This window comes from Tiliqua scincoides, chromosome 1 (genome assembly GCF_035046505.1).
Source record: "Tiliqua scincoides isolate rTilSci1 chromosome 1, rTilSci1.hap2, whole genome shotgun sequence".
NCBI classification, from domain to species: Eukaryota; Metazoa; Chordata; class Lepidosauria; order Squamata; family Scincidae; genus Tiliqua; species Tiliqua scincoides.
In genome coordinates this window covers 304,049,110-304,193,288 of record NC_089821.1, presented here as the reverse complement: position 1 = coordinate 304,193,288, position 144,179 = coordinate 304,049,110, and the positions used below count along the sequence as shown (strand labels likewise).

General features: G+C 45.8%; 1 protein-coding gene, 1 non-coding gene and 1 pseudogene across 3 annotated transcripts; all 3 read right to left on the bottom strand.

Moving 5' to 3' along the window:
- Nucleotides 1-17,562: 17,562 nt before the first annotated feature.
- On the bottom strand, nt 17,563-17,680 carry LOC136637593 (5S ribosomal RNA; annotated as a pseudogene).
- Nucleotides 17,681-63,179: 45,499 nt separating this feature from the next.
- Nucleotides 63,180-138,984, bottom strand: INF2 (inverted formin 2). Of its 2 annotated transcripts, none has more exons than XM_066629475.1 (23): nt 138,835-138,984; nt 97,355-97,763; nt 95,233-95,348; nt 94,116-94,275; nt 93,198-93,231; nt 91,195-91,336; nt 90,038-90,179; nt 88,040-88,897; nt 87,069-87,214; nt 85,337-85,398; nt 83,651-83,753; nt 83,463-83,548; nt 82,070-82,170; nt 81,022-81,092; nt 80,666-80,773; nt 77,677-77,747; nt 76,514-76,631; nt 76,234-76,398; nt 73,865-73,967; nt 72,941-73,111; nt 70,233-71,015; nt 68,560-68,637; nt 63,180-65,714 (listed from the first exon to the last, which is right to left on the bottom strand). In XM_066629475.1, exons 2-22 carry the CDS (start codon nt 97,746-97,748, stop codon nt 68,561-68,563), a joined length of 4,011 nt encoding a protein of 1,336 aa, XP_066485572.1. In that variant the 5' UTR covers nt 97,749-97,763; nt 138,835-138,984; the 3' UTR covers nt 63,180-65,714; nt 68,560. The 2 variants fall into 2 exon arrangements, with proteins under 2 accessions (XP_066485572.1, XP_066485576.1); XM_066629479.1 differs by having other exon boundaries at nt 68,560-68,634.
- LOC136637989 (5S ribosomal RNA) lies at nt 74,294-74,412 on the bottom strand. Its single transcript, XR_010793587.1, has one exon. It is a non-coding gene; the product is annotated as a 5S ribosomal RNA (ribosomal RNA).
- Nucleotides 138,985-144,179: the final 5,195 nt, after the last annotated feature.

Sequence of the window (144,179 nt, the reverse complement as noted above, 5' to 3'; positions counted from 1 at the left end):
AAAGGTTGCTTCAGGCGACCATAGTAACCATGAATCCCACTGACTGTTCCCAAGTCAGCCCTCATGTATATATCAGTTTCCCAGAAGATGGAGATCTGACCTTATTCGTATCCCCTTTTATGGACATTACTCTTGATTATGTAAGCCACAGTGTATGATGTCCATATCATGATGCATTCCTTGTCCACCCTTTGTCCAATCCTGAAAACTAGTCCATATCTACTGTGAATGTAACACACACACACCCATTTTAAATAGGTACAATAGCTCACGTTGGGAGATGGATCTCCCTGAGACCGCATTGCTTATGCATTAGATTACTCATTAGGTGTGTTCTTCAAGTGGAAAAAAAGTATTGGTGCATATAGGCGCTGTGTAAAAGTGGTTATGAAACAAGACTATTCCATGGGTAGGTCTGTGTCTCCTCTGTATTAAACCTCCCATCCTAAATTCTGCACTGAGTGAGCTCATGCTGTGAAAACAAAAGCTGAGTTATTTTGACCAATACAAATCATGCAAATACGCAACATTTTGTTGTGCATAGCTAATTCTGCAATGTTGAAAGTTTTTGCAAAACTCTCTAAGAAGCTGAACACAGCAAGGGCAGGAAGAAGGTCAATCCAGGATCTACTGGATCTAGCAAGGCTTCCTGAATCCTAGGTCTTTAACAGTATCAATAATAAGGTGTCTTCTCTCTAAGTTAGACTGTTGAAATGAAGAAAGCTTGGAGCAGAAGGGAACCATGAGTGGATCTTTGTGTGATTGATAGTTCAGTCTGGTTTTGGATTGATAGTTCAGTCTGGTACTCGACCAAATTCCTCAGGGACACCTTACTGCTTAATTCTAAGTGCTTGCACATTCCAGAGTCATTATTTTGCACCTGGCTCCAGTTGGAGGTCTCAGGGTTTTCATAAAAAAGCTAAGCAGACTTCACAAGAGTTGTTTCTGCCCACCCTGGGAACCCAAGTCTTTGTCACTAGACCTCTCATGCAGCATTCTCTCTGTTTTCTAAGGTTCATACACTTTTAAGCATATATCTGCACATTCTCAGGAACATGAAGTCTACACCCTGCATTGGGGGAATCTTGGCATGAAAGTTGCCACACCATGGTTGCCTAATTCAAGGCGCATTTATCAAAGGCAGGGTTCAATGATACTTTGGAAACCTAGCATTGCAAACCTTTGGAGAGTAAATGGCATCTATGCCCTTGTCGCAGAACATTTATGAGTTTATAGCTCATAAATGCTATAGCTCAGAGACATGCATGTAGCTCAGAGACAGAGAACATCTGTGACATGTAGAAGGTTCCAGACTCAGCCCCTAGTTTCTCTCAGGAAAAACCCTGGAGCAGTGGTTTTCAACCTTTTCCATCTCATGGCACATTGGGAAGGCACTAAAATGTTCAAGGCACACCATCATTTTTTTGACAATTGTCGAGGCACACCGCACTGCTGGTGGGGGGCTCAAATCCCCCAATGACCCTACTAATAAATAACCCTCTCTCAAATTCCGGCGGCACACGTGGAGACCATTCAAGGCACACTAATGTGCTGTGGCACAGTGGTTGAAAATGGCTGTCCTGGAGAACTGCTGCTATATGGCGTAGTGTGTGCAGTAATTGAGGGCCTCCCTGACCCTCAGAAGACCTTCTATGGCCTCCGGAAGGCCACATATAGCATATACCAGGCCCAAATCCTGTGTGTCTGCAGCACCCAAGAGCACTTTGATGAGTCGACTTGTTCTCAAAGTACCATTACAGGATACTAAGGAAGAACATTCTTGGACTCCACTTTCTCTTTGTGTCCCAATAAAGAGAACAATAATAAGTGCTGTTGGCAATCATCACTGGCAGTTACATAATAGCTTTCAATTCACCCATGTCCGAAATTATACTTCCCAGGAAGTCGGCTGGGAAGCACAATGAACTACACTGAGGAAAGCAGGCACTAAATCCATCAGTCATCAGAGGCCCCATTTTGTTTTTTACTCACTGCAAGATAAAGCATCTGCTCAATTTACTGGAGGCACAATCTCGGCCCTTGTCCATAATGTAGCCAAAGAAGGAACCTTTGGCTGCAAAAGCTGTTTCTAATTGATTCAAAACCAGTGAAGGGCTGGATTGAAATGGGGAGGAAGAGGGGTGTCAGATGTAGATTCTTCCTCCTCAAAACGGACCAAAAGAAAGCGAGATGGTGCTGAAAGAAGTGGCTGGGCCTCTGATTGAGGCATGAATGTTGCCAGGAAGTATGGGTGTGGTGATTCCCATGCTTTCTAGCATCCTTGTACATGCTTGTGAGACCGTCTAGCTTCAACCTAAGGCCCAATGGTTCCTGCGAGCTTTTCTCACCCTCCACTTTCACGTTTGGTAAGGTTGGGAAAGAGAGAAGCAGGCGGGGTTTACTGCCTGTAATTGGCAGTGGCAAAGCAAAGGGAGAGGAGGTGGCAGGAAGCTTCCCCACTGTGTTGTGCTCCTGGTTAAGTCAATGGAAATGCGACAGGGCATAGAGGCCTTCCCAGCTCAGGAGAAGACTTCAGCTCAGAAGAAGACTTCTACAGGTACATTTTCAGTGCCCAGTGCACTTTTCCCATCTGTATCCGTTTTAAAACTGACCTCATTCAAACTGGGGCGGCGGCAAGAAATAGGGCCTTCTCAGTAGTGGCACCAACGTTGTGGAACTCCCTTCCCCTTGACTTGAGAATGGCTCCCTCTCTTGAGTTTTTTCGGCGAGGCCTGAAGACCCTGTTCTTTAAACAAGCCTTCTGATTCCATGGCCTTCTTAACTTTTTTATACATCTTTTAGTTTCTGTTTACAGACTGGATTCCTCTATGACTTGCTGTTTTATGCTCTTTTTACTCTGACTTTATTCTGACTACTGTTTTTATGGCCTCTGTTAATGTGTTTTTAATATGTTTTTATCTTGTTAAATCAAGCTTTTAAAACTGTTTTTATATGTTGTGAGCCGCCCTGGGTCCCTTTTAGGGAGAAGGGCGGGATACAAATAAAGTTTATTATTATATTATTGTTTATATTCTCAATTGAACAAGAGTCCACTCATCTCCCTCAAGAAGCAGAGTGAACTTGGGCAGGAATCGATAGCTACTAAGCACTGGGAAAGCAGTTCTGGGAAACTGAAATTCCAGAAAAAGAACAGTCACCCCTTCACACCAACGGCTTGAGGTAAAGTTTCAGGCAATGTGGGACGCCCCCCACCCCAAGAAGTTCCATGAAGATTTTCATGTAGCTCTCTTCAGACTTTCAAGGGCTTACCTGCACATTCAATGAATGCACTACAGAGGGAGTAGCACTACTTTGCCCTTCACATTGCACATTTGCGACATGTCTCTGTGTGTGCTACAGCCTTACATGTATTCAGAGCCATGAATGTTTGAAGAGAGCTTGTGGCTATCCTCTGTGTGGGTGCTGTAACATTTGTACGTCACATCTGATGTCACGTTCTGCCAGCCGGTTTGGGTGACCTACACTGTTACATATCAAAATAAGTAAGGCCCCAATCCTAACCAACTTTCCAGCACCGGCATAACAATGCCAAAGGGACATGTGCTGCATCCTGCAATTGGGTGGCCCTCACGGAGGCCTCTTCAAAGTAAGAGAAGGTTTGTCCCCTTACCTCGGAGCTGCATTGCCCTTACGTTGGTGTTGGAAAGTGGGTTAGGACTGCGCCCAAAGTAAATAAGTAAGTGCCCAAGCCTATCCAATTTTCCAGCACCGGTGCAGTCACAAAGCAGCCTGAAGGTAAGGGAACAAATGCTCCCATACCTTAAGGAGGCCTCTGTGACTGCTGCCCCACCACAAAATGTGGTGCATGCCCCATTGGCACAGCTGCACCAGCACTGGAAAACTGGATAGGATTGGGCCCTAAGTAAGTAAAGTTAATGGGGGTGACACCAAGCCTAGTGATGCCACTGCATTTAGGCTGCGTGTATGATATTGTAATTTATTCTGTATGGTCTGGTACTGGGGGGGGAAGGTCCGTCATGGGGGGGGTGACACAATGAAGTCTTGCACCAGGTGACTCAAACCCTAGTGACGACTCTACGTTTAAAACCTCCCCTTTTCTTTAGTAATGCTTCAGCACTTGTGGTCTGTGCTTCTGCTTCTTTGAATTTTCCCTTTCCCCAGTTCTCCTTGTCTCTTAGACAATGTACGTGTAGACCCCGCCCATCTTTCTCTTTCCCTCTGTACATTATCTATTTAGTCACATAAAATATTTATTATTAATACCAATAAGCATTTTCAGGCATCCAAAGTGCTTCATATACATTATTTCAGCAAACATTACAACACAGATTCAACTGTGATAGCGGACCCGTGTCTTCATATGTAGATAGGGTTGTTAATTATGACTGAAGCTATTCCTGAAGATTTTTCTTTTCCAGCTTGAGAGCCCTGTGAAAATCTCCAGGATTGGTTTCAACAGTCACCTGGAGACTGATGCTGAATCCTGGAGGCTCTCGACCAGCCCTGGAGGGTTGATAACCTTAAATGCAGATCTGCTCCAATCACATCTAATGTGTCTGGAGATGCATGATTTCACCTGTCTTCCCCCTCACACCATCTTTCCTTGCATGGCCAGCTGCTTTTAAGTCATACCTTCTACACAGAACTTCCCTGAACATGCAAAATTGCCTTGGACAGAGTCACCTATTCCAACTAGCAGCAGTTCTCCAGCATTTCAGAAAGGGGTCTTTTTCAGTCATGCTTGGGGATGTCAAGGGTTCAACCTGGGAGCTTTAGCATGCAAAGAGTGTACTCTATTACTTAGCCACAGTCTCGTTTCTTGGGGCTTCCTAGGAGCATTTGATTGGCAACTCTTTGAAATAGCGTGTTGGACTAGCTGGGTCCTCAATCTGCTCTGACAGCCTGCTGGCAGCTGGGCAACTCTTATGTTCAGTTCTCTGTGCATCCTGAGAAATGCTGTTCACGTATGAACCTGCCAGGCATTTCATGTCAGCATCAGAGGCCCTACTCTCTGACCGGCCATTGCAGGAGATCAAATTGGTGAGTACTAGAGCTCTCTTGCTCTACCTCAGGGGTACCCAAACCCCGCCTCAAGGCCCCTCAATGTGGCCCTCAGCGAGCCCCCAGTCTCCAATGAGCCTCTGGCCCGATGCAACTGCTCTCAGTGTGAGGGCGACTGTTTGACCTCTCGTGTGAACTGTGGGATGAGGGCTCTCTCCACTGCTTGCTGTTTCATGTCTGTGATGCAGTAGCGGCAGCAAAGGAAAGATCAGCCTTGCTTTGTGCAAGGCCTTTTATAGGTCTCGAGCTATTGCAAGACCTTCATTCATTCATATAAGTTCATCTTTAATATATTCATTCATGTAAACTTATGTAAATTTATTCAAATTTTAAATGTAAATTAATTCCCCCCCCCAGCCCCTCACACAATGTCAGAGAGACAATGTGGCCCTCCTGCCAAAAACTTTGGACACCCCTGCTCTACCTGCTCTCTTGGCATCTTCTGATTTCTAATTCTGGCCTGTTGATTTGATCTCCTGTTCTTATTGGTTATTTGAGTGTGTTTTTGCGTGAGCTCTTGCAGTGTTTTAGTAGATAGATAGATACTTTATTAACGGTCATCCGACCAGCTAGTCACAAAACGACACAACAAAATACACAAAATTAAAACCAACATCCCTTTATGTTCTTATAAGGGGATTCTTATGTTCTTATAAGGGGATTCTTATGTTCTTATAAGGGGATTGGACGAGTTTCTGGAGGAAAAATCCATTATGGGGTACAAGCCATGATGTGTATGCGCAACCTCCTGATTTTAGGAATGGGTTAAGTCAGAATGCCAGATGTAGGGGAGAGCACCAGGACGAGGTCTCTTGTTATCTGGTGTGCTCCCTGGGGCATTTGGTGGGCCGCTGTGAGATACAGGAAGCTGGACTAGATGGGCCTATGGCCTGATCCAGTGGGGCTGTTCTTATGTTCTTATGTTCTTATGTTCTTACACATATATAAAATCATAAAATCATCAATTTATACTCTCAATTTTCTTTCTTATTGGTTTTAAACTGTTATTTGATCTTCTTGTGCTTTTAAGACTCGTAAGTCGCAGAATACGCTCTGCGCAAAGCGTGTCATTATGCACCGCATAATGACATGTCAGTCAATGACCAACCACATAAATGACCGTGGAGATGCAGTTCCTAAACTGTGGGTTGTGACCCAGCAGTGAGTCACGACTCAATTTTTGGTGGGTCACAGCAGGTGTGCTGGTAAAACACTAGAAAGCCTTGGGGCGCCACAGCACACCTGCTGTGCACAGTATTATTTCTCACTGGAAGAGTAATCTATTTTAATTTCTGGAAAATATCTTGAACACAAAAATGCAGTATTTTGTGTTTTTATTTGGATATTTTAAACACAAAATGGCAGTGTTTTGCAGTAGCGGACTTCCAAAGCCCCACACCTGGGGCAAAGGTCTGTGATGGCGTCCCCTGTGGGATGCTGCCGCCCCCCCCCCACAAATCTGCCCCCCCACTCATCAGGAGTGAAACGGAGCCTCACATGGCTCCAGGATGGACCGAGGAAGCCATCTGGGGCTTCACCGCAGTTTTAAACCATGCTTCCAGCAAACCGCAAGCAGAGTTTCAACAGTGTCGGGAGCCTCAGTGAGGCTTCTGCATGACCGTAGAGGTACGCGAGGCTCAGTGCCCAGGGCATTTGTCCCTTTCTGATTATGGCAGGTCCACTACTGGTGTTTTGTGTTTCTAACAACAAACAAACAAACAAAAACCCTCACCTCTCATTATACTCATTTTCTAAAGTGTATATTAGCGGTAAGTGGAAATTTGTGAATCATACATGTTTATTTATCAGTAAACCTGGATTAGCTGCAGGTTCCAGCTGAGTATTCATTTGGTGGCAATCCCAGGTTTGTCCCAATGTATAGTGTGAAACAATGCACCACTTTCAACAGCTAATAAAACTATCATCTTTCTCCAGCTTTAAAACAAAGCAACTGATGGCTCAGTCACCTTCACATCCCCTATAATATTTATCAGAGGTGATGGCAGATGGACTGTATAATCTGGGAAGGCTTCCAAGCTTGGTTTTTTTATTTTTTTTTAAAGTGTTTAAACAGACCTTAGCAATGGTGTGTAAGCAGCACTGCAGATGTGCTCTGAAAGAGGATTAAATAGAAGACAGGTAGGGTACAAAATTTTGCAGAGCAAAGGCTGGTTTTCTTTATGTGGTTCTTTTCCTGTGGCCGAGATCTGAACCTGACTGTTGACAAGGAGATTATCACCACCTAGCCTAGCCCATTCAGATGGGTGGGGAACCAAAAAAAGACCTATAGGTTTAATCTGCAACAATAAAATGCATGCACACCATGGACAGATGACTGGGTACACTCAGTAGGTGACGGGGGGGGGGGTGGGAGGGACTGAATGGTGGATCCCACCCCTGACCTCCACGCATCCATCATGCATTATGCATTGTGCCCACAGACAATCAATACATTCCAAAGCGAGGGCCTTGTATCCCACCTCAACTTGTTTTTCTACTATAAGAACTTGTTTGACCAGATACAGCTTTTCACAGGACTAAACCAGCCTGCTTTCTTTGATACCACTCTGAATGGAAGTCTGTGTGCCTCTGGCATACTTCCTGTTAGCCAGTATCTTAAATCTGAATAACCATTTACCTGTACATTACTTGCTCGCTTCCCTGTTCCCCTGCACAGCATCTCATCTGATCCTGTTAGCCTGATCTCGTCTCATCTCGGAAGCTAAGCAGGGTCAGGCCTGGTTAGTACTTGGATGGGAGACCGCCTGGGAATACCAGGTGCTGTAGGCTTATACCATAGTCTTTAGAGACTGAAGGTTGCCAACCGTACGTTGCTTGATGATCGTCTGGGTCTCCTTTGTCATTATTTATAACCAGGCTCTGGCTAAATATTATTCTGCCATTTTCAGGGGGTGGGGGAGTCCGGGAACGGGCAGTGTCAAAACTTGATGAGACCGTGTCTACACACAATTCCTTCCCCAATGCAAAAACTATTGTAATTAGTTTTTTGCTATTGGTTTGGTCTCAGCAGCAGTTTTACAATAGTTATGACAAATCTTTCCAAATATAGTACCACCTGGAGCCCACTCCAGACACCTCTTTATAATCATTGGGGTAGCTAATGTTTGTGTAACCTGCTGCCCAGCTCAAAATGATGCTTCAGAGATGATGTCATACCCAGGCATTAAAAAAGTGAAAACGGGGAAAAATTCACCTCCACCACCCAGCAGCTTACCACCCACTTGCTCTGCCGTCTCCCCCCAGGCTCCCCTCCCCATATTAACACCTCATTGGTTCCCTACTGCATCATAATAACACCTAACTGGCTGTTGGAACAATCAGTCTCATTGGTCAGTTTTGAGTTATGAAAATCCAGTTTTTGTCACATAATGCAGTTGCGTTTCTATTTTCTGGTTAGGTGGCTGTAACTTTTGATAGAACAGAGATATTTTGACGCAGTTTGTTTCATTGCATTCTGCACTAAATTCCACACTGAAAGGTATATAACATGATGGTATTATTCAAAAATACCAAGGTTTTCACAATTTTGGCCACTAGTCTCAAGCTCATGTTGTTGCCCCCCTAAAGCTCGTTGCCCAGTGCATTTACTACCCCCTGCATCACCTTAGCTACGCCACTGTCTGTATTTGTTCCGTCTCTTAGACTTTAGCTTTCTAGCAGATCTCAAAGTCTGAGTCATGTTTCTTGGCTGCATTCTTTCCAGATTGGAACACGGACCAGCCCTTCAGTTGCATTCTATTAGTGCAGTGATTTTCAACCTTTTTTAATCTCAGGGCACACTGAGAAGGTGCTAAAATTGTCAAGGCACCCCAACTTTTTTGACCATTCACATGGCACACTGTGCTGCTGGTGGGGAATTCACATCCCCCAATGGTCCTATTAATAAATGAACTCTTCCCCAAACTCCTGTGACACACCTTTCAAGCCACAGTGTGCTGTGGCGTAGTGGTTGAAATTAGGGAATTTCAACCCATTTAGTGGGTCTGCACCTTTGTTGGAAAAGGCAATCAAAATGATCAAGGGGTTGAAATAACTTCTTTATGAGAAAAAGCCAAAGCGCTGGGGTTAAAAATGACAAGATGGAGGTTTCTAACTCTAGACTATGCATTGTGTGGAAAAAGTAGATTGGGAGAAATTGTTCTTATTCATAGTACTAGAATTCAAGTGTCATGCAGAGTGGGAATAGACATAGGACAGAAAAAAAGAAAGGACTCCTTCATATAACACGTAACTAATTTATGGAATTAGACTCAATTCTTGACATGCACCAGCGTATCGCACTGTTTACCACATGTGCTGGTGCAGCAACAGCCCCACAAATGTAGAAGCCTGCCGGCTGGCGTGGTTAACTGCAACACAGATACCGTTACAATGCTGGGAAAATGCCATAGGCTGGTATAACTCAGACATCACTCAGACACCGGCACAAATTTGCTAGTGGGGAGGTGAAAATAGGGGGCATGGTGTGGGAGGGACATGGGAGGATCAAGGGGGAGTTCACATATACCATATCCTATCCATGCTTCACCTGTCAATTCCAGAAAAACAGTATGACAATGCTGTCATAGGTAGGAATGATCCCATAATGGGGAAAACCAGCAGAAAATTGTACCTCCTGTCACTCTTTGCTCCACCCCTTTCCTAGGACAGAGTATAGGGTACAGGCTACATTTGGCAACCAGTCAGAGCACACCAACCGAAGTACAGGGACATTACAGCTCAGAAGATCTGACACACAGCACTGGCCTATACCTCTCTGATCTCTCAAAGGGAACTTTGGTGATGGGGGCCATGGTGAGAGGGCACTTGGTGCACGAAGAGAGCATGGTGCACAAACAGCCTCTTGTCACTCACAACATATTTGGCAAGATATTTGGTTGACATTTGTCTTTCCAGAATTCTTATTGCAGGGACTTTGCCCCCAGGAGGTCTCTACACACAAACAACCCAACTGGAACCTCTGCCTCACTATCCCAACAAAAGTAGGCACTGAATCTCACGCTGCAGTGTATTGATGCTGCACCTTCCTGTCATGTTGCCACTTCACACACCCTTCACACCAAGTTATCAAATATATCTTCGCTATCAATGGGGTTGCCTAACTACCCCATCGTTTTGCAACAGCTAAGAGTTGGGAGTGTCTGCTGCCTTTCAAGAAATGCCAGGGATACCAGCCATTGCTACTGCTGGCCAAACACTCACAAGAACACAAGAAGAACACCGCCGGATCAGGCCAATCTAGTCCAGCTTCCTGTATCTCACAGTGGCCCACCAGATGCCTTCTGGGAAAACACAACAACAAGTTACTCATGTTAATCCCTTTCGTTTTTCAGGACTCTACCATTGCCATAGGGCAGGGGTGCCCAAACCCCAGCCCTGGGGCCACATGCGGCCCTTGAGGCCTCTCAATGTGGCCCTCAGGGAGCCCCCAGTCTCCAATGAGCCTCTGGCCCTTGGAGATTTGTTGGAGCCCACACTGGCCCAACGCAACTGCTGTCAGCATGAGGGCAACTGTTTGACCTCTCAAGTGAGCTGTGGGATGAGGGCTCCCTCCATTGCTTGCTGTTTCACAACTGTGATGCAGGAGCGGTAGCAAAGGAAAGGCTGGCCTTGCTTTGTGCAAGGCCTTTTATAGGCCTTGAGCTATTGCAAGACCTTCATTCATTCATATAAGTTCATCTTTAATATATTCATTTATGTATACTTATGTAAATGTATTCAAATTTTAAATGTAAATTAATTCTTTTTTTCCCCGGCCCCCGACACAATGTCAGAGAGATGATGTGGCCCTCCTGCCAAAAACTTTGGACACCCCTGCCATAGGGGTTTGAACAAAGTTCCACCTCTAGCAGTTCTTTGCTTTTCTCCTTTTGCTGCTGATGCCACCATAACTCCTGCATGGTGGTGGGGGTGCTGTGGCATTAAGAACATAAGAATAGCCCCACTGGATCAGGCCATAGGCCCATCTAGTCCAGCTTCCTTGGTTGTGTGTCCTTGGGGCATCTCCCCATGGCTGGGGTGGTGCCTGATGCTATGTTGCTCATTCCTAGTGGCTGGTAGGGGATGTCCTCTCAGCACTTGCCACTCATTGGTCTGACAGCAGCCCCTGTTCTCTCCTGAGTTCACCTGGTGACTCAGTGTTGACTGGTACACTGGTAACCAGTGTTGAGGCTGTTTGGATGCAGCAATTGGCTTTTTGGACATCACACCAATGGCATGTGGATGTCAGATGAATGAGATGCCATCTTCATGGCGATGACACTTGGATGTCACACAATGATGCGCTGATTCATGGTTATGAGGTGCCATTATCATGGCAATGGCATGTTGCCAGCAGAATGCTGCTCTGTGGATAACAGATGGTGTCAGTGTTTCCATGAACACTGTGTCTTAAGAAAACACAGGTCATGTGTGCCTGTGGTCATGGTTCATGACAGGTCATGGTTCAGGATGTGGACTCACCTCCCTGCATTACAATCTCTGCGCATGAACTGGAGGTTGTCCATGACTTTGTGTACCTTGGCTCAACGATCTCTGACACTCTTTCTCTCGATACCGAGCTAAACAAACGCATCGGTAAAGCAGCTACCACGTTTTCCAGACTCACAAAGAGAGTCTGGTCCAACAAGAAGCTGACGGAACATACCAAGATCCAGGTCTACAGAGCTTGCGTCCTGAGTACACTTCTGTACTGCAGCGAGTCATGCTCTTCGCTCACAACAGGAGAGGAAACTGAACGCTTTCCACATCCGCTGCCTCCGACGCATTCTCGGCATCACCTGGCAGGACAAAGTTCCAAACAACACAGTCCTGGAACGTGCTGGAATCCCTAGCATGTATGCACTGCTGAAACAGAGATGCCTGCATTGGCTCGGTCATGTTGTGAGAATGGATGATGGCCGGATCCCAAAGGATCTCTTCTATGGAGAACTCGTGCAAGGAAAGCGCCCTACAGGTAGACCACAGCTGCGATACAAGGACATCTGCAAGAGGGATCTGAAGGCCTTAGGAGTGGACCTCAACAGGTGGGAAACCCTGGCCTCTGAGCGGCCTGCTTGGAGGCAGGCTGTGCAGCATGGCCTTTCCCAGTTTGAAGAGACACTTGGCCAACAGTCTGAGGCAAAGAGGCAAAGAAGGAAGGCCCATAGCCAGGGAGACAGACCAGGGACAGACTGCACTTGCTCCCGGTGTGGAAGGGATTGTCACTCCTGAATCGACCTTTTCAGCCACACTAGACACTGTGCCAGAACCACCATCCAGAGCGCGATACCATAGTCGTCCGAGACTGAAGGTTGCCAACAACTGTGTTACTGGGAATAGCTGGGCCAGTGTTGCTTTGCCCGGACAGGCTTTGCATTGGCCCTTGTTCTGCTGGCACTGGTGCACCATTAGTGTGGTGTTACCAAGATGGCCTTGGGATATAACAGAGATCATGCTGGTGCCTTTGCATCATCAATGTGGCATCCAAATACGGCAGGTCCATAAGATCCATAAATGAATACCATGAGCTTTAATGGCTTGGACAAATTCATGGAGGACAGGTTTATCAATGGCCACTAGTCATGATGGCCATGATGGTAGTATCATAGTGGATACTACCTCCAGGCTCAGGGGCAAAGTGCCTCTGAATACCAGTTGCGGGGGAGCAGGGAAGAGCAATTGCCTTTGTCGTTTCCTGCTTGTTTGCTTTATAGGAGCTGGCCATAGTGGACAATTGGATCTTGTACTATGCAGTCCTTTGGTCTGATCCAGCAGGGCTCTGATCCAGCAGGTTCACTGTTGCTTGGCTCTGCAGATCTGGTGTCTTTCCAGAGTTAAGCAGATTCTCTTGTAATGTGTTGTCTGCACTTCTACATTCACTCTTTAGCAGGGACTAAAGTGGCCTGGATGCCTTTAAAAGTTTCTGGAGGAAAAATCCATTATGGGTTACAAGCCATGATGTGTATGTGCAACCTCCTGATTTTGGAAATGGGCTATATCAGAATGCCAGTGCAAGGGAGGGCACCAGGATGCAGGTCTCTTGTTATCTGGTGTGCTCCCTGGGCATTTGGTGGGCCGCTGTGAGATACAGGAAGCTGGACTAGATGGGCCTATGGCCTGATCCAGTGGGGCTGTTCTTATGTTCTTATGATTCTGTACACTCTCCAAAGTGACAGGCCTTGCTGAGGGTCATCAGCCTTGTGACCATCTGCTCTATCGTTTTGTCAATGTTTTCAATGCATGTTTTTTTTTTAAAAACAACAACACGGTGTCTTTGGAAAGTCTCAGTTCCTTTTGGCATGCTGCCCCCATCAAATGTGATCTGTCCTATCTTGACCTTCAGCAAACTGTTATAAACATCTCCAGCCACTTTCTCCTGCAACATGTGAGAACTGATGACTTCACTTTATCACTTTGCTTCTCTGTCTTGTCGTATAGATCTATACCATCTATAACTATCTATAAACGATAAATACCAGTTCTTCCCAGTTCTTGCAATGCTTCCTAACAACTATAGGCTAGGCAGGGGCTGCATCATACCCAGGTTTGACTCTACACACCCCTTCTAAACTAATTAAATAAGGGCCATATATCTGGAAGGCTTACTGAGTTGTAAGAGTTTTAAGATCCCATCTGCAAGATGGATCTGAAGGCCTTAGGAGTGGACCTCAACAGGTGGGAAACCCTGGCCTCTGAGCGGCCCGCTTGGAGGCAGGCTGTGCAGCATGGCCTTTCCCAGTTTGAAGAGACACTTGGCCAACAGTCTGAGGCAAAGAGGCAAAGAAGGAAGGCCCATAGCCAGGGAGACAGACCAGGGACAGACTGCACTTGCTCCAGGTGTGGAAGGGATTGTCACTCCCGAATCGGCCTTTTCAGCTACACTAGATACTGTTCCAGAACCACCATTCAGAGCGCGATACCATAGTCTTTCGAGACTGAAGGTTGCCAACTAACTACTGAGTTGTAGAAGGCTTAGAAACAGTACTAAAGAATGCTTCTTTGTGCAGGCTCACAGGCTGTTCATTTCTGCATTCCACTCGGAAAGGGGATCTCCAACAAAATCCAGTCTGGATAGGCATCCAGGCCAGATGCCATCACCACATCCTGTGTCAAGGAGTTCCACAGACTAATTACATGCTCGGTAAAGAAATATTTATTTTGTCTACCACCAAAATGCTCTCCCTCCACTCAATTTTGTGGATGTCCCCTGAGGGAGGAGGGGCTGGGAGGTGGCTTGTTTCACTTCATTAGGTAGCACTCCCGGTTACTGGCATCTCTGCCAGTAGAAGGTGGAGATGCCGATTAACTGAGTGGGCCAATTAACAAAGTGCTGATTAAACGAGCTTTTACTGCACTGATACTATTCACATATTACTGGTTGGCAACCTTCAGTCTCGAAAGACTATGGTATAAGCCTACAGCACCTGGTATTCCCAGGTGATCTCCCATCCAAGTACTAACCAGGCCTGACCCTGCTTAGCTTCCGAGATCAGACAAGATCAATATTTTTACTATCATCGTCATCAAATTCTGTTATCAGATTACAGCAGTGGTTCCCAAACTGCACCACAGCACCCGAGGATGATGTGGTGAACTCACAGGGGTGCTGTGGAATGTCCCTGATGGCTTCTTCCTGTCTCTCCTGGGTGCTGCTATCTTGGATTGCACAAGAATTCTATGTATTTTCTATAGTAGTTTAAAATCATTGCTAAGTCATCCCTATTTCCCTACTGAATCATAACATTCAGTAATACATAATTTTTTACATTGTGAGTCCTTTGGGAACCTTTTATTTATTTATTTTGCTATGTAAACCGCTTTGTGAATGGCTTTCAACTGAGAAGCAGAATATAAATTAATTCTTAGCAATAGAAATAATAATAATTTCTGCAAGGAACATACATAATCTACTTATTTTGTCTAACAGCAAAACAGGCATACAGTTTACTGCTTGAGCTGTAGACATAAGAACATAAGAACAGCCCCACTGGATCAGGCCATAGGATCTAGTCCAGCTTCCTGTATGGATCTAGTCCAGCTTCCTGTATCTCACAGCGGCCCACCAAATGCCCCAGGGAGCACACCAGATAACAAGAGACCTCATCCTGGTGCCCTCCCTAGACAAAGAGGAGAGTGTGTTGATTACAATCTTCTGCAATTCTGAGGCTTCTTTCCATCCAATATGTGCATTACCCAATACATCCAACACTGTACAAACAAACAAAAGCATCTCCAATGGAAACACTGATATAATAACCTTTGCTAGCTCCAGAGAAGGCCCTGGGAGGTGAGAAAAAGTACCTCCCAAGGTGGTTAATTGAATATGCTTCCCAGGCTAACATTACTCTATCAGGAGCTGAAACAATGTCTTGGTTTCTGCTGGAGTGCAATTGTTTGGGTGCTACCATGAAAACTGCAGCTAGAAAAGGTTTCATGAAGCAAGCTGGATTTAATGATACTTGCTTTCTCTCTCACGTACAAAATCATTGCACATAGACCAAAAAATGGGTGAGTTCACCCATAAAATGGGCTCCCTTTACTTGATTTCTTATCCCTCAATGGCTTACAGCTAAACCTGTACATTGACTCTACTAAAAAACATTGGACAGAGATGAGGCAATGGGGTGGCATTGGGAAAAAATATTGGGGAGGGCACCGAAGGAACAAAGTACATTTCAGGCGGTGGAAGAGCTCTCCACTACTTATTAGATTTCTGGACGAGAAATAAAGGCATATTTCACAGTAATGTTCCTGTCCTAAACACATTACCTCGGCAGGAAGTACTATTGATTTTGATGAAATGGCTATTTTTAGTAAGCATGCATATCTTAATTTTTAGTCCATGGTTTAGCAGTTGGGAGGGGGGAATGCTACTTGTCTCTGGCACTGTCCAGGTGAGGCAGCATGGAAGTTCAGGGTCTATTCGCATCTGATCAAAGCCACAGGAGACCACAGGAGACCTAACGTGATCAAAGATCACAGCATCCGATCAAAGCCACAGGAGACCTAGTTCTTGCAGGGACGTTCCAGACCCCTTCTCTGATTCTTCATGTTTAAAGAAAGCAATATCTAGCCCTTTTATTTATAGAGTCTTTAAAAAAAGTGTGCAGGCAGTATTCAACTTCATGTTTCAGAATAAAAATGATTCTGTTCTTGCCTTCCAGTGTCCTCAGGTTCCATATATCCCTCATTGTTCCCTTTGTTCTAACTCAGGGGTGTCAACTCATTTCATACAGTGGGTTGAAAAGCGTTCACAATACCTGCTGAGGACAAAAAGTGACGTCATGAAGCAGGAAGTGATGTCATTAAGCAGGTCATGACCAAAAATAAGCACTTTTTTCTCACTTAGGAAACCATCAGCTGCAAATAACAGAAGAGAAAAATATGCAAATCTTGACCATATTGTCAAGATATGGGCGAAGCCAATTTTCATGCAGGCTGCCCGTGCAACAGTGACACCTCAGCACAGCTCATCAGCTGAGAGCAGCTGATGGTGGTGCTGGGAGAGCCTTAGGGCCATAAAAAAATCTTTCACGGGCTAGATGCGGCCCATAGGCCTTATGTTTGACACTCATGTTCCGATTGGTCACAAGGCAAGGCTGGTGGACACATAAACTAAGCACCTTACTGAAGTCAAGCATGGCCTACACCTGGTCAGTTTCTGAATGGGTGACTTCTTAGAAACCCCAGTGGGAGTTCCACAATGGAAAAAAAGGTGGACTATTCATGCTCTGATCAATAAGTGGTTAGCTCACAAGCTCTCTTGTCATTAGGCCAAATGTATGAGGTGACTTATTCTTCTGTTTTGGCTTTTCCACAAGGCTTCCGCATTATCTTACTCTTCTCATGACAAAACATCAGGCTATGGAGCTAAGCATGATTCACTGAAGCCAACGTACTTGGTTTTAAACTTGATGAGCCTGCATTCTGTCTTTTAAGATGAGAAATGAGTAGGATCAGGCCAAACTGCCGCCCTGGATTGGAGTAGCATCACAAGTTATGTCATTGTATGAGTAGTTGCAACAGTGCAAATGAACTGGGCATCTCCGCTGGGCCAATGAATAAACAACACAGAGGTTGCTTGACATTAACCCTCTGCCTTGACAGAACAAGCAAGAGACAAAAATACAAGTACGTCTGTATGAAATTTGCACTTAAGCCAAACTTGATGATCCTGCATTCTGTCTTGCAAGATGAGAAGTGGGTAGGATCAGGGCAAACTGGGGCCCTCGACTGGAGTCCAAATTATGTCATTGTGTGGGTGGTTGCAATGGTGCATTCTGGCCTTTTGAACCAGTACAGCAACTTGGAGTGGTGCAACTGAACTGGGGCATCTCAACCATGTGAGGCCTTGTGTACGCATTTGGCAAAAGCAGGATGGCAATACTAAGCATAATCCTGACCAAATCGCAGGACCAAGGACTTCACAGCCAGAAAACATCAATAAACTCAGAAGCCCTGTTCTTGCAACAAGTCCAGGTTGGTTGGCAACCTTCAGTCTTGAAAGACTATGGTATAAGCCTACAACACCCGGTATTCCCTGGCGGTCTCCCATCCAAGTACTAACCAGGCCTGACCCTGCTTAGCTTCCGAGATCAGACGAGATTGGGCATGTGCAGGGTAACAGTTAGTGAACATCTGTATGGGGGTGGTGGGAGCACCATCATGCTTGCAGGTCCACCTCCAGTCTATGCTAAGTCTGGTACCTTCTGGCACCCCATTGCAAACAGAATCCTATGCATGGTTATTCAGCAGTAAATTTCACTTAGTTCATTGGGACTTACTCCCAAGAGGGTGAGATTGGAGCCCTATTAGTCTCGTTTTGCTTAGTACAAAGACACTGGCTTGAATTCAAGCGCTTGTTTTTGTCACTTTATAAGATAGGGCCTCCAAGACGCAAGCCTGAGCGGAATGCTACTGCCAGCACTCCTGCATGTAGAGATTGCCCTTAAAGGTCAGTGCATCATAGTCCAAAATAATATCTCAGTAACTGCATTTTAAATAAACCCAACACATTAAGTTCTAAAATAAAGATGTCCAGCCCTTGTACTCTCAGGTGCCATTCTCTTCTCCCGGTGACAGTGTTGGAGGCCAGGACTATTTGGTCTTTTCATGGATGCTCTGGAATGGATCTTGGGATCCAGTGGTGACAATGAAATGACTGCTCTGTCCTATTCTGCCTCCCAGGGGTGGAGAGGGAAGGGGGAGGGAAGGGCTCTCAGAGGGGGACCTAGCAGCACGTCCTCCTTCCCTCTGCCAAGGTAGCTCCGGAGAATTTTACCAGTATGAAGCACAGAGGGCCTAATTAATAAACAATGCAGAGGTTGCGTCCCTTAACCCTTTGCCTTGACAGAACAATCAAGAGGCAAAAATACAAGTACATTGGTATGAAATTTCCAAGGACTCTCATTGCTTCTGTTGCTTAAAAGTGAAACTCTGAGCCAAGTCTTTGACCACTGCTTGATTAAAATATGGTTAAGGTCTCAGGGGGAAGGGTCAGATAGAGTTGCTCCAGGAGCCCTCTGTCTGCCAGGGGCCCACCCCCACTGTAAAAACACATGAAGCTGGAATCTGTTAGGATGCAGATGATGTTCATCTAATCCAAATATTAGCATGGGATAGGGAGAGGGTTGAATCTTGTTACTGTTCCTAGGGGAACAACAGCCCCCAGCAACATGGAGTAACCAGCCAGACCGCTCAAGTACTTACTTACTCGACATGAACTTACTGCTCGACATGAGAAAAAGGATGATAAAGCTAGCCCCTAAATTCCATTGCATTAGGAAACTGGATCATGAAAGGCTTGTAAAATAAAAAAGACATTATAACAAAGTCATGCATTCAGTATGCACCCGTTTAAAGATGCTTTCAGGACTTTTACAAGCAGTGGTCTTCCACAGATGCATGACTCCTGCCTATAGAAACACAAAAAGCACCATAGAAGCTGGGCTGCAGGAGAAGGCATCATGTAATAAATATTAATATAAATATCCCTTTAACTTATCCAGTGCTCTAATTTGATAGTGACCTTATCTGTCTATTTGCAACAAGCTTCCAATATGTCAGAAGCATGGCAAGCAGCCAGCCAGGCAATTGCACTTGTTTTTCAAAGTTTGGAACGAATCAACCCATCTCTGCCGGCTTTTTTTTTTTTAAGGGCAACTTTGCACTATTTTGGATGATGATGATATGCAAACGCCTCTTTCTTTCCTCTGCTTTGCAGCGGAGGAAAAAAGGTAGAGACACTCATCAGTGGCGCAAATAGGACCAATAAAATTATCTAGCATGTACTGTTGCTCTTGGTTTTATAATCTTTTTCTTTAACCGAATGCATCAGTTACCAGCCTCTTCATCTCTGCCCATAACATTCTTTAAAGAAACATACACGAAATAATCGGTGATATCGAAAACGTCCTCTGCTCATGCACAAAGTGCTTTTCTCTCATCATTGAACTGCATCTCCCCACAAAGAATTGGTATGAACATGCATATTGGGCTGCCTTATACTTAGTTAAACCATTGGTCTAACTGGCAGTGGCTGTACGCAGGAGTCTTTCTTAGACCTGCCTGGACTGAAACTGGGACCTTCTTCATGCAACCTTGACACCACTTCTTAAAGAAACGAAATGCTTTCGTCCCTTGATAGCATTCTGAGAACAGAGTCTGATTTTTGCAGAGGAAGCCTCTAAAGTGCAAAACTTACAGCGGTCTTCCTACAGCACCACCAAACCTTAAGCTTATACCTTAAGCTTATACCATACATGACAGTACCGCCAACTTTTACCGCTGTTGCTTATAAACTCGGACAGGAAGCACGAAAAAGGTCGAAGTCTACAAATTCAAAGCATCTATTCAAAGCATCTTTTCAGCTGCAGTCACAAGCCACCCTGGATGTGTTTATTTTTCTTAAAATCATGCCATGCAGAGTGCATCCCTATGGCTGTGAAAAATGAAAGGAAGACAAACACAATCTATAATTGAACCCATGCAGTCTGAGAAAAGCTGATTCCGACGGAAAACAATATTGACTTAATTATAGGCATTGCAGGAGATTTCAAAAGTGGCAGTGGAAGGAAAGTTTAGCCTATGTGAGCCCAGCCTTCTCTGAACTCCTTATCTGATTCATGCAGTATCAGGGAAAGCCACACCCTAGGAGCTGCAGACATGGTTTCAAGGAGGGAGGATTTTGCAGGGAGCAAAGGCATTTTAAAACAGCAGCAGCAGTAGCAGCACAGAAGGCACAAAGTATAGAAAAAAGGAAGCCCACCACTGGCTGGAGATCCTGGCCAGTTAGGAAGTACTAGATGAAAGCAGTCACACATCTTGGTAGATTATGTTGGCACAGCAGTGAGAGAGAAAGAGGGGGGGGGAAGATCCCCAGGTCCTTTTTAAGAGAAGCTCTTTAGTCTGTTGTAGAATCAGTCCCAGTTCCGAAGATGGACGGTTTGTGATTTCTAGAATGCAGGAAGAGTGCAGCTAGGTTGCAATAAACTGCTGACACCGTCTCCCGTCTTCAGAAAATATATACATCCCCTGGCCGAGAACCAAATTGTTCGGCTCTGCCCTGCGTTGCATGCCTGCTCAATTACAGTCTTGCAGAGCTGATGTTTTCGGTCATTGCAGAGAAAGGGAGTGGTGCGTGTGTGTGCCTGCAACTCCTCCTTGCAGGGACCAAAAGACTCCCAGGGAAATCGACTGAAGATGCCCAGCTTGGTGCACTCACCTGATTGGCTAGGGCTCTCCTATTAAACTGAAAGCTGAGCGAGCAAACTGGCACAGAGGGGAGTGGATGCAATTTTTGCTCTTTTGCATCGAGCGATGCAGATGGAAGGACCAGTGGTGTGAGGTTATGGTGCCAGTGTGGTGTGGTAGGGGTTACCTGTCAGTCTAGACTCAGGGAGACCTGCATGCAAATTCTGGCCTGCAGCACATTGAGTGACCTTGGGCCAGTCATTATTTTTCAGCCTGACCTACCCCACAGGATAAAATCGGAGGAGGGAGGGAATGCTAGGCTAAGCTCCTTGGAGGAAGGCCAGGTTAAAAATATAAGAACAAACTCAGTTTTGCCAGCTCCAAATATTCAACTCTGTACCAATCATGCCGAAATAAAGATTCAATTAACTCGATCAGCACAAAAATAAAGAGTGAGTTAATTAAAACACTTGTAACCATTTTTTTTTAATTCAGAACGTTCTGGACAGTTTCCAAGATGTACAAAACATCTTGTCACATGTTTAAGAAATTGAATTTAAAAAAGCTCATAGCTACAATTCCACCCAACAGCAGAAGTCGAGCTTCCAGAAACCTCAAAAGCCCTCTAGAACAGTGTTTCTCAACCAGTGGTACGGGTACCACCAGTGGTTCTTGAGGTGGTCTCCAGTGGTACACACGGAACTCCTGGACACCTGCCACCCAACAGCAGAATCAGGAACACGATGCAACAAGCAGCGGTAGGAGGCTCAGCTCAGCAGGCCGAGCTCCAAAGCATGCTTTTCCGAGCTCAGAAAAGCCCTTCTGTTCACCCTGAGCCTCTTACTGGCGTTTGTCATGTCACATCTTGCCTCCCAACCTAGATGTAACTGACTATGATGTCAGTGCCAGTTACTTCTGGTTGTACTTTAATAGGTGGACCATTTGAAGTGGTACGGTGGGTGACAAGTCTTGAGAAACACTGCCTTAGAGCAGTGATTTTCAACAGGCATGCTGAAGCACAGTAGAGTGCCACAAAGTTCCACAGGTGTGCCGCGGGAGTTTGGAACACAGAAGTTGAAAATTGCTGAAAAACTCTTCCAGGTTTTGCGACTCTATTTCCAGGACTACTTTCCAGGGCACCGGAGGGAGAAGAGGGACAGAGAATTCATTATTACAGAAAGGTGCCCTAGAAACAGAGATGCAGAACCTGGAAGAGTCCCCTGGAAGCTGGAAGTGACATCACAAGAGGCAAAGACTGAAGAGCATAGAGATTGGTGTGATGTGAGGAGAAAAAGGTTGAAAATCATTGCCGTAGACCAGGGGTGTCCAAACCTTTTGGCAGGAGGGCCACATCATCTTTCTGTCACTGTATCAGGAGCCGGGGTGTGCTCCCTGGGGCATTTGGTAGGCCGCTGTGAGATACAGGAAGCTGGACTAGATGGGCCTATGGCCTGATCCAGTGGGGCTGTTCTTATGTTCTTAACTACAATTCCCAGGAAGCCTTGCAGGTCTCTTGTTATCAGGTGTGCTCCCTGGGGCATTTGGTGGGCCGCTGTGAGATACAGGAAGCTGGACTAGATGGGCCTATGGCCTGATCCAGTGGGGCTGTTCTTATGTTCTTATGGGGGAGGGGGGAAGGAGTTCATTTACATTTCAAATTTAAATCAATTTACATAAATGAATACATTAGAGATGGAACTTGTATGAATGAATGAAGGTCTTGCAATAGCTCATGACCTATAAAAGACCTTGCACAAAGCAGGGCTGGCTTTTTCTTTGCTGCATCACAGACATGAAACAGCAGGGAGTGGAGGGAACCCTCATCCCAACGCTCACATGAGAGGCTGAACAGTCGCCCTCATGCTGAGAGCGGTTGCGTCAGTCCAGCATGGGCTCCAGCAAAGTCTTCAGAGGGCCAGAGCTCTTTGGAGACTGGGGGCTTCCATCGGGCTGGATTGGGAGTCTTCAAGGCAAGTGGCCCCCGGGCCAGGGTTTGGGCTCCCCTGCTATAGAAGAAAGTGGCCCTATTTTGGCACCTGATCACTGCCAAGGGAGGCACAAAACAAACTTCTGGAGTGGGGGTCTCTCTCAAGTTTGGGTTAGATTCCTATGCTGAAAAAAGGCCTTCCAGGACAATACTTCAATGGAAATTGAACACTGAAATGACAGAGTTGATTATGTTATATGGAAAGATGAAATGATGAACACTGTGGAAATGGATTGAATAGAGCAGGGGTCTCCAAACTTTTTGGCCAGAAGGCCACATCAAATATCTAGTGTGGTGTTGAGAGCCAGAAAAAAAAATTAAATATAAAATTTAAATTGATAAATTGGAGATGGAACTTAGATGAGTGAATAAATGAATGAATGGGCTCATTCATTCAACCTCTTTGGCCCTCAGAACACCCTCCATGCGCAATCAGAGCACAGTTCTGGTCATGTTCAGTTGAGTGGGCCAGAGGCTTTCAGGGGACAAGAAGTTGGCTGCGGGTCGGAAAGAGGCTTGCTGCGGAGTTTGGAGTTTGGAGACCCCTGGAATAGAGTGATGACTAATCCATAGGATTACGAGTCAGAAGTTCAACAAAGGAATCTTTTCCCAGTGTGAAGATGTAGAGATGGATAAAGCATCCCTGGCTGATTTTTGGGGTAGATGTTAGAGACACAGCAGTCCTGTCAAGAAGGAAGCAACATCATAGTTTACCATATTCAGTCTGATGCCAGCTTACCTGAGAGTTAATCTGTTTGAGTCAGTAGGCCTAACTTCTGACTCAAAGGCTGCAATCCTGTACACACTTCTCTGGGAGTAGTTTCCATTGAACTCAGTGGGGCTTGCTTATGAGTAGCTGTGCAAAGGGTTGGGCTGGCACTAGGGCTGCCAGAGTGCCAAAACCAGGGGATTTACTGTGCCACTTAAGCAGGGACGGTAGCTCCTAATTGTTCACTGCGCCCCACCTCCTTGAGCATGCAGCACTCTGGATGCACCACAGAACACCTGCTGGTGATGGTGTTGGGGGTAAAAATGCGCATGAGAGTGACAGGTAGGGAAAACTACCTCCTGCCTCATATGTCTGGACAGGCAAAACTCGGGGTTGCTGTTTGGCAACTCTAGCTGTAAGGCACCCAGGGTGAAGTTGACTCACTAAAGAGATGGTGGCAACTGGTGACAAAAGCAATGCAAGGATGAGCTCATTCCAAATGACTGTGAGACTGTGCGCAGAAAACAACTGGCCTTGCAATTAAAGCTCCACTGCCTTTTATCCTGATTTATAATTTAGTTCCTGATCAGTCTGTTCTCTCCCTATTGTTTCCTCAGAGCACTATATACAGGAACACAAAGGCAGGTTGACCAGAATGACAACAGAAAAGCTTTTCATTTCTTTTTTTAATGCAGGTGTCATGTTCCTGAATTCACATCCAAACCACCGAATGCAGAGGATCTAGGCTGCCACTATTTTTCTGGCCTTGCTCCTGTGCTTTTAAGAGCAGATTAACCAAAGAAAGCAAGCTTGTTAAGCTCATCCTGTTGGACTGTCTCTTTGCCTGGAAAATCTTTGTCTGAGTTGCTGAATTTCTATGTCTGTAGGCAAAGACATAGGCTCCTCCTTGTCCCTTCCTTCATCTATAGGAAAACATGCGGCCATTCATTCTGCCAATAGATGGTTTGTCTGAGATGGATAAGAGAGCCCATTCTCCCCTTGTTCCGGCTGCCTCTGCCTTCTTCTCATTCCTCCCCATGTCCCAGCCTTGTGCAACCCCGAAAATGAAACTTAAGCCTCCCTCCCTCCACCTCCACCCCGCCTCCTGGAGCCAACCTACCCTCCTTTCTCTTGCTTGCATACCATCAGTTTGAACAGAGCTTCTGGGATCGCCCATGAGGTCCTTTCAGGCATGGCAGAAACCTAAAAAAAAAAACCAAAAAACCAGCACATGTGTGTATACACACACAGAGGGACACCAAGAGGAGCGGCGGCCTGAAAGACTCGAGTTTTTGTGTCTGTGTCTCTGCTTACTCCTGAGAAAGACTCCTGAGTCCTGAGTCACTTCCAGTTCCAAAACATGCATAACTCAAGTTCAAACAAGTCAGTTGAAAACATGTGTTTGGCGACTCGAGTTTGAGCCTTCCGAGTCGGGTCGCCCATCCCTGGCTTGTAAGTATTTAACATTTTTCCACGGCTCTGAACTCCGGAAAAGACTCACACCCAAAAGCTGCTATTAGAAGGGAAGATTCCATGGCTCACTTGTTAACAATACATAGATTTTGAACAAGCCTTTACATTATATAGGGCTGTTACAACAGAGCAAGTTTGGGAGTGCTGTAGAAATGATGGCATCTCTCTGCAGAATGAACCTATTTTTTTAGCTCATTACTGTTGCCTCAATTAATGGACCCAGAAACATGGTTGACATTTCGGAATAGTCCTCAAGAGCAGGCCCACAAAATACCATATTAAATTTCATCTCTCAGAGCCACATGGATGTCATTTGCACCCACTGCTTTGGTGCACGTGTTGCGTGGAACAGAATGTGAGAAACACGCAGAAAACACGCAGTGGTCTGATTTCCTGACAGGCCTTTGGAAACCCACCCCAAAAATGAAACATTAGCACCTGCAAAAGAGATAATGTGTCCAGTTCTGGTCGCCGCATCTCACAAAAGACACAGTAGAAATGGAAAAGTTGCAAAAGAGAGCGACTAAGATGATTACGGGGCTGGGGCACCTTCCTTATGAGGAAAGGCTATGGCGTTTGGGCCTCTTCAGCCTAGAAAAGAGACGCCTGAGGGGGGACATGATTGAGACATACAAAATTATGCAGGGGATGGACAGAGTGGATAGAGAGATGCTCTTTACACTCTCACATAATACCAGAACCAGGGGACATCTAAAATTGAGTGTTGGGAGAGTTAGAACAGACAAAAGAAAATATTTCTTTACTCAGCGTGTGGTTGGTCTGTGGAACTCCTTGCCACAGGATGTGGTGATGGCATCTGGCCTGGACGCCTTTAAAAGGGGATTGGACAAGTTTCTGGAGGAAAAATCCATTACGGGTTACAAGCCATGATGTGTATGCGCAACCTCCTGATTTTAGAAATGGGCTATGTCAGAATGCCCGATGCAAGGGAGGGCACCAGGGTGAGGTCTCTTGTTATCCGGTGTGCTACCAGGGGCATTTGGTGGGCCGCTGTGAGATACAGGAAGCTGGACTAGATGGGCCTATGGCCTGGTCCAGTGGGGCTGTTCTTATGTTCTTAACTACAATTCCCAGAATGCCTTGCAGGACTTCTTGTTGTCTGGTGTGCTCCCTGGGGCATTTGGTGGGCCGCTGTGAGATACAGGAAGCTGGACTAGATGGGCCTATGGCCTGATCCAGTGGGGCTGTTCTTATGTTCTTATAATTACGCATGCAAGAAACTGGATGCACAAGAAGCCTGTGGGGCTGTTATAAACAGAGATCAAAAATAGAGCCTACCAAATTGCCCTTTCTGAAACTCCCAATTTTTTCCTCCATAAAAGTCACTTGGCACAAATCTGCCTGCTTTACTGGGAACATGATGTGAATTAAGAGAGGAGAGAAGGCGGCAGGGGCGTCTCTTGGCACCATCGATGACCAACTGAGACATCAATCTTTAAAAAAAAACAAAAAAACAGGGCGGTGCGGCAGCCGCAAAGAAGCTTTGCTTCTCTGCAGTCTTGGGAGTTGGCTGAGCTCTTTTGGGTGTGCTGTGCCCATCGCTGCCTTCCAGCTGTACTGCATTCAAGCTGCCCATTGTGACAAGGTTGACAGCTTCTTTTGTAGAGATTAAAAGTGCCTGTATGCAGTTTAGCTGTTAGGATGTGACCTGCTCAAGATTTTTCAGTGCTTGTCACAGATTTCCAAATGCCAACCACACACTGGGCAGGGCCAGCCTTTGCAGCTGCAAGGCTCAACTGGAAACATTTTTTTGTGTTTTTTTTTGCAAAGCCTCAGGTTCACAGCCAAAGTCTGTAGTATCGTAGAGGTATAAATAAATAAAATTTATTATAGATTTTTTTTATCTCTATGGTAGAATGGAAAAGCAATCAAAATGTGCACTTATAAAGTCATCATGTTGGCAACTTTCAGTCTCGAAAGACTCTGGTATCGCGCTCTGAGAGGTGGTTCTGGAACAGCCTCTAGTGTGGCTGAAAAGGCCGATTCGGGAGTGACAATCCCTTCCACACTGGGAGCAAGTGCAGTCTGTCCCTGGTCTGTCTCCCTGGCTATGGGCCTTCCTTTTTTGCCTCTTTGCCTCAGACTGTTGGCCAAGTGTCTCTTCAAACTGGGAAAGGCCATGCTGCACAGCGTTCTGAGTACACTTCTGTACTGCAGTGAGTCATGGACACTTATAAAGTACATGTGAGTTAATGGACCAAATGGAGCTGAGCACATTTTGATATAAAATTGCATACATGTAGCCTACAAGTAAGCAAACGAAATGTGTCATTGCCTTTGAAAAGTAAATAGTTACAAAAACCACTTGTTTTAGTGACTGTGAAATGATTTAGTAAAAATACGGATTTTATTTTTTTGTTTAGCAAGCTGTAACCAGAGTTCAGTCATTGGGTACATTGCCCAACCCAGAGCACTGATGCACTCCACCGAAGTATTTTTTCCAAACTAGGCTTTTGAGTTTGATATTTCCATTTAAGAAATGCAAGCTGAAAAAAAGAAGGTAATAATAATACAACTACGAAGAAATCAGTGGAGGCTGATGCCCCCGGCCAAAGGTGAAATTATTCCAAACTCCACCCATCTGACCTAGCTACCCAGATCTACACTAGATTCCCCATGGTGAATTTTTCAAAATATTTATCACTCAGGGAGTGCAATCCAAATGCTCCCCTTAGCTCCCCTTAGTTCTTGAATGTCATGAACATTCCGTAAAGCACGTTCACGGCTACTTGGGAACAGGCTTCATCCAGGGGACATCCACTCAAATGGAGTGTTGGGAGAGTTAGAACAGACAAAAGAAAATATTTCTTTACTCAGCGTGTGGTTGGTCTGTGGAACTCCTTGCCACAGGATGTGGTGATGGCATCTGGTCTGGATGCCTTTAAAAGGGGATTGGACAAGTTTCTGGAGGAAAAATCCGTTATGGGTTACAAGCCATGGTGTGTATGCGCAACCTCCTGATTTTAGAAATGGGCTATGTCAGAATGCCAGATGCAGGGGAGGGCACCAGGATGAGGTCTCTTGTTATCCGGTGTGCTCCCTGGGGCATTTGGTGGGCCGCTGTGAGATACAGGAAGCTGGACTAGATGGGCCTATGGCCTGATCCAGTGGGGCTGTTCTTAAGAACAGAAGAACAGAAGAACATGTTCTTATGCTAGGCCAGTGTGAGGACATGCACTGGCCTAGCTATGCTGGACCTAAAAGTTCTGGGCATGTGAGATCTGAAGGGACCTCAGTCAGGCTGCTTTGGTTCTTTGAGATGGAGACATGCCAGAAGCCCTAAAGGGGGTGGTCCACTGTATATAGTTAATGGGCAAAAGGCCTGGTCACATTTGCTGTCCCCCATGGCATTTGTCTCTTTGTCAGTGTATACCTGCCAACAGACTCTACTATCCCCCTGAGTGGGCCCATCCATGAGGGAAACTAAGGCAGTTGCCTCAGGCAGCAGACTTGTAAGGGCTCCTACTTCCGCTTGTCCATTCACCTCCACTGCTTCTGCTCCTCTTTCCATGTGTTGAACGGTAAAAGGAGGGAAGGAAGCCTTTTTCTGTGCGCACCACCCCCAATGTGACCACTGAAACTTTCCGGAAGTTAGAATGACATTTCAGAGGGTTCAGTTGTTAGAGACTTGTGGGGTGGATAGTCTGACTCTTTGGGGGGGGGAAGGGTGGATGTGTAGTCTTCTGCCATGTCTCCCCCCGTCCCCATCATCCAGTGCAGATGATCAAGGACTCCCATGTGCTTTATTTTCTTTCTTGAATGAGCAACTGACATTAGTATGGCTGCAGATATAAATAAGGATGATTAAAATATCAACCGCACAATCCTATGGCTGCCTTCCTCCGACAGAATGAGCGTGGGAAGGCCCACTCCATTGGTGCTGTGGCTGGAGAGAGGGAGGATTGCGGCAGAGAGAGAAAGGATTGGGTTGGGGATCCGGGCCACCAGGAGGCATGTCAGGGGAGGGTAGTGCGGTTGTCGATGGCAACAGTGCCACCAATATCCTAAGCCCCCCGCCTGGCTTTGCCACACCACCTTGGGTTCTCTCAGACCTGTCAGCCAAAGACTGAGTGCAGCTTGGAGAAGACCCATTGGGGGTCCATGGTATGGTGGAGTAAGTACATAATAATTTTGATTGCGCCATGGTCTTCAGCTGGCCCGCAGGATCAGTGGCAGCTGCATGAGCACCATTGTGCCCTGCAGGTGGCCAAGGATGGGATTGTGCAAAAGATAATGTGAGAGATCATTATAGGCAGTGTTGGCTTTGCTTGCCTTATTCATTATGACTGGAATCCCCTTTGAGCAAAACCTCAAAACGGTGTTCCTTTCATCCCCCCCCCCCCAGGAAAACTCCAACCTGCCGTGCCTTGTTTACTTGGATGGGCAAACCCAATGTCTAGGTTTTCTTTTGATCATCAGGAAAAAAAAACAACGATGACATAAACCTGCTTCCCCGTCAATTAGGAGGGGCTTTTAATTATGTTTCTGCTCACAGATATAAGCTGGGGAGGCAATTGAGCCCAAGTGCAGGCATTGAAGGTTGCCAGTATTGCTGGATTACAAATAATTTATGTAGCAAAGTTTTAAAGGGCAAATGCTTTATAATGCTTATCTCATTCTTGCTCTCAACAGCCCTGGGAGCTAAGTATTATTTCCATTTTATGCGGGGGGGGGGGGGGGGGGGACATGACAAGATAAGAGGTTTACCCAAAGCCACCCAGAAAGTGTGGAGCAGGGCTATGATTTCAGCTACAGCTGTGCTGAGTGTCATCCAGTTTTGATTTCCAGGTAGAAGAAAACCTACGATTTGCCATGTGGTGGGATTTTTCCCTGATAAACACAGAGATGTGTGCACTTGCACTTTTTCTCTCCTATGTGCAACATCCTTTCCTTTTTTAGTGTTTGCTAATGACTTTCTGACATCGAAGTCAGGAGGCTCCCAGGATGTGGCCTTGTTCACAAGTTAAAATCTGCTGAATGACAGCCCAATCCTGAGCTGCCCAGGGCGTGGGGCTACAGCGGCGCTGAAAATGGCTGCCGCCACATCCTGCACACTCCAGGCAGCCACCGGTGGCTCCTCGGGAGAAGGGAACTTTCGTCCCCTCCCCCCAGGTAAACTGAGTAGCCTCACAATGGGGCTACTCGATTCTCTGCCGTCCCTAAGGTTGGTGGAGAATCAAGAGCCTCCGTGTCGGACAGTGTGTCGGATGGTGGAGCTTCACTCCACCAGTCCCGCCTCCCTCCCTCCCCGCTCCCTCCCCCCGGAATGCCTCCTCCCCGCCTTCCCCCCACTCCCCTACTTACCTCTCCGCTGCTCGGCGGTCTGTGCAACCACTGAGTAGAGGAGCTCTGGCAGCCGCCAGGCACTAGAGCCTGCAAACGTACTTTATAACACATTTGCGACAGTGTGTGCTGGCACTAAGCCGGCACGCATTGTTCAGGATTGGGGAGTGAGAGAGGTGTGGCTGGTCATGGAATGTTCCCAAAAGGGCCAGTGGGGAGGGGGAAGTGGTGGTTGCTGAAGAGCAGTGTCTCTCAGACTGTGAGTTGGGACCCATTTGGTGGGTTGTGACCTGATTCCTGGTGGGTCCCACAGTGCCTCTAATGAAAACAAGGGTGATGGATAGATCAGATAATTGCCTCAAGCCCTGAAGCTACTCAAAAATCAGATAGCTGCTAATTGCCCTGCAAAGGCCTGAGCTCCTGCTGAGCGCCTACAGTTTGCAAACTTGGGTAAATATACGGAAATAAATGTTTGAGCATCTTTTTTTTCTGTTTTTATTTTTTTCCCAAGTCCATCAGTGACAGGTAGTGGGGGCAAGTGTAGTTTGGGTCACATAACTAAGCCCTCAAGACTTGACGTTATTTATTAGGGCTGCCTCATTATAAGAGTTTTTTTCTTTTCTTTTCTTACAAATAAATAAAATATTATTTGTACATAAATAAAAATATTATTTCTTTCTAGATCACCTTTCTTTAAAAGTCTCGGTAAGCTCGATAAGTCCTGATACAGTGTGATTTCAAAAAGTGGGTCTTGGTGCTAAAAAGTTTGAGAACTGCTGTAGGGAACCAACGTTTAGCTTTTTCCCTAAAGACTTGTGAAACCTGATCCTTCCTTGCCATCTACTCAAGCAAACTACCATGAGACAGGCCTTGGTCATGCTCACCTGGCATGCACTGAATACCAAGTACACATGTACACTAATGTACCAACTGTTACCCTGCAGATGCCTGATCTTGTCTGATCTTAGAAGCTAAGCAGGGTCAGGCCTGGTCAGTACTTGGATGGGAGACCGCCTGGGAATACCGGGTGCTGTAGGCTTATACCATAGTCTTTCGAGACTGAAGGTTGCCAACCATAATGTACCAGGCAACAGCCTAGCCCATCAGATTTTGCTTTATGTTGTCAAAAATAAATGGGGCAAATGGGTTGTCCCTGGGCAAGTTTTGAGCCAATTGAACCAACTGCACTCAGCTTGGTCCCACGCCGAAGAGGCCCCCATATTAGGGTAATCAATCTTATCAAATACACACAACATATTGCAATGGATATTTTGGATTTTTTTCCTAAACAAAAAGTAAAATCAATATTTTTTACTGAACCATTTCACAGTCACTAAAACAAGTGGTTTTGTAACAATTTACTTTTCAGGGGTAATCTACATAGTTTGTTTGCTTACATGTAGGCTTACTTGTATGTAATTTAATATTAAAATGTGCTTAGGTCCATTAGGTCCATTAACTCACATGCACTTTTTAAGAACACATTGTGTTTGCTTTCCATTCTACCATAGAGATATAGCATCTATAATAAATTTTATTTATATCTCAAAGATTCTATAGAATCTTGGTTGTGAACCTGGGGCCCTGCAGAAAATGTTTCCCGTTGGGGCCTGCAGCTCCTAAGGCCAGCCTCTGGGTTATCCCATCACCTGGTCTGTGCTGCAATTCGATTTTAACCAAGAATCACCAAAATCAATTTAACAAAAAATCAATTTGATTTTAAACAAGAGCTGCTCGGTTCTGGGGACGTTCTTCCCAAGCACAGAGGTCTGTGCACCAAACTCTTTGGGGCTGATGTTTGTGGCTTTGTAAAAACAGCTCCCCTCTCAAACCTGAAGATTCATTTGATCAGCCACTTAGAATTTCCTGACGGGCTCAATTTTTATAGCTGTCTCTTCATGCACTGCACATTCAGCCTCTACAGCTCTGCTGGAAATCTGTTTTGGGAAAAGATGCTGTTGTTGCTGCCAAGAAATGCATATCAGGTCCCCAAAGGCACCAGTCGATGATGTTTAATCAGCTATATATCAGAGATCTCAAGTCCCACAGTGGTTCTTCTGACCAGAAGAACAAAGCATGTCACAGAGTTATACCCACACGTCTTCTTTCCATTTGGTGGCCTACGTTCCTTGTTTCATACTGCATTACAATGCCAAAAACATAGTATTGCTTCTGTTGTCCATTCCATACGCAGCAACATCCAGTCCTGGCTGTCCGACAATTGTACTTATGTGTGTTTTCAAATACCTGTTTGTTTCATTTATGCTTGACATATTTAGATGTGCACATTATAAAGATGACCTTAAACATTTGATTGATTGATTGATTGATTGATTGATTGATTGATTGAGTGAGTGAGTGAGTGAGTGAGTGAGTGAGTGAGTGAGTGAGTGAGTGAGTGAGTGAGTGGGAAAAAAGAACAACTAAATCCTGCATTGTGTTCTTAGACCTCAAGATGACTAACAACAAATGAAATCTTAAAGTAGTTGGAAAAATCTATGAAAATAACACATTAAAGAGGCTGTGTATATATGAGTGTTCATGTGTGTCCTAGGAGGCCAAATTTAGCTGGGCTTGAAAATGAGCAGAGATATTTACCATTTGCTGTTGGGAACTTATCCCATCACTCCTTGCAGTGTATGTATGCCAACAATGGCCTTTAGAGGTGAAATGAAATTTTAATACAGAAGGGAAAATTCACAATGTTGGAGTTTTCTTATTCATGATAGGATATCCCAATTTTTCTTTACCTTTAAAGCAACCATGATGGGTGTCTGATTTTAACTGCAGTAGAATTAGAATAGCCATTTGGGGACAGGGCAATTTAGATCTGAGAAATGGCATGGGGAAAGGTTTAAATTCACCCTGCAGCATCCCTGCAGGATGCAGAGCCTGCAGCTGTCTGCAGTTGTATTAAAATGTAAAAAATAAGCCGGGTGGGGGAAGTTGGATTATGGGTCTCCTGCACTGTGACTCTTTTGGACCTCAAAGCAGATGTTTTTGGATGTTTGAAAGTCACAAGGTTTTGAATTTTAAATTCTGAAAGAAACAGGTTGATCTCTCTTGTCTTGTCTTCCTCCCCCTCTCATGCTCTGTGCATCCAGACATTCCATTATGTATGTGCTTGATGCCAAGACTCCGCTACGTGCAGTACCAGAAAAGGGCCGTTATTGCCCCCAAGAGTTTATCATCTAAAGCTGGCACAGTCAGAGGTTAATTTCTGCCAGAAAACTCCAACCTCTAAACATCTAGGGCTGGCCTTTGCCAACTGCCACAGCTTCTGGAGGGAGTTTTCAGCACTCCGGGGAAATAAAACAACTGCTGAGACATGCTTTGCTCTGGCATTGTGCATTTGGGATGGGGGTGTGGCCACTCACGTGGGAGAACAGAACATGTGGGAGTGGTAGCAGGACCAGGTTTGTTAGATTCCCATTGCAGGCTAGCGAAAAACAAACACAACATATGATAAAAAGCCAGAAGTTTATGTCATTGAAATGGTGCAGAAGGGTGACCCTCTTCTGCATGCCTAATTCGTATTCCAACCTATAGCTGCTAATGACTCCCTAGTGCAGCATTTCCCAAACTTACCATGGCATGGTGCCTTCCCTCCTCGGTACCATGTTGCAGTGGTACTGCATGTGAGATCTTGTGAGAATTGTGCAAGATCTTGACCCGGCGAAGAGGGTGGTACCTGGGAGTGTCGGTAAGGAGGCCACCATGTTCATCCCGCACTGCCCCTGTGCCCCCCACCATTAAAAGATGAAGACAATAACAATAATAGAGTAGGCTGCACAGGCAGAAACAAAAGACTTGTTTGGCAGCGGCATTGTTCAGGGGGTGCGGGCTGTACGGGGTGACACCATGGGGGGGGTGACACCACTACCAGCCAAAATTATTAAAATCTTGGTATTACTGAATAATACCATCATGTTATATATCATTCAATGCGTAATTTCATGGGGAATGCAAGGAAACAAACTGAATTGGAATAACTCTATTCTATCAAAAGTTATGGGGGAAAAACCCAGCAGGGGCGGGGCAATGGCGCTTCACCATGTCCACCACCCAGGGTGTTGCCCTGCTTACTGAATGGGAGGAAGTCCACCATGCTGGTGGTGTGCTGGCCTCCCTCACCGGGTGATTTCAAGCCTTAGTGACGCCACTACTGTTTGGTAGGGCTGTCCTGGGTTCTAGACTTGGGACATGCTGCTTCTCCCAAACATCCCTTTTGGCACTGAAGCTTCAAAGAGAGGGGTGAATGTGGAAAGGCATGGATCATCACCGTGCTTGCTCTTGCTCTTCAGAGGGCCAGTGGTAGTCTTGGAGGGGCCTTTGGGCACATGAAATTTGTAGCTCCCAGATATGCATATGCTGGCCCTGACTCAAAATTCGGGGTGGGGGAAGAGGGGGGGAGGAGGGAGAGGAGATGAGTTCTTCTTTAGGCTTCTGGCTGCAGCTGTAGCCATTCTGTGGCTGACCAGGTGATGGGCATCTGGGAATTAAACTGGTTCTGGGTTCAAGGAAGACCAACCACTGTGGCTGCTACTCCCCTCCCTATTGCCTGGAATGCCAGAGAATGCTTATGGGAGAAAAAAGCAGCTGACAGGTCAAAGGTGGAGCCAGGCATGGGCCCCCATCAGCAGTTTCGGCCATCAGACCATGCCTGGTCAGACCCAAAGGGCATTGCCAGTCCTGATTCTTCAACTTGATCTTCATCAAGAGCTTGACTCATCTGGCAAACAGAATTGGTGGGGTTTCCAAACCATCCCTTCGAAGTGGAGTGTTCCATCTGTAATTCATTTTCCTTAGTTAACTTGACACTATGTAACCTCCATCCTTGTGACTCAGCATACTGGGGATGAAAGGATCAAATGACCAGGGGAGTCATCTGATTTACAGAAGCCTCCCTTATTAAGAGCTTGGCAAATGGCCAGCGATAGATTCTTCAAGCCAAGCGAGAGAAAGTGCACTGGAGATCCAAAAGCAAGTCGATTCTAGGAGAAGTTTCTTCGTTTTAAAACCAAGGCAGAGAGCACAGCGGTACAATCTTCTAAGAACTAAACTACTGGCCAACTTTTAGTTTTGTTTCTATGGTAATATTTGAAAAATCATCGCCTGGGCCAGACTGGTCAGGAAACTGGCGGCAACAATTAAGGCCCACACCTAAGGACGTCCATGGTTAGAACTCTTTAAGCACGGAAATTGGCTTGAAGTTAAGCTCTAGAAGTTTCCATGAAAACAGACAACAAGCATGGCAGGTAAACATCCCTTGAATCATGGGCAGACTTTGTATTCTCATCCTGTTTTTCCTGTGTTCACAATGGGCACAATCTAGAAAACAAAGCAAGGTACGCTTGAAAAAATCACCGCAACGTCAGCACTTAACAATGAGTGAGTTTAAGGCTGAAAAGGGTCAAACTAGACAAGATGCAGGAGACTGAATCTCTTGGTGTTTTCTTGTATTCACTACAGCAGTCAGACCCCCTACAAATTAGATCAGGACCATGACACAGAGAAGGACAACTCTTTCTCACAGGTCATGTTCCCAATTTAAATTGCCCCCTATGGCTGCCACACTGGGGAAAATCCATAAAGACGAACAGTGAGGGAAATAGCAACTTTGGGGGAATTCAGATCAGGAAAATGATGGGGTGGGGACGGGAGGTTAACCAGTTAAACAGCCACATATCTCTTTAAAAAATGGAATCATTAGGAGATCTGATCATGGCTCTCCCATATCTTTTCTAGTTCTGGAGCTTAACTGAATTTGAAGGACTTATGTCTGTGTAAACAGGCATGGTTACCAATAACTGCACTTAATTTCTGAATTCCCATCGGTATCAGTAGAGAAGGACTGTGGGCATTGCATGATGAAAAGGACCATATAAAGCACAGAACTTACAGGCTTGCAAAAAGGAAAAGTACTTCCCCCTCCTTGCAAAAAAAAAAAAAAAAGCTCACACATAAATGGGAAAAATCAGCTGAAACCAAGGCACATACAGCAGCTGTTGGCCCGCCAACCACAGGAGAATGAAGAGTGCACACTGAAGAAAAAAAATAAAAGTATCACCAAGTCTGAAGTGGAGCTGTTATTGCAGTAATGTAGCTAGAGGGGTTGTAAAGCACTAAGGACGCAATCCTAACTTGGTTAGGCCAGTACAAGTCCCTTGCGCTGGCCCAGGAGGGTCGCAAACATGCTGTAAAGCACATTTGTGCCTCCTCGGGAGTTGGCTGGGCCGGTGCAGGGATGTGGGTCAGCCCACGGAGGCTGCATCCAGCCTCTGCACTGACTTGAGGGGGGAGGGTTGCGTTGGCCAAACTCGGCCAATGCAGTGGTCTGGAGAGGGCGGGGAGAAAGCGGGGTTGAGGCAGGAGGGAGGCATTCCAGGGTGGGAGGAGGGTGGGCAGAGGGTGTTCCAGGGGGCAGGAGGGCGGGAAGTGGGAGGTGGGGTTGGAACCTGGCTGTTATGCCGGTTCCCAACCCTGTTTCTCAAGCAGCGTGGAGCGGCTTGAAGGCACTTCGTTCTCCTCGAACTTGTGCCATATCCTGAGGTGGCGCAAGTCCGAGGAGACCGATTGGTACCATGGTGGCTTACCCAGGGATAAGAAAAAGAGTTTCCCCTTGCCTCTAGCTGTGCTACTTTTGGCGCCAATCTTGCACTGGATACTGCGCAGGCCTCCTGGCTTGCCTGTCCCAGCACAAGATAGGATTGCGCTGTAAGTTTTGCAGGGAGCCTCAGCGCAGCATGCAAACAGCCCCTCCTCTTTGGAGGCATTCCTGGCAGTGGGAACAAAATGGAGACATTCACCTCCCTGCCTTCCTGCATTCGCCTCTGTTTTGCTCCCCCCACCCGGAAACCTCTGAAGGGGAGGGGGAGGGGCTATTTGCACACCACAGTGAGGCTCCCTGCAAAACTTAGCGCTTTGCACCCCCTCTAGCTACACCACTATCAGGGATGGAGTCTGACAATTAAAATAAAAATTAAAAGTGACAAGGGATGAGGTTCTGGAATATATTGATAAATAAAATGTTAACAAATGCCTGGGTCTAGATGGCCTCTACCTAATAGCCCAGTCCTACTTAACAGCAGCATGGCTTTCACTGCATCCCACTGGGGAGTTACAGCTGCTTGAGGTTTCCTCGGGGTAAGGGGTCATTACCCTTTCCCCCAGAATAAGCCCTAGCAGCTGCTACTTTTCAACTTGGACCTGTGCCAGCTCAATCGCTGGCACAAATCTGCATTGATAAGAACATAAGAACAGCCCCACTGGATCAGGCCATAGGCCCATCTAGTCCAGCTTCCTGTATCTCACAGCGGCCCACCAAATGCCCCAGGGAGCACACCAGATAACAAGAGACCTGCATCCTGGTGCCCTCCCCTGCATCTGGCCTTCTGACATAACCCATTTCTAAAATCAGGAGGTTGCGCATACACATCATGGCTTGTAACCCGTAATGGATTTTTCCTCCAGAAACTTGCCCATGATCTTGAAGGTGGGTCAGGCCCCGGGAAAGGGCTCAGGCTTTGGTGTGCACCTGCTGTCACCAGTGACAGCTCCTGTGCCTGATCTGCCCTCCCCGCCACCCCAGCCACTTTTAAAATGTTTTAAACATCTCGCTTTTCAGGTGAAACTTTTCAGACAGGCTAATGATTCGAAACATCCTTTGGTGTTCCTTGGCCAAAATATTGTAAGGCAGGAGTAGCTTACTGGTTCTGAAACCTCTGTGTAACAGTAGCTGAAAGTTCAGGGAAGGGGGCTGTGGTCAGTGGTGTACCAAGGTCATTAAATTTTTGGCACTTCCCCATGACCAAATTACATTCAGTAATAGTCATGACATGAAATGAATGGGAATAATGGCTAGAGAAGAAGTACAGACAGTGAACAATTTCTTTGATTGAACTTTGTATGTGTGTGTGTGTGCCTGGCACCTGCAGCCACCCCCAACTGCCCTCTCCTTATGCCACTGGCTGTTGTATCTCTGAGGGGCTACTCCCCTACAGGTCTGCTACAGCTACAGCCAGGACTGGCCCTTCCATGAGAATGACTGAGCTGCTCACCTCAAGTTGCAGATTTGCAGAGTGCCCACTTCCATCCACCCAATTTCCCTCCTCCTCTCACTCTCTGGATTGGCAAAGGAAGAAGAGGATGGGGCAGAGGATGAAGTGTGAAAGAGAAGAGAGTGGTGGGCTAGAGTGTCTGTGACTCTCTAGCCCACTATTTCACATTCCTCCACACTTCCTCTTTTGCTTTGCACACTTTTTCCTTTTCCAGATTAGGGAGAAAAAAAGCAGAGGCTGGCACATCACTAGATAAGGGGGCGCAGCATTTGGCACACTGCCTCAGGTGCCAGGAGGCCCAACCCCTGACTATAACCTGGTTACTGGTCTGACCTGGGCCCCAGGACTGAGAAAGATGAAGATGACGGGTGTTAGCAACGGAAAAAAAAGATGCAAACTGTTCCTCTTGGTTTTCACTCAGTGGTTATGGAGAAAATAATTCCTGTAGTCCTGGGCACTGGTCCAGTTGACTTGATACTTGATAATGATTTCACATTATGAAGACCTCCGAGTGAGACCATCTCCAGCTTTGTGAGCTCCTGAAGGATCAAAGAAGTCAAGCAAATCTCGGAAAATAATTATTGTTATAACAATTCCGAAATCAGTCTTGAGTTTCCCATGAAATGGGGAAGGGGAAGAGACATCGTTTGAGGCATGCATCAGTGGTGTAGCTAGAGGGTGTGCACAGACATAACAAGACAATAATAAATGGTCTTGTGATGCATGGCAGTAGCATAGCTAGAGGGGGTGTAAAGCACTAAGTTTTGCAGGGAGCCTCATCACGCCGTGCAGGTGACCCCCTCCCCTTTGGAGCTAGTATGCCTCCATTTTGCTCTCATCACCTGGAATGGCTCCAAAGGGGAGGGGGCACTTGCACACTGCAGAGAGGCTCCTTGCAAAACTTAGTGCTTTGCACGCCCTCTAGCTATGCTACTGCCATGCATCACAAGACCGTTTATTATTGTCTTGTTTTGCTGAGAGGGGGAAGCAGCTGGGAATTCCCCCCCCCCCCCGAGAAACTGAAATGAGGTAATACAATTCCTTTGCACGAAGCAAAGCCTCACACCGGCAACCGTTGAGGAAAGCGAATCGCGGCAAACTGAAATTCCTCCGTAGGGAGGCTGACAAAAGTAATACTTTTTGGCATGGGGCTACACCTCTACCATTGAAGTCTCTGCAAGTGCGATCCTGTTCCCTGTTATCATTTTGCCCATCTCCTCCTTTCTTGTCATAACTGATCTCCTTTCTTCAATCCTGACTGAGGCTGCAAAGCAAAAGGCTGGAAACCAAACAATTCCGTGAAATGTGTGGTTTGGCCCTGTGTGTGACTTTTAACAGGATTAAAAAGCTACCATGGGTGGGGGCTATGGAAGCTTTTCATCTTTTGCTGTGTGCTCAATGAAAATGCCTCCACTGGCATTAGTCCGCGTTTGCTCACTGCTTTCCGCCTGAAGCCCCCCTTCCTGCTGCATCACATCGTTGGCAAAAACAGGGCAAGGAAACCCACGTTCAATGGTGAAGTTCTACACAAATGGTTTAGACCACAGGTGTAAAACATAAGGCCTGCTGGTTGGATGTGGCCACCCTGAAGCTCTTTAGATGGCCCTGGTTATAATTGGGCTCTCAGCAGCACCGCTTCTGCCATGTTCTGGAAGGACAGTCAGAAGGAGGCCTACATAAGAACATAAGAAGAGCCCCGCTGGATCAGGGCCAAAGACCCATCTAGTCGAGCTTCCTGTATCTCAGTGGCTTACCATGTGCTTCAGGGACCCCACAAGACAACAAGACACAACCTGCATCCTGGTGTCCTCCCCTGCATCTGGCATTCTGAGGTAACCTACTTCTAAAATCAGGAGCTTCCACATACTTACCATGACTTGTAACCCCTGAGGGACTTTTCTTCCAGAAATTTGTCCAATCCTCTCTTAAAGGCATCTAGGCAAGATGCCATCACCACTTCCTGTGACAGGTAGTTCCACAGAAGAATTGTATTGTATTGGCAACCTTCAGTCTCGAAAGACTATGGTATCGCGCTCTGAAAGGTGGTTCTGGCACAGCGTCTAGTCTGGCTGAAAAGGCCAATCCGGGAGTGACAATCCCTTCCACACCGGGAGCAAGTGCAGTCTGTCCCTGGTCTGTCTCCCTGGCTATGGGCCTTCCTTCTTTGCCTCTTAGCCTCAGACTGTTGGCAAAGTGTCTCTTCAAACTGGGAAAGGCCATGCTGCACAGCCTGCCTCCAAGCGGGCCGCTCAGAGGCCAGGGTTTCCCACTTGTTGAGGTCCATCCCTAAGGCCTTCAGATCCCTCTTGCAGATGTCCTTGTATCGCAGCTGTGGTCTACCTGTAGGGCGCTTTCCTTGCACGAGTTCTCCATAGAGGAGATCCTTTGGGATCCGGCCATCATCCATTCTCACGACATGACCAAGCCAACGCAGGCGTCTCTGTTTCAGCACTGAATACATGCTAGGGATTCCAGCACGTTCCAGGACTGTGTTGTTTGGAACTTTGTCCTGCCAGGTGATGCCGAGGATGCGTCGGAGGCAGCGCATGTGGAACGCGCTCAGTTTCCTCTCCTGTTGTGAGCGAAGAGTCCATGACTCGCTGCAGTACAGAAGTGTACTCAGGACGCAAGCTCTGTAGACCTGGATCTTGGTATGTTCCGTCAGCTTCTTGTTGGACCAGACTCTCTTTGTGAGTCTGGAAAACGTGGTAGCTGCTTTACCGATGCGCTTGTTTAGCTCGGTATCGAGAGAATGAGTGTCGGAGATCGTTGAGCCAAGGTACACAAAGTCATGGACAACCTCCAGTTCATGCTCAGAGATTGTAATGCAGGGAGGTGAGTCCACATCCTGAACCATGACCTGTGTTTTCTTCAGGCTGATTGTCAGTCCAAAATCTTGGCAGGCCTTGCTAAAACGATCCATGAGCTGCTGGAGATCTTTGGCAGAGTGGGTAGTGACAGCTGCATCGTCGGCAAAGAGGAAGTCACGCAGACATTTCAGCTGGACTTTGGATTTTGCTCTCAGTCTGGAGAGGTTGAAGAGCTTTCCGTCTGATCTGGTCCGGAGATAGATGCCTTCTGTTGCAGTTCCAAAGGCCTGCTTCAGCAGGACAGCGAAGAAAATCCCAAACAAGGTTGGTGCAAGAACACAGCCCTGCTTCACTCCGCTTCGGATGTCAAAAGGGTCTGATGTGGAGCCATCGAAGACAACAGTGCCCTTCATGTCCTTGTGGAAAGATCTGATGATGCTGAGGAGCCTGGGTGGACATCCAATCTTGGGGAGAATCTTGAAGAGGCCGTCTCTGCTGACCAGGTCGAAAGCCTTTGTGAGATCTATGAAGGCTATAAAGAGTGGCTGTCGTTGTTCCCTGCATTTCTCCTGCAGTTGTCTAAGGGAGAATACCATATCAGTGGTGGACCTGTTGGCTCGGAATCCACACTGCGATTCTGGATAGACGCTCTCTGCAAGTACCTGGAGCCTCTTTAGTACAACTCGGGCAAACAGCTTTCCTACAACGCTAAGGAGAGAGATGCCGCGGTAGTTGTTGCAGTCACCCCTGTCACCTTTGTTCTTGTACAGCGTGATGATGTTTGCATCCCTCATGTCTTGAGGTACTCCACCTTCTCTCCAGCAGAGACAGAGGATTTCATGCAGCTCAGTGACGATGATCTCTTTGCAGCATTTTAGGACTTCAGCAGGGATGCTGTCTTTTCCAGGTGCCTTGCCAAAGGCAAGGGAGTCCAGGGCCACGTGAAGTTCTTCTAGGGTTGGTTCACTGTCAAGCTCTTCCAGCACAGGCAGGCACTCAATGTTGTTCAGTGCTTCTTCGGTGACTACATTTTCTCTGGAATATAGCTCAGAGTAGTGCTGCACCCAGCGTTCCATCTGCTGCGCCCGATCCTGGATGACCTCGCCTGTGGCAGACTTCAGAGGGGCAATTTTCTTCTGTGTTGGACCTAGGGCCTGCTTGATACCATCATACATCCCCTTGATGTTGCCCGTGTCAGCTGCTATCTGTATCTGGGAACAGAGCTGGAGCCAGTAGTCGTTAGCACATCTCCTGGAAGTCTGTTGGACTTTGCTGCAAGCAGTTCGGAGGACCTGCAGGTTGCGCTCACTGGGACAGGACTTGTATGCTGCTTGAGCTCTCCTCTTTTCCTCAATGACTGGTGTCAACTCCTCAGAGTGGGCTTCAAACCAGTCTGCCGCCTTGTTGGTCTTCTTGCCGAATATGGACAAGGCGGTGTTGTAAACGGTATTCTTGAAATGTTCCCATCTGCTGGATGCGTTTGCATCAGCCGGGCCTGGAAGAGATTCCTCAAGCGCTTGTGCAAATTCCTCCACTTTTCTCTGATCCCGGGTCTTGCTGGTATCAATGCGAGGTCTTCCTTCCTTTTACGTGTGATACAGTCGCTTTGTTTGCAGTTTCACTCTGCTGCACACCAGGGAGTGGTCAGTGTTGCAGGCAGCACCATGATAACTGCGTGTGATCTTGATGCTGGGAAGGCTGGAGCGTTTGGTGAGGATCAGGTCGAGCTGGTGCCAGTGCTTTGATCTTGGATGTCTCCAAGAGACTCTATGTTGGGGCTTTGTGTTGAAGAACGTGTTGCTGACACAGAGACCGTGATGACAGCAAAACTCTAGCAGGCGTTGGCCATTTTCGTTCATCCTCCCAGTGCCAAACTGACCTAAGCAAGTGGGCCATGAACTGTTATCAGCACCAACTCTAGCATTGAAATCGCCGAGGATGAACAATGGCTCTTTTACAGGGATTTTCTTGACAGTGGTGGCCAGGTCATCATAGAATTTGTCTTTGGCTTCTGCTGGAGACGACAGAGTCGGTGCATAAGCACTGATGAGAGTGATAGGTCCTGCTGATGACTGGAGCTGCAGGGACAAAATTCTTTCACTTCCCACAGTAGGTGGGATGATGGATTTCAGCAGGGTATTTCTGACCGCAAAGCCAACGCCATGTTCCCTGGTTTCGTTTGGTGGTTTTCCCTGCCAGAAAAATGAGAAATTTCTCTCCTTGACAGATCCGGAATCTGGCAGCCTAGTCTCTTGAAGGGCGACGATGTCCATCTGCAGTCTGCTCAGCTCCATGTCGATGACAGCTGTTTTGCGTGCGTCGTCTATTTCTTGCAGGTCATCAGAGAAGCCAGGTGTCATTGTCCTAACGTTCCAGGTGCCCAGCTTTAGGGCAGTAGTTTTCTGTTTTCTGTTGCATGGTGCAGAGTTGTCGATCCGCTTGTCGGTTTTCACCCTAAACCCCACGCACCCCATGAGGTTAACGGACCGTGGCGAGGCAACACCTTACTGGCTGGGGACTGCCCAGCTTAAGGCGGGCGGTAGCTGCCCAATGAGATGCAATGATCTCTCCCACCGTCGGAAGCAGCCCCTGGCGTCATGCTCTATGCCAATCGAGCAAAGACTTATAACCGGTAAACTGCTGCTTCCCGTGTTGTGCCGACGCCGTATGGCGAAGTTGGAGTGTCCTCTCCAGTGCGCGAAGCCTGGGTAAAGAAGGTATGGAGGATAGGCTGTTACCCATGCAGCAAATCCCCCCTCTCCACGTCGCTGGAATGGTCCAATGGAAAGGCAGAAGCCAATACGGTTGGTTCCAGCGGCGTCGCAGGAGTTGCCAGAACGTGACTGTGTTCAGCCATGAACTGCCTAAGGGACTCCGGCTCCTGATTTTGCCTCGAGGTTGACTCCTGAAGCCTTTTCCAGAACTGGATGTAGCCACAAGTCAGTGGAGGTTTGAGGTCAGAGTTTCCTTCTCTTAGATGAGCTGCCTTCCTAGGCTGACGAGTCCCATCTACCCGGTGGCTGTTTAGTCGCCTCTTACGACAAGTACAGCCAAACTGAGGGCCTATTCTTAGCCCCAGCCCCCAGGGTCAGAAGAATTACACGCTGGGTAAAGAAATACTTTCTTTTGTCTGCCCTAACTCTCCCAACATTCAGTTTTAGTGGATGTCCACTGAAGGTTCTCTGAAGGCAAGGCATGTTATGGGGGAAGGGGCAGACCAAGAGAGGTGAGAGTGGGAACCGTGGAGCTCGGAGAGCCTGATTATTACATGGGCCACTCTTTCAGTAATGCTGTTTCTACTGAGGCTCCACTTTGCAGAGCACCTCTCAGCTGCTGAGCAGTGATGCTGCAGCAGAAGCTGCACTGTTGAAAGGGCAACCCCTGTGATAATTGGGCTCTCCCATAACTTGAAAATAAGATTTCCACATTTTCTCTTCAATCATTTGCAGCTAATGAGTTTCTGGTGAGAGCAAAGTGCTTGTTTCTGGGCATCATCTGCTCAGTGACATCACTTCCTGCTTAATGACATCACTTCTGGCCCTCAGCAGGCATCATAAATGCTTTTTGGCCCACTATATGAAGTGAGTTTGATGGTAACCAGAAAAAAGCTCTCATGGGAAAAAAAGCCCACACAAACTTTGCCTACATGAGTTAGGGTTAGGGTGGGGGAATTCAAGGGTTAGGGTAAAGGTAGTGGTAAAGATTAGGGAATTTTTTTTCTGTGGGCAACTCTTGTATGGATTTTTTTCCCCCAAGATGGCTTTTTTCATAGACCTTTTCATAGAAACTTTCATAGAAACATAGAAAAAAGATGGTTTTTTTCATAGAAACATGTATGATTATATGCCTCTGGGGCATAAGTCATGGGTGTGTCCTCGGTGCAAGGAGCTCCAGGGTCTCAGAGAACGCGTCCGGTCCCTTGAAGCCTTGGTGGGCGACCTGGAGAAGCGCAGGCAGGCAGAGGAGGACCGTGGGAAGACTTCCGGGGATGATCAAGCTTCGTCCCAACCTCAGGTGTGCAGCTCCTCAGCTGCCCGGGTGGGAAGTCTCGGGGCTGGAGGACGTCATCCTGGAGAGGAGGGAAACAATCCCCTAGGGGGGACCCCTTCTCCAGGGGATGGGCCCATATCCGAACGCACTCGGGATACTCCTCGGCGGGAGGAGGGTCGGGGACTTCTTGTAGTGGGGGATTCGATTATTAGAAACATAGAGAGGGGTGTTTGCGACGGAAGTGAGGACCGCATGGTGACTTGCTACACCTGGATTATTGTGTCCAGTTCTGGTCGCCACATCTCAAAAAGGACATAGTGGAAATGGAAAAGGTGCAAAAGAGAGCGACTAAGATGATTACGGGGCTGGGGCACCTTCCTTATGAGGAAAGGCTACGGCGTTTGGGCCTCTTCAGCCTAGAAAACAGGAGCCTGAGGGGGGACATGATTGAGACATACAAAATTATGCAGGGGATGGACAGAGTGGATAGAGAGATGCTCTTTACACTCTCACATAACACCAGAACCAGGTGACATCCACTAAAATTGAGTGTTGGGAGGGTTAGGACAGACAAAAGAAAATATTTCTTTACTCAGCGTGTAGTTGGTCTGTGGAACTCCTTGCCACAGGATGTGGTGATGGCGTCTAGCCTGGACGCCTTTAAAAGGGGATTGGACAAGTTTCTGGAGGAAAAATCCATTACGGGGTACAAGCCATGATGTGTATGTGCAACCTCCTGATTTTAGAAATGGGTTATGTAAGAAGGCCAGATGCAAGGGAGGGCACCAGGATGAGGTCTCTTGTTATCTGGTGTGCTCCCTGGGGGATTTGGTGGGCCGCTGTGAGATACAGGAAGCTGGACTAGATGGGCCTATGGCCTGATCCAGTGGGGCTGTTCTTATGTTCTTATGTTCTTAACTGAGTTTGACACCCCTGGTTTAGACTGTGAATTTCTTTGGGTACTTCAATGGCCGAGACAAAATGGTCCACTTGTTACCTTCCAGCTGCAGTTTTCTGTGATGATTCCACCTCACCTTCAATTTCTTCTCTCTGAGCTACACCTGTCTGGTTCCTGCAGTCATTCCCCATACGATCTGTCTTCTGTCCTGCCTATGACTGGGGGCAGTTAAGTTGCATTGACTGAATCATCGGCTCAAGATAGTTGCTACTGCAGCTTTTCCGGGAAAACTTTGGAAAATGATCCTTGCAATCAATCTTTGCAATCAGTTGAATGAGTCACCATGAAGAAATGCCAATGAGGGGGGAGAGAAAGAGAGGGAGAGAGGGAGAGAGAGACTGCAGGAGGACCCATGACAAGTTGACAGCAGGAAGGTACAAGGTGTGGTAGAACAATCCTTCAGAAGCTTAACACCACTGAGTGGTGTCTGAGAACTGTCACATTTTTAAGTGTCATGAGATGACACGTGAGATGTCACTCTCTCTTTCATTGGCATAGCTAGAGGGGGTGCAAACCACTAAGTTTTGCAGGGAGCCTCCCCGCAGCATGCAAGCAGCCCCCTCAGAGCCATTCTGGATGGGGAGAGCAAAACAGGCATTCGCCTCCCTGCCTCCCTGTATTTCCCTCCATTTTATTTCCTTGCCCGGAATGGCTCTAAGGGGGAGGGGCTGCTTAAGAACATAAGACCATAAGAACAGCCCCACTGGATCAGGCCATAGGCCCATCTAATCCAGCTTCCTGTATCTCACAGCGGCCCACCAAATGCCCCAGGGAGCACACCAGATAACAAGAGACCTGCATCCAGGTGCCCTCCCTTGCATCTGACATAGCCCGTTTCTAAAACCAGGAGGTTGCACATACGCATCATGGCTTGTAACCTGTAATGGATTTTTACTCCAGAAACTTGTCCAATCCCCTTTTAAAGGCGTCCAGGCCAGATGCCGTCACCACTTCCTGTGTCAAGGAGTTCCACAGACTGACCATACACTGAGTAAAGAAATATTTTCTTTTGTCTGTTCTAACCTTCCCAACACTCAATTTTAGTGGATGTCCCCTGGTTCTGGTGTTATGTGAGAGTGTAAAGAGCATCTCTCTATCCACTCTGTCCATCCCCGGCATAATTTTGTATGTCTCAATCATGTCCCCCCTCAGGCGCCTCTTTTCTAGGCTGAAGAGGCCCAAACGCCATAGCCTTTCCTCATAAGGAAGGTGCCCCAGCCCCGTAATCATCTTAGTCACTCTCTTTTGCACCTTTTCCATTTCCACTATGTCCTTTTTGAGATGTGGCGACCAGAACTGGACACAATAATCCAGGTGTGGCCTTAAAATCAATTTGCACAAACGCCGTGGTGAGGCTCCCCGCAAAACTTAGTGCTTAGCACCCCCTCTAACTACGCCAATGAAAGAGAGAGTGATATCATCTCACAACACTTGAAAAAGTGTCAGTTCTGAGACACCACTCAGTTGGCCCTCTTAAATTCTGGTGCATCTTGTGTTGCTGGTGTTAAGCTTCTGAAGGTGTGTTCTACCACACCTTGCACCTTCCTGCTGTTGATTTCTCATAGGCCCTGCAGTATTTTTGGCACCGCTGCGGTTTTTCCTCCTTCTCTGACAGAGCCAAACACACCGCGTTCCAAGTCACACCTGTGCTGTGGTTTTCCAGTTCCTACCCATTGGTGTGCAGCCAAGTGCTGAAATGGCAATAAACCGGTTTGGATCGTGAATATTTCCATGACCCCAAGAAAGATGGAAAAGCAACCTTGTTAGGAACCAGAGGACTGAAGAGTGCTGAAGATGAGTTTGGGTGATGTGGGGAGAAGTCAGTGACAATTCCCTGGGGAATTCTTGGCTCCTTTGGCCAAGGTCCACTGAAGCCAATGACGCTAACATCCTTTATAATATTGCCACCCTCTAATGATGCTCAACTGCCAGCTAATAAATGCAAAACAATGGAAGAGGTGCAGAAGAAAAACACTGAACTGCAATGTGCTTGCTCTGCATCACTCATTTGTCACCTTTCCAGACCATGGGAACCCCTTCCTCCTTCCATGGAAAATGTGAGGACCACACAACTCAAATCTTGCAGACCCATCTTTTTCAAATGAGATTTTTTTTTTTTTAGTATTATTAACAATGGAAACAGACAACTAACAAGAGGTGGCCATAATCTACTCATTTAAAAGGGTGTTAGCATGCAGTTTGAAGAGACACTTGGCCAACAGTCTGAGGCTAAGAGGCAAAGAAGGAAGGCCCATAGCCAGGGAGACAGGCCAGGGACAGACTGCACTTGCTCCCAGTGTGGAAGGGATTGTCACTCCCGAATAGGCCTTTTCAGCCACACTAGACGCTGTTCCAGAACCACCTTTCAGAGCGCGATACCATAGTCTTTCGAGACTGAAGGTTGCCAACTAGCATGCAGGCAGGTTCATGTGGGAGACTGTGATTCACAAGCCATGCGGGGTTTTGAAGATAGCCATCAGCTCTCTGACACGCACTCTGGAATGGAGATGCCTTCAGGAAGGTAGCTGTGATTTCATCCTGGGCTTTCTTTTCCCTTTCCTCCCTCCCCTCTGATAACCCCTCTTGGCTTCCCAATAGCCTAGAGCAGGGGTGTCCAAACATTTTGGCAGAAGGGCCACATCATCTCTCTGACACTGTGTCGGGGGCCAGGGAAAAAAAGAATTAATTTACATTTGAAATTTGAATAAATTTACATAAATGAATTTATTAAAAACAGAACTTATATGAATAAATGAAGGTCTTGCAGTAGCTCAAGGCCTATAAAAGGCCTTGCACAAAGCAAGGTCAGCCTTTCCTTCGCTGCCACTGTTGCATCACAGCAAGTGAAACAGCAAGTAGTGGAGGGAGCCCTCATCCCACAGTTCAGGTGAGAGGTTGAACAACCGTCCTCATGCTGAGAGCAGTTGCGTCGGGCCAGCATGGGTTCCAGCAAGTATCCAGAGGGCCAGAGACTCATTGGAGACTGGGGGCTCCCCGTGGGCCAGATTGGGAACCCTTGAGGGCCGCAAGTGGCCCCCGGGCCGGGATTTGGGCACCCCTGGCCTAGAGAAAGGGGGTCAAAAGGTAGAGCCTACAGCCAGTGGCATTGCTAGGCAAGTGCAGGGGATGTGGGCCACAGTGGGTGATGTGCACAGGGTGTGTGTGTGTGTGTGTGACACCACTACTGGCCAAAATTTTTAGAATCTTGATAGTTTTGAATACAATCATGTTATGTTTTGTTCAATGCGTTACTTCATGCAGAATGCAATGAAAAACCGTGTTGAAATTATTCTGTCAAAAGTTATAGCCAAAAATCCAGTGGGGCAGGGCAAAGGTGCACTCACTCACTCACTCACTCACTCACTCACTCACACATAAGAACGTAAGAACAGCTGTTGAGACTTGCCAAAGCTATGCCATATGCTTTCATGCTAAGCAAGGGTATGGCTTTTCTAGCTGTCATTTATTAAAGAAGTGCTAACAGCTGAATGTATACTCACTTCTGCATTCTTTTGGTAACACTTCTTACATTAGAGGTTAACTTGCGCAGTCTGTATCCATGTCTACAGCCTGGACATGTTCCCTGAAGTGTTCGCCTTTGGATGATGCTAGGATCACTTGTGGCATTTCAGGTAATGTCTCAACCATCACAGGTTATAGTCCATCATATCATAGTCCTCGCACCACATCATAGTTCATTACAGGTTACAAGCCATGATGGGTATGTGCAACCTCCTGATTATAGAACTAGGCTATCTCAGAATGCCAGATGCAAGGGAGGGCACCAGGATGCAAGCCTGTTGTAGTCTTGTGTGCTCCCTGAGGCATCTGGTGGGCCACTGTGAGATCCAGGAAGCTGGAACATAAGAATGTAAGAACAGCCCCACTGGATCAGGTCATAGCAAACCCTAGTTAGCTAACATCTAGTTCAGCTAACCCTAAAAGGTTGTGCCCTGAGTGGCCTCATCCAGTGGGCCTCTTCTTTCGTTCTTACTGTGGTAGGTCAAGGGGATGGAATCATGGGAGAATATGAAAAGTTGTAGGTGGAATGTATAAGAATGTGGGAAGGTTTGTAAATGGTAGTTTACTGGCTTTTCAGACTGCAAAAGGTGTTATTGGTCAGATGAGAGGTGAAACATTACACTGTGGAACCTTTATGCAGCTTCCCAGCAACAGCATGACTTTACTCAAGAGTCTGAGATGAATCTATTGTCATAAGCTCAATGTATTACGTTCATTTGCTGCTATTTCCCCTGATGCCACCACACATACGTTGTCAAGAAAGAGCCAAGCACTGCAAAGAACTGCTATTTATCAAAATCAAAATTTATCAAATTCAAAACCTTCTCTAAACAAATGAACAAAAAGACTCAGCACTGAAAAAAAAAAAACCTCTGTGTCTGCCTTTAATGTTCATGTCTGGTACAAATGCTCATTTTTCTTTTGCCCTTTGCAACTGCATTTCATTAATGTGAAATAATAAGCCGATGGAAAAATGACATGTTCTTTTAAGAGTCCTTTTAAGACCCAATGCGCGGCAGCAGTAAAGAAGGCCAATTCTATGCTTGGGATCATTAGAAAAGGTATTGAGAACAAAACGGTTAATATTATTAACCTTCAGAGTATAATTCTCTCACAAGTGAATCCATACATCATGCAGCCTGGAAATCCATGTGCATGCTTTAAAAAAAAAATCATGCTGCATCATACTTGGCATCAGTAGCATCACTAGAGGGGGTGCAAAGCATTACGTTTTGCAGGAAGCCTCACCATGCTGTGCAAGGGGCCTCTTCCCCTCCCCTTTGAAGCAATTCCGGGCTGCTAGATCAAGACGGAGGCGCATGCATTCCAGGGAGGCCTTCGGGGCGAATGCCTCCGTTTTGCTCTAGCGGCCCGGAATGGCTGCAAAGGGGAGGGGGAGGGGCCCAATGCACGGCGCGGTGAGTCTCCCTACAAAACTTAGTGCTTAGTGCCTTGCACCCCCTCTAGCTATGCTAGTGCATGGCATTGCTTAAAGTCTTTATTTTAATATTTTATTTTGATGTTTTAATGATGTACTTGTTTTGTTGTACACTGCTTTGTGTTTTTAATAAAGTGGTATAAAAATCCTTAAATAAATAAATAAATAAATAAATAAAATGCTCCTGAAGTCAACTGGACTCTCAGCAGTACTCATTGAAATCCGTAAAGTCCACATTCTGGTCCTGTAAGGTTCTTCCACAGAATCCCACTTGACGTCGGCTTCAGCAGAGGCCTTGACCGTTTGTGCAGTAACTTCAACTATCTTTATTCACTGGGAAGAAGCCTTATATTCTGGTGCTTGCCCCTTGCAAATCACTGGCCCCGTTTGCTCCCTATTTGTAGCATTGCTTGTTCACATTCAATACGTGTTGAGGTGGTGGGACTTTGCCCACAGTTCTTTCATAGAAAGTGTGAAGGTGCATCCCTTTATTGGAGAATTTGGTATAACTGTTGTGATGGGCAATTTATCCTGGCCTTGGAATCCTGTAGGTATGGCAGAAAAGTAGGGGAGGAGAGTCTGCCCATTCTTTTCCTATATGGCTGGTGGATCACCTAGTCTGATGCAGTCCATGCAGTCCTAATTTCAGAATTAGACCAGATGAATGTTAAACACTATTCATCTTTTAAAATATTTAGCATTATAACATGCACCCAGTCCTAAGCTGCTTGGTGCCCAGAGAAGCAGTGGCCCCAAAATGGCTGCCGCTCCATCCTATGGGCATCATGGCAACCGCCAGAGGTCTCCTCGGGGGAAGAGGATATTTGCAGGCCCCGCAATGGATCTCCTCCAGTCTGCACTGGCTATTTTATTGGTTCGTACTGGAGGAGCTCCATGTTGGGCTTTTCAGCCCAATATAGAGCACAGGATCTGGCGGAGGAGGAGGCCTGTTCCGCTGGTTCCACGCCCCCTCCTGGACCTGATCCTCCCCTCCCTTCACCCTGTTTTGTTCACTCCCTGCCTTCCCGCTGCTCAAAAAAGCGTTACCTCCAGCTGGCACTGTGGGAGTGCCGACCAGCCGTCTCCACTGTGCTGGGGCTTGGCACTGATTGGCATTGGTTCAGTGCCACCATCACCTACTCCCAGGGTAGCACTTTACAGCACATTTGTGACACCCAGTGCTGGCAGTACGCTTGTATGTTGACTCTGAAGAGCTTAGGATTGGGCTGTAAGTCACAACAGCCTGCCTCCCTCCCCCCCAGTTTTGCAATATTGCAAAAAGTAGTTTTGGTTAGTTAGAGCCAAGTACCTTCCATGTATTGACCACGTCTGATTTGACCGTTAACAACTGCTTCATAAAAATCTCGGCCCAAGAGAAACGTAATTCCGCAAGACAACTGAGTCAGGAACCAGAGATTCCATTACGAGCGCTAACGTCCTGGGAAATCTATATGATATTGTCAAAAGATGATGGAAAAGTCAATGCGACCGCATCAGACCACAGGTGGAGTCAGATTGTGTGATTTCTTAATAAAGCCGTGGGCTTTGCGCTTGGTACTTAAAGCAGTCAGCAACTTTTCCAGCCCACATTTTTTCTGTTTTCCAAACTGTAAATATTTAAAACTGCGCTGAGAATCAGGAGATCAGAAAGCAAGGAAGTAAGAAAGGAAAGGACTGCTTTCTTCTGGACTGCCACAAGAACACCAGGAGCACCCAAAACATCTGGGAGACCCCCAGGGGTCTTTCCTTTTGCTGCTGCCGAGGCCTCTTCCGTGAAGGGGAGATGAAATGAATTTATGCTCTGCTGTATTGAATCCTCGGCTCTGTTTATTTGAATCTGTCGACAAAATGAATTTGCCATTTTGTGACGAATTGCTAGGGGTGTTTGTTTCTGTCGAATAAGATAGGATTACAACTCAGTGGCATCACTAGGGTTTTGTCACCTGGTGTGGGAGGCCAGTGTGTCTCTCCCATGATGGACCCCCTCCCATGCAGTGGGTGGGGCAATGCTGTGGGCGTGGTTGCCCCCTCCCCTGATGTTCTTTTGGCTATAACTTTTGTTAGAGTAGAGATATTTCAACATGGTTTGTTTCATTGCATTCTGCATAAAATCATGCATCAAGCGATATACAACATAATTGTATTATTCAAAAATACCAAGATTTTAAAAATTTTGGCCAGTAGTGGTGTCGCCCCCCTGTGTGCATCATCCGGTGCAGCTCACCCCCCCATGCCCCCTAGCGACGCCACTATTACAGCCTAAGGCTTACTGAACACAATGGGCTTACTTCTGAGTAAATAACACTATTTTCAAACACCTCTATGAATTAATTGAACTGTTTCTGTTCTATTCTGCTGTAATATATTATTATTCTTTGATGCTGATTTGTAGGCTGCTTTTGCACAGCCTGTCATGGAAAGTGGCATATAAATAATCTAAACTTTTCTGCAAAAAAAAAAAAAATCACATGATCCAGCCGCTGGTTACATGAACTTCCTGTTCATCTAATGTAAGTTTCCTAAGCACATCTACTTGGAAGTAAATGCCATTGAGCTGGTCACAACTTACTTCTAAGTATGTTTAGGGTTGCCCTGCACATGCAGTTTACATGCTCTCAGCACCCCCCCTCCAGTGAAGTCAGTTACTAGTAAAGACATTTGTGAAAAGAAAAAGTTCATTTTCCCTGTGCAGCTTCCTGTATTCTTATTTTTAGAGGGAGTCAACTGATGGTGAGCTTGAGACTTGCCCACTTGCTGGAATAGGATGCTGGAATGCTTTAGTAAGAACATAAGGACATGAGAAAACCCATTGGATCAGGCCAAGGCCCATCTAGTCCTGCTTCCTGTATTGCACAGTGGCCCACCTGATGCCTCAGACAGCGCACAGAAGAACCAAATTCCTGTATCCCTGTATCTGGCATGTTAGAGATAGTCTACTTCAAAAACCAGGCGGTTGCATATACCCATTGTGGCTTGTAACCTGTGATGGACTTTTCCAATCCCCCTTGAGACGCCTGCGTTGGCTCGGTCATGTCGTGAGAATGGATGATCGCCGGATCCCAGAGGATCTCCTCTATGGAGAACTCGTGCAAGGAAAGCGCCCTACAGGTAGACCACAGCTGCGATACAAGGACATCTGCAAGAGGGATCTGAAGGCCTTAGGAGTGGACCTCAACAAGTGGGAAACCCTGACCTCCGAGCGGCCAGCTTGGAGGCAGGCTGTGCAACATGGCCTTTCCCAATTTGAAGAGACACTTGGCCAACAGACTGAGGCTAAGAGGCAAAGAAGGAAGGCCCATAGCCAGGGAGACAGACCAGGGACAGACTGCACTTGCTCCCAGTGTGGAAGGGATTGTCACTCCTGAATTGGCCTTTTCAGCCACACTAGACGCTGTTCCAGAACCACCTTTCAGAGCGTGATACCATAGTCTTTCGAGACTGAAGGCTGCCAACACAACACACGTTTAAAGGCATCTGGGTCAGATGACATCACCACACCCTGTGGCATGGAGTTCCACAGATTAATTACCTGCTGGGTAGGAAGTATTTCGTTTTGTCTGTTCTAATTCTCCTGACACTCAGTTTTAATGGATGTGATGATGGGCATAAGCTGTAATGTTGGCATCACCAGTTTAAATTTAAGCTGAACTATGAGCTTACTAGGAGGACCTGTAGCCTGTAGTAAGTGTAGAGCACTTAGATTCCATGCAGACGGTCCCATGGTCAGTCCTGGACATCTCAGATACAGCTGAAAAATAGCCAACTCATGCAGTGTCTTTGACCCAGTTACGACCTCTCACCCTACCCTGTTACAGAACAGATATGAGGATAATGGAGACACACCCCCATACCCCACATGTGTGCCACTCTTTGCAGCACTGGGAAAATGCTTCAACCCCCTTCCCCATTTCTACTGCTCCATTTGAAGGCAGAGAAAATGGGAAGAGTCCTTCAGTGATTTGGAGGAGGGGCAGAGGAAATCTGAATTAGATTTGGAGATGGCATCTCCACCGGCAACCACCATTTCTTTGTTCTCCAGAAGCTGCCCTTGGTTTGACTCTACATCAAGAATTTAAAGGGTGCATGACATTAGGAAGGTAAATTCAGTTTAACCCTCCTGATATGTCAACTGTTTATTTCCTTGGAAAGTGAGGACTGACTGGTTAACTCCTTGTAATTCTCCTCCCCCTCCTGGACCAGAGCACAAACAGTAGAGCGTTAAACAATTTCTCTACATACTTGTATGAAATGCTGCAGAATATCTGACCTTAGCAAGATTCAGTGATGAAAATACAAGGAGACACGACCTGGTTTACTGGAAGATGTTGGCTGCCCTGATCCATTATTTATAGCATGGCGTTTTATGGCTGAAGCTCGGAGCCGCAGCCGCAGTTGCCAAGCTGCAACTGCAGTGTCAGCGAGCTCAGGGATACGTGCACATGGCAGAGCCAGAATAACCGTGTGTACCCAGCTCCATCCATCCCTCTGCTGAAGCAGATACACGGGACCGACAGAGAAAAGGGTTCAGCAAATGGGCCACAGTGCAAGATCAAGCACTTGACTTCCCTTCCTCAAAGACTAAACAATTAGAAAGGCAGGTCTGCCTCCAGGCAGTCCAGTTCACTCTGGAAACTGGAAAGCTGCCTGTCTTTGTTATGGCCCAATTGTCTGTCTTGGTAAAGGGGAACATTTTGTGCTCCTGTTCCAATATGGGGCCCGATCTTACTTGCCAATCTCTGTATTGCAGAGGAAAGAGGAAGGAAGGAGGCAGTGGCATAGCTAGAGGGGGTGGAAAGCACTAAGTTTTGCAGGGAGCCTCACTGCAGTGTGCAAAGGGTCCCTCCTCCCTCCCCTTTGGAGCCATTCCAGGTGATGGGAGCAAAACATACACTTCCGTAAAGTTCAGTAAAGAACTTTTTAATATTCATAAGGAAGAATGCATGAGGCACATGTTTTGATCACTTCAAGCTGCCTTAAATTGACCAGTGGTTCATGTAGCCCATTATTGCCTGTTGCACAGACTAGCAGAGTCTCACTAGAGCCTCTTTTCTGACACCTCCTGCCTGATCTTTTTTTTATTGGAGATGTCATAAGAACATAAGAACAGCCACGCTGGATCAGGCCATAGGCCCATCTAGTCCAGCTTCCTGTATCTCACAGCGGCCCACCAAATGCCCCAGGGAGCACACCAGATAACAAGAGACCTGCATCCTGGTGCCCTCCCTTGCATCTGGCATTCTGACATAACCCATTTCTAAAATCAGGAGGTTGCGCATACACATCATGGCTTGTACCCCGTAATGGATTTTTCCTCCAGAAACGTGTCCAATCCCCTTTTAAAGGCGTCCAGGCTAGACGCCATCACCACATCCTGTGGCAAGGAGTTCCACAGACCGACCACGCTGAGTTAAGAAATATTTTCTTTTGTCTGTCCTAACTCTCCCAACACTCAGTTTTAGTGGATGTCCCCTGGTTCTGGTATTATGTGAGAGTGTAAAGAGCATCTCTCTATCCACTCTGTCCATCCCCTGCATAATTTTGTATGATTCAATCGTGTCCCCCCTCAGCCGTCTCCTTTCTAGGCTGAAGAGGCCCAAACACCGTAGCCTTTCCTCATAAGGAAGGTGCCCCAGCCCAGTAATCATCTTAGTCGCTCTCTTTTGCACCTTTTCCATTTCCACTATGTCCTTTTTGAGATGTGGCGACCAGAACTGGACACAAAAAGTCACAAATTGTATCTTGAACTTTCCGCATGCAAAATATATAGTCCCTGTCCTAGTATCACCGAACGCAGATAAGTTGTGCCTTAACTATCAACATCTTCTAAACCTGCACTTTTGCTTGCAAATAAAAAGCATGCCTGTGGGCCAGAAGACAGCTGTCTCTGGCAGTGGATTATAAGGGAACTGGCGGAAGGGAGGAGATTGCTTGCCCTTGCTGCCTATCACTGCCTTATGTCACAAGAGCTGCCTCCCTCCTGCTGCTACTGCCTGGCTCAGTGACATGAGAGGAGCCTATCTGTGACCAACTCTCTCTCTCCCTTGAAAAGGAGGAGAAGGATGGCCTGGAAGAGGAGGTGGATGAGAGGAGGTGGGGGAGACGCTCTAGCCCACCACTCTTTTGCTTCATTTCTCTCTACCTCTTCAAATGAGAGACAGGCAGCAGTGGCAATTGGGTAGGTGCAGTTTAATTCTTACATAAGTCCTTGTATTATATGCCATATGCTAAATAAATAAATAAATAAATAAATAAATAAAGGTGCTCCATTGCTGTGAAGCCAGTCAGTGGCATGGGATGCAGGCAAATGGCATCCTCTGAATGATTTGGGCTAACACTGAAGTTTTGCATAAAAGCAAGTCGATTGCAACCCCTGCTGGGTTCTAATTCAATTCTAGTTCACGCACTGTTCCACCAAGCTAGTCCCATGACACACACTCATTTTAAGTTCTAATCTGAAATGGATTTGCAAAAAATTCTTGTATATCTTGTATTGGCAACCTTCAGTCTCGAAAGACTCTGGTATCGCGCTCTGGATGGTGGTTCTGGAACAGCGTCTAGTGTGGCTGAAAAGGCTGATTCGGGAGTGACAATCCCTTCCACACCGGGAGCAAGTGCAGTCTGTCCCTGGCCTGTCTCCCTGGCTATGGGCCTTCCTTCTTTGCCTCTTTGCCTCAGACTGTTGGCAAAGTGTCTCATCAAACTGGGAAAGGCCATGCTGCACAGCCTGCCTCCAAGCGGGCTGCTCAGAGGCCAGGGTTTCCCACTTGTTGAAAAATATAGCCAAACAGGCATATAGGAAAAATACAGGCAAAAAATACAGCCATAACTTTAAAACAACTTTAAAACAACAACAACCATGACTGATTATGACATGCATGACTAGGGCATGAAATTGACACGCATGGATAAATTACATCTCTGTGCTTCTGAATAAAAAGATGATTTTATGTTGCGCGGAACAACGTTCACTATTGTGTGAGCATCAGTGATCCCCGCTTGCAAACAATGTCATGCTTTTAAACATGACATTTAAACAATGTCATAACATTTAAACAATGTTAAGGAAGAAACAGTGTGACTTTCTCCAGTGGGCAGGAGGTCTGGTCTAGAGGGTAGAGCCTCCGTCTGCCTGAAGATAACATCCACAAGGTCGCCAGTTCGAGGCCACCGGCACCGTGCGACCTTGAAGCAGCTGACAAGCTGAGCCGAGTTATTCCATCTGCTCTGAGCGTGGGAGGATGGAGGCCAGAATGTGAAACCAGATCAGAGTGAAACACCTGGACTGTTGTGGTTCTTGAAAGATAGAACCTTCTTTCAATTGTAAAAATCCTTACCGGGATTTAATCAGCCTGCCTATGTAAACCGCCTTGAATAAAGTCTTGAATAAAGACCAAGAAAGGCGGTATATAAATACCTATTATTATTATTATTATTATTATTATTATTATTATTATTATTATTATTATTATTATTATTATTGACATAGCAGGTGTCTTCCAAATTTCGAGAGTTTGACCTGTTTTGTTTTGTCCCTTAAAAGTCTTGAAACATTCTCCATCGTGTCCTAGTGATGGTGTCATTAAACTGTTTGGGATCTGCAGAATCCCTTTGAAAAATTTTGCTCCTTGTTAGAACCTTTAATTTGCTCCCCTTGAGAATTTGCAGATGTTTTTCTTTGGGACAAACCCTAAAATTTGCTTTGAAAATAACTTTCTCAGAATTTTTGTGTCTGCCCCATTTTCAAACAGTTTTGCTAGCAGTCCACGTCGCCCATACTGGTGATTTTGTTGCTGTCAAAGACATTTTTTTAATTCATCAAGTGATAAACTGGGATTTACTGGAGACCAGAGAAAAGTGACTTTTTCACAATTTCTAAAGTTTATATCCCCATAACCCACCCTTCCTCTGAAGAGCTCAGACCAATAAACCAAAGACCAAAGTGGTTCTCCCCACTCCATTTTATTCTCACTACAACGTTTATAGGTAGGTTATGCTGGGAGACAGAGTGATTGGCTGATGATCACCCAGTGAGCTTCAAGCAGGGTGACATGACCTGGAACGCTGCCTGATGCTGTCTCTGGTCTGCTGCCTCTGTGCTACAAAAAGGGAGCAAAAACCTTTACCGTTCTCCTTGCGCATGGCTGCAAAACCCAGAACTGCAGGACTTTTGATGACATTTCATCTCAGTGTGAAAAAGTGCACTGCCCCTGTAAATAAAACTTGAAGTCTCGCACTCCTGGATTTCACGACCATATGCAAGGAGGAGCACTTTAAGGAGGGTAAATGATCTGATTCTCAATGGAGCAAGCTCATTGGCAACCAGTTGAAGGTAGGTGGCAGCAGGGTGAAATCTGCTGCCACACAATTTTTTGATGTTGCAACCACCATCAGGTGGCCTCATGGATGGGCTTGCAGTGGCTTCATGAATGCATGGACACTTGGGTTTCTCTAGTTCACATCCAAAACTCTAATTACTACACCACACTGCCTCTATTGCATTCACAAGTGAGCTATAAGTGAAGGCCAACTAGTATTTATGTCCATGAGCAGAACACAAACAACACATGATCCATTCACTACAGTCAGGGACCTCCCTCAAAGGAAAAAACAACAACAACATTGAGTGTTGTGTGCAGAAATCCTAAATCAACTGGAATTAATAGCTTGCTTCAGCTTGTGACAGATCTAATAGCTTGTAACAGATTAGGAGAGGGATCTTGGGGTGGTGGTGGACAGGTCGGTGAAAGTGTCGACCCAATGTGCGGCGGCAGTAAAGAAGGCCAATTCTATGCTTGGGATCATTAGAAAAGGTATTGAGAACAAAACGGCTAATATTATAATGCCATTATGCAAATCTATGGTAAGGCCACACCTGGAGTATTGCATCCGGTTCTGGTCACTGCATCTCAAAAAAGACATAGTGGAAATGGAAAAGGTGCAAAAGAGAGCGACTAAGATGATTGCTGGGCTGGGGCACCTTCCTTATGAGGAAAGGGTGTGGCGTTTGGGCCTCTTCAGCCTAGAAAAGAGACACCTGAGGGGGGACATGATTGAGACATACAAAATTATGCAGGGGATGAACAGAGTGGATAGGGAGATGCTCTTTACATTCCCACATAATACCAGAACCAGGGGACATCCACTAAAATTGAGTGTTGGGAGAGTTAGGACAGACAAAAGAAAATATTTCTTTACTCAGCGTATGGTTGGTCTGTGGAATTCCTTGCCGCAGGATGTGGTGATGGCATCTGGCCTGGATGCCTTTAAAAGGGGATTGGACAAGTTTCTGGAGGAAAAATCCATTACATGTTACAAGCCATGTTGTGTAAGTGCAACCTCCTGATTTTAGAAATGGGCTACGTCAGATGCAAGGGAGGGCACCAGGAAGCAGGTCTCTTGTTATCAGGTGTGCTCCCTGGGCATCAGGTGGGCCGCTGTGAGATACAGGAAGCTGGACTAGATGGGCCTATGGCCTGATCCCGTGGGGCTGTTCTTATATTCTTGACTTGCTGCTTAGGAGTGTTCAAGAACCTCCCTCCACAATAGAGAATGGAGCCATCTTCTGGGCAAATTGTGTTCCTACACGTCTGTATGTCACTGTTCATCCTAATCCCAAGCCACTAGGTGGTCTTCTTTTATGTTATTGCTGTATTTGTTCGTGGTGCTTCTGTGTGCAAGGTGCCTGCTTGAACAAGTTCAAAATCTGTGCACCGACACAAGGGGAGGGAAATGAAGGATAAGCAGGGGAAGAAGCTGAGACGTTTTCAGATATGTGTAATTGGTTTATGGCCCAATCCTATTGGTCAGCTGTGCCTTTAGAACTTGCATTTTGGTGGCACCATGTGTTTTAAGATGGTTGCACAATGCAACCTGATATTCTGTGTCCAAGTGGTGAGTGACTGTGACCAAACACCAGCTTCCCTGGAAAAACACCAGCACTGGTAGGTTGACATGGGGATGGGGTGGGTGGGTGAGTTGGCAGAACAAGACAGATAATGGGATGGGGAGGGTTGTGTTTTGAGACCAGGAGGGGGATGGTATTGGTGACTATGCGATACCCTATCCCAGTGGTTCCCAAAATCCTACTCAGACTTAATCCTGTAAAGTCTTTGGGTGGCCAGGGAGGCTTTTGTTGATGTGCAGGGGTTACATTGTACCTGGGTCAAAAAGGGGATTTCCTGGGATCTCAGAAATTGTTTGCATATATTGTGTGAAGACTAGCATTCCCATTTGGGGTAAGCCCACATAGTTTTATATAGTGTTATTTGTAGAAATGATGCTCCAATGAACGTATGGAATCATGATCCAATGGTGAAGGGCCCAGAAGAATCTTTGTACTCCCAAAACGAGCCCCTAAAACCTTTGTACCCCCTGATAAGATTCCTATCAGGGGCCCTGGCTCAGCCCTCCAGTACTCACAAGGAACACCATCCTGTGAAAGGCTGCTTCGAGGTTTGGAACGTGAAACACTATAAACCAAGAAGAAAAGGCAGCAATGACCCATCAGATGGGACGCTGAGCAATATCACTAGCCAGGGTTGTCATAATGTTGCCACAAGCGCAATGGGAAAAGGAAACATTAAACCTTGATCAACTGACCAGAAACCAGGTCTTGCCTGGCTTAAGTGCTGTCTTATCCTCACAGGGGGATAATCACAATAATTTGGTCTGTGCGCTCAGGACCTTTATGGGCCTGTTTTCCAGCTACATGTGAGAACATGATTCATTTGATTGTTCACTTCTTGGTCAGGAAACTAGCCTACCTCAACTTCAGAGGCAAGGAGCCCACAGTAGGATTCTTGCTATTTAGCAGTACGACAACATGATCTCACTTCTTGTGCAATTGAAAGTAGACTTTGAAAGGCAGGAAACTGTTTAAGTCGGGAGGGGGAGAGGAAGAGGGCAGCAAGCAAAAAAAAAAAACAACAACAACACCCAAAACCCCACAGCTCATGTTGCTTTAAGTGACATAAGGGACACACCGTCTTGCCTGGTCTCTGCGCAGCTCCTTTCGGAGCATCTGTTTGTATACAGGATGATGGCAAGACACCTGCATGCCAAAGGAAAGCTAAACAAGTTGTGATGAACATCCATGCAGGCCTTTCCATTCCTGGAACTCCAGTACAAAATCTGGACAGCTTGGTTACAGGTATGTCATACAACAGCTGCAGTACTACCACTGATAGTGGTTCTTGGTGTTCTTGTTGCCAAAGAAGTCTTCCTATAGGGATCCCCTCCACTTTGGACTGGTTGAGACAGCTGTTCATACTGCAGAAGATTCTAGATCAGTGGTTCCCAAACTTTTATCACTAGCACCCACTTTTAAAAATGATACTCTGTCAGGACCCACCTAGCTTTACCAGGCTTTAAAAAACAGGAGTTCAAGAAATAAATAGTATTTTATTTATTTGTAAGTAATAACCAGAAAAAGACCCTTAAATGTTATCTTTCTATATTTACACATCTTGTTAACTGCAGGAGTTCAGCACCTTGCAGGATAATTAGCAGCTTCAATATCTGATTTTTCAATGGCCTCAGGGCTTGAGGAATTAGTTATCCGATCTTTCCATCACCCTTTGGTGACCCACCAAAAATCAGGTTGTGACACACCAGTGGGTCCCAACCCACCGTTTGGGAACCATTGTTCGAGACTCAAGTTAAATTTCACCGGATAATTTTTGCCTTCTGTTCAGCAGAGGACAAGTGGGGGGAAAGGGTCAATTTTGAGAGCTGAAATTGGAATGCAGAAATCTGTGACTGCTCTTCTCAGGAGCAATTTCTAAACCAGAAGCTTCCTATAATGATGCAACATGATGATGTAGCACTGCTCTGGAAGCTTCTAAGTAAATAAAATGGCACCCATCAATGTCACTTAGGGAACCACTACTTTTTTTTTTTGCCCAGAAGCCCATATTAGGGTCATGTTATGTCCTCCTGTAGAAACATCATTTTAAAAAAAGTAGCCACCAGCTTCTAAAAGACCCTTCCCTGCATTTCACTTCCATTTCAGCCTGACTTAAATTTCTAGGTTATCATCTATTCTAGACTGAGAATCTAGCTCAGATCTTCCCAGAACCCAGTCCAAAAATTACCGATCAGGTCCAACGTAACAAGTCCAACATGAACAACTGCACTGAAATAGTGCAATTCTTATGTTGCATTATTGCAAAAAAAGGCACGCTTGGAAATGTATTAAATATAAGCAAATTTATTGCACTCTGGTAGTGTACATATGCACAAAGTTGGAAACATTTGAGTTACAGAATTATTATCAGTTCATTCCGAACCAGCCACAGTTGACGTCCTTCTTATAACTCAGGGTCACAAACATTTTTATTAAGATCAGAACCTCACCACGTCCATCAGGGTAGTGAATTCTGCCACTCAGCCAGGAGTGACTCAAGTCCCATATCTTGTATCTCTGCACTGGTTTGGTCTCCAAGGTGCAACTGGTGCTCTGCTATGTCCTGAAACTTGTGCCTTGTTTGCCCAAGGTTAATATCAAGGTACCCTCATTTTGATGAGTCATACCCTTTTACAGGAAGACAACAGCTAATTTTACCATGGACCAATGGTAGTAGTAGTGACCAATGGATGGCAGAATTTTGTTCACAGAAACATCCCCCCAAGCTAAGTGAAGAACCAGCTCTCATGTGCCCAACAGATACCTTCAGGATTTTTTCAAATAGTCATCCTGTAATCACCAAAAGTTCCCAGAACTGATGTCTTGTTTCAACTGTGTACTGTGCTCGAAGCCAGTTTTAAACAAACGCACATAAAAAATAAAAACATTTGATATTCCTTCCATCTTGGCAGAATGCTTAGCCTCTCTCAGCAATTAATATTGTTACCAAGTGCAGCATTTGGAAGCATATAAAACCATTTCTACACTTTCAACATCATATTTCAAGATAATTATAAATATACAGAAGAAGGTCGCTATATACAAATCCATGTGACTCCCCAACAGTAAACAGAATGCATTGGGGGGGGGGATGGTTGTTAGGATAGAATATAGCAGGTTTCCATAATTAAAAACAGCATGATTCCATTAATACTATAACCTGTATAGTCTTCCTGGGTTGCAGAAAGCAGGGGAAAAACCCTTGATATTCAGAAGTTTGTCATGGAAAAAAAGATTGTGGAAAAAAATAATAGCAGACGTACTTTGGCAGCAGCTGTTCTTGCAAAGATGGACTGAATTCAGGGTTGGTGAACGGAAAAGTTGAATCGTTAGTTTTATTAAAGGCAGGAAGAGATGATAATGGGTGATGCAAGAGCAGATAGGTCGATGCTTAAATGTTTGGAGTAATTCTTAATGCTGTGGAGAATGTGACTAGGAAGACATTCTTTCTCCCTCCAAATAACAGAGTCATTCCACAGGTTATGTGGCAACAAATTTTGGTCTCCCTGCATATACACTCAGTAAGGAGCTTTAGCCAATGCTGGATCTCCAAAGAGGATATTTGCAGGATACAGCTGCTTCCAGATTTCTGTGTATCATTCACAAGTCACAGTTTTAGGTGAAGGTGAAAGCTTTTCCCCCACCAAGTGTACACCTAAAACATGTAATCAGTGTTTGGTCCCAAACTCAGGGTTCTCCCATAAATTTAGGGGCCTTCGGCTTTGGAGAAACAGAAAGTATTTGTTCACACAATATCTGACTAACTTAAGGCACCATATTGCCACAAGACGCAGTGCTGGCTACTAACCTGTAAAAATGATTTAAGCAAATACATGCAGAATAAAAGTCTACCCGTGACAATGAGCCTCTAAAATCTCCAAGTGAGGCATCCATATCCGGTTGGGTGTATTTGTGAGTGGGTGAGCAAGAGTTCCTAGAAAGTTTGCAGCTTCCACTGTGGTCTGCAGTAAGAGTTCCTTGCTCACACCAGGTAAAACTTGTGGCACTGTCAAATCTATAAGTATGCTCAGGAGTGGAGTGCGAGGCCTTGCAGGAGCAGGACCTATAAACAGAGATGAGACATGCAGCTGCCCCACAGTGAAGCATAACATTAGTCAACATTGTCTGCACCGAAGCAGCATCTGTCCAGGGTTTTAGGCCGGAGACATGACCAGGCCTCTCTTATGATGCTACTCCCAGGGAATAAACCTGGGACCTTCTCTGTGTTGAGCCAGTGGTCCACAACTGAACAACAGCCTGTCTCCAGTTTATGACTCCATTGGTCCTCCCACTGAGTATTTGCCTTTCCTATAGCACAGCCACGCTATTGAAACACTGAATTCTTGAAAGCTGGTCCCCCTGTACTCTCAATCATCAGTGCCCACTTATATGGCATGTTGAGAAGTGGATAGTACTGAAAGTGAGTGTTCAAATGATTGCTGCCCTTCAGTTCTAGAAGCAGCATTGCCCTTGACTCTTGGTTAGTCTGTGATGACCCTTCAGTTCTAGAAGTAGCATTTCCCTTGGCTCCTGGTTAGTCTGTGATGACCTGGAAAAATTTGATCCAATGCGCAGTTGACCAAAGGTCTGTTTCTATGGCATGAAACCAGTAGGGAATTTGTATAGAATTAAAACATTGTATAAGGCACACACTGAAGGCATTAACTTTTGGAAGTCACTTGCATCTGTTTATTCCTATAAAATAATTAAAATCTCCACAGACAAAATGTAGACTCTGCCCCAACGCCAGGTGTATCTTCAATAGTGGATTCTGCAGAAAAGTGGTTTGGCTTTTTGTTATTTTTTCTGTCTTGTTGCACCACCTGCAAGAGGAATTAAAAGCAAATCTACTTAGTGACATTTTTGAATGGAATAGAACTGTGTTTCACACACAGTTCGCATTGAATTCAAGGTCTTGGGTCCCGACTAGAACAGTTCACACAACAGAGGATCACATCTGATTTTTAAGTCTCCCTTGTCCAAATGAGTTCTAGTTCGACTCAGGGCCAAATTACAGGTTGCAATGAAATCAATAATATATGGGCTTAACATTAGAAACATTTTCTTGGGGGAGTTTTCGGATGGATTCTATCCTGCATTGACCATCAGTTCTATCCTGCATCAATTCTATTCTGTGATCTTAGCTTAGCTTAAGCACTATTACATCATCATAAGCTTCAGGACAATTTTCTGGAGCCACAGTTAAGAATTATGATAGCCCTGGAACCTTTCAAGTTCAAACTGATAATGAAATGTGAGTAGACTTTGCCTTGACTGATTTCTCTCACAGAACATCCTATTAGAACTTATAGGGCCCAGTCCTATCTAACTTCCCAGTACTGATGCAGCCACAATGCAGTCCCAAGATAAGGGAACAAACCTTACCTTGTGGCGGCCTCTGTGACTACCTCCCCAATGCAGGATGCAGTTCATGTCCCATTGGCATGGCTGCATAAGCATTGGAAAGTTGGATAGGATTGGGTCCATAATCTCTTGGCTATATCCACCCAGCAGTGAGAGGGGCCACTTACATGACACATTGTGGTGCCTGCAGTATAGTATAGTATAGTATTGTATTGTATTGGCAACCTTCAGTCTCGAAAGACTATGGTATCGCGCTCTGACTAGTATTGGCAAAATTGCCTGCAGTACTTAACGCACATTCCCTCCTGTAGCTACTTCACTGCCACCCAGTGAATTCTGATGAGAACTGATTGCATGTTCAAACAGCACTACATTGACAAAAATGTTACATTAACCCATTTCTGCCCAGTGCACAGGTGTATACATTTGATTCCCTGTTGCGTGTATGCAACATTGGGCAAAAATGGCTTAATTGCACCATGGCTATGAAGATGATTATTTTAAGGTGAAATAAGAATTTTTTAAAAATCAAGTAGTCCTAGGAATCTACATCTAGTGCTGCAGGTGGGCGGGAGGATAGAAACCTGAATGGGGTCCTGGCTCTTAATCCCCCCAGCTACTACTTTAAAAAAAAAAAAGATGAACCAGTTGTTGGGATTGCTTGCGATAGGTGCTCCACAGTGTTTTATATCAGTACTGTAGGAACACAAGGAAAGTTCTGTTAAATAAACACACAGTCGTCATGTAACATGGCATTGAGAGATAGTTTCCAAGTCATTCATTGATTCGCTTATGTTACTGCTGCTGACATTAGACTGCAAAGGAAAAGGCAAATCATGCAATTGCAGAAAGCTCATCTGCTCACTCAGACACTTTATATCATCACAGGTGAAATCCAAATGAAGTTTAATTGAGCAACAGAGGGGTAAAGACTTCCTGGAACAGCGGCTATCTTAAATGATTGGCATTCACGCTAAATCCATAATTGATAATTAGATTATTAATCAGATCAGGGCTTAAACCAAAGGGGCCTGGCCCACTTAGGGCTATTCCAGGTGTCTTTCTGAGTTTCCATTTTTTTAAAAAAAGAGTCACAGTGCTGTTGTTAAGACTAACAGACTTCTCACACAACACCAGAATCTGGGGACATCCACAAAAATTGAGTGTTGGGAGAGTTAAGAGAGACAAAAAAATATTTCTTTTCTCAGTGTGTAGTTAGTCTGTGGAACTCCTTGCCACAGGATGTGGTGATGACATCTGGTCTGGATGCCTTTAAAAGGGGATTGGACAAATTTTTGGAAGAAAAGTCCATCATGGGTTACAAGCCACGTGTAACCTCCTGATTTTAGAAGTGGGTTACCTCAGAATGCCAGATGCAAGGGAGGGCACCAGGATGAGGTCTCTTGTTATCTGGTGTGCTCCCTGAGGCATTTGGTGGGCTACTGTGAGATACAGGAAGCTGGACAAGATGGGCCTATGGCCTGATCCAGCCAGGGCTGTTCTTATGTTTGCTTGGACTGGAAAGATCTGCAAGTAGCCATGAGGATCACCAACAGGCTCTCTCAGCCTAGCTTACTGCACAAGGTTGTTGCAAGGATAAAATATGTGTGAGAGAGCCCCCAGTTTGCTCAGCTGGTGGCCTTAGACAAGCCGCTCTCTCAGCCTCAGCCCCTATCCCCCAATACAGGTAGATAACAACACCGATCCATCACATAGTGTTGTTGTATGGATTATAGCAAGAGAGGGCATGAGAAATATAATCTTAATAGGCTCAAGTGCTGCATAAATGCGAAGCATTTGGATAGCTTTGGAACACTTGGATATTGGGTGGCTGGGGATGGGAGTTGAGGGTCATCTCAGTTCAAAGCTCTGTTCGGCTAGGAAGCTCAAGACAGAATCCAATTTTGTGACTGTAGCGTAGATGAGCACTCTGAAACTGCATTTTTATAGGATTTCAGAGAATGATAGATATCAGACAAAAGGAAGGACAACTGTTATTGCAACACATCTGACAACATCAAATGATTTGACAAAAGCAAAAAAATTTCCCGTAAAGGACATTGTAATTGGCAGGAGACGATGTAAAGCCACAGCCCAGCCCTGAGCGACCAAAGAGTCTTACAAGCAACTCTGGTAGCTACAGAAGTTGGAACCAAAGAGCAAAATCACAAAGAAAGTAGCATATATAATTAGCCACAAGGCATAAGCAGCTTGCGTGGTAATGATCAACAGCATCGTTAAGTGTGTAGAGACCCAACATGGCGGTTAGTTCACACAGAGACGCCCCTCTGTGGGTATACGTACCTCACTGTATCTGACAACCTCTTTTTGTTTTATTATCTCCAGTGCCAACCACCTCTTTTATATCAGTGTCATATTCTGCTTTTAAACGTAAAAAAGAGACACTAAATGTAGCCAGGCGATTAGCAAATCAACTGTCACAACACAGTCACGGGAGGCGAAGTCAGTTGGTTAGGCAATGGGCTGCTGCTCCCTCAAAGCAATCTTAGCTGATTAACTGTATGGGTTTCTGTCAATTAAATCAATTAAATTCATATAGATCTGCATGCGTAAAATGGTAGTTCCGAAGTAAAACCCAGCATGATTTCATAGAACGCAAGTGGCGCAGTAGGCATTGTCTTAAAAACGTGGGTTTAGAGCAGTGTTTCTCAAAATGTGGGTCGGGACCCACTAGGTGGGTCATGAGCCAATTTCAGGTGGGTTCCCATTCATTTCAATATTTGATTTTTTAATATATTAGACTTGATACTACCATAGTATGTGATAGCATTTGGGGAAATGTTACAGACCCGTACTTTTAACAAGCTACTATGTATATTCTTTTAACAATTATAGTAAATGGGACTTACTCCTGGGTAAGTGTTGGAAGAATTTCAGCCTAGGATTGTTAAAAATTTTTTCCTGCTTGATGATGTCACTTCTGGTCATGACATCACTTCCTGTGGGTCCTGATAGATTCTCATTCTAGAAAGTGGGTCCTAGTGCTAAATGTGTGAGAACCACTGGTATAGAGGGGGGAAAAATTGTAGCGAGTGGGGTTTGGCCTCTGATGAAGTGAGCTCTAGCGCATGAAAACTTGTGCTCAATAAATGTGTTTGTTTTGGAGATGCTACCTGACACTTGGTTGTTTGTGCTAGGAAATAGTTCTCCAATCCCCCAATGCATGGAGGGCAGTGCAACAGCATCATCAGGGTGCTGTACACAGGATCCCTGTATCTCTACAGCTTTAACTCAGTTTCATGAATTAAACATTTTTGCTTTTGGTTACAACTATATTAACAGCACATGGATAAATACTTTTAAAATGTTAACAAATAAAGAGTTGCTTGAATGCCCAACTTCTGCATTACATATACACTGTTTAAAACTGTCCACAGATTGTCCACAGGGCAAAGTTAAGTCTTTGTATGGTCTCACTAATTTCAGGGGGAGGGTCTGAATACATGTTTAAATCTCCCACTAAAATCAGCCAGACAGTGCTTAACTTTGACTCAGCATTTTTCAACCAAGCTTTCATGGGACACGATCCAGACAATGCGAGCACTTCCCTGCTATACACCGTGTTTTCTTTTCTCCACATGATGCCAAAGGGAGGTCAGGAAGATCTGCTCTCAGACGGATGCCCATCTATAGTGCAATCTCATTGGCTAAACTGTGCTGCCACAAAGCCAAATCAGAGTAAAGGCAGGTAGCATTCCTCTCCGTTGAACTTGGCTTCATGACGACATCTGAAGCCAAATCAGACTGAGGGCGGTCTTGAAGTTTAAAAAGAAAACACAGCAGGGTGCCCAAAAGGAGAGGGGACTGAGCAAGACTCACCAAGGAGGTTGCACACTTTGTCCCCGTTTGCTGGCCCTCCTTGACAAACCCCTGTCGAAAGGGAGGGTGGGTCTATTCTCAGCCTGGCCGGTTACATTTGGTTTCAGCGCTAATCTCTAGCAACTGAACTGGCTTACCTGAGTGGCTTTTGCTGTGCCTCTTTTTTTTGTTTCTGCGCTTTGTAGAGACTCTTTGGCCATCCTTTTCAGTGAGAGCTTCTTCCAAGGGGACGGGTGCTGAACACGAAGAATCAGCCACTGGCTCTTCTGAGAAGGATACCTCATGAGAAATATCCAACAAGGAATCTAGGGAAGGGGCCTCATTTTCTTTTGTTGCCTCTATCGGTGCCGGACTCTTAGGGGGCACTGCCTCAGCGGCGGATAGCTTCTCTGCATTTCCAGGCGTTTCCTCTGTTCCGCTGGCTTTTCGGATAGCACTGCTTACCTGGTCCTCTGAATGTAAGCCATTTTGCAAGTCAAGAGGTTCAGTTCTACCAGTCTGAACTTCTGATTTGATGGAACCTGCTTCACCTCTCAAGCTGGTTGAGCTACTCAAATCTCCACTCGCAAACTTTACACAAGAGGTCGACTGAGAAAATACTATGTCATTGTAGTCCACATTGTCCTGGACACGAAGGCAGCCAGTCCTCTCTTGCGCAGTGGTTCCATTCTTAGGTTCTTTGCCTCCCTCCGTTGCCAATATGTTTAAGGAATTCTTCTCAGTAGTGGGCTGGCTTGAAGAACTTCCTCCACCAGCAAGCGGCTTGTGAGATGCCAAGGGGTCAGTGACTTCCTGTTTGTCATTTGGGGCAGCAGCAGCTTCTGAAAGAGAAATCTTTCCTAATTGGCCCTGGACACTCTTTTCTGCACTCAAACCATCACTCTCTTTCACTGGGACTTTTGCAGACTGAATGCTTTTGCCTGAAAAGAAACAACACACACAAGGGTGACACACCCACACGTACATTTGGGAGCGCTTATTCTCACAAACAACAAATGAGGGAGCACACCTGTTTGCAGACTACTGTGACAGATTGCAGGTGAAGGAGCCTAGCCTTTTCTTTGACACGTCCATTTCCTGCATAGAGGTAGATGTTGCTCTGGAGGAGCTATTCCATCAGGTAGCCTGCTGTCTAAGGGCCCAATCCTACCCAACTTTCCAGAGCTGATGCAGACATGTCAATGGGGCACCAGCCAATGGGGCACCAATAGGAGGGCACCAGGATGAGGTCTCTTGTTATCTGGTGTGCTCCCTGGGGCATTTGGTGGGCCACTGTGAGATACAGGAAGCTGGACTAGATGGGCCTATGGCCTGATCCAGTGGGGCTGTTCTTATGTTGTGGTGGAGAGCACTCATGGAGGCATCCTCAATGTAAGGAAATGTTTGTTCCCTTACCTTAGAGCTACCCTGGCACTGGAACGTTGGATAGGATCTGGCTCCAAAGCAGTACGGTCTTATGGACCAAGTAACAGTTAACCTCCTCAGCTGAGAACCAGGCTGAACTCTGAAAACACCTCTAGTTTGGCCAGGGGGACTCCACGGTTACAAAAAATACAAAACCACGGCCCCAAACAGCAGTCTTCTTCTCACTCACCTTGCATCTTGTGAGGTATAGCAGTGCTCAGTATGTGACATGGCATTATCATGCTAGGAAGTCACCTTATTTGATACGTTAAACATGTAGTTTGGCTTTGCATTTTTTTAAAAAACTTTAAATAGCATCTGTGGGGTAGGAGGGATCAGGATCAGCTTCTCTCTCACTGCAAAATAGCAGCTTGGGGGTGATTTTTGTCAGTGGAAAAGGTTAAAAAAATCCTTGCCTGACCTGACCCTGCCTGATTCACAGCTGCCAATTAAGTTGATAATTTTTTAAAAAATGCAAGGCCAAATCATGAGCTTAATATAAGGTCTCATCTGGCCCAAGTTTTACTCAGCCTGATTTACTTCACTGTTTGCCATTTATGGGGTGTGTGTGTGATCAATAACATAGCTTGGGGGTGCGGTACTTGGGGCCAGGTGATATGATCCCCACATCATTGCATTACCCTCCCCCCGCCCACACCTGTGCAGTCATCCTTTCCTATATGCATGCATGGCTCTGGCCCCGGAAACAGCTCCATTTGGAGCCGAATGGGGACAAGGGCGGGTGGGCCGACTTTGTGGCATTTGCAGTGTCACCCCCCCCCCAGTAGATACAGTGGAACACTGCTACTCTGCCATGAGGGGGCAATGGCCCCCCTGGGCTCGGCTTAGCTACACCACTGGATGGGAAAAGAAAACTCCCAGCATGGTGAAATCATGTTATACATTGAGTAAGCCTAGATGCCACAGGAGAAAGAGGGAAACTGAATTGCATCTTCCATACCAATAGCATCTAGCTTCAGCCTATGCCATGGTAAATCCCAGATCCTGCCACATGAGGGCTCATACCAGAGTTATACTCCCTATAAGCAGCATTAAACAAAATCACCTTCGTGTCAAAAAGTGCTTAAGCAGCTGCTTGTGGGATAAAGCTACCCATTCACTGCAGGACGATAATTAGGTGCTGCCGTTTCTACTGTTTCTAATTCTGCCGTTGCTGCCGTTTCTACCGTTTTTAATTCTGCTGGGCTTATATTCCGACTGCGTGGCTGCGTTCCTATTTTGTTGGTGTAAATTGCCCTGATTCTTTTGGGAAGCAGAGATATGACTCAGCTTTTACAAGGACAGGACAGGATTGAAAGAGTGGTCTCAAGAAAAAAAGTTATGAAAGGCACAACTCTTGCAAGAGAATGCAAGGACATGTTTTTATATTTCAAGCAAGGGAGAGTAGAAATTGACAGTATGCCTGAATCTCTGTCCTTACCTGTCTCTTTCCCTTTCTGAGGCTGACCGGGGGAGATTTTAGCAGAAGTGTCCGACTCAGCTTTGTTGTTCCTGGCAGTTTTCCGTAGCTGGAAGCCTTTCCTGATATCGGCCAGTAAGGCATCAATAACGCAAACCTCTTCTTGCTTCACAACTCCTTTCTTAACTGTAACTAGAAATGGAAGGGCACATGAGCTTGATGCAATGGAACCACTCAAGCTCCTTTTGATTAGGATTTATGAAAACACCCCAGACAAGTGTCAAGGAGTCCATACAGCCTTGATCGCACCAGGACGAATGGCTTCCAGTAGCTCCTGCAGAACCTTCAAAATGGCTCTGCCTATATCAAAAGCAAAACGAGGAGCAGATCCACACCCTTGTAAGAACATTTACTCCAAGCATTGTACTTTATTTCCATCCCCGTTGTGTGCCGCTTCTCTGTGCCAATTCATTGCTAGACCCTGTACAGAGCTTCAATGCTAATTCTTCTTGGCAGCACAGTTACCCCTCTCACAACCAGCCACAAACCCATGATTGGGCACAATGGACTGGACCAAAGATGCAGGCTTGGATAAGTGTGCACACAAGCCAGCATGGTGTAGCAATTGTGAAGGTCAAACCAGGACAAGAAGGATCCGTTTCAAATCTCCACTTGGATTTTTATGCTGCTACTGCTAAAAATCTATATGCTGCTTTTCAACAAAAAAGTTCACAAAGTGATTTATCGAAAAAATAACTAAATGGCTCCCTGTCCCAAAAGGGCTCATAATTTTTAAAAAATACAGAACACCACCAGCAAACAGCCACCAGAAGAGACGCCACGATGGGGTGAAGAGGGACAGTTGCTCTCCTGCTAAATTTAAGAGAGGCACCACATGAAAAAATACATCTTTGCCCAGTTAGCAGAGCGGGTTGGACTACTCACTGATCTTTCCATTTTCTCCTTTCTGCCTCTTATTCTCTTCTTCTTCCAGCTGCTTCTTCCTCTTCTCAGCCTTTATGGCTTGTTCCTTTCGGTCTTTGTTATCCTGCAGTTGGGAAACAATCTCAGTGTGATAGCTGCTTCTAGTTTTACTTTATTAGCAGAAGTGCCATTGTATTATTATTAACAGTATTCATATACCACTTTTCAATGGAAAGGACACAAAGCGGTTTACAGAGAGAATCAAACAAGCAACTAATGGCTCCCTGTCCCAAAACGGCTCACAATCTAAAAGGATGCAAAAGAACACCAGCCGACAGCCACTAGAAAAGACAGTGCTGGGGTGAGGAGAGCCAGTTACACTCCCCCTGCTAAATAAAAGAGCACCCACTTAAAAAGTGTCTCTTACCCAGTTAGCAGGGGTTATTTTTAAGCCTATAGCACCTGGTATTCCCAGGCGGTCTCCCATCCAAGTACTAACCAGGCCTGACCCTGCTTAGCTGCCAAGATCAGACGAGATCGGGCGCTTTCAGAGTTGTATAGCCATAGACAATTGTTAATAGATGTGCACTAGAAAATGGGTTTAAATCACACCTCTGCCACAAACTCTCTAAGTGGCCTTAGATGAGCCCCACATCCTCAGCCCCAGGCCTGCTTGTGATGCAGGTGTTATATTACTAGCCTATTATACATGTGCTATTGTAAAGATGACAACAAGAAAATAAGTGAGAAGTGCTTTAAAAATGCTTTATTATATTCTAACATAGCAGTAAGAACATCCTTATGGGTTAAACCAAAAGGACTCCTCTAATCCAACAGTGCTCTAATGGATGGTGGCCTGGTAGCTGGCATAGTGGGAATAGCCATTCCCCATTTGTCTCCAATACCCAGAAATCAGAATGCTGCTTCTGAATACGGAAGCTTTTGGTCTACATTTTCTGGCTAAGAATATCCACAGCCCAGTCCTAATGGTCACAGCCCCTGAAGGAACAGCAGTGTCAAAATGGTGACCACTGTAGGTGCTGGGAAGCTGCTGGAGGTCTCCTTGGAGGAAGGGGACATTCACCCCCTTCCCCCAAGTAAGGGTGCAGGCCCTGCAATGTGGCTTCTCAAGTCTGCACTGGCTATTTTGCTCTTCAGCCCAACACAGAAGATAGAATCTGGTGGAGGTCTGCCTCCCAGGCCAGTTCCTCGACCTGGCCCAGAACACCTCCCCCACCCCACCCCGTAAGCCTGCACTGCCGCCTGGCGATCTCACTCATCTCCAGGGGACTACGTGGCATCCTACTCCCAGCAGCACACCCAGCGCTGACTGGCTCTGGCTTGGCACCAGTGCTCCTTACACTAAGGGTGCTGTAAACATGCTTTACGCATGTTTGCAACACCTAGTGCCAGCGCTGGAGCACAGCACAGCACTGGCGCTGATGGCCAATAGGATTCGGCCCTTAGTCTCCTTGCGCCACATGACTTAGCCTGCTTCCTATAAGTTTTGTGCCTCCTGACACCTCTCTGACCTTCTCCTCATGAGACTTCCAAAATCAAGATTTAGCATCTCAGCTCCATCTTGCTTTCAGACAGGGATATGCAATCTCTGGCTAGGATACAAATTCCCCAAGGAGGTGTTCTTTCTTACAAAAATCATAAAGGGTTCAACTCTTCCAAACACAACCTTCTCAAGTTTGGTAACCAAAACGAACAAGGTGGGGTTGAGTTCTTTGCACCACTGCAGATGAGCTAGGAAACTCCTTTGTGAACTGCATCACTTCATAATGCAGGTGGAAGCTCATAGGATTTAATTACAAAATTATTCCCTACATGCAGAAAGGTAGATGTCAGGAAGATGGGTTCTAGTCTAGCCTCCTTCCTGACATGCCAGTTGTCTAGGAGCATGAATGCTCCCCCCCCACCAGGGAGTCTACCATCCACACCACCTTCCATCCACACCACCTGCGTGCGACCTCCCCAACTCTCAGGAGGCCTCCTAAGGCCTCTAGAAGGCTGAAAATGGCAACTTCTGGTTTTAAGTCGAAAACTGGAAGTTGCACATTTTTGCCTCTCAGAGGCCTTAGAAACCTTCTGAGGGTTGGGGAGACTTCTGAGGACTGGGGAGCATAACTCTGGTTGCACTCAGAGGATTACAGAGTTCCTGACCTGCAGATTTCATTATTGGTGGAGGTTCCAGGAAAGGAACTCCTGCGGATGCCAAGGCCACGACTGTACTGCAGTTTCAATGCACTAGAAGCCAAGTGGCTTCTAGTTGTATTTGAAAAATCAAGCACACAGGTCCCAAGTATGTGAGGTGTGCATCATCTAGTTTGGGTCTTATAATCATCATTATCATCCCACAACCGACAAGAATTTTAGATTCAAACCTTTAGTGCTTTGATGAAAAGGTCCCGGAAGGTTTTCATGGTGCTAAATATATCTTCCAAGGACAGTTTGTTTGGGTCCTCACAGAGGTAGTTGGCAAGCTCCACCTTTTTCTGTTCAATAATTTCAAATTCCTCCTCCAGCTTCTTATTGGCACTTATGCTATCCTGAAAGAGATTGGGCCAAGATTGGGAAAAGAAAGCATCAGGTAATCTGCGCTGCCAAAATGGAGGGATACATTCAAGTAGCGTGTGGGATAGCTTCAGCCTGGGTCACACCAACCTGGATGGCTTTTCCATACTGCTCTTTCACTTCTTCTACTGATGACAGTTTTCGCTCAAGTTCTAGCAGTTTCTTGATATTGGAACTTGATTCAGATCGGATCACATCAAGGTTGATTCTGAAAAGGAATGACCCATACATTATACAGACAAGGAGTAGTTTGCTATTTGCAGTATCCAGAAAACTGGAGCAGGGGATAAGTTACCCAATGGGGTTGTGAAGCTTCAGTTGTGGAGTCATGGCAATTTACAGGAATGTAAAAGGGTGTGGAAGGGATTGTCACTCCCGGATTGGCCTTTTCAGCCACACTAGACGCTGTGCTAGAACCACCTTTCAGAGCGCGATACCATAGTCTTTCGAGACTGAAGGTTGCCAATATACATAAAAAGGGCACTGGATTAGAGCACCACCAGGTAAAGGGGGAGGGATCTTGCACCTTCAAGTACCAGGAGATTATGTCCCAGTCCTGCTCAGGTTCTTAGCAATTGTGCAAAAATAGCTTTCACTAGTACCAGGCTTCATGATAACTTTTTCTGCTCTCTCTCTAATAAGAATATTTTGTTACAGTGAACTGTGCTGGGATGGTGTAATGGGGTGTAACGGAACTCCCCTGTGGGCGGTGACAGGGGCAGGAGTGAGGAGACGGATAGGGTTCCCAAGAGAGAGGTGTAACGGGGTGTAACACCAATGGTGTGTCCCCCTGTCTGTCCGTCTTTGTCATGGCCCGAAAAAGGTTGAAGAGCACTGAACTAAGGGGTTCTTATCTCTTTCCACAACACAAAGATCAGAGGTAGATCTAGTCTGATAGATCTAGTTTCCATGAACCTTGCACCACCTGATTCATTGAAACACAAGAAACAAAGACCTGTTGGGCCATTATTTTCTCCTTAGGAGTGTTTCCAGGGGGGAGTAATCAGGAGCAAGTCTTGGATCTGAACTCTTGCAAACATGCTCATTCCAAGTCAAACTGATCAATCAAAGAAAAGGTACTGTGGTCTCCCAGATGTCACTTCTTGTGACAATGAGAAAGGAGATGTTCATGAGGCTTAAATCTCAGCCTCTTCCTAAAGACAATCCTGGAGGAAAACATGCCTGCACAGGCATTAAGATTTAATAAGATTTAAACAAAACGCAGACTCTCCACACATGCAATGCATCCTTACCCAGCTGCTTTTGAAACATATTCAAGATCTTTGGGAAGCTGTAGCAAGTCTGTGTGATTTTTTTCCACTTCCTAAAAAGGGGAAAAAAATAAATAAATAAGGTTAGGTTCTGATTATTCACTTGGCAACTTGCAGTTTGTTTCTGCACTGAACAATAAGCCAGTGATGACTGAGAGTTTGTATTCCTTTTGGAAAACCCATTGGGCAAATCTGTGCTATGGGGGAAAATGCCATTAAAAAAATAGTAGAGCTAAAAACAGTACAGCTAACCACTAGGGACAAATCCAGTGGCATTGCTAGGACAACGAATAAAACGTAAGCAAGGCATAAGACTACAAAAAAGAAACTTCTTTTTTAAAAAACTGTTCAGTTTGGCCTACAGGATATGAAGGCAAATGGGACATGTGATGAATGAAAGTCTCACATAGTCAAACCACAAAAACCAAACTTTAGAACAATTATTTTTGCAACAGATTATTCAGGAAAAAAAAATGTCAGAAAATAGAAGAGAGAATGACCTTGAATAAACTTTCCCCATCTTTCAACTCTTTAATTAAAGAACAGTTTTTATGAACGTATTTTAATTGGGATCCAAGTTTTACTGCGCTTCCTTGTTTTAAATATTTTAGTTTACCGTAGATACTCGCCTATAGTATGTGAAATTTCTGCCAAGTAATCAAGCAATTATCACTTCACCTTATCTCCGGTTCACTCAGAGGACAGAGCCTTTCAACTCTGAACAGTTTCATTTCTCAATCCGCAGACAGACAGGCACCAAGTTTCTCAAGCAGCAGGCAGGCACAGCTCCTTAGAAACAATTTCTTAACCTTTTATTCTCCTTCCTTCTGCTGCAGTCTGGTTCTGCTTTGCAAATGCTTGCAAAACAGGTCTGTTTTCTGAAACACCAGGATGGGAATTCTCCTTTCCATCTGAACCAGGCTACAATTCAATGCACCCTTACTTAAGAATAACACCCATGGAAAGCAGTGGGTCTACTTCTGAGTAAAAAGGGTTGCAAATATATGCAGCTGCATCTCTCTGCTGTGAATTGAATTGCACACTCCCAGTTATGTGTTATGGGTTGTATGTTGTACGTAGAGCTTCTGGCTTAACACACCAGACACCTTAAAGGTAGATTTGATTCATGGTTCTCCTGCAGTGGTTCCCAACCTTTTTCACTTGCATATCCCTTGGCAGTCCATTTCCATAAATTGTACCCTTCATACTAGCAAAATGTTTGTAATTAATAATATAAGCCCTCATCTCCTCTATATGAAAGCCCAAACTTCCTGTATTTATCACAGTGTTTTCTCTTTTTATCTGTTTGAAGAACAGAAGACTCTGCCTTTGCACTGTTTTGCACCAGAAGTGTGCTGAGAAATTCTGGGTGATTGATCACTTTCCATATTATGTTTCAGCTTTTTTACTGTGCTGGTTTTCAATCACTGGTTCATACATGAATTGATGACCAAAAACTAGCTATTGGTAGGGATTTCACAACCAACTAGCTACCTCCCTTCCTGCCTTGCTGGTCCTTGCAGGGCATTCCTGTCTTACAAGGCATTCTGGAGCATGACCTGCCTTTTTCTACCATTATTCCATTCTTTTTCAAGTACCCCTAAAGGTCCTGTTGAGTGTCCCTGGGAGTACATGAATACCAGGTTGGGACCCACTGTTTTACTGGTATGTTGTTTACAGTGCACTTACTCTGATAGTGCTTACAAAAAGGTGATGAAGACCAGAATTTAAAAAGAATAAAAATGTATCTTATGATCTTTTACTATGTTTTTAATAAGAGACTACAGCTCTTAGGTAACAATTAGCGGTGGGTTATTTTTCAGGATCTGACCTCGAGTAAAATCAGACAAAACTATAGTCAGACACCCCCTAAGTTTAACCCCCGACTTATCCGAGGGTCACAGAAAATTCCATCGTTGTTGGCTCAAAACCTGCCCTCAACTTATCTGTGGGATTGACTTATGTGTGAGTGTCTGCGGTATATATCAGTGTTTTTAGGATCATTTTATTTGTAAGCTGCCTTGAGTGCTCTCTGTGGGGTAGAAAGGCGGGATATACATTCTATAAATAAATAAGTAAACTGTTGGCTCAATCTAGAGAAAGTTAAGCCAGATTAAGTGATAGTGATATCAACTGGAGTTAGAGACCAATCCTATCCTTCCTACTCCCAGCTGTGCAAAAAAGAGTACGGGCTGTATCCAGAGGGAGGCAGTGAATTGGCAGGCTTTGGATGAAAGGGGAATTATTTCCCCTTGCCCCACTGTAAACCCTTGACAGCCCAATCCTAACCAGCTTCCCAGCACTGATGCAGCCATATCAATGGGGCATGCGCTGGATTCTGTGGTGTGAGGGCTGACAGGGAGGCATCTTCAAGGTAAGGGAATAGTTGTTCCCTTATCTCAGGGCTGTATTGTAGCTGCATCAGTGCTGGAAAGTTGGTTAGGATTGGGCTGTTACCCTGCAGTGGGTCTCCTCGGACCTGTGCAAGCTCTTTAGCTGATGCATATTTGAGGAGACGAAAGGGGCAAGGAGCCTTAAAAAGAAGGGTTAGAATCTGGTGCTTGTCATCGCCACTGGCTCCACCCTCTCCGGCAGATGCCTCATCATGTTCTTCTCCCTTCCCTGTCCAGTTTTGCCCTTCCCCACCTACCCCGTTCCCACTGTTGCTTTACCTTGTCCAGGGGGCATGATGGGGTCATGGTGCTCCCCCCTATAGCGACAGCACTTGCAAAATGGCCACAGACAGAGCACTGTGCGCACTGTCGGCAGCAATTCTACCACAGTGGAACTCTGTTCTGCTGTCAGAAATTTTTATGTAAGACAGCCCAATCAGGAATAGGATAGGGCTGCCAATCTTGTAACGAATTACAGTAAATCTACTAGAAAGGAGTGGGGGAAAAAAAACAGAACAATAAATTATGGAGTGCATGACACCCGCTGAATATTCCAGCCAGAGCCAAGCAAAGCATACCTCCAAGATGTGATGAAGCAGAGTGATACGGGTCTGGTTTGCTTTGGTTTCTGTTAATTTCAACAAAGTGCCGATTTTAAAACCGTCCGCATCTCCTGTGTGGCTTCCCTGAGAATGGAAAACAAAACAATTACCCAGAAAAGACACAAACGCTTCAGTCACTACAGCTGTTATCCTATACACACTTTCCTCGAAGTAAGCCCCACTGAACATTGTGGGACTTACTCCTGAGCAGACATGCCTACGAGTATGCTCTAAGACAAATTTTAGTAGTTTATTATATTTATGTAAATACGAGAAGAAGGAAAATCTACCAATAAAACTTTGAAAAGTAGGATTTTAAAAATATTTCTTACGTAGTTCAAGAAGTTTCCAACTTTGAGAATCAGCTGACAGAAAATTGGCAACCGGTGGCTTGCGAGGAGATCTAACAACAACAACAATTTTAAAAATGGATGGATCAGTCAACAAGTTGGCACCCCTGTTACAGTTATACAAATCCACCGCTAAACAAACGTGAAAGCATTTTGATGGTTTGGACATCTACCTACCTAAAAGCTAAACCAAATGTTATAGGAAACACAATTCAGTGGTATTTTTTGGTATACCAAAATACCTGAAGTCTTTATCACCAATTGGAAACTCTTGTAAAATGGCATCCTCTGATATTTAGTAGGAGGAGAGCAGATATGAGTATCTCACCACCAGGGGAAACATATTGAAGCCTGAGCATCTTTTGGAACTGGTGTTAGACCTGGAAAAGTCAATCCATCTAGTGTAGGGTTAAACGTTTGCTTGAGGACAGATATGCCATGCTAAATCACGCAGCACATCACTCTTAGCAAGCAGAATGGTAGATAAGACCGTAAGAGGAACCCTGCTGTATCAGCCCAAGGGCTCATCTAGTCCAACTTCCTGTTTCTCACAGTGGCCCACAAGATGCCTCTGGGTGCACTCAAGACAACCATTGCGACTCCCTTGCAGAGATAGCCTGTCAGAGGTTGCATATAGTCATCATGGCTTGTAACCTGTGATGGACTTTTCTTCCATAGATCTGTCCAATCTCCTTTTAAAGACAAAATGTACATGTACTGAAGAACTCCCTGCAGGATTACCACATAATTTAGTCAGAAGTACAGCTTGTGTACTTCCGAGAAGAGATTCCCAATAAGGAAGTTTGGCTATCTTGTGAAAGCCAAACTGAGCTGAGAGGCAGACTGAAGTTTCTTTGGAAACTCTGTTGCTATGCAGATGGGATTAGCACACTACATACCAAGCAGACAAGGCTTCATTCTGGTTATAATTGTCTGCGTGAGCCAACCCTACAGACACAGAATGCTCAGATAACCCTCAGCTGGAAGGAAATGGCCCTTCTTTTATGCTGAGGGCTTCACTCTTACTTACCTTCACAGGCCCTCCTAATAGTTTCTGCTTTGGGCTGCAGCATCTCCAGTAGAACAGTGGTCTCTTCACACATCAGCATACACTCAATTCTAAGCTGGTAGCTAAGATGGAGGAGAAGGTACAAACGTCATTTTGCCTAGGTATAAGAACCAGGTCAAGCTCTTTTCAGACTAATCATCGCTGAGGAGCAGAATTATATGCTAGTTATGTTATGAATTTCAATGTATTTCACTTTGAACTGGCTTGGTTTTTCCTACAGTCGCCCTCTAAAAAGCAAGAATTATATTAGAAAAATTGACTTCAATTGTTTAGGCCTTCTTGGCTATTGCCCCAAACAAAGTAATCAACCCCTGCTGATTGGTTAAGAGGCACTTTTTCAAGTGGGTGTTCCTTTTTTTTTAGCAGGGGGAGAGTAACTGGCCCACCTCACCCCAGCACTGTCTGTTCTAGTAGCTGTCTGCTGGTATTCTTTTGCATCTTTTTAGATTGTGAGCCCTTTTGGGACAGGGAGCCATTTAGTTATTTGATTTTTCTCTGCAAACTGCTTTGTGAACTTTTAGTTGATAAGCAGTATATAAATACTGTTAATAACAACAACAACAAGAACTCCAGAGGTAGGGCACAGTTTTCTGTGCACTGAGTCAGACCACTGAACTATCTTAACAGAGAATTATCACTGAATTCATTTTATATATACTGCAGGCAAGAGAGTTTGATATTATTCTGCATGAACTATATCTAAACCGGTTCAAAGCATCTGAACCACATTCCGAAACACTTTTTCATATTAATGGCTGAACTGAAAGTGAACTGGAAAGTTAAAAGTACAGATGAACTTGGAATGTAGTCATATTTTTAACAGTAGCTTAAAAATACCATTGACATCATTGATGCTAGAGATTAAACCCAGGCCCTCTGCATGCCAAGCATGTGCTCTAATACAGAGCTATGACTCCTCCCCCAGATCCCAGGTAATACAACTATAGGACAGTGCTGAGTGGGGAATTCCATTCAGACTTTCCTTTATGGTCTTTGGATGTTTCAAGTGAGCAGGAAGTGCGTCAACATTTTGGTAATGTTCAATGTTCAGTTTGGTTTCAAAACTGTTTCAAGCCATGGTGTAGGCTTCGTCGTGAGGAAGCTGCTTGAACCATTCACTAAAGAGGCTATAGTATATCTCCAAAACTAGACGTGATAGGGCAAAATGGATGCCATTTTTGGAATCAGCACCCCAAATATACCCAGGAATTGGTGTAACGTTTAAGGAAGCAAAATGTGTGTTGGCCTGAGTAATGGGACTTGCTTCTGAGCAGACATGTATAGGATTATGCTGTAAGTTCCCACTTGGTTCTAAGGCCAGACCTTGGTTCATAACAGTGAGGATTCCTCTTACCTGGGAACCTGGAGGAGGAGAAGATAGAACTGATCTGCATTTGCTAATTTGTCCTTTTCTTCTTTGAAGGATTTCAAGTTTTCTATCTAAGCAGAAAAACAGAAGCGACAAGTTTTAATAAAGTCATCACATTTACACATCCATTTGCAACACAAAGAACAACTGAATTGAGAGGCAGGGAAACTTACTTCATGCTTTTCGGGTAAGAGTTTAAGCAGCTGCTTGAGAACCTCGACGTCAAACTTCGTTCGGTCGCCTTTCTGAATCATGGCAACAACCTCCTCGTTGGGACTGTGGATAAAGGAGACTCCTAATGAAAAGTATCGCTGTTTTATATGCTTGTTACATTTTTATACTCTTTTACGCCTTTGAAGAATTTTTCACCCTCTCCTATGAACAGACTACTCTGTTTCCATTGCATCTAAATTTTGCATAGTTCCCTTTGATTTGCATTCTGCTTTCTTCTGTCAAAAGAGAATCATGCATCCTGCTCTAGGCACCTTGGAGGATGTATGGGATACAAAGGCAATCAACAACAATGAACAAACAATTCCAGTTTAGTGCTTCCAAAATGGCTGGCAACCTTCAGTCTCGAAAGACTATGGTATAAGCCTACAGCACCCAGTATTCCCAGGCGGTCTCCCATCCAAGTACTAACCAGGCTTGACCCTGCTTAGCTTCCGAGATCAGATGAGAGTGCTTCCAACAGCACACACAAGCACAGACTCAGCAATTTCCAGCCACAGCAGTTTTCCAGTACATGCATGGAATTCTTCCTCTCCAGACAGAACTCTGATCTGTCTGTCCTGCCAGATAGAACTCTGATCCTCTGATCCCCAGTTGCCTGGGGACTGCAGACCTAAAGCAAAGCAGCCCTCTGTCATTAGCCAGAGGATTAACGCCTGCCACTTTGTGTGTGCATGTGTTGAATGGCTGTTGTAAGCAGTCAGGCTGTTGTAAGCCACTTTGAGGATCAGTCCATCAAAAAAAGACAGGGCATGCAACCAAAATAAAATATATATATGCTTCAACACAGAGGAAAGCTGTGCAGGTGCAAAGAGCCCTTCACTTGGCTGAATCAGGATGGCTGGTTGCGGGGGCTCCTTGCACACATTAGAGCACATGCAAATTCTGGATATGACACTAAGGGTGCAATCCTATCCTGTGCTGGAACCGGCAAGCCAGAGCTTTGTGATGTATCCAGTGCAGGATAGTGGCCATAAGTGGCTTAGCCAGAGGCAAGGGGAAACTTTTCCCCTTACCCCGGGTAAGGGCTGCTGGCCCCAATGGGTCTCCTCGGACTTGCGCCACCTCTTGCGCCTCTTGAGGTGGCGCAAGTCCGAGGAGAGCGGAGCGGCTTGAAGCCACTCCGTTCTACCCGGGAACAGGGGTTTGGATTCCACATAACCCAGCCTCCTGCTCCCTGCCCACCCATCGCTCGCCTGCCCCCACCCAGGAACGCCTCCCTCCCTCCTCCTCTTCGCCACCCCCCGCCTACTTTTTCCGCTTGCATCGGCTCAGCGGGGCCGACACAAGTATCTGAGGGGGAGCCGGCGCAGAGGCTTATGTCAGCCTCCACAGGCCGGCGCTCCAAGAAGCGCCGGCCCGGTTTCCCATCAAGGAGGCGCAAACATGCTTTACAGCATGTTTGCAACCCTCCCAAGCCAGCCCAAGTCCCCAAGTCCTACTAGTTAGGATTGCACCCTAAGTTTGTACAGGCACACAAAATGCAATCTGATGGACAGTCTCAGGAATGCTGTCGAAATCCACAAGAATTCCATGGGCAAACTGATGGCGGCATTGATGAAGATTGCTCAGAAATACCCATCCTCTTAACCTATTCATTCTTTCACCGATGTGAAAAGGCATCTCACCATTTAAACGGCTTCAAAAAGATGTTCAAATTGAGACTCTTCTTGGAATCCAAGAAAGTGATCTGTTTGGAAAACACAATACAATTTTTGGTCAGCCTTACAAGTAAGTCTGCAATCATTTCATAATTTTTGTCACTGGCCTGTCTTATCCACACAGATCTGTGCCAAAACAAAACCTACTGGTACTTCAGGAGCACCTGAAACATGTTTTCATGGACCAGAGTCCACTTCATCAAATCAATGAATGCATTACTAAGACAGTCTGTTGATCTATCTAGCTCAGTATTCTCTACAAGCTGTGACCTTCTAGACAGGAGTCTTTTCCCTGTCCTAGCCGGAAACGCCGGAAATCGAACCTGGGACCTTCTGCATGCAACACCACTGACCCATGTCCTTTTCCTTAAGTTTGGAAGTATTTTAGGAATGAGCAGATTCTCTCAGTTCTGCTTATTAGTTATTCTGATATCCATAAATTCCTCTCCATTTGAATTCTGGTAGAGATTATGGATGGTGCAATGTCAATAACTGATAGTAGTGATGGTTGTTTTTAAATCTTTTCCACGATTTTAGAAGTAAAATAAACTCAAAAATAAATTTCTCAAAACAACGGAATAATCCAAAGTCCAATCCAAAATAAAAGCGATTTTTTAAAGAATCTTGCAGAATTCCAGAAATACAGATTTTGAAGATTGATGGATTTCAACATCTTGAGTTTCACTTTGAGAAAGATGCTTGGTAGAGTGGAACTTCACAATGCACAGAAGAAGAAAAAAAATCCAAACAGTATATACACATAATATATAAAAAGAGGATGACTCTGTGCATTTGATAGTGGGTCTTAACCTGTGAAAGTTTACTCAGCAATCCTTCCTTGTGCCTGAAGCTAAGCAGCTCTGGAACTAATAAGTGTCTGGAGGGGAGAGTGCAACAGACCCTATGAACACCATCATATCTTCCTCAGTGAAATAAAGGCAGGATACAAATGTATTACTCCTTCCAGCTGGAAGGAGGAGTTCTATGAAAGACTAGAACTGTCTTTCTAGACAAGAACTGAACTGTCTTTCTAGACTAGAACTGAATTGTAAAAATCCCTACAGGGGTTTAGAACAGCCTGCCTATGTAAACCACCTTGGATTAAAGTCTGAGGAGAAATCTGACGACCAAAGAAAGGCGGTATATAAATACCTGCATAAATAAATAAATAAATAAATAAATAAATAAAATATTAAGCAAACATACATATTTGTTCGTCTTTTGGTTTATTTTGTTGCTACAGACCAGGGCCTTGAAAACATCTGGAATTTACACTTATGTAGAAAGTTACACATTTTGTGACACAATAATGGGGCAATAGGGAAAGAAATGTAGAGGCAACTCCAGCTTTGAGAACTGGTTGCCCAGAGGAGACTGTTAATCACCACAGGTGAGGAGCTAGCTACAAGCCCGGTTTATCAGTCCTATTAGATGAAATAAACTGTCACCCAGAGGAGGCAGGGATAGAAATGTAGCATATTGTACCTCTTTTGGTCAAGTCAAGTCAACCTTTATTAGGCATAAACATTTGGTAGGTGAAGACTCTGTACGGAAACCGTAGAGAGAATATAAACCTAAGTAGTACACAAATATATGTATATGTGCACACCTACATGTACACACAGATACAAACGTACAATACATTTTACATACAAACATGTATTATTTAATAAACAAAACAATCAGTTACTCTGCATACCTCTTTTGGTTCTATCTTCACCGGAGCTGCTTCTTTTTCTTTCTGCTTTGTTTGTGGGAAGCAGAACAGTTGCTCGATACTTGTGTAGTCCGGCTCAATTGTTTCCTCACTGCTGCTTGTTGCTGAAGCCCACATGGAGTGACTCTCTGAAAGACACACAGGGCATTATGGCTGGCCCAATATGATGACATCTTAAAGTTAAATGTTGGGCTCTGAAGGGAAAATGGTTTTTTGATATTTTTGCCATATATCCTGTATTAAGTTACTCAGATGCACAATCCACAAACAAACTACCAATTAACAAGGACACGATCCTTCACTGACTTTTCAAATACTAAGCACCCCCCTGCTTTCTCAGGATTCCACAGCAACTATGAGATTTGATGTATTTGATGTTTACCCATTCTCATTGTAGCATTGCAGATTCCTGATCTGCAACCTGAGCATGCAAGACTATACACACTTTCCTGGGAGTAAGCTCTATTGAACATAATTGAACTCTATTGAACTAGCATTTGAGCAGAATTTTGCACAGGACTACACCTTGGTTTTAGAGGCAGGCTGCCTCTGATTGCCAGAGGCAGGGGAGGGCACCAGGACACAGGTTGTGCCTGTGGTCTTGTGTGCTCCCTGGGGCATTTGGTGGGCCACTGTGAGATACAGGAAGCTGGACTAGATGGGCCTATGGCCTGATCCAGTGGGGCTCTTCCTATGTTCTTATGTTCTTACCATATGCTACTTTACAAAGGCAGGCATTTCTGCTTATGATAAAAGCTAGACATAATTGAGACACCTGAAAGATTTGCATTTGGAAGATTAAAACATAAGTGTTTCAGATGGAAGAGGGTAATGCACTGGTATAATTCAATGAACTGCTGGCTCCTTTTGCTGTTCTTAGTGGTGCACGCAAGTGCCACCAATGTTCCCCTTGGTAAGAACACCAATAGAAACACAGTCTTAGAAGCGCCTACCTCTCACCACATTGGAAGGGAGCTTCTGCCAGTTCAGTTTCTTCATCCTTAGCGTTGGAGGCTTCACTCTCTTGGAGAAGGGTCTGGCAGACCCAAGGGAATAGTCCACGTGCGCAACCACGATTTCCTCCATGGGTCCTCCTAGGGGTGGGGGAGGTGGGATGCCTGCCATGCCAGGCAATGGGGGAGAAGGCGGCACACCGACCATGCCAGGCAGAGGAGGAGGGGGTGGCGGCATTCCTGGGAGCGGGGGAGGTGCAGGGACCCCTGTCATACCAGGTAAGGGGGGAGGGGGTGGCGGCATGCCTGGGAGTGGGGGAGGCGGAGGGGGGATCCCTATCATACCAGGTAAAGGTGGAGGTGGTGGCAACATGCCTGGGAGTGGGGGAGGTGGAGGGATTCCTCCCATACCAGGCAGGGGTGGTGGCGGCGGAGGGACGGCTGCCAAACTGGGTGTTGTGAGAACAGGAGTGGCCATGCTTAATGTGCCAGGCAAAGGAGGAGGAGGAGGAGGAGGTGGTGGTAACATGCATGCAGTTCTAGGGAGAGGAGGGGGAGGAGGTGGTGCAACACTAGGTGGACTTGAGTTTTGTCCTGGCAATGCTGAGCATGGTGGTATTTGGGATGGTGTGACCGTTTCAGAAACATCCGAGGGTTCTGGGATAGACGAGGTGCCAGAAGAGGAAGTAGCCGGAAGAGGGCTCTGATCGGCAGTTAGAAGTTCCCCCAAATCTTCACTGGTCTGTGTGCTCTCATTCACCTTGCTGGCAACTTTTCTGGATTCCGAATTCCGTTTCTTTGGGCGCTTCTTGATGGACAACAGCCTCTCCATCACTTCTTCCACGCTGTTGCCCTGAACTGAAAAAACACCAGACGGAAATGAAGGCAAAAAAAAAGAAAAAAAAAAAGGGAGGCTTGAAAACTTTTTCCAATCCAGCTGGAATGATCTTTCTATGCATGGAAACACCCCCTAATCTATTAAGTGGAGAAGTGAACTCGTGGAAGCAAAGTTGAGGAGGGACAGCTCAAGACCGTTGTGGAAGAACAAGGTCGCGTACGCTGATAGGAAATAATGCCCAGTCTCGATCCAAGGCTTTCAAATGTCATAGATGTTTTAGATCACTTCCAGATTATGTTCCTTGAAACTCTGTAACGTGTTGGTGAGATGAGTAATGGGCTTTGCAGGAGGGTGTTGGGTGAGCTTTCGGTTTACACATTGATAACATTTGGGCTTGATATGTCTTGCCGGTGTCCGGTGCAGCCTGAAATCCCCTGTTAACACTCACCTGGCGTCCGGGAGGTGGTCTGAGGTGCATGGAGGCCACACACAGCCTCTCGTGCCTCAGAAGACCTCCTGGAGGCCTTAGAAAGGCATTCCGATTTTCGCCCAAGGACATCTCGGGAGGCCAGAAGTGCCAGTCAAAGGCCTCCAGGAAGCCTTCTGAAGCCTGGGGAGGCTGCAAGTGGCCTCCACAGGCCTCAGACAAACTCCTGGACATAGGGGTGTGTGTTAAATACTGGAGAACTGCTGGAGAAGTGGCATGCCCCCCCCATGTGACTTGGAGGACTGGGACCCTGTACCCTACCCCACCCAGCTAGACTACTGAGATGAGTAGAAGCATCAGAACAATTTTTGCAGAAGAATTTCTCTCCTTTGAGCTTGGTTCATACCCTGGAGCAGGGAAAAGCAAATGGTGTTACACATCTTTCTAGTAAATGCCAGGTTAAAGAACAGGAGTTTATACACTCATTGTATTCAGGGAAAAATATAATGTAAAGTCGTCCTTTGTTGGATAGCAAGTTCTTGGTATGAAAGAACAGGCCCTGCCAGGATGGAGCACTGCACTCTCAATGCAGTCATTAAAAAGCATCCCTGGACAGGATTAAAACATACAAGAGATTAAAACGTACAAGAGAAGGTAAGCACCTGGATGTTGTCATGTTTAACCTCCTTGCGCCATACACCATATCAGAGGCTAAAGTGTGCTTCAAACTTACTGTCGTTGGCAAGCAAGATGGCTCTGTTAACTAAAATTTCCAAGGATTCCCAGAGCAGTAAACTGGAGCGATGGGAAGGTTCTAGATGCAGGAGGCTCTGGAGAATGGACAGGAGTTGGACAGAGGCTGGGAAGCTGCTCACCTGAAACATAAAGCAGTCACCTGCAAATTACATTGATATCCATTTTTGCATAATAATTATGCCATTCCTACTATGCAATCCTATGCCATCATAAGCCCAAATTTATCATTTTTCTGTATTTTCGAAAGAGCTTCACTCTCTTTCTGCTCTCTCTTCATATAATATGGAGAAATTTACAGCAATTTCAAGCAACCAAACTAAAATAAAACTGAAGAAAAACAACTACAAACATATAGTGGCTAAAAGACAAGTTGGTTCTTTGGAAATAAGAGATATATTACTGGATTAACATTAATACATATTGTTAATTAGTTCCTTTTATAAACTACCAAGGCAACAATTTTCAACCAGTGTGCTATGGCACACTGGTGTGCCCTGAAAGGTTGGCAGGTGGGCCACGGGACTTTGGAGCATAGCGACTGAAAATTGTTGAAACACACTTCTGGGTTCTGTAATTGCAAAAATCCCTATTTAATAAGGGATTTAATAAAGCCTGCCTATGTAAACCGCCTTGAATAAAGTCTTGAATAAAGACCAAGAAAGGCGGTATATAAATACCTGTTATTATTATTATTATTATTCTGTGGCTCTGTTTTTAGGGCAACTGTCTATAGTAATGAATTGTCTGTCCCTCTTTCCTGCGTGCTCTGCTGGCAGAGGAAAAGGGACAGACAATTGTTACTACAGACAGTTGCCCTAAAAACAGAGCTGCAGAACCCAGAAGAGTCCTCTAGAAGCCGGAAGTGACACCATAAGAGGCGAAGACCACAGAGCAGACCATAGAAGTCAGTGTGGCATGAGCAGAAAAATGTTGAAAATAGCTGCTCTAAGGAGAAAGGTTTTCCTCCTTCCTCATTTTATCCATAAAGCAATGCTGTGATGTAAGTTACACTGAGATACTATGTAAATAGTTCAGGGTCCCCTGGTGAGCTTTAAGGCTGAGTGGGTATTTGAATGTGGGCTTCCCCACTAACCACTAAACCACACTGCCTATTCTAAAAAACTTCCCACTTACTTTATTGAACAGCGAAGAGAAAACCTCTTGATGGTTGCTCATGTCAATCCCATCACATATCCGTAACAATTCCTCGTCGTCTTCAGACTTGGCATCCTCAAACGTCTCACACTGGATAAGCAGATCCACATCTTCTATGTCACTGTGGAAGGCACATGATGCAAAATTTCAGCACAGTCCCCAACAAAGGTGACATATAACTGAATGTTCCATGGACACACAGGTAGAAGAAGTTTTTCTTGCCACTGTCCTTTTCAAGCATTATTAAAAAAACACCTTTACTTTTCACATAGAAACAGAAATTTCTTCTATACTTACTTGAGAGAAACTGTTAAGTGCATTGATTTGTGGAAGGGGAGCCTTGAGTTCAGCTATAAATCACAATATATATCTATGTCAAGTGTTCATCTAGGAATCTACATGGCTGTAACTGCAACTGAAATACGGGCTCCTAAGGGAAATATTTTTTTACACTGCACAATCTAACACTATGGGGGAGGGGGGAACACAGCACACCATGGTTTATAGTGGGCCACCATGATTCTCTTAAAGGACATCAGATTGATACCATGACTGAAATAATCCAGAGACACACAGCTGGTTATCATCAAAAGCTTTAAGTTCAATTCCAGACCCAAAGTGGAATCTGTTGGCTTTAGTGGATGTTCCCTAAACGTGAACGAGTTGGAAAGAGTAGACCCCAACTCTCTTTCTCTCTCTCTCTCTCTCTCTCTCTCTCTCTCTCTCTCTCACACACACACACACACACACACAGAAAAATCTCAGCAGAGAAATCTACAGGACAGAAAATGGTGTGGTTACTTACATTTAAAAAAATACATCAAATTAATACAAGTGACTTTCTGGTGGGTATAGCTTCACATATTTGCAGGTATGCACACACAGACAGTTCCTTCTGCTCAGCTGGCAACCATCAGTCTCGAAAGACTCTGGTATCGCGCTCTGAATGGTGGTTCTGGCACAGCATCTAGTGTGGCTGAAAAGGCCGATACGGGAGTGACAATCCCTTCCACACTGGGAGCAAGTGCAGTCCGTCCCTGGTTAAACCACAGTTTAGCATTATGTGCACAAGCAGGCATGAGCCTTGGACACATGAGTTCCCTTTCTTCCCCTTTTTTATATTCAGTAGGAAGAGATTTAGCCCTCCATGTGTGGCTTGGCCCAAACCACAGTTTCCTGTTTCATCCAAGCATGGAAGGCTATCAACCTGGGTGATTTCGAATCCTGGTTTGTTAACTAACTATGATTTGAAATATATATTGTGATAAATACTGTGAATGGAAGCTTTAAATCTCATCCCCTTGCATGTGAAGGTGGGGTGAAGGAACTCATGCACTTCAGGGAACTCATGAACTTCAGAGGGAACTTCATGAACACATAACATTAAACCAGGGTTTAGCATTACATCCGAAACAGGGTCAGGGCGAGGTAGAAGTTGTCTTAAGCTGAAACCTGGGTTGGCTGGGGCCTAGGGTTGTTTTGGCTGAAGTTTCAATACACCTGATGAGGTTAGAATCTGAGCCAATTACTTTATTTAAAAAGTATGTTTCTAGTCCCCATCGTAGAAAAAAAAAAACCCTCAAATGCACATCTAGAAGAAAAAAGAGTAAGGAGAAGAAGGTGGTTGAAGGAACTGAAAAAACAAGCAAGCAAACACACAAAAAAGGAGACCAGTGTCAGTCAGTCTAACTTCATGGAACCTGATCAGTCAGAGCTTGAATGTCAGCACAGCCCATCTACTCCAAGGAAATGCTTTTGAGGTGCAAGTCTGTTCAAGCCCACTTCCTGTCTTCTGCTGTGGCTGTTCAGCTTGCATGATTATGCCACGAGAGCAGGTGGGGCTACAAAGAAATAACCAAAGACCAAATGAGTGGTCTGAGAATTTGCACTGATAAGGAAACGTCCCAACGTTCTGTGCACCACTGGATTACGCTGTTGTAAAATAAATCTTAATATATCTAAGGAGCTAATAAATCACTCACCGCAGCTTGGTTAAAATATCCAGCAACTGGAGACCTGGGGAGGAGCAAATGGGGGGAAAAAGGTACTGAGATTATAATTCACTGGATATAAGCTACATCCAACATGGCACTTTCTAATAGTTTTAATAACTATTTGTACGAAAAGAAATGACATTAAAAATCAAATGAATCTGTTGCCTGTAGAAAGGGCACCCTCTAGAGGACAATGATGGGCTAGATGTAGTAAACAGATGCAGCCTGGGTGTAATTAGCTGACCCCTCCTCAGACCTTACAAAACCCTTGCCTTTAAGCCGATCCAGGAGCCTGAACAACCTAATAGAGCAGCCAAGCAGTTCTCCTCACCTCTTCCTTGCTGTTGGACTGACTCTGATCCTAGTCTGGGTTAGAAGCTTTGTGGTCTGTCCTGCCCCTGGCAGAACAGCAGAACCACAAAGCCCCCATACAGCCTGGCAACCACATATTGAGGCCCACTAGATGCTGTGACTTCCTCTCACCTTTGCAGATCCTGGACAGGTTTCCTGAGCATGTGCAGACTTGTGATAGATAGTCATTTACCAATTATTTAGTTATACAGTGCACTGCTTTGCGTGTTTACTCAGAAGCATGCTCCAATGGGCTCAGTGGGATTCTAAGAAAATTGTACATAACTGTGCAGTTTTAATTCATTTCTGCCCAGCCCACATCTGTACACATTTGATCCCTGTTGCATATATGCAACGTTGGGCAGAAGTGGCTTAAAAGTGGTTTTGGCCAAGGTTTTTAAATGTGGCACAAAGCTGGGCCAGAAGACTAAAACATTCTGAGTTTTCCCTTCTGTTCTAGCACTCTTCTTGCTGAAGCCCTTACTGGTGCAACTGGGAAACCCAGAGCCAAAGCTTACGGCTCCCCAGAACATTTGAATGGATCACAGCTCTTACCAATGAACTCATTCCGAAGCTGTGTCCTGGCTCCAAGTTCTTCTGTCCCCAGAATAACCGCGTTGATGGCACTCAAGAGCGTGATCATGTACGGAACATTGTCTGTGGCCGTGAGCTCGTTCATGATGACACTGAAGCGGTACTGTTGGTTTTTCACCGTCTGGGAATACAGAAGGCAAATCACAGACACGCCAAATCATGTCTGAAGAGCACCTCAGTTCACATGGGTTGTACTCTAAGAGACACTTTGATCCAATACTGACAGGCAGCTAAGCAAGTGGCAAGGTTTTCTACCATGTTTTTGCTTGTATTCATGAGCAGGAAACAGCAGTGCCATAATTCCACTGCCAGACCCCACTGCCCCCACCATAACAGGTAAGGTAGCACTAGGGGTGGGTGGGGATGTGGTGAAACTGGGTAGGGGGGACGGGGAAGTGGCGGGTCTTCAGAATATCCCTGTGAGGTAGATGAGGCTGAAAGACAGTGACTGACCCAAAGTCATCCAGACAGCTTCATGGCTGAGTGGAAATTTGAACCTGAATCTTCCAGGACTAAGTCCAACACCAGAAACAATACACCAACTTGCCTCTTAAAAGAAATTTAAAAGAGTTTGGCTTTTTAGCCCTGAAAAGACGCAAGGGAGATACAATCACTGTCTTCAAGCACCTGAAGGGCTGTTACACAGAGAAAGGGGAAGACTCTGTTCTCTGTGACTCCTGTGGGCAAAATTAGAACGAATAGGCTGAAGCTAAAAGAAAGTACATTTAAGTCTAGACTCAAGGAGGAATTTCCTAACAGTAAAGGTATCTAGCTCTGAAACCGTTTGCCTCAAGCAGTAGTGGGCTGTCCCTTGTTGGTGTTCAAAGTAGAGGTTGGAAGGCCACCTATCAGGAATGCTGTAACAACTGTTCGAACTGATGAGTGGGCTGGACTAGATGACCTCTAAGGACTTTCCAGTTTTGACTTTCTATAGATTTCTGCCTGCTGTTCAGCTTCTCGGAGGCACCTGGATGGCCACTGTGAGAAACAGCATGCTTGGCTTAATCGGCCCTTTTGTCAGATCCTGCAAGGGCCCATCCCATGCTATGAATTGTACATTTGATGAGGTTTTGCTTGCCTTGTAATGCTCCAAAGCATCCAGGGCCAGCGCATGACCATCCACCGAGTAAATGCAGAGAGCCGCCAGGAGTTCAAACACCTGCTTCTTGACCATAACGTTGGAGGTGTCCAGGGCTGCAGAAACAGAGGGCCAATGTCAGTCTGCTTGCAAGATGGCAAGTGCAATGATATCCCTGAGACAACAGCTGGGAAAATGCTTTGGTATAGGTATCCACAAATTTCCTTGCCTGTCTCTGATCCTCTGGCATGGAAAGATGGAACAGCAGCCCTCCCCTGAGCTCTGCCATATGCTTACATTGTCCAGGCCTCAGTACACAAGAGATAAATCCTTGCCTCTCCTTGTGCATCCCGCAAGTGCTGGGGGCTTGACAAAGAAGCAGGGTCTTTTCTCATTTGCACTGGGGTATGGAGAAGGAAAGACTAGCAAGAGACACCATGCTGCTTCTTACCATTTGCAAAATGCATTTGCAAAAAGACCATGCCTCTTCTGAGTCCTCTGATAAACACAGTGGGCTTGGGAGCAAATGTGAGTGTGCCCATCTGTACAGTGACTGACTGGGGCTAGTTCTAGAGTGTTTGGTTATGACATCAGCATTATTGCTGGGGCTGCAGAGCGAAAGCTCAACAGGGTTTCAGTTCCAGCTGTGCAGCGGAGAGGAAACAGGGTTTGGGGTAACAATGGTTCTTATTTTATTTGTCTGAAGTTTGGTTAAAGACATGAATTAACAATGGGTTGTACCCTAAGAAGTGTGGGTGGAAGACAGTTCCTGCAAGGTCAGTTCCCCGCCTCCTCCTTCCCTGCAACCTTCCCAAATTCACTCCAGAGCATTGAGAACGTCTCTGGAGGAGCACCGAACATTTTTTTTTTTTGGGGGGGGGGGGAAGCTGCCAGGGGCAGGAAGGAATAGCGAAAAGTTGCCGTCCCTTTGGGCAAACGAAAGTGCCTTCTGTTTGCACAAGATCAACTCAACACATCAGAGCTGACTGTACATAAAATTAATTTAATCTTAATCCAAGAGTAATCCTATGTACAGATAACTGAATTTGTATGCAAGAGATTTAAGATTAAAATCCCAGATTAGCAGGCAATACACTAAATGGGCCTTAGTAAAACACTCTCCATTAATATTAGCTTTCCTGCCCTAAAATGGGAATAATAATGGCATAATTATGCAGTGGCATACAAATGGGGGCTAGGGGGTTGCGGGCCCCAGGTGACAAACTGCAGGGGAGTGACAGAGGCTGCATCCTGACTTTTAAAATCTTGATATTTTTGAATATTACCATCAAGTTATATTTCATTCGATGTGTAATTTCATGCAGAATGTAGTGAAACAAACCATGTTGAAATATCTCCACGCTATCCAAATTATAGCCAAAAAACCAGAAAAGGAAAACGCAACTGTCTTATGTAATAAAAAGTGGATTACACTGGGATTACCACTGGGAATAAACAGCTTATTGCAAGCATTCCAGAAAATCAAATGTATTCTTCATAAATGTACGTATGTTTTGCCTTGCTTCTATATTGCAACACAACTGCTTTTGTATGTATGATAGATCACAAGCCCACTGCATATCGTCTTGATGGGTATGCCTTCTCTGTTTTGGGTTATGATCTCTAATGTTCACTACATATGTGAAACTTATTATATATACACGATCAATAAAAGAAAACGTTCACTGTTTGCTCTTCTTCTCTGGCCATTATTATTCATTACATATCATGACTATTACTGAAAATAATTTTGTCATGGGGAGGGTGCCAAAAAGGTATAGGCCCCAGGTGTAAAATGACCTTTGTACACCACTGTATGGTATTAGTCAGTGTGCTTAAGAATTAAGTACAAATTGTACAGCACTGTGCATCTTCACTAGCACACCTTAAACAGGTTTACTCAGAAGTGAGTCCCATTTATTTTTTAATGGGACTTATACATGCATCGTATAGGATTGCAGCTGCAAACTACATCTAAGCACATTTTGTTAGAAGTTCTGTTGCTTTCAGTGGGCTGCATTCAACCTCCTAGTGAACAGGACTCCAGTTTTAAAGTTGCACAGATGTGAATTGAAATAACTTATTTGCCTCATTGTGCGTGCAAAGATAAGATTGCTCTCACCTTGGGAAAGTTTCCTGACATAGCCTTCGTTGCTCACAATGTATTCAATGCCTTGCTGGGAGTTCATTACCGCTCGCACACAGTTAATGCAGGTCAGCTGCAGCAGCGCATCGGAGATCCTGGAGACTCCCCTCCCAGACAACCTGTCCAATGCTTCCAGCAGAAGATCCAAGCCACAGAGCTCCAGAAACTGGACCATCCAGCAGTCATCGCTGCTCTCCAGTCGCTTTTTGAGCCCGGAGTAGTTCACCACGGAGGGCATTTGCAAGAGGCGGATGCAAAGCTCTGGCTCCGCATTTTCAAGGTTGGCCTCGGTTTGATCGGAGTCCTGGGGCCCCAGCTTCTCCTTCAACGCAGCCCATTTCTTGTGCGCACCTTCCTTCTTGGCCGACATTTTGGTGGAATGCTTCTAAAAAGGGGAGAGAGGAGAAACAGACATGAAAATGACCTGAATGTTTCCACACTGTGACATATTTCAGAGAGAGGAGTTCCCTCCCCTCCAAGAAACTGGTGACCCAATCTAAGCTAGAGACAGTGTTTGCTCAGTCTATATGCAAGCTCTGAAGTTCCAGCAAGAACACTTATCAGCCTATTGCAGGATAGATCTTCCTGCTCTCTCAGTTCTATGGATTTTGCCCTATACAAGGAGCCCAAAAACAGGACTCCCTAGGAAACAGTCATCTTTTCTTTTGTGGTCTTTTCCCCCACCTCCATTTGCACTGTATGTAGGCTGAAGCATCTCTGATGGGCCTATAATTAGAGGTGTTTGAAAACAGTGTTATTTATTTTATTCAGAAGTAGTCCCATTGTGTTCAGTAAGACTTCAGCTGTAATCCTATCTTACTCACCAGAAACCAACACCTCTACTTCTAATCATTCCAGTTTGCAACAAGGACTAGTGGGCAATTGGCATGGTTTAAAGATCTCAAGACATTTATTGGGAGCTTCATGTTTATCTAGTGAAACATACAAAGCTGATTTGGAGACCCACTTGTAGAAATAAAGCTCTCTGATCAAAGTACTTCACTTTAAATGCTCAATCATCATAGGTTCTGCAGACCTAATTTGTGGCACCACCAAGTCAGCAGCTGAATCCTATCAAGCAATGAAGCTGGTCTAGTTTGTGCTAAATGGAAGGAATAGCATTGGCTGTCGATCACGTATCATCTCATAATGGATTGTTGAAAAGTTTGGGGACAAAATAATCAGGACATATTCTATGAGTCAACCCAATAAAGTTGCATGATCAAGGCACAGAAGGGATAGATTTAGGAGACTGATAGCAAAATCCTATGTGTGCTTACTCAGAGGTAAGTCTCACTGAACTCAGTCTTACTCCTAGGTAAGTATGCATAGGATTGCAGCTTGAATGAAATAAAAGGAGAGACTGAACAACTGAACACTATTGAAATTAATTGGTCTTCTGGCTCGTTATGTTTTTTTAAAACTATACAGAGAAGGAGAGACTTATCAGGATTTCAGTTAAGGGGACTTTAGGAAAAGCACATGGATATGACTCAGTTTGTAACCAAACTGAATATGAGTCAGCAACAATTTGTTTGAATAATTTTAGGACTAGACCAGTATTTTTTTTTTTTAAATTCTAACAATGACAGTTTTGAGTTCTTGACATTTAAAATGTCATTTTTGATTAGGCTGCTTTCTTATTTTGTCTGTCTTCATGACTTGTTTTGTGAATTTATAAGACATTTCAATAGTCTTTTTTTTTTTTAAACAGAGAAGTGACTCAAAATTTTTACAAACTGATAAATGAGAAAAAATAGAGATGCAATGCCATGTATACTTAAATGGGAGTAAGCCCTATTAAATGCAATCAAATTTAATTCTGAGTAAACATGCAGGAGGTTGTACTGAACATTAGGGCAGATTAACCCTCTAAGGCTGCAATCCTATACACACTTTCCTGGAAGTAAGCCCCATTGAACCCAATGGGACTTACTTCTGAGTAGATATGCATAGGATTATACTGTAAATATAGGAGAATGCATAAGAACAGCCTCATTGGATCAGGTCATAGACCCGTCTAGTCCAGCTTCCTGGATCTCACAGTGGCCCACCAGATGCCCCAGGGAGCACAAAAGACAGCAAGAGACCTGCATCCTGGTGCCCTCCCTTGCATCCCGCATTCTAAGGTAGCCTAACCAGGAGGTTACACATACCCATCATGGCCTGTAACCTGTGATGGGCTTTTCCTCCAGAAATTTGTCCAGTCTCCTTTTAAAGGCATCTAGGCCAGATGCCATCACCACATCCTGTGGCAAGGAGTTCCACAGACCAACCACATGCCGAGTAAAGAAATATATTTTCTTTTGTCTGTCCTAACTCTCCAAACACTCAATTTTGGTGGATGTCCCCTGGTTCTGGTGTTATGTGAGAGTGTAAAGAGCATCTCTCTATCCACTTTATCCTTCCCCTGCATAATTTTGTATGTCTCAATCATGTCTCCCCTCAGGTGTCTCTTTTCTAGGCTGAAGAGGCCCAAACGCTGTAGCCTTTCCTCATAAGGAAGGTGCCCCAGCCCAGTAATCATCTTAGTCGCTCTCTTTTGCACCTTTCCCATTTCCACTATGTCTTTTTTGAGATGCAGCAACCAGAACTGGATGTAATACTCTAGGTATAGTTCTGTTCAGGACTCTGCACAGCAAAGGTTACTGAGGAGGGAGACCCCCCACAGTCTCTACAGGTGCAGCAAAATGCAGAGAAGGCTTAGGCTTGCACTGTCAATCTCCCACCTGCTACTTGGAAATGATGCTGTGTACCTTATAGAATTTTTATAAGAATTACAACCAGTTGCTTGAAAGCACTATACAAATGTATGTATTAATATTAACGATCTTACATCCCCCCAGTTGGTATTGGGCAGAAACAGGCAAACAAAAGGCTACACTCTGTCCCTTGTCACAACTGCAGTTCAAATAATCACCTCCAGCAAGTAGTTCCTCAACTATCTGGAACTACAATTCAGAGCGCGATACCATAGTCTCTCGAGACTGAAGGTTGCCAACTATCTAACTATACTGTTCCTTTAAAATTTTACTATTTAATTCAGTTAAATCATCTCTGCTATGGCTGGTGGCTCCTGCAATTTTCTTTCTTAAGAGCTGCTTAAGGAGCTCTTAAGAAACGTATGCATTTGTAAGCCTATGCAACTTACAACCTTAACCTTACGTAAGAACTTATATAATGATGTACTTCTGGGCATGTGCAGCCTGCCTCCACACACTTGAGAAGAACAGCTTTCTTTAAGGGCAGGTGGCAGGCCGCCGAAGCTAGTGGTGGCCACATTCGCCACCACTGCACAATGGAAAAGCAGTCCCCGTTCAGATTGCATCTTCCTGTTCTACCCAAGTGCTGCATGTAGTCTTCCACAATCAGGGGACAGAGATGATCTGGGCAGTCACGTGTGCTGACATCCCACAAGGCTGTGTGATAGACTGTCCAGGCAGATGCAGCTGCCCACTGTCCCCCAATCATGAAGGACTACATGTGGCATCCAGGTGGAACAGTAAGATCCGCTCACCAGGTGGACGGATTCATCTGAACCCCGGATCCGGCCCTGAGCAGTGGTTCAAGCAGCCCTATCCTATACTCTGTCCTGTTCAAAATTAAAAGGACATATTCTTCCCTTCATAAAATTCTGAAGTTACAGTGAAACTTCTTCATTAGTTTTTACATTTTCAAAACACTGATAGATGCTCTCAGATGGATCAAAGCTTTGATAGCTGTTCAAAACTTATGGGGCTGCTCTCTCAGCCCTAGGGTGGTACTTGCTTTCCCCACTGCTTCCCACTGCTGCTTCCCCCTCGTCTTTGGAGCAAAACCTAAGCTTTTGCTTTAAAAGCCAGTCCTTGTGCTGCAGATGTTTCATCAGAAAGGAATGAAGCAGTGGTTCATTCATTTGTATATTCATTTGTACATTTGTATAGTGCTTTCAAGCAATTGGTTGTAATTCTTATAAAAATCCTATAAGGTACACAGCATCATTTCCAAGTAGCAGGTGGGAGATTGACAGTGCAAGCCTAAGCCTTCTCTGCACTTTGCTGCACCTGTAGAGACTGTGGGGGGTCTCCCTCCTCAGTAACCTTTGCTGTGCAGAGTCCTGAACAGAACTATACCTGGAGTATTACATCCAGTTCTGGTTGCCGCATCTCAAAAAAGACATAGTGGAAATGACAAAGCAGTAGGCCTGAGCAGTGGTTCAAGCAGCCCTGTCCTATACTCTGTCCTGTTCAAAATTAAAAGGACATATTCTTCCCTTCATAAAATTCTGAAGTTACAGTGAAACTTCTTCATTAGTTTTTACATTTTCAAAACACTGATAGATGCTCTCAGATGGATCAAAGCTTTGATAGCTGTTCAAAACTTATGGGGCTGCTCTCTCAGCCCTAGGGTGGTACTTGCTTTCCCCACTGCTTCCCACTGCTGCTTCCCCCTCAGGTCTTTGGAGCAAAACCTAAGCTTTTGCTTTAAAAGCCAGTCCTTGTGCTGCAGATGTTTCATCAGAAAGGAATGTGCTGGACTTCCAGTTTTTCTCGACTTCATCCATGTGACCAGATCGCTGCCTGCAGCCAAATATTTCAGATTAATCATGCAGGGTTGCCAAATAACCCCACAGAAATCTTGAAAAATAACTGAGGTGGGTGGGAATATTGAGGCAGAGCTGCATGTTACTAAGCAAGACAGAGTTCGCACCCCCACGGCCCTTTTCCTCAGGCTCCCCCTCCATGCACACACCAGCTGGCCATGGTTCCTGATTAGAATTCAGCCACCAGCACCTTTCAAGGCCATGGTTGTGCTGGGGTTCCAGTGTGCAAGCAGAAGTCCCATGCACATAAGGTGATGAGGGTGTAGGACCTGCTCTTGCAAACTATCCAGTCCACAAAGGGTGAAGTCAGCTGTTATATGCTCCTGGGGGGGGGGGCAGGCCAGCTGGCACGAACCTGCAGCTGCACAGTGAGGTGTGTGAAAAGAAGGACTGAGTGTCCCTCCATGCAGCAGGGGAAGTATTATTTGCAGGCAACAATTAACAGATGCAAAGAATGTGTTTCGATCTGTTCCTTGCGCAACGATTCTCCCCAGGAAATTCCTCTATCTTGTTACATGACAAATATTTTATCTCTGATCATTTCCTTTTAATCAAATCGTGCAGGAGACACATTTGAGCACCTGTGCAAGGTGCCTCCCTGGAATGCAAGGGCCAGACCAGTAAAGTGACTGTTTTTACAGGACTGATGGCAAAGGACATAGATCCACAGATCTGGAGGTGTGTTTTGGAGGCCTCTAGGAAGCCTTCTGAGAACTCCAGAGGCACAGGGAGGTTGCGTGTGGCACCCCCATGCCTCAAAAGACCTCCTACATGTGACTTCTGGTCGCGTCTCAGAGGTCCTTTGAGGCCCTCCAGCACAGGCTTGCAATTCACGTTGAATCAAATCCGTGGATCGCAAACTCATGGATAATGAGGACGGACCTGTATCTCCATAAATGGTTTGAGAATGCACATTCACCAAAACAGCAAGTGGTCCACCCTCAAGTGCTAAAGAAACAAACATTCTGTTTAGGGCCGATCTGTTTAGGGTGCCATTAATCATAGTACTCATTTATTAGATGGCACTCATTTATTAAATGGGATGAGAGAGCTTGGCATTCCCTTCTTTCAGGGCTGTTATTTACCCTGGAAGGCAGTTCCTATAGGCAGTAAAGGAAAATAACCACTTGGGGAAGGGATATGCAGACCAAGGCCAGGGGGGAAAAAAGAGTGAAAGCCCCCTTCCCAATCACAGCTCCCCCCCTTGCAGCTGCTATTTAAAGATTAAATGCCAAGCACACCAGCATTAAATACATGCTTAGCATAAAGTGTAGTTTAGCCTTAGGTGCCACTGAAAAAAATTGGATTTGAACGGGATCAGACTGTTAGTCCTCTCTCTCCTCCTTACCATTCTGGCGTTCTGATTGGCTTGGACAAGAGCCCAGCCGCTAAATCTCTCCGTTGGCTAGGAAAGAAAAAAACGGCCACCAAAGCTGGAAAATGTGAAACAGTGAATAAGCTTTTTGTGCGCACACTTTTTTTGTGCAACTAAAAAGAAAAAAAAAACCACACACACCAAAGGGAAAAAACAGCAGGGAGCAAAGCAGTTTGTGACAATCAGCGGCTATTTCTAGCAAAACTCCTTGGCTCTCACTTGTGTGTCTGACTTGGGCACGATGCTTTCAAAAGTCTGAAAGCAGCTTTCTGCTCTTCAAGGACACCTTCCAGGCCAAGCCCAAGAAACTAGGCTTGGGAAAAGGAGGAATTTGTAGGGTGGGGATAGAAAAAAATCTGTCTTTTTCTTGGAGTCTACAACACAGTTACACAACCACACCTACCAGAAGAGTTATTTTACATGATCTCCCTCCGGAGAATAAACCCAGAGACTTGCTGGGGAAATAATAGGAAATGGTGCTCCCCATTTTCCCTGACGGAAAGTTTGACGGGAAAATGTAACAGGATTTGTTCCCTTGGACAGAGAAGTCTGGGGATTTGTGGTGCTTTTGTATCATCTGCAGGGGTGCACAAACGTTGGCCGGCTTTGGTAGCTGACCAAAATTGGTCTTGATCGGGATCAAAGGGTGGGGACTCTTTCCAGACCTCATTGAGCAGCTTTGAAATTCAGCGCAATGTCAGGGATGATCTGTTCTTTTTTGCAGATCAAGCCGGGGAGGAGCTTGACTTTTTGCAGATCAAGTTCAGTTTTGTTGGGCTGCCCATCTAAGATGCTTTGCAGGTGTCAAAAGCACAGGGCAACATGGAAGATCTCTAGGTCTCCTTCCAAGGAAATCCCCAGGTCTTCATCCAGTTCAGGAGTTGCACTGGGCTTCTGAGGCCACTTGAGCACCTCCACCCTTCACCTGTTCCTTTACCCTGTGTCGAGCCCTAGCCTGATCTGGGAAGCTAAGCAGAGTTAGGCCTGGTTAGTACTTGGATGGGAGACCACCTGGGAATACCAGGTGCTGTAGGCTTCTACCATAGTCTTTTGAGACTGAAGGTTGCCAACCATTTTTGAGCACCTCGGAAGCATTAACACAACTGATGTCTAAGACATAGTTTTACTGTTAAGAATTAGGATTCTAAATTCTATGTGATTTTGCCATTTTACACTTTTCTGTAGGGCTATGGGCAGAGGTTCCCAAACTTTTTCAACAAATGGCTCCCCTGATCTTCTGGGCCATTGGTCATGGCTCCTCATTAGGGCTGCTATCCTATACATTGTATAGGGCAGTATATTTTTTGTGAGGATTCCGCGGCTCCCCTGGCTGGTTTCCACAACTCCCCAGGGAGCCACGCCTCACAGTTTGGGAACCAGTTCGGGAATCAGCTGAAGCACAAGCAGCTACGACATCATTTGGCTAATGGTCCAATTAGCTCTGTCATGTCTCCAGGACTCTTTATTTCGAAAATATGGTTTTTAATTTAACTTGGTTAATTTCCTCAGGGATACCTGCTGTGTTTCCTATGGCTAATGGAGAGAACCTTATCTGCAAATCTTAAACAGCTCGGTCTCTCTGGGTACATTACTCTAAAAAAATAAAATGATTTTCAAACTGGGAAAGCTGGGTGGAGTTCCTTGAAAGCTTCTCAAGGGTACTTTGAATAAGAAGATCAGTCTTGAAGGACAAGCTTCTGAGAAGCAACAAGAAGCTGAAAGGGAGTGTTTGGCATGCTTCTGGTGGGCTTGCGAAATTCGAACATGATTTGTGTTCCCATTTGCCCAATACAATGGCCTACGCAAACCAAACATGAACATACTAGACCATGGTACAGAATCCTTTGCAATGCACCACAGTTCTAGGACAGATGCTCAGGGGTTCCTCAATAGGCCAGCCAATACAGAAAGCTTACAACACACATACACACATACCACCCACAACCCGAAACCTGTTTGCTTTAAAAGCAAGTCTTCCTATTCAACTGGCATGCTCACTCTTGTAAGAACTTGATTTTGAGGGAACATTCTTCAGGAAGACAAAAAAAGTATTTCTCCGAGTGTCGAGACAGACTTACCATAACCGAAGGCATACCAAGAATTCTTAAATAATGCCGTGCAGTTATGTCTGCTATTTGAGTTAATCACCACTTAATACTCATTTAGGAAAGGTGGCACACAATGAATTGATACCCAAGGAGAGATAAGAGCTTAGGTTTCCGGGGAAGCACGCATTTCTGGTGAGAAAATGGGGAGAGGGATTATCTGTAACAAGGTGGCACACTGCACTGAAAAAATTTAAGTGGGTTCTCAATTTTCATTTGCTTTGTAAGAACTAAAAATTTACTCACATGAAATCTGAATGGTTATTTACTCTCCCATTGTACTTACTTAAGAGGTACACTATCCACATTTAAGGTTCACATTAAATATCCCCAGGCACAGGGTGTACTCAATTTGTACTCAATACTGGATTACCAACTGTGGTCGTTGGCGGCAAAACACACTCTTATTCTAGGATCTGGACCTTAAAGTCCACTAAATGCAAACTGAATTTTGGAATGCAAGTGTTTTAGAGAGTACATGCATCCATAAATGGCAGTTGGTTCAAAGCTGGTGTAACCATCCAGATTTTTTTCAGGACCTCTGCAGCAAAGAGCAATTTGGGGGTGGGGGAGAGGTGATTTGGATTTGGGTTGTGGGGTGGGGGGAGGTTTAGATGCTTTTACCCTAGGACCATTGTCCCAATTCAGATTAGGTTCCCACAAGACCTGATAGTTTATAGCTCTACATTTATAGTTCCAAGTTTATAGTTCTTAGAAAGCAAATGAAAATTGAGTACCCTGTTAGATTTTTTCAATGCATTGTTTTAGTAATGAAAAAGAAGACTAGGAAAGATCTTGCACACCTTGCCTAGTTTGGCAGATAGACATTCAGAGCTAACAAAAATGCACAAATGTGGTTTCTATGGAGAATGTTGCCCAGACTGTATATTTTGAAACTAATTTTCTAGCGTACCTAATTAGGACATGTCACTAGACCTCGTGGAAGTTGATTGCTTATACCCATACTATGAAACCAGGTATTTGAAGACATGGTCCCTTTTTCTTTTTAATTTAAATTTATCACGAAAGTACCAATTTTCCTCTGAAAAAAAGATGGAATTACTACTCCCTTTAGTCACCATGGAAACATGAGAACAAATTATATTATTTTTCTTGTTGATTTAACATGCATATGCAGGGCAATATCAGGCAGGAAATCCTGGTGACAGTTTCCTGTCAATCAATCTTTTTCTTCTTGAAATAAAAATGTTTTAAGAGTTTCCTCCCCAAGCGTCAAAGAGATCTAAAAAGAGATATCTCTTTGGAACAAACCAGTGGCTTAGTTAGAGGGGGTGCAAAGCACTAAGTTTTGCAGGCAGCCTCACCACAATGTGCAAGCAGTCCCTTCTTCTACCCTTTGGAGTCAGGCGTACACCTCCATTTGGCTCTGAAGGGGAGGGGCCGCTTGTACGGCACAGTGAGGCTCCCTGCAAAACTTAGTGCTTTGCACCCCCTCTAGCTATGCCACTGGTACAAACATAGATGAATATCTCTGAGGCTGCAATCCTATATCTTCCTGGGAATAATCCCCATTGAATATAATGGGACTTGCTTCTGAGTAGACATGTGTAGGACAATTAAGGCCTATGCCAGCACAGTGTGCTGCTGTCAGATAGCCAGTTTATCCCCACCTTGAAAAACTGCCCTTGGGAAACCTGGAGGTAAAAGGCAAATAGGAAAACAATGGCCAGGATGTATACATAGCAAAGGACCAAAAAATAAGAACTAACAACACCACTGCAATGATGTGGCATTTCAAATACCATTCCAGGATGGCACAGCGAAAAACAGACACAGAATTTTCCACAAAACCCCAGAAGCTCTTTCAGTCTGCTTAATGTCCTTTTACTCATAGTACAGGAGGATCACTTTTGTAACCACAAAGGGAGATTAACGGGGTAGATGACCAATAGTGCAATCCAGTGCATTCCTCAGAACACAAGCCCTACTGAGTTTGATGGGACTTACTCCCAGGTAAGTGCAAAGAGGATTGCAAATTGAGTTAATGGGTTGTGCATTACAGACCTTTCATAGATAAGAAGCACTTTGCATTCCACTGAAAAAAATGAAAATGTTAGCAGTTGAATGCTGCCAGCTGTGCTTCTGGCTTGCTGTTGTCTGCAAGTCAAATAGAAAAGAGAGTTACATTCTGTCTTTGGAAAAGTGATGCAGCAGGAAGCATGACATCAGAGTCCTATAAAAGCCTCTTTAAACAAAATTACCTTCCTGGCTTGTCTGAAGGCAGGCAGTGAAGGGGAAGGTGTACCACAGTGGAGACATTAGGTATTGGCAACCTTCAGTCTCGAAAGACTATGGTATCGCGCTCTGAAAGGTGGTTCTGGCACAGCGTCTAGTGTGGCTGAAAAGGTCAATCTGGGAGTGACAATCCCTTCCACACCGGGAGCAAGTGCAGTCTGTCCCTGGTCTGTCTCCCTGGCTATGGGCCTTCCTTCTTTGCCTCTTAGCCTCAGACTGTTGGCCAAGTGTCTCTTCAAACTGGGAAAGGCCATGCTGCACAGCCGGGCCGCTCAGAGGCCAGGGTTTCCCACTTGTTGAGGTCCATCCCTAAGGCCTTCAGATCCCTCTTGCAGATGTCCTTGTATCGCAGCTGTGGTCTACCTGTAGGGCGCTTTCCTTGCACGAGTTCAGTGGAGAGGTTGTTTGGTTTTTGCCGTAGCCCAAAAAGCCTTCTCTTGGCACTCATCCACCTGAACTCAGATGTGGAAGGGAACCTACGGAAGGCCTCGATAGTAGCACAAAGGTCTTGGGAAGGCTCATATGATGGATGGGATTCTTTAGATTAGTGGTTCCCAAACTTTTTTTTTTTACTCCAGAGCCTTTCACACACCTAAGCAGAGTCTCAGGGAGCCCCGATGGTGCATGTGCAGGGTCTTGGAGAGTCCCAGAGTGTCGGTGCATGCGTGAAGTGGTTCAGCCCTGAACAGACAGTGGCCACTTATGGTGAGCCCCTGAAAGGGTGCCAGGGAGTCCCAGGGCTCTTAGGAGCACACTTTGAGAAACACTGCTTTAAATGTTCTAATCCCAAGCCCTTGAGTGCTTATAGGTCTAATGCAGCACCTTGACTGGAACCCAGAGATAAACTGGGAGCCAGAGAAAGGAGATCCGGGTAATATGGATCTGGGCAGGAGGTCTGGTCTGGACTGGTCTGGTCTGGAGGGTTGGTCTAGAGCAGGGGTGCCCAAACCCTGGCCCTGGGGCCACTTGTGGCCCTTGAGGCCTCCCAATGCGGCCCTCAGGGAGTCCCCAGTCTCCAATGAGCCTCTGGCCCTCCAGAGATTTGTTGGAGCCCACACTGGCCCAACACAACTGCTCTCAGCATGAGGGCAACTGTTTGACCTCTTGCATGAGCTGTGGGGTGAGGGCTCCCTCCACTGCTTGCTGTTTCACATCTGTGATGCAGCAGCGGCAGCAAAGGAAAGGCCAGCCTTGCTTTGTGCAAGGCTTTTTATAGGCCTTGAGCTATTGCAAGACCTTCATTCATTCATATAAGTTCATCTTTAATATATTCATTTATGTAAACTTATGTAAATTTATTCAAATTTTAAATGTAAATTTCTTTTTTTTCCCCGGCCCCCGACAGAGTGTCAGGGAGATGATGTGGCCCTCCTGCCAAAAACTTTGGACACCCCTGGTCTAGAGCAGGGGTGCTCAAACTTTCAACTTTAGGGATGCTGGACCTTTAACAAGTGTATAGAAGAGAGAATTGCAGCAGGTGCAACTTGTCATCCCACAGATGACAAGGTCCAGCATCCCTAAAGTTGAAAGTTTGAGCACCCCTGGTCTAGAGCAGGGGTGCCCAAACCCTGGCCCGGGGGCCACATGTGGCCCTCAAGGCCTCTCAATACGGCCCTCAGGGAGCCCCCAGTCTCCAATGAGCCTCTGGCCCTCCAGAGATTTGTTGGAGCCCACACAGGCCTGATGCAACCGCTCTCAGCATGAGGGCAACTGTTTGACCTCTTGCGTGAGCTGTGGGATGAGGGCTTCCTCTACTGCTTGCTGTTTGACGTCTGTGATGCAGCAGCAGCAGCAAAGGAAAGGCCAGCCTTGCTTTGTGCAAGGCTTTTTATAGGCCTTGAGCTATTGAAAGACGTTCATTCATTCATATGTTCATCTTTAATATATTCATTTATGTAAACATATGTAAATTTATTCAAATTTGAAATGTAAATTAATTCTTTTTTCCCCCCGGCCCCCAACACATTGTCAGAGAGATGATGTGGCCCTCCAGCCAAAAACTTTGGACACCCCTGGTCTAGAGGGTAGAGCCTCCGTTTGCCTGAAGATAACATCCACAGGTCGCCAGTTCAAGGCCACCGGCACTGTGCGACCTTGAAGCAGCTGACAAGCTGAGCCGAGTTATTCCATCTGCTCTGAGCGTGGGAGGATGGAGGCCAGAATGTGCGACCAGATCAAGAAAGAAACATCCGAATGTTGTGGTTTCTTGAAAGATAGAACCTTCTTTCAAATTGTAAAAATCCCTACGAGGATTTAATTAGCCTGCCTATGTAAACTGCCTTGAATAAAGTCCGAGGAGAAATCTGAGGACCAAGAAAGGCGGTATAGAAATACCTGCATTATTATTATTTTATTATTATTAATATGGCCAGATTGCTCCTGACAAAACTCCAGTCGTACCTCCTGGACTGTTTTCAAGGGAGCCCCACATAAAGTGCATTACGGTGATCTAGCCTGGAAGCAATAGGTTTGTGAATGACTAAGGTGGGGCCTGGGTCTGGCACATCAGACAGAGTCAGTGAAATGCACACCTGGCCACTGCTGACTCATGCTGGGACTGCGACTCATCTCTAGATTCACATTTGAGCATTCTGGGGGCTTTCCAGGGTGGGGGTGGAAATGGCAAGGGCCAGCGCAGTGTAGTACAGTGGCTGAAGAGACTGAGCAGCAAACCAGGAAGTCCCCAGTTCAAAATGCATCTCAGCTAGGGATTCTCTAGGAGGCTTTAGGCAAACCACTAACCCTTAGACTCAGTTCCCTTTTTCTCTGCAAAACGGGCATTATAACACTGATCTTACTATCCGTCAGGGGTGGGCAGATCGGGATCCACTTGTGAGAGTGTGAGCATGATGATTTGCAGTAGATATTTCTGACCTGAATCCTTGACAATAGCAATGACAAAAACTTTTTTTCCCCCACTCTGAAATAAGGCTGCCAGAATCCCTGATGCAGAATTAGAGTTACGCTACATAATACAAGGGCCTCAAACCGGTTGCATACAGAGGGCCGAACAGCATTCACGGCACCTGCTGAGAGCCAAAAGGGATGTCATTAGGCAAGTGATGACCAGAAATAAGCACTTTTTCCCCTCACCTAGGAACCCAATGGCTGTAAATGAAAGTCTGCAAATCTTGATATGTTCAAGATATGGGGGAGCCCTTGAAAGGCAGGCTACCCTTTCAACAGCCCCACTTCTGCCAAGGCATCACCAAGAACAGCTGGTAGCGGTGCTGGGAGAACCCAATTATCATGAGCTTCTGCGGGCTGAACTTCTGCAGGCTGAACTTCTGAAGCTTTTGTGGAACTTATGTTTGAGATACCTGACATAACACATGCATAACTCAGCGGTGGGCCTGGAGGGGACAAAAGCCTCAGGTGCCATACCTCTGGGCCTCATAGGGGTGGCACCTTTGCACCCACCACCACTGCTGCCTCTACTCCCTGGCCACCTCTGACTGGCCTCAGTCAGGCGAAGCCCCGTGTGGCATTTGGGATGGCTCTGAATGCCTTCTGAAGCCTCCGGAGTGCTCTTAAGCAGTACTTCTAAGAAACCGGAACTGCTAAGAGCACTTTGGAAGCCTCAGAAGGCTCCCTGTGGCTAGGTAAGCATTCTGGGGGGGGCCCTGTGGACCCGTGCCCCGGGGCAACACAGGGGGCCAGGTCTGTAACTGAGATATGCCAGATATAGATTTACAATTGTATATGCAGGTCATTCTGGAGCACGGCACATGGGATTCAGTAGCCAATTGGTTTACCATTTTGCACCTGGCTCTGCCCATTCAACCACTGTTTTTCATCTGGCTCCAGCTGGTGGACCTCAGGGTGCTAATGAAAAGCTAAGTCAATCTTACAAGATTGAAATGTGCCCACACCTTACAAAGGTTCATTATACGTGAGGTGACACCGTTCTTTTGCAAGCCTTCCTGAATCAAAAGCACAACCTGCAACTTTCTTAGACTTGTATAGTCCTCCATACAACACTCAGCATTAAGTGGTGACTCACAGGTGGCTTATTTATTCTATATGGGAGCAGCGGGTGGTAGATGCTTAAGTATGGACACTTATTTTTCTCCAAATTGGTGAGGAAAAAGGAACGTTTCTAACAGCTAATTGCGCGCTGATACAATGCTGGCACAGATGGTAATGGAAAAGATGTATTATTTACATAGAGCCATTATGAGTAGGGTGCTCTACAGATTACCAACAGAAAGTCCCCTTCCCCAAGCAACATACTAATTGCCCCTACCCAAAAGAGTAGCTACAAAAATGGCTACTTTCTACTTAACTAGAGAGAGACTGTGATGGTGAGTTGCCAGAAAATAATTCAGCCCAGCTGAAGTTGCAGCATAAATTATACTGCAAAGGAACCCAAGTCTTGTGCTCAGGAGAGCTGGATTCTGGGACTTGTCTGAATTACAGTGGCGTCACTAAGAGAGCGCGGGAGGGGGGTGCAGGCCACACTGGGTGATGTGCACTGGTGAGGGGGGTGACACCGCTATCGGCCAAAATGTTTAAAATCTTGATAATACCACCATGCTAGTATATATCACTGGATGCATAATTTCATGCAGGATGCAGTGCAATAAACCATGTTGCAGTATCTCTATTCTATCAAAAGGTATAGCCAAAAACCCAGCAGGGGCGGGACAATGGTGCATCACCACATCCATTGTCTGGTGTATTGCCCCGCCTACTGCCCGCCCACTGCATGGGAGGAGGTGACACTGCATGGGGGTGACACGCTAGCCTCCCGCACCAGGTGTTGTAAACCCTAGTGGTTCCACTGCTGAATTACACAAATTAAGCTTATGGGGCATTTGCTTATGGAGCACGCAGTTGTTCTGCTTCTACTCATGGTCCATCCATGCCATCCATGTTGGCAACCTTCAGTCTCGAAAGACTATGGTATCGCGCTCTGGATGGTGGTTCTGGCCCAGCATCTAGTGTGGCTGAAAAGGCCGATTCGGGAGTGACAATCCCTTCCACACCGGGAGCAAGTGTAGTGTGTCCCTGGTCTGTCTCCCTGGCTGTGGGCCTTCCTTCTTTGCCTCTTTGCCTCAGCCTGTTGGCCAAGTGTCTCTTCAAACTGGGAAAGGCCATGCTGCACAGCCTGCCTCCAAGCGGTCCGCTCAGAGGCCAGGGTTTCCCACCTGTTGAGGTCCACTCCTAAGGCCTTCAGATCCCTCTTGCAGATGTCCTTGTATTGCAGCCGTGGTCTACCTGTAGGGCGCTTTCCTTGCACGAGTTCTCCATAGAGGAGAACTCTACTCTACTCTACTCTACTCTACTCTACTCTAGATACTCTATACTCTACTCTACTATGCCTACTCATGGTGAGGGGCAAAGAACTACGCAATTGTGCGCACACTGACTGGTTTTTTTCACAAGTTCCCCCCCCCCCTCCACAGCTAATCAAGTTCTGGAAAAAAAAAAAATCTGAAAGCTTGCACTCTTTCTGCTTCCAAAATCAGTTTGCAATGTCTCTGTGTCTTCGCTTGGATACGGACAGTTTGTACTCAGTACACTTTTTTGCTTCTGTTTAATACAGAAATGTTTATCCGGATGCAGGAAGCATTGCAGAAACCTTCTGTTTTACTGCAAGTAAAACTAAGGACATAAGGAGAGCCCTTCTGGATTAGATCAAAGGTTCAGCATCCTGTTTCCTGCTGCGGCCAGCCAGACACCTCCAAGAAGCTACAGGCAGGGTATGCAGCCAATAGCCCCCCCTCACTGTAGCTCCCCCTAAACCGTGTTTAGGGGTCGACCTGCCTCCATGCAAGATTCCATTTAGACTTGACTACTAACCTTCGACAGATCATGAATTTTCCCTGATGCTCATTAAAACCATCGAAGCCAGTGATCATAACGTTTTGGGGACAACACATTTGCCAAGTTTTAAACATAAAATTTAAACAGAACTGAAGCAAACAATTCTAAAAGGGAATGCTGATTTGGTTTGTTCAGTACGGAGACAACAGAGAGAGTCCTGTGATAGCTTATCGGGACCCACCTAGCTTTATGAGACAAAAAAAAAGTTTAACAGATGCTCATGCCTGTTTTTATTCTTGTGGGGGCCCTGGGGCACCACCCAATGGTGCACTGGGGAACAGTAGTAGGTTGGTCTCAGACTTTGCCAGGGGGAGGGAGTTCGCATTACCCAAGTCCTCCTCCCTGGTGGCAGTGGGTAGCTTTGGCTTGTTGACAGGCAGCACCAGCTCCAACAGGACCTCCTGTCTCACCAGAACTGCTTGGCATCACAGGCATCCTGTGCTTTAGTACTCTCCAGCCTCCCCACCAGCTCCAGAAAAGCCCTGTCATCTGCTCTGAGCCTTTTCCTGGTGTTCATTTCATTGCATCTGGCCTCCCACTCCAGAAGTAGGGCAGAGGGTAGGTCCTCTCCTGGATTGAGAACTGGTTGAAGACCAGGAAACAGAGAGTGGGTGTGAATGGGCAATTTCCACAATGGAGAGGAGTGAAAAGCGGTGTGCCCCAAGGATCTGTCCTGCCCCAAGGATCTGTCCTGCTTTTCAACCTCAACCTTTTCAACCTGCTTTTCAACCTGCTTTTCAATGATCTGCTTTTCAACCTCTTCATAAATGACCTGGAGACAGAGGTGAGCAGTGAGGTGGCAAAGTTTGCAGATGACACCAAACTTTTCTGAGTGGTGAAGACCAGAAGTGATTGTGAGGAGCTCCAGAAGGATCTCTCCAAATTGGCAGAATGGGCAGCAAAATGACAGACACGCTTCAGTGTCAGTAAGTGTAAAGTCATGCATACTGGGGCAAAAAATCAAAATTTCACACATAGGCTAAAGGGTTCTGAGCTGTCTGTGACAGATCAGGAGAGAGATCTTGGGGTGGTGGTGGACAGCTTGATGAAAGTGTTGACCCAATGTGCGGTAGCGGTAAAGAAGGTCACTTCTATGCTTGGGATGATTAGAAAAGGTATTGAGAACAAAACCGCTAATATTATAATGCCATTGTACAAATTGTACAAATATTGTATTTGTACATTGTACAAATAATAAAACTGAGGCAAAGAGGCAAAGAAGGAAGGCCCATAGCCAGGGAGACAGACCAGGGACAGACTGGGGTACAAGCCATGATGTGTATGCGCAACCACCTGATTTTAGAAATGGGTTTTGTCAGAATGCCAGATGCAAGGGAGGGCACCAGGATGAGGTCTCTTGTTATCTGGTGTGCTCCCTGGGGCATTTGGTGGGCCGCTGTGAGATACAGGAAGCTGGACTAGATGGTCCTATGGCCTGATCCAGTGGGGCTGTTCTTATGTTCTTATGCACTTGCTCCCAGTGTGGAAGGGATTGTCACTCCTGAATTGGCCTTTTCAGCCACACTAGATGCTGTTCCAGAACCACCATTCAGAGTGCGATACCATAGTCTTTTGAGACTGAAGGTTGCCAACTCAATTGTACAAATTGATGGTAAGGCCACACCTGGAGTATTGTGTCCAGTTCTGGTTGCCACATCTCAAAAAGGACATAGTGGAAATGGAAAAGGTGCAAAAGAGAGCGAGTAAGATGATTACTGGGCTGGGGCACCTTCCTTATGAGGAAAGGCTACAGCGTTTGGATCTCTTCAGCCTAGAAAAGAGATGCCTGAGGGGGGACATGATTGAGACATAAAAATTATGCATGGGAAGGATAAAGTGGATAGAGAGATGCTCTTTACACTCTCACATAACACCAGAACCAGGGGACATCCACTAAAATTGAGTGTTGGGAGGGTTAGGACAGACAAAAGAAAATATTTCTTTACTCAGCGTGTGGTCGGTCTGTGGAACTCCTTGCCACAGGATGTGGTGACAGCGTCTGGCCTGGACACCTTTAAAAGGGGATTGGACAAGTTTCTGGAGGAAAAATCCATTACGGGGTACAAGCCATGATGTGTATGCGCAACCTCCTGATTTTAGAAATGGGTTATGTCAGAACGCCAGATGCAAGGGAGGGCACCAGGATGAGGTCTCTTGTTATCTGGTGTGCTCCTTGGGCATTTGGTGGGCCGCTGTGAGATACAGGAAGCTGGACTAGATGAGCCTATGTCCTGATCCAGTGAGGCTGTTCTTATAAGTAACTGGCGATGACATCATCACCACGTACTTGCGGTGGTATCTCCAATAGGTGGACCATGCAAAGTGGTACGGCAGGGGATAAAGTGTTGAGAAATGCTGTTCTAGAAGCAGGAGCCAGGTACGAAACAGCGGCTCAGAGGGCTGAACTCACATTCATAGGTTGAGGAATACGGTGCTTCTGAGCAGTGCCCGGAACAGGGTGCCCAGAACAGAGAATGGAGTCAGTTCATATAAAAATCCACTTCTGGTCTGCCTATCCCTTATTGGTCTAGACCAGGGGTGCCCAAACCCTGGGTTGGCCACATGCGGCCCTTGAGGCTTCTCAATGCAGCCCTCAGGGAGCCCCCAGTCTCCAATGAGCCTCTGGCCCTCCAGAGATTTGTTGGAGCCCGCACTGGCCCGACGCAACTGCTCTCAGCATGAGGGCGGCTGTTTGACCTCTTGCATGAGCTGTGATATGAGGGCTCCCTCCACTGCTTGCTGTTTCATGTCTGTGATGCAGCAGAGTCAGCAAAGGAAAGGCAAGCCTTGCTTTGTGCCAGGCCTTTTATAGGCCTTGAGCTATTGCAAGACCTTTATTCATTCATATAAGTTCATCTTTAATATATTCATTTATGTAAGCTTATGCAAATTTATTCAAATTTTAAATGTAAATTAATTCTTCCCCCCCCCCCCCGGCCCCGACACAGTGTCAGAGAGATGATGTGACCCTCCAGCCAAAAACTTTGGACACCCCTGGTCTAGACTCTAGATGAACCAATGGTCTGACTAAGGCAGCTTCAGTCAGGGCAGTTCATTCCAGCCTAATGATCCTGTTAAACTATGGATCATAGTTTAACAGGACTATGTTAAAGCCTCACAACCCAGTCCTAAGCAGTGAACTTAAATGTCTTCCACTCTCTGGATGTTTTTTTAATAATGGAAAAGGCATCCAACTTTACAGCAATAGTGTAAACTTTCACTTCCATCATTTTTTTTTATTACTCTGTGATACAGAACCATTTGCCAAAAGGAAAGAGGCCGGCCCTGATTCTATTATCCTCCTGGCAGCAAATTGTGCTCTATCAGAGAGCGAAACAGGATGTCAGCATTTACATTACAGAAACATCAGTCTTATAATGACTCTGTTATAAGAGCTTGTGGCATCATCTAGAAGGAGTTGCCATTTTCAATCCACATCATGCAAACAGAAACTAAAGTCACATGGTATTGAGACTATAACATCCTTTCACATAAACCAGGTGGAAACTTGTGACTTTCCATTCTCCGTGTCAACGTAATTCAGATTTTTTTTTCTTTAACAGTGCACCTTCTAAGAAACTATATGTTGCCCAGGAAACTAAAATGGTTGGTTTTACTACTTCATAACAGTATCTAAAAATATGCTTTTTGGATAGTTCTTTACAGATGAGATGAGCTGTTCCTTCTCCAAATCCTAATTGCGGTTTGGGGTAAACCTCCCTCTGTTTATTGGGTTGTTTTCCCATGTAGCTTACTTTTGTCAGGGGATCCATGGTGCTGTTTGAGCTGCAATGCACCAGAGGTGTAAATGCACTGGCTTTAAAATGCAGGCTTAAAACAGCATATACTATAGCAGTGATTTTCAGCCTTTTTCATCTCAAGGCACACAGACAAGGAACTAAAACTGTAGAGGCACACCATCAGTTTTTTTTTTACAACTGACAAGGCACACCATGCTGTTGGTGGGGGGCTCACATCCCCCAATGGCCCTACTAATAAATGCAGCACTCCGATCTGTACTGGGGTGATAGCACGGGTTATCCTGGTTGGGCCCTTACACATGTGCTATTGACAAAATTAAAAAATAAAACCTGATGGGCCATTATTAAATGTCATGTGTAGTTTGGCCACAAGAATGAATTTACGCAGATGACAACCTACCTTTTCCATTTTGCCGTGGTCTCATTGCAAAGTTATCTTAATTCAATGTAAAGTGTTGTGTGGGGTACTGGGCAGGACACACTGGGGTTCAATGGGGATCTGAACCCAGGTCTCCCCTAATTCGACTCTAACCACTACACCATACTGTCTCTTCTGATTGCAAGATGCAAAGGTTTCATGAAGCTAATTTACCCCAGCCGTATACCTTAGTCAGAGGACCTTAATAAAACCACTGCGCTATCACCCGAGTTGAACATCTGCCTGGTGGATTTTTAATAAGAAGACTAGCGTTTTATCTGGGCCGACAGTTGTGTTCATTGGTCAGGAAATGACTTGACAAAAAGGTTCATTCCTCCCTCTAATGAACGAAGAAAGAAACCCAAGTGCTATTTTGGTAGCACAGGGGACATGATAAATCTGTTATGGATTTCCAATCTGTAAGGCATTTTGTGTTCGGTTTATTTTAAAGGTGCAATCTATATATCCTAATAGAGTTACTGGGCTGAGCTCATTCTCAGGGCAGAAATCCTTCGTTTCATTGCACGCTGTCAGGAAGGGAGGGAAGGAGGGAAAAGGATACACAGGAAAGATAGTCAACGTTGCCAGTTCCATTGTATGCTATTCTGGGAGGAAATTGCAAAGGGCCGCTAAAAGCCGGAAGTTTTGCTTTTCATTGCTATACTGATGGGAGTATCTTTTAAATACTGATTCGGTGTGCAGATATAGATTGGACACCTGCCCGTGTGCTGTTTGCAAAAGACAATAGCCCTGTTGTGTTTGCAGTGATTCTAATACGATACAATAGGATTAGGCTGCCTGCCTTATCTGCCTTAATAATTATTAGCAATAATTATTAGCCTCTGCAAAACAAGCAAAGGTAGAGATCTTCACTCATTCGCTTTCTATTTGAAGTGAATATCCCAGGATTCAGATCTCCCCAACCAGAATAAGGATTTGGTCTCTCATGTTCGGAAGGAACTTGCTGGGATGATGAAAGTGTAAGCGCATAAGGTGAGGCAAGCGATACTATCCGTGGATCCCACTAACAGTGCAATAAGAAACTAAGGGTGCAATCCTAACCCCTTATGTCAGTGCTTTCCAGCACTGGCATAGCGGTGCCAATGGGACATGTGCTGCAACCTGCATTTGGGTGTCACTCATGGAGGGCTCCTCAGCAAGGGAATGGAAAGCACTGACATAAGGGGCTAGGATAGTGCCCTAAAGGAGGAGACTGAAATGAGATGATTACTGAAAACCACAGTATGCTGTACTGCCATTTCCAGTGATATTGATGGCAGTCAAACTGATGTGTCCATGAGTGTGTTCTACATTGCTAATGTGTCTGGGTTTTAAAGCAGGCAATTATTAACCACAAGGTCTGATTTTTAGGTTTTCAATATGGCTGTTTAACTGTGATTTGTTTTGGATGTTCTATTCGGTCCAAAATATTTATATCCTGCCTTTCCATCCCCAAGGTATCTGTCATTTTGAAACGTCCTTATGTCTTGTACAATACCTTAGTGCAGCAATTTTTAGCCTTTTTCATCTCACGGCACACTGACAAGGCACTAAGTGTGCAATCCAGAGAACGACATGAGCAGGCGCAAGTCCCTTGTGCCAGCCCAGGAGGGTCGCAAACGTGCCATAAAGCACATTTGCGCCTCCTCGGGAGTAAGCCGTGCTAGCGCATGGAGGTGCGCTGGCACACAGAGGCTGAATTTAGCTTCCATGGCGACTTCTGCAGTGAGCCTTGCGTTGGCCTGGTTGGGCCGATACAAGGTTCTGGGGAGGAGGCGGGAGGTGTTCCTGGGCAGGGGAGGGCAGGTGGGCAGGCAGGCAGGAAGCGGGAGGTGGGGCTGGGACCCTGCAGTTATGCTGGATTCCAACCCCCGTTCCCAGGGAGTTTGGAACAACTTCAAGCCACTCCGCATACAGCAATTTCCACAGACTGGGTTTTTTTTTCCTCCCTTACTAGTGTAACTCAATATAGTTGTGTGCCTGGACCATTTTTTAACAACTATTCCATTCGTTTTTGCAGTGAACCCAAGTACACACAGAGTCAGGGGCAGATCCAAGGAGGGACCATGGGTGCATAGCCCCCCCCACAAACTGCCGCGTCAGTGTGGAAGGGCACCCCCCAGGATGGGGAGTGAAATCAGTCACCTGGGGAAAGCCCACTGGGCGGGGGTTGGCGGCAAGATTGTGGCTGGCCGGGACCCCAGGTTTCCCCACTTGGAAGAGGTGACTCCAGAGGGCAGAGTTGGAATGGAAGCCCAGAATTACCTGGTAGGTAGATCAGGGCTCCAAGTCTGCACGGGAGCCCAGGTCTACTTGCACAGCAAACCCTGACCATGGAGCCCAAAGTTCAACCGGGAGCCCACCTGCCTGGTTGACCAGGGCTCTGGAGTTAAGATAGTGCTCATGGCCCCCCAACATAAACACTGGATCTGCCCCTGCGCAGAATGCCACCTTCACTGAGATATGCACTGTTGCAGTTTGCCTTCTGTCCACAAAGGCGCCACAACTAACGGCAGGTGAAGCAAAAACACCACTCACTGCCTTTGCTAAGCCTGGCTCCAGTATAAAAGACACCATGCTAGGCAGAACTTGCGCAGGCAAAGGCTGCCTCCTGTCACAGCATGGCTCCACTGAGCACACAGACAAAGCCAAGTGAAACAAGCATCGAAGCATGTCTGGTACCAAAAAAAATGGCAAGAAAGCATTTTGTAGAAACAGGCAAAAGTCAGGAGTAAGGATGGAGAACAGGCATTGTAGGGATGGGGAACAGAAGGAACATCAGTGTGGTCACTCTGAATAAGCCACACTTGTGGGCGAACTGAGGAAGTAGCAGTGGCACAGGGGACGAATGACAAGGAAGGGGAGAAACAGGAGCAGGGAATAATTGAAAAAATGGAATTCAGATCAGGTTCATCAGCATTTTTTAAACTCTTCCGTTCGAATGCAGGTCAACTGCAAACCTTACAAAGTGGCTTAGAGACAGGGTCAGACCCAAACGAACTGGTTCTGAGCTGGTGTAGACCCATGTCATGCCGAATAATATCAAAACTCTTCTGCCTGCAATGTTACTCTATAACAGTGTTCCTCAAACTATACTATTATACTATGTATAATCTTTTAGCAATTATAATAAATGGGACTTACTCCTGGGTAAGTGTGGGTAGGATTACAGCCTAGGATTATTAAAAATTTTCCTGCTTGATCCCGAAAGATTCTCATTCTAAAAAGTGGGTCCTGGTGCTAAATGTGTGAGAACCACTGCTCTATAAAACGAATACAGCGATCGCTTTTTCACCTAAGGCTGCGGTTTTCAAACTCTCTGGGAGTTTGGAAACCATAGTAAGTCCTTGCGGGGGAGGGGGGCTGCACTCACTAGTCCCTGCAGCCCCATGAGCAGTGCAATCCTGGGGATCAAGTTGCTGCCTTCCCCCCTGCCCCCTGCCCCTTAAGGGGGCAGAAGCCAAGGCCTTCAGACTGGGGTGTCGTGACGCCCCATTTTGAATACCACTTACCTAAGGTAAAAGAATTTAAACTGTGTGTTTTTGAATTTTTAAAGAGCATTTACAAATCAAACAGGAAAATGAAAGATTCATCATACAATTGCAAGCTGGATTATTGAACAGGTTACTATTTTCTGAGTTTAGGGCAGCGGTTCCCAAACTTTCCACGGTCATGGAGCCCTGTTGCATTGCTGCCATCGCCTGGCTTTCCTGGGCTCCACCATCCTGAATTGCAGAAGACCTTGTGCAATTCAAGATGACGGCACCTGGGAAAGCCAGTAAGAAGAAGCCGCTGGGGACACTCCACTGTGACCCTGTGAGTTTAACTTGGTGCTCCTGGGCACTGTGGCACACAGTTTGGGAACCACTGGTTTAGGGATTCTATTCAGTTTCAGGTCACTGGAAGTACTTCTCTGAGCCCATTTATGGGTTTGGGTTCAGGTTTGGTTCAACTCCCTGGCTGGGCTGGTGCAGTGGTGATCTGAGTCAAACAGAGATGTTGGTATGTGGCTCTTGGGATTAGATTAGGAACTGTGGCCGCCACTGATATATTATTTACAGAGCCTGCCTGCAAAATCGAAACATGTTCTTCCATTTGGATGCACAGCAAAGCATACAAATACAGTCTAGGCAGGGGAGAAAAGGACATAGCCCTTCGTGAGCTGGTTGGGCATGACTTGACAGAAGACAATTGCCATCCCAGAGAAATTAGCAGGAAACAGCTTGCAAGATGACTTCAATCAACACAAAGCAAGATCCATAGAGAAGGAAAGAGAGCTGCCTTGCTAGCTAAAAATAATTCATTGTAATTGACAGCAACCAAGCCATTTCCGGCTATCAAGACAGACATACAGTGCCAGCGAGAAACAGATGCCATTTTATTCTGTGCAAGGGGTTTGTCTATACCGAGGGGAAGCATGCATAAAATGTAATGAAGGCTAATATAGTTCTTGATCACATACTATCTAGCTATAAAAAGCTTATTGGTAGACAGACTAACGCTGGATTTCCAGTTTATTTTCAGTATGATGAGTTGCTATGTGGGGGCCTCTATCCATCTTTTGCATTTTACAATTTTAGTCCAAATGGACCCTGCTGAAGTCTACTGTATCTCCTCTTGATGAGGTGAAATGCCAAATATAGCTAAAAGCAGGTGCATTCAACTTAATACAGATTCACTACTGCAAATAAAAGGGAAAAGTTGCCTTGAGCATAGATTAACAGACGTTAGAGTCAGAAGGTCCCATAGAGGTAATCTAGTCCAACCCCTGCTCAGCACCTATGAAGCTGCCTTCTACTGAGTCAGAAAATTGGTCCATTTTAGCTTTGTGGTCTCTACACTGACAGAACTGCAGCGGTTCTTCAGGCTTTCAGACTGGGCTCTTTCTCACCTCTACCAAGGATTGAGACCAGGAGCTTCTTGTGCTATGACTGAGCTACAACCCCATGCCCAGCTCAGCAATCACAGGAAAGTTTCATCTAGAGCAGCAGTCCTCAAACTGTGGGTCCCGGACCCACTAGTGAGTCATGACCCAATTTTGGGTGGTTTGTGGAACTGACAGAGAAGATTAGGCTATGCGTACCAAGGGTTAAACAAGCTGCCACGGGGGGGGGGAGCACTGCTGCCAAATCCACATTATACCCACACCCCTTGGCCTTTATAAATCAGGTAGAGGTCTCTAGGGCCTCAAAAAAGTTTGAGAACCACAATCCTAGAGTACAGGGTGCTTTGCACAGGCGCCAAAAACAAAGGCTTCCCTCTGACCACACAGACACTCAAGATCCCATTTTGCATTCTGAGCCAGAGAAGATCTTCTGTGGAAGTGACACTTGATTTGTAACACAGCCTGAGCCCCACAAACAAGACAAGTTCACATTCCGAACCAGCTGAATACCGACTTTGATGACATCTCTGCACAACGTGGGTGCAGAGTGTTCCTCTCTGACACACAGCCCTGGATGCTGCCTGGCTGGTGTACTGAGGCCTTCAGCTATGCGCACCTTTTCTATTTCAGAAATCTTTTTAACATTCTGCAGAAATGGTTTCCCAAGCGTGGGAGCAAAGCAATTCTCATCATGCAGATGAGCAACTGCTCTTGTAATCGACGGAGAAGCCTGCCTGCCTTTCATCTTCCCAGGGTGGAAAAAGGACAAGGCTGACAAACTGTGGTGCGTTCTCCGTAACCACGATTCCAATTACGTTCGGGCAGCAATAACTCTTGCCCATGCATATGCTACGATGACTCAACAGTGGGCGAGCACAGAGAGAGACAGGGACACGCACACCCTCTTCAATTCCTATGTCGACACTTGGCTCCAGCACACCGGCTACCCATCCGCTGTTTTGGTGTCTGGAAACAAATGATCAAGGAAGTCTGCCATACGCGCAGCCATGTTCTTCTTTGCAGAGGGAAGTTTCACTGCGTTCAGCCCTGAATCGACAGGATAAATGAGCCAAGTGCCCTTCTCCTGCAGAACAGCTCCAAACTGCTGCACTTCATTAACATTCCTACTGTGTAACACCTACACGAGAACAAGGAGAACTGCATATCAAAAAAGCCACACCCCACACACAGGAGATGTCTTAGGAGGTTAATTAACTCAAAGGAAAAGCAGAATGTTAAAGTTTGGGAGGAGACCCAACTCTGCCCTGGCTGTCTTCTGCAGAGCCAATTATCTATCTCCTATTCACTTTCATGGCCCTTGGCGCTCTAGTGCATGAGAACCTCCAAACCATTTAGAAGATGTTTACATTCCACTGCTGGATAGGCAGCTGCAGGCTCCAACCTAGAAAGGACGATTCTCCCTAAAATAACAAAACCAGCAAACATTAAATGAGCCGGAACTTAAAAGAGCCACTCCTGACCCATGCTGTATTTTTTGGTACATGCCTAGGAAGTTTTAGGACTATAGGCAGTGCCTATTTATCAGCTGATTTTTGATCTGCAGATTTGACTCAACATGGATGGCCGTCCGCATTGAGTTCCTAAAAAAGAAAAATGGTCCCTAATTTTTCTCTTTTCCCCACTTAAACGGTTTTAAAGTGGGGAAAAGAGGAAAAAAAAACCCGTTTCTTAACAGTCCGTGGCAAGCTGGAGGGCTGCAGGGCAGATTATGGCGCTCCGGGAAGCCATTTCCTGGTTGCGCTAAGGCCCCTCCCCGCTCCCTTGGCTGGAGAGCACTCAGAGTCTCAGAACTTTCCTACTTACTACTTCCACTTACTTAAAGTGTTTTAAAAGCAAAGGGTTTTTATTAAAAAAAACAACCACCACGGATTTGATTTGAACTGGAAATGAGGGAAAACATCATTTCTGTTTCTGATTTGGGCATCCATGGATTTTCTCAACCATGGGTGTTTGGGGAAGCAAACCCCCATGGATAATCTGGTATGACTGTACACTTAAGAAGGTGAAGCATAAGGACAAGTCTCCAAATCTATCATTGATTTCTCCAATCAGCAACAAATGTTCCCTTTCAAATGAAATCTAAATTAAGCTCTGTAAATGCCTAAATACAAGAGATCTTTGAATATCATGAGGATTATGAAAGTATAGAACAGTGAAAGCCTAAACAGTGATATTCAAAACTTAAACCTTACCAGAAAACTGGAGTTAAGTGTAGAGAAGGTTTAGAGAAGGTAGGTGACTAGTGTTCCCAGATACAAAGTGAGACAGAGTGCCTAGACCGGGGTGGGCAAACTTTAGGGGTCCTGCACCTTTTAACAATTGTGTAGGAGAGAATTTCAGCAGGTGCAGCTTGTCATCTATGAGATGACAAGCTGAACCTGCTGTAATTCCCTCTTCTTAAAGGTCCTATATTAAAGGTCCAGGATCTCTAAAGTTGAATGTTTGCCCACCCCTGATCTAGACCTTTAACCATTGTATAGAAGAGAGAATTTTTGGCAGGTGCAGCCAACATGGAAGGTTTTAAAAAGCTGCACCTGCCAAAATGGCAATCCAAAATAAATGCATCACAATTAAAATAAAACTAACACAATGAAAACAGAAAACAGAATAATGGAAAGAAACAAGTAAGAACCATATTTAACAATCATTTCTAGTAATTACCTGCAGTAATTACTTGTAATAATTACTGCACTCAAGGGCATTTTGAAACAAAAGGTTTCACTGCCTTCTAACACCTCACTCCTTTTTATCCATTCAGCATGAAACAAAAGTGCTGAATACCATACAACAAACTGGTAGCAAAGATTGGGAACAGACTGTCTCAGTTTCCATGCACTGCCTTTTGGAAGTGTCAAAAATCTGAGATGCTTCTGGGATGACATGGTTCTGGAAGGAGATGCTTCTGGTGAGGCCTCTATCTGCAGATTCTGCATCCAAGGATTTGCCCTACTGTGAATGCTGAACCCCCAGATTCCCCACCCTGCAGACCTCCCAGATGCAACTGGAATCTTGTTCCAGTCACATCTTGGAGGTTTTCTGAGTCTTGGCGAGGCCATATGAGGTAGTGCATGGCCTCTCCAAGGTTCAGAATGGCACCTAGAGTGATTTTCGGGATGATTTCCAGATTTTTTGGACAACTTCGTTCTGGGGGCTATTCTGGGCCTTCAAGAGGCTGCGTGAGGTAGTGCACAGCCTCTTTGAGGCTCTGAACGACTCTAAACACAATAAGAGCAAGGCTTCGGTTACATTCGGAACAATGGTGGGCTCAAAAAACCAAGGATTTCATAATCTGTGATTTTCAGTATCCATGGTGGGTCCGGGAATGGAACCCCTGGGGATAAAGAGGCTCCACTTGTACTGTACAAGTTCCCCACAAAGGAACCTACCTACATATTTAAGTGGCTTTTCCAGTAGTACCTTGGTTGCAGTGGCATCACTAGGGGGTGCAGGAGTACAGGTAGCACCGGGTGACATGCATGGGGGGTGACACCACTACTAGCCAAAATTTTTAAAATCTTGGTATTTTCAAATAATACCATCATGTTATATATCATTCAGTGCATAATTGCATGCAGAATGCAATGGAACAAACTATGTTGAAATACTGTTATTATTGGTTGGCAACCTTCAGTCTCGAAAGACTATGGTATAAGCCTACAGCACCCAGTATTCCCAGGCGGTCTCCCATCCAAGTACTAACCAGGCCTGACCCTGCTTAGCTTCTGAGATCGGGCATGTGCAGGGTAACAGTTGCTATTATGATCTTGTCTGATCTCTGAATTTTGCAATAGCTCAAGACCTATAAAAGGCCTTGCACAAAGCAAGGCTGGCCTTTCCTTTGCTGCCGCTACTGCATCACAGATGTGAAACAGCAAGCAGTGGAGGAAGCCCTCATCCCACAGCTCACGCGAGAGGTCAAACAATCACCCGCATGCTGATAGCAGTTGTGTCGGGCCAGTGCGGGCTCCAACAAATCTCCAGAGGGCCAGAGGCTCATTGGAGACTGGGGGCTCCCTGACGGCCTCATTGAGAAGCCTCGAGGGCCGCATGTGGCCCCAGGGCCAGGGTTTGGGCACCCTTGCCATAGTCTTTCGAGACTGAAGGTTGCCAACCAACCATTATTATTATTATGATTAATGTACTGCTTTTCAACTAAAGTTCACAAAGCAGCTTACAGAGAAAAATCATTTGATTTTTCTAATGGCTCCCTGTCCCAAAAGGGCTCACAATCTAAAAATATCACTGTTCCATATCACTGTTCTATCAAAAGTTATAGCAAGAAAAAAACCAGCGGGGGCAAGGCGATGGTGCATCACTATGCCCACCACCTGGTGCACTCCCCCACCCACTGCATGAAAGGCGGGGTGATGCCCTGGCCTCCTGCACGTGAAGTTACTGTTTGTTTGCAGCACAAGTCATTACAACAGGTGTCCTTCCCTGCCACTCATGCACAGTTCAGCATTCCCCATGACAAGAGAGGAGTTCACAGAATGACTCGTCGTGACTCCAGTCTTGCTTGGCTCCCAGGGGAGCAGACACTGGCTTAGGAGGAAACGACTTTGCTGATGCTTCCTGCGTGACCAGAGCACCCAGTGTTAGCAGGTAACATTAGGACAACCTCTGAAAAAAAATCTCCGTTCAGTATCTGCAGGGCTAGAACGCAGCCCCAGCCAGTTTACAGACCTAAACTCAATAACCTACATTTAAAGAAAGATTCCTGCAGAACCTCACTCAAATGAAACTCAGCATAATTTCTCAAAGGTCTCCGCACCAGGGAGATAAACCACTAAACATTTGGGTTCAACTCGCTTCAGGTTCATCCGTATTTTTAAACTCACTGGTTCAGATGTGAACTTCAAACTACCACAAAAGACCTCTCCGTCCTTTGGAAAGACAAACACATATATTTCACCCTAAGTGGTTTGGTTCAGACACTCGGAAGCAGTCTGAAACTGGTTTAGACACACTGCATGCAGAATAACATCAAGGACATAACGGAGTTAAACGATGAACTAAAATTAAACTTTTGGTTTTCCAGCAGCCTCGTTTTCTCTTTCCTTTTCCTATATAAATAACTTTGTGCATGTTTTGCTGAAAAGCAGGGTGATCTGTGTGCGTCATTATCATAAGCAATTATGTATTTCCCTGCTTCCCAAACTTTTTAGCATCTGGATCTACTTTTTAAAATGACAATCTTTCACAACCCAAGAGACAAAAAGAGAGAGGTTACTAATTAATAATAAATATTTATTCTGATGATGCTACAGACTTTATGAAGGGGGGGGGGACATGTGTCAGGCCCAGGAGGGGGCGAGGATGGTGGCCCAGGCCTTCACCACATCCTAATTGTCATCCCAGGCCTGTTGGTATTACACAGGGCTAATCGGTTCTGTGTCTGCTAAATAGCTGGTGTAGATCTGAGTAACCCCATTGGGCATTCTGGAGTGCTACAGGGGGTAAGGGAACAAATGCTATCCTATGCTGGATACATTGTGGGTTCAGAGGCCTTGCTGTACCAGCATCAGATAGAAATGGGCTACCTGATTTCAGTTCCGGTTCAGAGTGTGTGTGTGTGTGTGTGTGTGTGTGTGTGTGTGTTCTTTCTTTCTTTCTTTCTTTCTTTCTTTCTTTCTTTCTTTCTTTCTTTCTTTCTTTCTTTCTTTCTTTCTGTGAACTGGTTTTGGGTTCAGTTCAACTCCCTGGTCCACACTAAAGCTTCATGGTTAGAACTGTCCCACTGTTTTTAGGGTAAGGCAAACAGCCAAACCCTGATCCATCAGACCCAGTGCCTCATGATCAACAAGTCTGGTGAGCATATAACATACTAAAGGCTGGATTCTAACTAGGCAAACAAACATTCCCTTACCTTGAGGTCTCTGTGACTGCAGGATGCTGCACATGCCCCGTTGGCACAGCTGCATCAGTGCTGAAAAGCTGGAAAGGACTGGGCCCTAAAATGCATAACAGTCTCAAACTGCGAGTCTTATACCTCATCACTGTGCACCTTCCCTTGGAACCACATCAAGATGAATTTAGGACAAATCCTTACAATTACATTGGGTCTGGTCCCCATGCCATATATTAGGACAGGATCATGTATCAGGAGTAAAGCACATCCTTTGCATGCAGAAGGTCTCTCATTGGAAGAAAGTTCCACTGACATCAGTGGGATTTTCTGGCAAAACCCAAAACACTTGGAAAAACCCAAAACACTTGCACCCCATCTAGCAACTATCTCATCACCCTTGGGAAGCACTGATGCACACTTTCACTACCTGTGACTCTTATGGCCACTGTAAATGTATGCCCACATTCCTCATACCCTAGCCTTGTGCTCCCATCCCCTCCCTTTCTTGCTTTCTCTGTCTATTTTAGAGTGTAAGTTCCTTGGGGCAAAGACCTGTCCATTTAACTCTGTAAAGCAGTGCTTCTCAATGTTTGTCTCCCACCGTACTACTTTGCGTGGTTCACCTGTTGGAAGTACCACCGGATGCAACTGGCTGTGATGTCATCACCAGTTGCTTCCAGGTTGGTAGACCAGATGCAGTGCAACAAACACCAGTAAGAGGCTCAGGGTGGACGGGAGGGCTTTTTTTTCAGTGTGTAAAAAGTACACACTAGAGCACTACCTGCTGAGCCAAGCCTCCTACCACAGGTCTGTCACATCATATCACATCACATGTCTCATTTCCGGGTGGCTGGGGTGTCTGGTAGGTGTCATCTCAAGTACCACCAGTGGTACAGGTACATGAGATACACTGCTGTAAAGCGTCAAATACACTGATGGTGCTACACAAGCAACTACTTTTTCACATTGCAAGTTTAGTGCTATGACTGAACTCTTGCAGATCACTTCCTTTTCTACCCATGGGGAAGAATGTAAGACACCTCCCATTTGCTAAAGGCAACTCACAACTAGTTTCTCACAAGCATCCCTGCAGCTGTTGGCAGGACTGACCAATCTTGCTTCTGCTTTGTTATTTCTATTTATCTTTCCCATGCTGGGTTTTGTGGCAATACTACCATCATAAGCTAGATTGCCCTAAGAGTAGGGTGGATAGCTCCTGCTGGCTTTGATTTCATCTTAAGGACTACATTTAGAGCTTGGAGGAAGGGGGACTAAGGAATTTTTAGGAAACCAGTCCAACTCCATTTTCCATAGGAGAGCACAAAAATATATCTTAGCTCAGGGGTGCTCACACTTTTTTGGCTCGAGAGCTACTTTGAAACCCAGCAAGGCCAGGAGATCTACCAGAGTTTTTTTTTGCAATGTTCGCGCCATCATAACATATAACATGTATGTGTACAATGTATGTTGGTGTACCTTGAGCCCCACTGAGTATAACAGGACTTACTCCTGAGTAGACATGCCTAGGATTAGGCTGTGAGGCTGCAATCCTAGCCACACTTACCTGGGAGTAAGCTCCATTGAGTACAATGGGCCTTACTCCCGGCGTTTCCTCCCAGAGGCACCTGAAGGGGGGGTCAGCACTCTGCGATCTACTCATTTTGCCTCGCGATCTACCGGTAGATTGCGATCCACCTGTTGAGCACCTCTGTCTTAGCTCATTCGCTTCCCAGCTATATTTACAATCACTCACCATTGTAAGCCTCCGGGCAGCTGCTTCTGTTCCTTTGAATGCACTAGCCATTGGAGGAATCTTATTTCTATGATCTAGTTGGGCTCCAGGGTTTGGCATTTGATACACATACTTTTAATATGCTACTGCGGACATTAGCCAAGCGTAGACAGAACATTTAAAACCCATGATTTGTTGCCGGGCAGCCGAACCCTGAGCTGCCCAGCACGTGGGGCTGCCGCGGCACCAAAGTGACTGCTGCGCTATCCAGTGTGCAACTGTGCAGCCACCGGCAACTCCTCAGGGAACGGAGACTTTTGTTCCCTTTCCTGGATAAGGGAAGCAGCCCCACAATCAGGGACTACCTGATAAGGGAAGCAGTCCCTGAATCAGGGACTACCTGATTCAGCTCTGGGGCTGCTGCAGAATCAAAGAGCCCCATGACAGACTGCGCAATCCCACACAGGGCTCCGGATCCGGTGAAGCAAAGCTCCACCGGTCCCGCCCCCCTTCCTGCTCCCACCCCTGCCATGCCTCCTCCCCACCCTCCCCTGCCCCGGAACACCTATTCCCTGCGTCCCCCCACACCCCCACTCACCTCTTTGCCGCCAGGCGGTTCAGGCGACCGCTGCATGGCAGAACGTGGGCGCAGCACTAGAGTGGGCCCAGCGCTGGCTCATGCTGGGTAGCTCCAGTGCTGGGCCAGCGGTAAGGGCTCACAAACGTGCCTTGTGGCATGTTTTCAACAGTGCCTGCTGGTGGTGAGCTGGCACACAGGCTCTGGATGGGGCCCTTAATCTAATTAAAATCCTAGGTGCACAGTGAAACCAGAAGTTGGCTTGCCAAACTAAGCCCTACCGCTTGAAGGTATTTACAAGGAAGCAAGACCTGTTTGTCACCTTGTAATCAGAAAGGTAGGGAGACTGTCTTAACAATGATTTGCTAAGAGCAGATGTCATAATTAACCATAGTTAACCCAAAACACAGTTTGCAAATCCTCCTCAAACTGTGGTTTCATGTCCCGGTTTGCGGCCAATCCTTAACCATGGTATTTAGACTTCACACTTAACCATGGATACGGAAACCAACATGGTTAGGTATGCATTGTCTTACAGCACAATCCAATGCATGTCTGCTGAGAAGTAAGTCCCACTGTGTTCAATGGGGCTTACTCCCAGGAAAGCATAGATAGGATTGCAGCCTTACAGAATAATTGTCTAATTATTTCAGCATAAGTTTGGTGGACTAGAGTCTGCTTCATCAAATGCATCAGTTACACCAGTGTAAAGGGTGAGGCAAAGTTTATCTGGTTATTCTAGATGGTATTTTCCTCTAAACTGGTTTGTTTATAGTATATTTGTCCCACCTTTCTCCCACACCAAAGGAGATTCATGGCAGCTAACAATGTAAAAACATAAAATCAATACAATATATATTCACAACAATTAAACACCCAGAATCACAGCCATTAAAATATAAATCATTGAAAAACACCAGCCCATGTATCAGTTAAAAGCCTTCATGAATAAGAAGGACCCACTGAAAGGTCTCCAGAGCGGGAGCAGCTCTCAGTTCCAGGCGAAGGGGATTCCATAAATGAGGTGCCACCACAGAGTAGGCCCTATTCTTAGCTGCCAACCCCCTCACCTCTACTCATGGTGGCACTGCCAGTTTACATCCATCTACTACACAGTTTACAGACATCTACTTCACTTGACTTCTCTGCACTTGACTTCTCTGCACTATGTGCAGAGGGTCAGCAGCTGGTTGTGAGAACAGACTCTGTTGAAAATCACGGGGGCTGAGTTGATGAGTCTCATCATTCCAGCAGATGATGGAAACTGCCGATCTAGATGTGAACCAACCACATTAGGACATCACGTTGGCACTAGATGGGCCATTCACACACACAAATCATTGCTGGATTTTGCAGCCATCAAGGGGAAAATAAACACATGCTGTGTAAGAAATTTCCTTATCCTGTATTTTTCCGTCACCCTCTCTTTCTGTATTTGACTTTGTGAGACCTTTCTCAGGGTATCACAACAATCTGGATTTTGGAATGCCACCATAGCATAGCATCAGACCTAGGGACTTTGCCCCGACAGAGTTTCCTTTTTGCCTTGAGTGCAGTGCAGATTACGGGTTTGGGCCTACATGCTTTCAGGGGGAGGGGGGAAGAAGTAGCTATCAAACCACGGGGTAAAGATATTTGCAGAAATAAAAGCTAATCATAACAAGTCCTGAGTTACATTTTCTATCTAAATAAAAGCTAACGGATTTCATTTGGTGCTGCGTTACAGAACAGATCAGATTCAAAGCATAATAAACTGAAATGGAATCTGAGCTTTTCTTTCAGGCCCAGCTATGTGAAGAAGAAAAGATGGATCCGTCAGCCAAAATTAGAAGGAAGTGAGAACCCTCTTCTTAGATTACAAGTGCATCAGTCAAAAAGACACAGCTGGATGTGCTGAGCCAGCATATTATTTAGGAGAGGGTGTCCGATTAGTTACAGTTGCATCTGTGCAACTTCATAAGTTGAACATCAAGTAATGCTCGAAAACAGCATTGTGTCAGATGACCTTTTCATTTATTTTATTTTCATTTATTTAAATAATTTCTGACTTCAGGAAACCCACCAGGGCAGCATATAATAATAATAATTATTATTATTATTTTAAATCAGAAACAACAAACAGAATGTAGAAAGAATGCCAAAGCACCAACTATGAATAGTGTCGCTACAGGGGACAGTAGCACGCCAAGTGGGAGGGGCCACTTGCATGGTGTGTTGCAGCACCTGCAATTCTTAGTGCACCCCCCATAGCTATGCTACTGTCAACAATTTTATAAAAATACAGTCAAAAGTTCAGGAAGCTGAAAAGGATTAAAACCAGCTTCGTTGGAAGACCTGAGCAGATGATTGGCAACCTTCAGTCTCGAAAGACTATGGTATAAGCCTACAGCACCTGGTATTCCCGGGCGGTCTCCCATCCAAGTACTAACCAGGCCTGACCCTGCTTAGCTTCCATAAAACATCCCTTACTAGAGCTGAAATGGCACTGCAGTAGGCGCCGGGCAGGCTTCCTTAGGGAAAGAGTGCCATGCTTGTCCCTGGTCACCACCTGCCTACTCACTGATGCAGTATAGTATACGAGTTCAGACCACTGCTACCTAAACAAATGATTTTCCGTTGTGTTTGGGATAAAGATCTACTGGTCACAGCCCCAGGGTGTTGGGGTTTATCATGAGGAATCCAGGTTCCATTCAGCACTGGGCAAGGGGTCATGAGTCAGTGGTAGAGCTGCATACAAACTCAGTCCTTGCCCAATCCCTGCAGTCCTCAATTTAAAAAACAAAGCAATGGAGAGAAGGCCAGGAAGAACACTTATTTAAAAGATTTACACCCCGCATTTCCACCCCTTTCGATGCTCAAGGCAGCTGACAATATAAGGCAACATCTGCTTGGTACCTAAGAACTCTCTGTCAGACTAGATACTAAGTGCAGCCTAACTCAGTAAGGGCGCAATCCTAACCCCTTATGTCAGTGCTTTCCAGCACTGACATAAGGGCAATGCAGCTCTGAGGTAAGGGAACAAACATTCCCTTATTTTGAGGAGGCCTCCATGAGTGACACCCAACTGCAGGATGCAGCACATGTCCCACTGGCACCACTATACCAGTGCTGGAAAGCACTGACATAAGGGGTTAGGATTGCGCCCTAAGATCAATTTTATAAGCAGACCTGGACAGCCTCCATCGCTGCCTGTTAGGGCACTGTTTATATGACAGAGCATCAATTTTTAACCCGTATCATCTCAAAGTACACTGACAAGGTGCTAAAACTATCAAGGCATATCATCAGTTTTTTTTGACAATTGACAAGGCACACCATGCTGCTGGTGGGAGGCTCACATCCCCCAATGACCCTGCTAATAAATGACCCTCCCCCAAGCTCCCATGGCACACCTGCAGACCACAGATAGCACACCAATGTGCCAGGGCACACTGCTGGAGAATTGCTGTGTTAGAGGGAGAAACTGTCACCATTCTGTGATTACCGACATATTGTTCCTGATAAGACTTGTACCTGTGTCCGTGTGCTAAAAGGTAGTCGTGTGATTACCTCCCACACCAGCACCACACCCCATAATGGCATGGATTTTGGTTCATAAACAGTCATGCATTTCACCCTAACCAAGTGGGCAGTAGATGCTGGCACTGCCAGGAATGGTGTGGCAGAAAAAGACAGTGATGTGTTCCTGGTAATATACAAATAAGGCCACAGCCTAAGTCCCTCCTTCATGGAATTGTTACAAAGCAAAGTCATACAATGATATATTTACATAACCAGCACCTGAGGTTGGGAAAGAAAGAATTTTTAGGCTGCAATCTTGGAAGTAGCCTCATTGAACTCAGTGGTAATTACTTCTAAGAAAACAGACATACGGCTAGGCTGCATATACGGGCAAGGAAATGTCATAAACTCAGTGCCAGCACTCACTGGGTCACCCATGGCAGCCCCTAGTGGCGCAGTGGACAGTACTGCTACCACTGCTACTGAAGCCACCCATTAGCCTAGTAATGTGCTAATGTCCTAGCCTAGTAATGTCCAGTCTCTCCAGAGTGCATGGAGGCTGCTTAAAACAACAGTAATAGAGGCCCAGCAGAGGTGTATACCGCAAAGAAAGAAGGGTTCCACTAAATCCAGGAGAGTGCCCGCATGGCTAACCAGCCAAGTTAGAGAGGCTGTGAAGGGCAAGGAAGCTTCCTTCCGTAAATGGAAGTCTTGCCCTAATGAAGAGAATAAAAAGGAACATAAACTGTGGCAAAAGAAATGTAAGAAGGTGATAGGGGAGGCCAAGCGAGACTATGAGGAACGCATGGCCAGCAACATTAAGGGGAATAATAAAAGCTTCTTCAAATATGTTAGAAGCAGGAAACCCGCCAGAGAAGCGGTTGGCCCTCTGGATGGTGAGGGAGGGAAAGGGGAGATAAAAGGAGACTTAGAGATGGCAGAGAAATTAAATGAGTTCTTTGCATCTGTCTTCACGGCAGAAGACCTCGGGCAGATACCGCTGCCCGAACGGCCCCTCCTGACCGAGGAGTTAAGTCAGATAGAGGTTAAAAGAGAAGATGTTTCAGACCTCATTGATAAATTAAAGATCAATAAGTCACCGGGCCCTGATGGCATACACCCAAGGGTTATTAAGGAATTGAAGAATGAAGTTGCAGATCTCTTGACTAAGGTATGCAACTTGTCCCTCAAAACGGCCACGGTGCCAGAAGATTGGAGGATAGCAAATGTCACGCCTATTTTTAAAAAGGGAAAGAGGGGGGACCCGGGAAACTATAGGCCGGTCAGCCTAACATCCATACCGGGTAAGATGGTGGAATGCCTCGTCAAAGATAGGATCTCAAAACACATAGACGAACAGGCCTTGCTGAGGGAGAGTCAGCATGGCTTCTGTAAGGGTAAGTCTTGCCTCACAAACCTTATAGAATTCTTTGAAAAGGTCAACAGGCATGTGGATGCGGGAGAACCCGTGGACATTATATATCTGGACTTTCAGAAGGCGTTTGACACGGTCCCTCACCAAAGGCTACTGAAAAAACTCCACAGTCAGGGAATTAGAGGACAGGTCCTCTCGTGGATTGAGAACTGGTTGGAGGCCAGGAAGCAGAGAGTGGGTGTCAATGGGCAATTTTCACAATGGAGAGAGGTGAAAAGCGGTGTGCCCCAAGGATCTGTCCTGGGACCGGTGCTTTTCAACCTCTTCATAAATGACCTGGAGACAGGGTTGAGCAGTGAAGTGGCTAAGTTTGCAGACGACACCAAACTTTTCCGAGTGGTAAAGACCAGAAGTGATTGTGAGGAGCTCCAGAAGGATCTCTCCAGACTGGCAGAATGGGCAGCAAAATGGCAGATGCGCTTCAATGTCAGTAAGTGTAAAGTCATGCACATTGGGGCAAAAAATCAAAACTTTAGATATAGGCTGATGGGTTCTGAGCTGTCTGTGACAGATCAGGAGAGAGATCTTGGGGTGGTGGTGGACAGGTCGATGAAAGTGTCGACCCAATGTGCAGCGGCAGTGAAGAAGGCCAATTCTATGCTTGGGATCATTAGGAAGGGTATTGAGAACAAAACGGCTAGTATTATAATGCCGTTGTACAAATCTATGGTAAGGCCACACCTGGAGTATTGTGTCCAGTTCTGGTCGCCGCATCTCAAGAAAGACATAGTGGAAATGGAAAAGGTGCAAAAGAGAGCGACTAAGATGATTACGGGGCTGGGGCACCTTCCTTATGAGGAAAGGCTACGGCGTTTGGGCCTCTTCAGCCTAGAAAAGAGACGCTTGAGGGGGGACATGATTGAGACATACAAAATTATGCAGGGGATGGACAGAGTGGATAGGGAGATGCTCTTTACACTCTCACATAATACCAGAACCAGGGGACATCCACTAAAATTGAGTGTTGGGCGGGTTAGGACAGACAAAAGAAAATATTTCTTTACTCAGCGCGTGGTCGGTCTGTGGAACTCCTTGCCACAGGATGTGGTGCTGGCGTCTAGCCTAGATGCCTTTAAAAGGGGATTGGACGAGTTTCTGGAGGAAAAATCCATTATGGGGTACAAGCCATGATGTGTATGCGCAACCTCCTGATTTTAGAAATGGGTTAAGTCAGAATGCCAGATGTAGGGGAGGGCACCAGGATGAGGTCTCTTGTTATCTGGTGTGCTCCCTGGGGCATTTGGTGGGCCGCTGTGAGATACAGGAAGCTGGACTAGATGGGCCTATGGCCTGATCCAGTGGGGCTGTTCTTATGTTCTTATGTTCTTATGTTAATGTGGCTCCTCTGACGGGTGTGGGCCTTGGCCAGTGCTAGCCCTGGCCAACCCCAATGTAACTCCTGCACAAACCTGTTTACTGTGCACACAAGACCACACCTTTGTGTCTGGGTTCACGACCATCAAGCAACCATCAATCACTAGCTTCAGGCTCATCACCTCTTAACATTCATTAGAAATATGGGGGTGGTTCATAGCCTAGTGGCAGAGCAGATGCTTTATAAGAAGAAGGTCCCCAGTACAAACCTGGCCATCCTAAGCAGGGCTGGGAAAGCCCTTGCCTGAAACCCTGAAGAGCTGCTACCAAACAGTGTTGACGATGAGCAAGATGGGCCAGAAGTCTGACTCAGATCACTATAACTGACAATTCCCAGTTTAATTCAAAGCACACACCCTGTGGTTAAAGTCATTTTGGTTAACCAGCAAAGTACACCGAGACGGTAAATACACAAATTGTACATTCAGTGGGTGGAGGGAAATTCACTCTCTCACCACTGTGGCTGAAGGTGGCATATCTTGGTAAAAAGAGCAGAGTGCAATCCTATGCATGTTTATATTCCCAAATAAATAAGCTCCACTGTGCCCAGTGGGGCATGCTCCCAAGTGAGCATTGCACACAACTTCCCTGAGACTTCCCTGACATGCAGAGTTGCTGTGATGTCACAGCTGAGAAGGGAAACAAACTTTTTCTGGGGAAGGAAAAAAGTGAATTTGAAAAAGGCGGGGGGAAAAAGATGCATCTAATCAAGTAACACCTCTAGTTTAGGGGACACTGAAGCATCCTAAACCAGTGGTTCCCAAACTGTGGGTTGGGACCCACTGGTGGGTCGCGACCTGGTTTTCATTGGGTCCCAAAGCAACTGAGCAGTGCCTCCAATGAAAGCACAGAGATCAGAGATCAGATGGAAAGCACAGAGATCAGATGGAAAGATCAGAGACCTAATTGCCTCAAGTCCTGAGGCTTTTTGAAAACCAAAATCGCCCTGCAAAGAGCTCCTAAAGTTTGCCAGCCTGTATAAAAATAGAGAACTAAATGTTGGAGCATCTTTGTTCCCTGGTTATTATTACATGTAAATAAGTAAAAATAGTATTTCTTTCTCGATTATTTTTAAGCCTTGTAAACCTAGGTGGGTCCAGATAGAGCGTCATTTAAAAAAAGTGGCTCCTGGTCAGGGTGACCTGAAGTCCTCTTTTTTCCAGGACACGTTCTCTTTTTTAGCCTCATGTCCTGGAAAAGAACTTAAAGTCCTCCTTCTCCCTGAGAGCAGGCAGCACATAGTCTTCTTGGAATTAATAAATTATATCTAATAAATTATATGTAGTATCGTTTTACATTTAACATAGTGTTTAATTAACCACCTGAAATCAATATAGGAGTGCTTTGAGCTTTTATTTTGTCATGTCAAAATTTGGGGGGATTTGTCTGGCATTTCGGATGCCCTGCCCGTCAACACTGTTCTTGGATGTCCTACATTTCGGGGTGCCTGGTCCCCTTTTGCAGTTCATGACATCTGGTCACCCTGGTCCTGGTGTGAAAAAGTGTGGGGACCACTGGCCCTAAATTCAACAGTCTTCAGGATGCCACAAGAGTCACTGCCTCCCTGGGGAAAGCAGAGCAAGGCAGAGCACTCTGTGCATGGCTCTAGGAAGAGAAGCACTCCTTGGATGGACTGCTGAACACCAAGGCACTGGAGATGAAGGCGAGTGCCGCCCAGTGGTTAGGGGTCCTTTGATGCCCGGGGGTTCCCACCCCGTGCCAGCCCAGAGCCCTTGAGAATCAGCAAAGGGGCTTACCCCGGAGGACTCCCCCCTGGATCTCCTTCCTTCTCCTCGCCCCCTTCACAGGCGCCTGCTTCCAGCCAAGGACCACAGCGGCATCCTCCCGCAGCCTTCCCCGCCCGGATCGCAGCCACCGCCCAGGCAGGCTCCCCGAGAGAAACAGCGCCTCCGCTCCACCCAGGCGGCAGCAGCTCGCTCTGGCCCCCGGGGGTGGAAGGGACCGGCCCAGGAGGAGCCAGCCCGGCCCCCGATCCCACGTGGAAGGCGTGGGGAAGGAGGCGGAGAAGGGCTCCCGGCTGGATCGCGCACAGGGTGGAGCCTCCGGGCGGCTGCTCAGCCGATGAGCGTCCTGCCTTCTCCGGGGAAGGGAAGGCGCGTTCCGGGGCTGGCAGCTCCCCAGCCTGGTTACCTACAGCCCGATCCTAGGCGGGTCTACTCAGAAGTAAGTCCCTTCTTGGTCAATGGTTCTTACTCCCGGGTAGGTGTGGTGAGGATTGCAACCTTAGGCTACAATCCCATCCGCACTTCCTTGGAAGTAAGCCCCGTTGACTGTAATGGAGCTTGCCTCTGAGTAGGCATGCATGCATAGGATCGGGTTGTTTAACCAGATGGCCCCATTCACAGGGGGCGATTGACACGTGTCTTGAGGTGCACCGGTCTGGGGGCGATTTGTTGGCGTGTCCACTGGACAGGCGTCCTCGAGGTGCTTTTAGGAACAGGGGAAATGAGGCTGGAGGAGTCCCGCGACCTCTTTCCTAGAATCCTCGAGCTGGAAGGACCATAAAAGGTCATCGAGTCCAACCCCCTCCATGTAATCCTCCCAGAGCAGTGGTTTTCAACCACTGTGTCGCGGCACCTTGGTGTGCCGTGAATGGTCTGCAGGTGTGCTGCGGGACTGTGGGGGAGGGGCATTTATTAATAGGGCCACTGGGGGATGTGAGCCCTCTGCCAGCCATGTGGGGTGCCTTGTCAATGGTAAAAAAACTGATGGTGTGCCTTCACAATTTTACCACCTTGGCTCACATCCCCCAATGGCCCCATTAATAAATGACCCTCCCCCACAGTCCCGCGGCACACCTGCAGACCGTTCACGGCACACCAAGGTGCCATGGCACAGTGATTGAAAACCGCTGCTCTGGGAGAATTTCCTGCTACATGTGGGGGGGGGGTTTAGACTAGATGACCTTTTAGGTCCCTTCTAACTTGTCAGTGTGCCATGAGATGAAAAAGGGTGAGCATCATAGAGCATCTTCAGGAGGTGCTTGTCAAGTGCCTACTTGAAAATCTCCAGTGAGAGAGAGTCCACCACCTCCCTCTGCAATCTGTTCCACAACTGAACCACCCGTACCGTCAGGAATAACACGATTATTCTTGCTGATTATTCTCGATGTTGCCCAGGATTTAATTTAAACCAGGAAGTTGAGCTCTGCAGCTGTTTTTCCAATGCAGGATTGGTTCTGGAAAGTATATGCATGTGAAGACACTACACTAAACATATACAGTGTTTTGTTTTTTTGTTCTTCACCACAGCCTAAAATGCATCTTGGATCAGAAGAGGCGGCTTCCAGGGCTTTTAGAAAAAGAGATTCTGGTGTTCAGTTCTGGAAACCAAACTCTTTGATAGCCCTTTCCAGCTTTCCCCCTAATTCCCAATGCCTGGGAATTCCCTACGAGGTCAAAACTACATGTAATTTCAGGGGGGAAATCCCCTGAATTAAAGTCCAAGCATACCTAATAAGAAGTATGTCCCATTATATTCAATGGGGCTTACTTCCAGGTAAGTGTGGCTAGGATTGCGGCCCTAGGCTTCTGCCTGCATGGAGGTGGAAAGGCTGCAGGATTATCATGTCACACCTAGTTTCACCTGTGCTCTGCTTTGAAGTTGTGAATTGGTGGTACACATGTGTCCACATATAGTTAAGAACATAAGAACAGCCCACTGGATCAGGCCATAGGCCCATCTAGTCCAGCTTCCTGTATCTCACAGTGGCCCACCAAATGCCACAGGGAGCACACCAGATAACAAGAGACCTGCATCCTGGTGCCCTCCCTTGCATCTGACATAGCCCGTTCTAAAATCAGGAGGTTGCACATACACATCATGGCTTGTAACCCGTAATGGATTTTTCCTCCAGAAACTTGTCCAATCCCCTTTTAGAGGCATCCAGGCCAGATGCCGTCACCACATCCTGTGGCAAGGAGTTCCACATACCAACCACATGCTGAGTAAATAAATATTTTCTCTTGTCTGTTCTAACTCTCCCAACACTCAATTTTAGTGGATGTCCCCTGGTTCTGGTGTTGTATGAGAGGAAAAAGAGCATCTCTCTAACCACTTTATCCTTCCCATGCATAATTTTGTATGTCTCAATCATGTCCCCCCTCAGGCGTCTCTTTTCTAGGCTGAAGAGGCGCAAACGCCGTAGCCTTTCCTCATAAGGTGCTCCAGCCCAGCAATCATCTTAGTTGCTCTCTTTTGCACCTTTTCCATGTCCACTATATCCTTTTTGAGATGTGGCGACCAGAACTGGACACAATACTCCAGGTGTGGCCTTACCATCGATTTGTACAACGGCATTATATTATTAGCCGTTTTGTTCTCAATACCTTTCCTAATGATCCCAAGCATAGAATTGGCCTTCTTTACTGCTGGGTCGACATTGGGTTGACTTTCATCGACCTTTCCCTCTCACCACCCCAAGATCTCTCTCCTGATCTGTCACAGACAGCTCAGAACCCATTAGCCTATATGTGAAGTTTTGATTTTTTGCCCCAATATGCATGACTTTACACTTACTTGCACTGAAATGCATCTGCCATTTTACTGCCCATTCTACCAGTTTGGAAAGATCCTTCTGGAGCTCCTCACAAACACTTCTGGTCTTCACCACTTAGAAAAGTTTGATGTCATCTGCAAACTTAGCCACCTCACTGCTCACCCCTGTCTCCAGGTCATTTATGAAGAGGTTGAAGAGCACCGGTCCCAGGACAGATCCTTGGGGCACATCGCTTTTCACCTCTCTCCATTGTGAAAATTGCCCATTGACACCCACTCTGTTTCTTGGTCTTCAACCAGGTCTCAATCCAGGAGAGGACCTGCCCTCTAATTCCCTGACTGTGGAGCTTTTTCAGTAGCCTTTGGTGAGGGACCGTGTCGAACGCCTTCTGAAAGTCCTGATATATAATGTCCATGAGTTCTCCCGCATCCACATGCCTGTTGACCTTTTCAAAGAATTCTAAAAGGTTCATGAGGGAAGACTTTCCGTTACAGAAGCCATGCTGATTCTCCCTCAGCAAGGCCTGTTCGTCTATGTGTTTTGAGAGTCTATCTTTGATGAGGCATTCCACCATCTTACTTGGTATAGATGTTAGGCTGACTGGCCTATAGTTTCCTGGGTCCCCCCTCTTTCCCTTTTTAAAGATCGGTGTGACATTTGCTATCCTCCAATGCTCTGTCATCATGGCCGTTTTGTGGGACAAGTTGCATATTTTAGTCATGAGATCAGCAACTTCATTCTTCAGTTCCTTAATAACTCTTGGGTGGATGCCATCAGGGTCCAGTGACTTATTGATCTTTAATTTATCAATGAGGTTTGAAACATCTTCTCTTTTAATGTCTATCTGACTTAATTCCTTGGTCAGGAGGGGCCGTTAGGGCAGCGGTATCTGCCCGAGGTCTTCTGCCGTGAAGACAGATGCAAAGAATTCATTTAATTTCTCTGCCATCTCTAAGTCTCCTTTTATCTCCGCTTTCCCTCCCTCACCATCCAGAGAGCCAACCGCTTCTCTGGCGGGTTTCCTGCTTCTAACATATTTGAAGAAGCTTTTATTATTCCCCTTAATGTTGCTGGCCATGTGTTCCTCATAGTCTCTCTTGGCCTCCCGTATCACCTTCTTACATTTCTTTTGCCACAGTTTATGTTCCTTTTTATTCTCCTCATTAGGGCAAGACTTCCATTTATGGAAGGAAGCTTCCTTGCCCTTTATGGCCTCTCTAACTTGGCTGGTTAGCCATGCGGGCACCCTCCTGGACTTAGTGGAGCCCTTCTTCCTTTGTGGTATACACTTCCGCTGTGCCTCCATTACTGTCATTTTAAGCAGCCTCCATGCACTCTGGAGACTTTTTACCTTCCCTTTCAACTTCCTTCTAACCAGCCTCCTCATTTGAGGGAAGTCCGCTCGTCGGAAGTCAAGGGTTTTTGTGAGAGATTTGCCCCGTATTCTTCCCCCGACGTGCATGTCGAAACGGATCACAGCATGATCACTGTTCCCCAACGGCTCAGTAACATTGACATCTCTAACCATATCCTGAGTACCGCACAATATTAAATCCAGGGTAACCTGTCCTCTGGTGGGCTCCATGACTAGCTGCTCTAAGTCACAGTCATTTAGCATGTCAAGTTGGCTTATGTATTCATTCATTTTAATACAAATTTCTCTCTCATACTGTATAAAATTTATTAATTTGTTCACATTTTTATACTGCCCTTTCCCCAAGGAGCTCAGGGTGGTGTACATGATTCCTTCCCTCCTTTTGCCCTCACAACAACCCTGTGAGATAGGCTGAGAGACAGTGAGTGGCCCCCCAGCGAGCTTCATGGCTGTGCAGGAACTGGAACCTGGATCTTCCAGGTGTAAGTCCAACTCCCAAACTACTACACCATCCATATATATACTCTTCCAATTACATATGTTCAAAGCAACAATTCTAAAATATGTACACATGCAAAACAATATGAAAACAGGAGAATACGTAAAACAGGGGTGTCAAACATAAGTCTTACGAGCCAGATGTGGCCCCCAAAAGCCAGTTATCTGACCCCCATTATAAACGTGCACTCCCACCATGGTAACTGGGCTCTTTCGTATCTTGAAAAATATGAACAAGATTTGAATCTGTAAGGGTGTCTTGCCTCACGAACCTTATAGAATTCTTTGAAAAGGTCAACAGGCATGTGGATGCGGGAGAACCCATGGACATTATATATCTGGACTTTCAGAAGGCGTTCGACATGGTCCCTCACCAAAGGCTACTGAAAAAACTCCACAGTCAGGGAATTAGAGGACAGGTCCTCTCATGGATTGAGAACTGGTTGGAGGCCAGGAAGCAGAGAGTGGGTGTCAATGGGCAATTTTCACAATGGAAAGAGGTGAAAAGCGGTGTGCCCCAAGGATCTGTCCTGGGACCGGTGCTTTTCAACCTCTTCATAAATGACCTGGAGACAGGGGTGAGCAGTGAGGCGGCTAAGTTTGCAGACAACACCACACTTTTCCGAGTGGTGAAGACCAGAAGTGATTGTGAGGAGCTCCAGAAGGATCTCTCCAGACTGGCAGAATGGGCAACAAAATGGCAGATGCGC

Coding starts and splice junctions, on each gene's coding strand:
- INF2 (XM_066629475.1), bottom strand. CDS start 97,748: ATGTCGGCCAAGAAGGAAGGTGCGCACAAGAAATGGGCTGCGTTGAAG. Junction 82,171..83,462: donor CTCCTCCTCCAGGTTCCCAG/GTAAGAGGAATC, acceptor CCTCCATCTTAG/CTACCAGCTTAGAATTGAGT. Junction 76,632..77,676: donor TATGTTTCAAAAGCAGCTGG/GTAAGGATGCAT, acceptor ATTCCTTTTCAG/AATCAACCTTGATGTGATCC.